Below are 135,065 nucleotides of genomic sequence, written 5' to 3'. Positions count from 1 at the left end.
CCCTGCCAGGGCATCTTGTGTGTGTCATATGATTGACCTGGTGATGGACTGGCTGTGAGCCACAGTGAAGTTTTTGCAAATCGAATGCTTACATCTGCATCGCCTCTGACATCGTTGATATAAAGTGAAAAGAAGAGGGCAGCCATTGACTAGCAGCCTTGGTGGAGTCTGTACAGGGAGGGGTCCCGAGTACAAATCTCTTCCGTTAACACTTAAGTATGTACTGAAGTCTTGGTGGCAGGTGCAGGGGCTGTTTGAAGAAAGTCCCGGCATCCTGTAATTGCTAAATCAAAGCGATTAGCAAACTATTATCTTATTAGACCTCGTGGCATTACCCACGTTCCTTTTATTTTCTTCAGTTCTTTGCTATTATCGCCGCTCATTCTCAACCTCTCTCTTCCCCCCTCTCTCTCTCTCCCTCAAATCGCTAGCCCCCAGTGCAGCAGTGTGCACGCGACGTGCCCTGGTGCATGACGCTGGACCAATCAGAAGGCACGATTCCGAAAGTTTACCTTTTATGGCTCGAGCCGGGCAGCTGACCTAGTATAAAAGACAAGCGCCCACAATCCGTAGACTCACTCTGAGCGTCGTCACACGCAGCTTGTGCGGGATATCATTTGCCTGTAACCGGTTTCCTTAAAGCGAAAACCCCCCCACCCAAAGGTAAGGATATGGAGACGTTTACAAATGCTTAACATTAGAACGATGTTTACTACGTAAGTGGTGACGTGGCAATTTGTTTTTCATAGTTTTTACGAAATTTGGCACCGGCCACGAGGTTCTTTGTTTAATCACTGACACTAAACGAAGTTCTTTACCCTAATGTTTAAAAATGTTGTACAACTGTGTATTTCGAGGCGTCTACAGTAATTAATCGGGCGTATTCGCTGGCCGCAGGTGCTTTCGGATGCAGCCGGCTTTTGTCTCATGCGATGGAAATAACGGTTTTACGGGTTTTGATAAGTCATGACTTATGTGCGGATTCTGTACTAGCTTGCCCAGTATGATTTCAAAAGACGTGGAGTTGGATGATTTAGGTTCCGGCTGCTCCCTTTGTGCGTCTGCGACGGGGTGTGACCTACTTTAGTTAGCACGTTAGCCTAGCCGCACTATGCTAACACCGCCCTACACGCCATGCATTTTTGAAAACCTGCCTGTGGTTCACGGTCGTAGGAAATCTCGTAGGTAACCCAAAATTTCACATATTTAGACTTGTATACGATTTATTTTTTTTGTCTTCGTCTCTATTCAACGTGCCGGTTACATAAAGGGGAATTTATGAATGACGATCAGTCCTGGCGAAAGGCGTGGCTTTCGGGAAATTAAAGATCAGTCTGGAACTTGACCCATTCATGAATCGGCATGAGTAATGACGCAACCCCTCATTAAGGCGTCAGTAATCAGCCCGAGTTAAAGGATATTAAGCGAGCCGTCTGTGACGCAGCTAAATTTAAGTTGCGCGTGATTCATTGTAAAAGCATAAAGACGTGAGGAGGGGGGAGGAAGCTACGGACGACAAGGAAGTCTGGCTTGTGAAGTAGAGGGAGTGGTCGCTCAGCCCTGGGCCCGTTAACGCGTTAAGTCCGTTATGGATGTTCCTGGCTGCGCGCCATGGCGCCGGTAGCCGCAAAGCTGCTCGAAAACGAAGCATGTCCATATATGGTAACGATGGGATGCGGCGCCATTTTCTTTTGTCTGAGTCGGAATGTTGGGTGACGGCGCCCCCTGTCGGCGGTTCAGTCGACCTGCAGTCTGATCAAAGAGTGAGCTCATCGAAGCGGATGCTGGAAAGGAGATCTGATACTTTAACGTTTTTTCACCCCCTCCCTCTTCCTGCAGTTGAGCCATGGAAGATGAAATCGCCGCACTCGTTGTTGACAATGGATCCGGTATGTGCAAAGCCGGATTTGCTGGAGACGACGCCCCTCGTGCTGTCTTCCCCTCCATCGTTGGTCGCCCCAGGCATCAGGTAAACTATTTCTATGGCATTAATACTGATACTTTCATTAATGGTTCTTGAATATAGTTAACTCATTTATTTATTTTTTGTGTTCAGGGTGTGATGGTGGGTATGGGCCAGAAAGACAGCTACGTTGGTGATGAAGCCCAGAGCAAGAGGGGTATCCTGACCCTCAAGTACCCAATTGAGCACGGTATTGTGACCAACTGGGATGACATGGAGAAGATCTGGCATCACACCTTCTACAACGAGCTGAGAGTTGCCCCTGAGGAACACCCAGTCTTGCTCACAGAGGCTCCCCTGAACCCCAAAGCCAACAGGGAGAAGATGACCCAGGTAATTAGAAAGCACTTGGCTCAACAAAACCAGCCGTTCTGAAGTAGTTGCCTCATTTCCTTCAGTTTCCTCATTCTCACATGGTCGTTCCTCCCCCTCTCCTCCAGGACTTCTCTCCTATATGATGCTCTGTCATCAGCAGGTCTCTTAACTGTGTGCTTTTATCTGAATTTTTTTTAAAGCAGTCCCTAGACAGCACCTAGTCTGCATCTGACATGCACAAGTGTGAACGGATGTTGAGCTGCACTTGCTCCTACTAACTTGACTTTTAGCCCCACTCTAATGCATGTAGTGAGTGCCGTGATGACAACCGTGTCCAGGAAGGGTTTCTGAAGGTTCTCCTCTTTACAGATCATGTTTGAGACCTTCAACACCCCCGCCATGTACGTCGCCATCCAGGCTGTGCTGTCCCTGTATGCCTCCGGTCGTACCACTGGTATCGTCATGGACTCTGGTGATGGTGTGACCCACACAGTGCCCATCTACGAGGGCTACGCTCTGCCCCACGCCATCCTGCGTCTGGATCTGGCCGGCCGTGACCTCACAGACTACCTCATGAAGATCCTGACAGAGCGTGGGTACTCCTTCACTACCACAGCTGAGAGGGAAATCGTGCGTGACATCAAGGAGAAGCTGTGCTACGTCGCCCTGGACTTCGAGCAGGAGATGGGCACCGCTGCCTCCTCTTCCTCCCTGGAGAAGAGCTACGAGCTGCCTGACGGACAGGTCATCACCATCGGCAATGAGAGGTTCCGTTGCCCAGAGGCCCTCTTCCAGCCATCCTTCCTTGGTAGGGCTCCCAGCACTGGCGGCACAGTTGATGTTTAGACTTTGTGGTAACCCTTTCTCTCATCCTCACAGGTATGGAGTCCTGTGGAATCCACGAGACTACTTACAACAGCATCATGAAGTGCGACGTCGACATCCGTAAGGACCTGTATGCCAACACTGTGCTGTCTGGAGGTACCACCATGTACCCCGGCATTGCCGACAGGATGCAGAAGGAGATCACAGCCCTCGCCCCATCCACCATGAAGATCAAGGTGAGCTGACTTGCCCTCGGTGGCGGTAAACAGATTAGTAGTTGGGCTGTTGTAATGCTTCTCTGACCCTCCTGCAGATCATCGCCCCACCTGAGCGTAAATACTCTGTCTGGATCGGAGGCTCCATCCTGGCCTCTCTGTCCACCTTCCAGCAGATGTGGATCAGCAAGCAGGAGTACGACGAGTCCGGCCCCTCCATCGTCCACCGCAAATGTTTCTAAACAGACTGTTCCTCCTCCCCCCTCCCCAACCAAATGCCCAACAACTTCAGCTCTGTGCAAAACACCACACATTTCTCATACACACTCAGGCGCAGAGCCTAGACGACCAACTCATTGGCATGGCTTCAGTTATTTTTGGCGCTTGACTCAGGATTTTAAAAAAACTGGAACAGTGAAGGAGGCGGTAATGTTTTTGGCTAGTTAAGAAGGTACCCCAGAGTTCTGTTGCATCTGGGGATCAAAAAAATGTACATTTTGTTTCTTTGAGTCATTCCAACTGTTCACTGCATTGTTCAGAAACATGATTCCAAATGTTAACTGCATTGTTCAGACATGTATTTGCCTCTGTGAAGGCTACCCAGTGGTTGGCGCATACTTAAACATGGTTGTAGTATCGCTTGTATGTAATTTATGTCTGGGTTTTTTGTACTTTCAGCCTTAAATATCTTGGTCCTGTTATTTTCTTTTTGTTGATGCAAAGCCCAGTCATGACCTTAATCCCCGGGGGTATTGGGGCAAAGGGGTCTCGAGGTGATGGGGTTACAGGGTGCCAGACTGGTGGGGCCAACCTGTACACTGACAAACAATCCCAATAAAGTGCACATGTGTTCCAACATGTCTGAGTCTTGTTCTCCTCTTTTAAACTGTTGCATCAGCTTAATTGGACAGCATGGTTAAATTCAATGTAACTTGGACACATCTTTATCAAAGCTGTAAAACTCATGACTTTATCTAGGGTTTAATAAAGCTGTAGGCTCCAAGTTGGTAAACTCGGGGGAATGCATGTTTGCTTTGTCCCCAACATACTGCTGACGTGAGCAGCGTTACTAAAGTCTCGCTTTGTGCTCCTGCGAGCTGCAGGCAGTGGTCCAGTCTGGCCAGCAGAGGCCGCTATTGTGCAGCTGTGCCACACCTCCACTTTAATACCTGTATTAGTACATTCCAGTATAACTACAACGGCAGTTACCTTGCAGACAACGCGACAGGTCCATGTGCGTGTAACCAACCAAATCAGGAACATGGCTGGTATTGCTGATTTAGTGTTCCTTTTTTTTTAAATAAAAACTGAGCTGTACTCTTACAACCTTTTTGCTATGTCTGCTCTTACTTAGCTGTTTTGTGGATGAATTACTCTGCTTGACTCAACAGTCTAAATCAAGTTTCTCTGCTTTAGCTATTTCAATAGACATTTGAAAAATGTGGTTTACAAAACAAAGCCAGCAACAACCCAGAGGTCAAAGGTTACATTTTAGAAAATGAGCAATGGGTTCTACAAAAGCGCCAGACAGGAGGGTAAGACGGGTGTTAGCTGGTGCTGTCGCACCTTGTCCTGTCAGACTGTCCCAGTTAGGTGTGGCATTCTGGGCTGCATGAGAACATACGACGGGCTTTTTTGTCCTGGAGGCAGAGATGTTTGCATGTGCGCGTTACCTGTGCAGATGTCTGTAAATGGAGCACCTTTTCTGTCCGCTCCGCTGCTCGGGTCACGGATTTCCCCTTTTCCTCCAACAGATGGGGCAGCTGCGCTACATGTGAAGTGGGTGAAAGGCGAGCGGAAGGTTACTGCTGCTGACAGAAGGAGGCCAGCGGGGAAGCATCGATCATATTCAAATACACCACTCCAACCCCCCTTGCGCGCCTTTGAGTGATTCTCAGTCTGCGGAAGGTGGCGGCTTCTCTGCACACTTATTCCACTATTCATCTGAAGATACTGACGGGAGTAGAAGAAGAGGTGATGGGATCTGGTCAGTGTAATGGAGCTGCGTGTAGTTCAGCGTATCAGTGCGCTGGATTACACGCGGATTTAAAAAAGGAAAAAAAGAAATCAGAGTTAGTTGATTTAGAGAGAGTGAGGCAAACAGTCTGTGCGCGTTTCAGCAGTGCTGACATGTCACCGCCGCGTGCACTCCGGTGCGTCAGCGCGCCTTCGCCCCGGCGGTGTGGCCCAAAGGGTTTCTGGAGAAAACCCCTCCCCTCGACGTCTTGAAGCTCCAACCACAAAACTCCAGCACATAGGAGCAAAATGCCCAAAATACACATCCTCTGCGCTGCATTGCTTAAGGCCCCTGGGCGAACATCGCCCCCCATCGCCGGCAGTTGCAGATGGAAATGTCGGTATGGGGCTGCAGACAAGGAGCGTGTTTCTGTTGAGTCCTAGCAAATGTTAGCAAATGCGTGTGGTGCGTTAGGAAGAAACAAAATAGTAGGTCCTGAATTCGTTAGACACGCTTGAAATGCAGACGTGCACTTGCACGCGCGTTTATCGTTTCCACATACAGCGTCCAGCTCGTTTAAATCCGCACGTGACGTCACTCGATTTCAAATAAATTCTCCCCAAACTGCGTTTGCTGACAGATAATCGCGTACTGTCAGCCTGTGTACGCGCGCTCTGAATTGCATGACCGTCACGGTGGTGTGCACGCGGCCAGTTGTTTGTCCTGTAGCCACCCCTCCTCCACACACACACACGCACCCTGAGGTGGTCTGCCATAAAACCCTGCAAGGCTGTGTTTGATGATTGGCAGGTCTCCCATGAGGGCTGGACGCGCGTGAGTGTGCGCGCGGGGTGATGTCAGTCACCGCTCTGAGGCGTTTTTATCGCGTGTGCGCGCGTTTCTTCCGCGCACCCGGGGAACATGACAGTGCAATTAGCCCTCCTCGTCATCGCGGTCTCGCTGCAGCGCCACGGAGAAGTTGCGCATAGGGAGGGGGATGGGGGGGGGGGGGGTGGATGCGTGAACCGTGCGCTCGCACGCTCCTTCTGCGTGACAGGGTTGGAATCTCGACCGTTGCTTCCATCCGTCCCTTTAATGGAAACTGGCACAGATGTGTCATTGTCATAAACATGGAGGTTTTTACAGCAACCTCCCCTCCTGGTCACTGCAAAGGGTGAGTGGTTATGCAGGACATTTTTCTGTATTTATCTATGTCTCTGTGTAATAAACACCCGCCTACACGCGCGCGCACACAGAGTGCTGAATCAATCAATGGCGTCTCTGTGCGCAGTCCCCAGCGGGTTAAACTGGTGGGTACGCTTACGCACCCGGGGAAAATCTGCAGTCTGGCCAGCCGTTCACATCATCTATCCCATCCTTCAAATGACAGCAGCATAATTAACACAAAACTGGATATGTGGAGGATGCGAATATACAAGTAACATGGAGGAGAGGTTATGGATAGCGTGTTATTCTGTTCGTGGAATAAAAACAGCGATATATACCTAATCTGAAAAAGTGCTCACACTGCAGCTACATGCAGCGCCTTTTCCTCCTCTTGCAGCAGTCTACTAGACTAATGTCTGTTCTGTTTTGGTTCATATTTGGGGGGAATGATTTTGCACCAGACCACCTACAAATAAACCAGACAGTAAAAGAATAGTTTTAATATATCGGAAAAAATCCCCTGTCATCAGAAAACGCTGGCATTAACCTGGGAAGAGAAGGTGGCTGCAGGTTAATGCAACAATAGTGCATGCGTTTATGAATCATTCCCCGAAAACAATTTTTAAAAAGCCTGCGCAATAAACCACACGGACTATTAAGGCGGTTCAATTAAAGCAAGGTGGATTAGTTCCCCTATTCTTAAACAGGCGAGGATGCTTTTAAGGAACCCGTCCGGACATCCAGGACCCACCTCAGAGCGGAGCGGACCCAAAGATCAGAGCGTTATTTGACAAAGAAAAGCACCGAGGAGAAACCTGCCTCCTCCTCACAGGCTGAAAACAAGGCAACAATGGGGCCTAATCTAAGGTTATTGTCTGAATTCCCAGTCGGAACGATCAGGAGAACAATGGTCGGCTTGGTCCCCCCCCTCGGACGACTTGAGACGGGACATCGCTTCTGATCTCGGCCTGGTAATTCCCTCCCTGGGTCCCGTCAGGGGTGACGGAGACCGGGCAGCGGGGCGAGCGGCGTCGCTCTGCGGCCTCTTCTTCGCGATCACGTCGGCGATGTGTTCGTTGTCCAGACGGCCGGATAACCAGCACTGTACGAGCAGAGGAAGGCTACGGAACCTCGCCGGAGTGGCGGGTCTATTTTATCGACCACTCGGACGAAGCTCCGCCGCTGCCGCTCCTCTCCCTCCGCGCGCCCAACTAGGCTATTTCTCCCTAAACTTTCTCCACGCGGAGGGGCGGCCTTGAAACAGATGCCGCGCGGGGGAGGAGGAGGGGCAGGGAAAATGGAAAGGGCAGCTTGAAACCGTCTCCGCTTTTTAATCAACATTTTTTGCGACCGTGTAACGTGGAGCGGTTCACCTCCAAGGAAAATGCGTAAAAATCCGCGATAGCCGGATAGTACCGTGCGTGTGCACGGTGTCACGTGAGCGGGCTTTCAGGTCCCAGACCGGGCGACCACCGTCAACAGCCCCTGTGAATTTAAGCATAGTAACACCAAGAAGTGGACCACTTTTACCCTTTTCAAATGGTAATTCGCCCCCTCCCTGCTAAATCTTAACGCACATTATTCGACCTTCAGTTCCTGCCGAAACCAACCACCCATGTTTGTTCGCAGATACAGTGAAAGTTGTGCATTCTTTAATAAAATACTGATTAAAATGACAGTGCGTCTGTTATACTAAATTGCCTATGTTTTCTTGCGCACACTATCTATCTATCTGTCTGTCTATCTATCTATCTGTCTGTCTGTCTGTCTGTCTGTCTATCTATCTATCTATCTATATACACACACATACACAAAAGATCTTGCGATGTTTACATTGTATCGACTCGAATCCAATTTAATGAGTTGTCCTCCACTATTTAGTTAATCAAACTAAACATCAAGACTTTACGGGTTTTGGCGTGAAAGTCGCGTCTGGACAGTATTGGAGTGCCCATTATAACCACTGTTGAAATGGGTGGATTGTATGGGGGAAGAATTGCCCCCAGCGCACACACACATACACACACACACACACGCACACGCACACGTCCTCACTAAAAACAGAAACCCTCTTCTTGTTTTTATTACTCGCTCTTGAAGGAAAAGGGGACCTTGAAACGGCTCAACCTTCTTGCTCCATAATTGGTTTTATAGTGCTGGCGAGCGGCCAGTGTTGTTTTTAAGACTTGGAATTTGATTGACACTCGGCGCAGCCAATCAGAAAGCAGATATGTAAAAACTGTTGGAGCTCTGACGGGATTGGCTGGCAGCGAGGAAGATGGGAGGGGCTTGAAAAACAATGCTGTGTTTCATTGCTGAGGAGCTTTACGGACTCGTCAGGGGCTGCTCCCCCTCCAAGTTACACCCCAGTTTACCTTCGGACGAGCTTGTAATGGGCTACAGTTCTCCCAGCAAGCTGGAAGAATTTTGAGAGACTGTAGCATTTTTTTTCAAATTCCAGTTTCTCTACTTTCAAGTAAGCGCTGGGCTTGTTCTGCGTTTCCCATGTCGGTTTCATGTTGTTTCATATCAAGTGTCCGAGTTGTTGGGTCTTTTCGAAAAGACAATTCGGGTTGGAAATCTGGCTAAAATGGGCGCGGGTGTCATTGCGTGCGACATCGTAGGTTTGGGGGTGCAGTTATCGACGCGAAAAGACCACTTTAGAAACATTTCCGCCGAGAAAGTTTTTTTGCGTGGCGTTTATGGAACCGTGAAAAGTTTGAAACGTGGCCGAAAAGCCGTGTTGCTGCGCGCCTTGCCGCATGGATCGCGACGGGGAGGCACGCCACATTTTTAAGACCCTTTCGAAAGATATCTGCGACGTTAAAGAGATCGTTTGTGATTTTTCCCCCCCAGATATGAAGGGCTTTATTGTGATTTCTGAACGAGCCCTTCTTCAGATCCCGCCCGCCTGCATATCACGAGTCAGTGCTTTAAGGTGTTTATTCTATCCCCTGGATCTTAATTCGACTTTCCTTTAATTTTCAACGTGATTATATTTTACCATCGCTTATATAATTGCGGTTGATATTAAGAGATGTGTGTATACAATCTTCAATTCCGCATTTTACCACAGAGCCAGTTATTATTATTGTCGTGTATCTCGCTGCAGCTTTAATTTAATTTGTTGTTGTTTCGCCAACATGCTCATTTGCGTGTGAAAACATTCGCATATCGCGAAATTATTTAATTCGACCTTCTAAAAGTCGCGTTGCTGCGAGTCGATTCCATTTCATCTGATTTTGAGATGAGCGTGGTTGTGAAAATCGGTTCTATATTTTGACACCGGGTTAAATTTGGTGTAGTTCTGCGTTAAAGTTAACCAAGCGGAGTTTTAACCAAAGCCTGATGTGTTTACGGGTGGTTTTCTTTCCCTGGGCAGCACCCATGTCCACTGGCGAAGTAGTGTTAAACTCGATATTCGGTAACCCGACTAATGAATGATTCAAGCGTTATTTATTTTTAACCCGTTTGAAATTTATATTTGATGCCTTTTCGGCGTTAATGGTTCGTACGCGGCTAGGCGGTGCTGAATTTCTGCTTTTTGCGTTAAAAGACGACCGGGCAACGGTACAACATTGATTCGAATGATAAGCTCGGACCGTGTGCGTTTCTTTCGCGGGATCGGGAGCGACCGTTCGAGGCCAGGACAGAGCGGCTGACCGCCCCTCTCCTGGTTGTTCCTCCCCGGGAAGCGCAGCTCCGGAGCGGCTGGCTTCTGTTCGCGGTGCGGTGGGGGTGGAGCGCTGCCCGCTCGCAAGCGATTAGATCAAAATATTGCAGCTTTCGCGCACTGCATATCAAACTGCAGTTAAAATCCACGAAGACCAACACACGCCATCATCCCGTCGATCAGCCCGGGTTCAGCGCTGAGTTTTCGAAGTGGTTTTCCAAACTGCGTCATTGCACGTTTGCACCGACTGTTCGCTGTAACGATGACAAATCCGAAAACTACCACTTACAAACTGTTTGCTGGGTTTATTCTTTAGACCCTGGGCTTTTCCTGCTCATTTATTTCCACATCCGTGTGTCATTCGCAGGTCAGCAGGATGGCTGGAAAGGAACCCGATTCGTCTGAAAAACAAATGACATTATTATAGCCAGAATTGGCCATTTCGGAATAAGGGGCCTATCCGCTCGGACTATTTCTTTTCACAACTTTTCTCTGTGTGGATAATGGATGGCAGAGATTTTGGACCTCCCCGATCCGTCCACGTACCACCTCCGTTGTTGGCGGGGATCGCGATGGACTCTCACCGACTCGGAGCAGCGGCAGCGGCCGGGAGGCTCCCTCCCTCCTCCGGCCACTTGGGCGCGAGTCACCCGCCGTCACTCCACTCCGGAAAATTCCTGCCACCGGCCATTAACCTACATCCAACCCACAGTAAGTAACTCATAACTTCGGGGTTTCCGTAACCTTCCACCTTCTAAACATTAACTTAAGACCGAGCTGCGCAGAAATAACGCGCACGGTTTGTACCTGCGAGCGCGAATATCGCTTGGATGTGGTTACACCATTCTGTAGGGAATTACCCCCGATTCAAACCGAATAAGGAGGTGTGGCTGCTATAAAGCAATGGCAAGTTTCACATGTGAAAGTATGGTATGCGAAGGCTTCCTGTCGCCGCGCATTAGTGGAAAATTACTTGATCTTTTGCCGCGCACACGGCGGCGGGCGAATTTTGCAGCGCTCGGTGGGTCAGGGTGCAACCATCCAGAACCTGCATGCGGACCATTTCGCCGTGCTCGCTGCGAAAACAGCTGCATTTATTGGAGGGCTGGGTGGTGATGATGTGGCCAAGCGGGAATGACTGTTCATTTCTTCCGATGATGGCGACTGGAGAGGAATGACAGCAACACTGCGACGTTTGTAAAGTGCCTTCATGTGTTTGTAATTCTGGTGGACGTCTTTTAAAAGACTGCAGGATGTGTGAGTGAAAACTGTGAACACATAAATGTGACCGGGGTGGAAGGAAAACAGTTGTGTTGAAATAGAAATGGCACGAACCACCTCTTGAAATCGGCAATTGCCTGTGTTTACATCACCCTGTCCTGTGTGAGTGTGTGTGTGTGTGTGTGTGTTGCTGCATGAGCCAAGCCATTATTTCACCCATAGAATGTCTCTCTCCCTGCTGAGCTGTTATGTTTTCCCCTTGACTCTGCCTGCATAGGGAGGTGTCTGCCATCTGTTTGTAGTGCAAGCATCCAAACGAAAGGGGCGAAAAGATAACGTAGGAGGCTCGCATGCAGTTTTGTAGGCAGTGGAAAAATCCAGGGTGCCGTCATCTGGGTCGATGTCTGAGTCGCTCGGGTCATTTAGGAAAATGAAAAGTCTGACAAAAGCTCCCATTGAGATGCTCGCGTCCCTCTGAATATACTGTAGCCTGCAGACAAAGATGCAATTACTTGCCGTGGTTCCTTGTTGGAGGTAAACCCTGGAGACGATGGCATCGCAGTTTTGCCTTCCCCTCGTCATTACCGCCGAGCGTGGGTTCAAGGCAACGCTGGGAGCGCGCGCTCCAGAGGTCTGTAGTAAAGTAAGGCTGTGCACCCAGGGCAGGGCTCGGATGAAGCGTTAATTCGGCACGTCTACAGAGCTCACATGCGCGCACGGGAAAGCTGTCAAGAGACGAAATCGACTCTGCGGGTAGGGTGACGGGATGATTGATGGGTGTGTGGTAGGAAACGGAGATGCCACAGTCCCGCTACGACTAAAGTATGCAAATATTATTTCGTTGCGGCGCATCTTTAATGAAGCAGAAGCGTATCTATTGGGATGGCATTTCCAGAACGCTGCGTGCTGAACAGCCGTCCTCTAAAACATTCGTTCCAAACGGGACGCGTTTAATCTGCCCACACGTTGACCCCCTCTCGCTCCGAGTCTCATCTGCTTTAACGCATAATCTGCGCCTCCACCCACAGAAACACGCCACCGTGTGATACAGGTCATTTAGCTTTACAGCACTCCTCCATCAAATCCCCGTGCTCCGCTTTAACCCAAACTCAAGTGAGATCTCAGTGAGTCCCACACTCTTAATAACGCCGCGCAGCTCCTGTTACCAGATAATTACCCGGCAATTGCAACTGTTCATAATGTTCCTATTTAATTGCAATAAACAGCATGAATCCTGCTGCCTGAGACCCTTCGTCAGAGCCAGAGTTGGTCCCTCTATCGTTGTTTTTCTCCTTTTCTTTCACATGTGTTTGGATTTGAGTCATTTTCTGCGGGTTTGTCGTTTTGGGCCGATCCTCTGATAGCTGGCTCTTAGCTAACAATGTTTTCCCTCCGCAGTCTTTTATTTCCGTCCAGCTTTTCCATCTGAGTTAACATTGCAGCGTATTGCTCACTCTGTACGCAACCCGAGTGCAAAAAAACACTTGTTTTGAGAACCTGTAAATAGTTATTTGCCTCTAAGCCAAATAAAGGGTGGGTCGTCTCTGACCGATCTGTTTCCACTCGGCACCTCTCTGGCCTACGTTACCTTCTCATTCACAGGCTGCGTTTATGTAAACACGATAAGGTCTTAGTCACCATTTATAGACGCGACAGAAATCGCCCCCCATTAGCACACTGAGACAACCTGTTCTCTTTCTGCCCCGATACGTCCAAGAACGGAGGTGGGACCTGCTGCAGCGTGCACACATCGGCTTTCCTTCTATTTGATTAGTGTATTTCCACAATCTCCATTTCTGTAGAAGAACCAAAGCTGTGAAATCTCATTTACAAGCATTTTCATGTCCACTATTGACTTCTGAGGTCAAATATGCTCAGGCCTAAGCCCCACGTGGTGTCTTACTGAAAGGAAGGGCTTGTTTCTTTACTAAAACCTACCACCAGGGGTAAGTGAGATACTATGGCTGCACATTTAGCCTGCACTGACAACAAGCAGGCAGTATATTTCAGTTGTGATGAGTGTTTATTATGGTATAGCCTTACACATGTTTGTAATGAATAAGGCAGAGTTGTTAAGGGCCTTAAAGGATAGCGTGTCTGAACTAGCAACTTTTCAACCCTTTGTCTTTCTCTCTGAGTTTTGTGTTCACCGGGGACTAAAAGGAGTGAGACACAGAGGCAAATGTAGGTGTAGTGAAGGCAGCGAAGGCAAGTCAATAAACCGAAGAAAATGGTTGAGACAAAGGAGAAGTGGTGAATGGGCGCAGTCCCTGAGGTGCAAAGTGGTGTTTTGTTTTCAGTGGATAAGACTTCAGCGGTTGTTGTTTGGGAACGTTCCTGTCAGGGAAACAGTGTCGATGGGAGGCTGGAGGTCTTGTTTATGGGAATGGGAGCATGTGATTGTGCTTAGTGCAGTTCGGGCCCCGGAGTTTCCCCCATGGGGCTTTACAGAGAGTACAAATTTACTCTGCCCACAGCAGATTCAAATGGAGTCAGACAAACATGGTAGCCCTTCAACTGTTCTCTCTGTCTCACTCACGTGTAAAACGCTTTCTTTTTCACTGCAGTAGTGCGTCTCTTTTGGTTAATAATAATTAAAAAAAGATAGCTGTGCAGTGATTTTGTGTATTCAAGAAGCGTGTATATGTGAGAGGGTAGATGCAGTTTGGAAATGTGCCCCCCCCCCCCAGATTGATTGAATTCTACAGGAGAGAAAACAGACTCCTTGAGAGAATGAAGCACAAGACGCTGCTGCTCTGCTACAATAAACCTGTCAGTGGCAGACAAACGACACAGTCTCACACACACACACACACACACGCAGAGCTGTCAACTGTGAGAGCAATAGGTGCGTGCGTGTGTGTTTTGGTGTGAAAGCAAGCGTGCCTTGGCATGTTGAAATACCTAAAGCATTAGCTAAGATTTTCTCTTTGCCTTAGCCCTCTCTTTAAGTCAAACAGCTCATAAAGGTCACACACACACACAGGTGCACCATGTTGCGTGTGTGTCTCTCCGGTTGTCTTTTTTATCCATCTCCTGTTACATAATATTCCTCCAGGTACGCCCGGAGAGGATGATTAGGTCATCCAATATGTTTTTTCGTCACTGAAAAATACATTTCAGATTTGAGTAATACAAAAACATTCAATCGCTCGCTGTATTTAGGAGCCGGATCCATTTATTTTTTTAATTGTCTTCTGAAACTGTGACTCTACCCATGTTCCAACTGTGCACGCCAGTAGGCCCGTTTGTCACACCACACAGGGATGTGTGCCATTTGCAAGCATGTTGGGTTCTGCTAGCATGGAGGAGTGTGTCAAAATGACACCTGCCATCTTTGCAGGGGATTTTTCTGGAAGCGTGGACCCACCAGGCGCTCTAGCACAGTACTTACTGATTAAAAATAGCTGAATGTGTAAAAGCATTGAAAGGTGGCGACATATTCCTTCCAACCAAACAAGCCTTAGTTCCCTCGGATTCAGCCTGGATTCAACTATTTCTTTTCTCTCTGTGTTTTTAGGCAGAAGTAATTCAAGGTTTGTTTAATTAGCATCATTGCAGCTTTTTGTGGTTTTTGGTCTGTAAACCGTGCTACCATATATAGTATTTGGAGTCCTTTCGCAGCACACGCTGACTCACTGCAATGGCTTTTTGACTGAACAGAACAGATTTTACTAACATGATTATTAGCCTTCATGGCCTTCCTGTTGTCTGCTGTGGGGAAACGCCTGTTTCCATTTGTCAGGTTTTGAATGAACAGATGAAGCTTCGATGCATCGGAGTTTCCAGGGAGGGTGTTTCTGTAGGAATCTGCTCAAACACTGATCACCCTTTTACACAGTGATATGGCAGAATGCTCTTCTGCAAATGTTTCGGAGAACATGTGGACATTTAGAAACCATTGAGAGATGTGGGACGTAAATGCGAGTGACAAGTGCAAATCTCACATTCTCAGTCTGTCGTTTCCTTTTCTTCCCTGCCAAAGACGGGTGTTTGAGGAGCTGCGAGAGATGGCCGTAGTAGCAGAATTTCACTCTGCTTTTTTCCAAGGAACAGAAAACAGGAAAGAAATGTTGCGTTAAACCTGCATCTGAGCTTGATTTCCCTGATTTTCCCTGTGTGGGCGTGTTTCATAGCTCACAGGATCCATTTCTAGCAGAGGTTACGCTTCAGATCTGAAAATCCAGGCTCAGCATGTGTCGGGGAGGCTGAGATCACGTTTTTGTCATCGTTTAACTCACTTTTCCAATGTGAGAATAAATATTCTTGGAGACTATAAGATGGAAAAGAGGAGTGAAATGTGAAGGAGAAGAATGCTTTTACTTTCATTTTTATTCCTCATTGTTCAGTGAAGGGACTGGAATTTTTATCTTTTGGAGCTTTTGATAAAAGGCCCATGGGCAGCTGTGATGCAGAGATTGATCGGCATACCGTGTGTGTGTGTGTGTGTGTGTGTGTGTGTGTGTGTGTGTGTGTGTGTGTGTGTGTGGTGTGTGTGTGTGTGTGTGTGTGTGTGGTGTGTGTGTGTGGTGTGTGTGTGTGTGTGTGTGTGTGAGACCCTGGTGTTTGGCCTAAAGGAATGGAAACCGTTGATATCCTTGACAGGTGGTGTGTTATTAGATGAAATGTGTGTTGCTCTTCAGAAACCCACACAAACACTAGACAACAATTAGGAAGTGAATTAGAACCAGAATAATTTGTTAAAACAGCATTGTTGGCACTGTTCCAACGCACAGGAGGCACAGAGTTCGCAGCACTTATAGCTCATATGATCAGGACCAGCACAGGACCCAGGAAAGTCACAAGCTGGTGAGGAATGCAGTCAGTCAGTAAATCAGAAGGGAAAAGTACCTTCCTTCTATTTTTCTACTTAAAGCCAGTAAAGAACAGAAGTTATCTTATCTTTTTCCGTTCCCTGCTTGTAGCAATATATAATCTGACTGTAATCTATGAATAGATGTTCACCTCAATCCAAACCTGAATAAAATAGCTTCTGATCCCAACTCTGCCGCAGTCTAACAGTCCCACACCATACCAGGTTTAAAGCGGCAGCAGCGTGATTTGTGATATTTATGTTGAACTTCCTACTCCCGCTCTCCTCCCTCCTTGGCCTTGGATGCATTTCTGACGTGCCAACTACATATTGACACACCAAGCACGCTCTCGTGGTGCAATATTTAGTGCACATCAAACAGACTTTGTAACGTTCAGTCTGCACATGTTGATACAGTGATAAGGAGACATTTGCAATATACCGTACAGCTCTAGTTAGACTGTAATCTCTGGTTGCACAGGAGTGTGTGTGTGTGTGTGTGTGTGTGTGTGTGTGTGTGTGTGGACCTGCTTGCACATTAATATACTGTGACTGATGACTAATTACAGGCTGTGGCTGCACCTGGGCACCCTCTCCTGCCTGCATATATCCCCCACGTCCCGCATATGTTTGTGACTGGCCGCGCTGTTGTGCACGTGTAACCTATCTGAGTGTTTATTTATTTGTGTGTGTTGAACCCCCTGTGGCCTCTCTGACTCAAAGGCCATTCACTGTGAACCCACACAGACTAGCTTACACACGTCACTGGGCACACAGCAGTGGTGTGCAACCCCCTCCCCCCCCAGAGTTGGGTCTGTGGGGTTTTCGGTGCACAGAAAATCACATCGCTCGTACTGGGGGGGCCGAGCGAGGAGGGTTAAAATGACGCTGGAATAGATGCAGAAGAAGTCAAGAGTACAGCACGCCTCTCAAGAATCCCACAGGACCAGTGCAGACGCTCACACTGGGTCCCTCCCCCCCCCGCAGCCTTTCCCCCACACACATGGTTAGTTTTATCAGAGTAATGGCTGTGCTGTGCATTCAGTAATGGCCTGGGTGGGGGACCTCAGAAAAACACCAAGCCTCTCCCAGGTCGTCCAGCCTTCTGATTGGAAGAGACAGTAATGGGTCAAGGGGACAAAGTTTACTAATGGTAGAATTCGTATGTGCCGACCAGGAGGCGGAGCCTAACAAAGGCGAGTTTATTGGAGGCATCCAATAATGACATCATGCCACATCATTTATGGTTTATTGTAAACCTCACGCTGATGCAGCAGTTTTCACTGGTGGTGTAAAAATGCTTTAAATAACGGTAGGTGATCTTCCTGTTGCGGGCAGTTTTGCCACAAAGAATCCTGACGGCAAATCTTGTTATTAAAGTCCAAACTAAAGGGCTGATCCGACATGTTTCCTGTATAAATAGTGCGGCCCACTGTGCTTTCAATTTCTTGATTGTGCCCAGCCATCACTGTTATGATGACCTGCTGCATTGAAACACTGAAAGCTAAAGATTTCTAGCCTATGTTTGGCGAGTGAATTATTCATGGTATAATGTACAATGTGGAGCGCTGCTGCATTATTTAATAGCCTGGCCTCAAGACCCCGGAGGGCGGTCCAGGGTCCACACTCCCAAGAGGTTCAATTTTGCACATTTTAAAGTTAAATGCATCAGTCTGGTAAACTCCAAGAGCAGATTAGGATCTCATGAACAGCGTCCCGACCGATTAAACAGTTTAAGAGCTAAGAGAACCTAACTATGCTGCCATTGTACCTCCTCTTTTTAATTTCCAACAGCGTGTTTGCTTCACTTTCTAAACATTGGTGCTGCTTTTTATTATAATGTCTGGAGCATGCGGAGGGAGAAATAAAGAGCTTAGAGTTATGTAAACGTCCGAGTTGGTAGAAATGTCTGCTGTTTATTTAATGTGCTGTCAGGAGCGCTCTGCATCCTCTCTGCTCATGACGTGGAGCCACAACCCCCTCACATCACCGACGGGCCCCTCCCGTGCTCCACTCCCCACCACTGTTTGCCATTAATCCCTTCAATGAAATGGTGTATTTAGACCATCCATAACAATCTTCTGGCAAAAAGTGTTATTTGGAATTGGAATTAAATTCAACATTTCAGCACTTCAGTACAGATGGGAGCAATAACAAAACACGTAACAAGGAAACCTTTTAAAATAAAGAACACAACAATTGGATTACGCCAAATTAAATTGGGTGATTAGATGACTCCGATTAGAGTTGGAGAGTAGATGTGATCTGATTAGTGTGTGAGGGTTACCACACACCATTCACTCCTGTGGTTTTTGTGGTTTGTATGAGGCGGTGAACATTGAGCGAGCGCACCTCCCATGTTCGGCCTGTCTGTGGTGTGTTGATAGCCCGTTCACGGTGACGCAGTAATAATGTGATTACAATGGACTCGCTGAGCTATGACCTATCAGCACATATTGATTGGGCGGCGCACACACGCAAACACGCAGGGAAAGTGATGAGCATGCACAGTGTAAATCGGTTGTCTTATTTTCATGACTGACCAACGTCATCCATTCTTCTACGCAGGCGATGGCTTCCCAGCAGGCTCCAGTCCCTTCCTGTCAGGTTATCCGGGCCCCTCCCCCTTGACCTCTGACCCTTCCTACAGGTCGGCCAACTCCAGCAGTCTGCAGATGGCTCAGCTTTGGGCTTCACACGCTCACGACGGTAAACCACCATATGCCTCAGCCAACACTTTCATTTCTCCATCTCTTTCTGTCTCCAGCGCACGTCTTATATCCTCAAAGACACAGGCAGCGTTATATTTTTATTTGTCACAACGAGCTCCTGTCCAAAGCCCAGGAGGCTTGTTCCTTTCCCTTTCATTGCTTCCACCAATGGCATCCTGTTCCATTTCTGTCCCCCTGCTGCTGGCTGTGCTCTTGGCTCTGTCCTATATGCATCTCATTTTCCCTGTCCTCCACCTGTCTTCCACTCCCGCCTGTCATACATTACTGTAATCTATCCCCCGTGCCCCGTGTTCTTTTTTTAAGCTTTCTGTCCAATATGTACTTTGTCTTTGGCTATATCTACTCTCCAACTTGTCCATGACATCGTTTTCTGACCTATGAGTTCCAGAAATATATATGTGTGTGTGTGTGTGTGTCCTCTCAGTGTTTGTGCTCTGGCCTGTTCACTGAGTGAATTAATTTTTGTTCACATTGTGCTCCCTCCTGTCCTTCTGGGCCTCCTTATCAAATCTCATGGGTGTAGAAGGTCAGGCAGGACCGCATCTCACCAGGCATTCTATCGTAGTAAAGAGAGAGGTGAACAGATTCCATTTCAGATTCAGTTAGAAACTGATTGCATCGTCTTTGTGACACAGAGGCGTCTCCAAACACAGCAAATAACATGGTGTGTCATTCGATTTAAGATTTAGTCTCCGTCTTCCACTGTGTGGACAGTTCAAGGACAACAGCTTCCAGCTCTGTTGGTCGTCTTGCCGTTGTTCAGCTTTTAAATCACACTATAGAATAAACCGTATAAACACGGCGACACGTCGCAGTTATTTAAGTTATTCCAAGGCCTCCTGATCGCCCTCTTGTGGCCGACTGCAGTAAGAGACCACACTAACTCTTCCCACAATATTTTAGAGGGCACACGGGCCCAATCTGAGATTAGGATGGCTATTAGGTATAATAAAGGAAGTTCTGAAATATATTTCCTGGTGGAGAACTCTTCTTCTCTTGTCTCATTTTCCTCTTACCCATCTTTGACTATTTTTGCTTCTTATTTCGCCCCAGGATTTTTTTTGTTTGTTTTTAAAGAGCTATTTTGAGTGTGGAACTGTGTTCTCCAACAGTTACTGCTGGAATGAGAGCGTATCCTTCAGAATGTGAGGATGGGGAATGTTTTGCCCTTTGGGTGGGTGTTGATCTGTGTTGCTTGGGGCCTGTTTCAACAGCCAGCTCAGCATCAACAGAGAGAAATTAGAGGTGTTACACCAGGCACATGGTTTTGTCTATATTAAGATCTGGTCTCCGAGGGCAGCAGCTGGCTGTTGGGCAAACTTAGGCTGACCACTTTAACAATCTTTACAAATGGCCCGATGCTTGCCAATTCTGTGTTGTTAGTATGAGGTATTTTTTAGGGAGGAAAAAGTGATTTGAGTTCATCCTTTTGACTTGTTATGTCAACCTTGTATCAGCTCATTTCCAGTGCTGTGAAGTGATCGTTGTTGACATACGATGAAGGAATGTTCGTACAAGGCAGTTGTAAATTAGAATTATAATGTAATAAAACCAAAGATCTACATTTATACCATATTATTGTCCTGGAAATATATGTAGACTAGACTATGTGTCATCGCGAAAGGTGTTGGGGAAAAACCCATTTTGTGACAGCTGGGCCCACACGAGGCACAAATACAGCCGTCCCCTCTGAAACGATCGCTAAATAGCAAAGAACCCTCCCTTATTCAAATGCCATTTTTGACCCCTTACAATGAGCCAGTTGTACTTTGTTACCACTTTGCAATGACATATGTTATGGGCTGGCTTGTTGGAACCAGGAAATCTCAAACGGTATGCCTGTGAAACTTTGAGATTACATTAAATGATACAGGAGCGTTAAAAATCAAGCTTTTTTGGAGTAAAGCAGAAGTCCAGTCTGGCTTGTTTTCGTACAGCAGGATTTGACGTGATGAAGTGTTTTTCTGCGCCCCTCCAGGCTATGCTCCTCTGTCGAGCAGTCTGTACTCCAGTCCCTACCTGTCACTGGGCCACCTGGATCCTCCCACGCTCTCCCAGCACCCTCTGTACGACTCGCACAAAGGTCAGTACCTGACATCATGCAAGAGTGGCCGACTTTCAGTCCTTGTCCTCTTCTTTCCTGTGGTTATAAACGTGATAGAGAAGTATTTTTAGCTAGAGGTATTCATTTAGCTGCAGATCTGTGCAGAACATTCAAGATACTAATGACTGCCTTTCCTTTTATTATATTTGGCTGTTGCTGCTTTCATGTTTTATGTGGTTGATGTTTCAATTCCTGCAATACTTTGAACTATTTCTGACAATGTGCCCCAGTTTGTTTTGAATCTTGTCATGATTTCACATTTGTAAACATTTACTGGTAATTAAAGCTCTTCCTTTGAATTACTGGTGACCCACTTTTTTGTAGTACTTTGGTCTTTTTGGTGTCAAACCTGGGAAAAGACCAGGTTTGATTTGAATTGCACTAAAACTTAGCATTATCTGTATATGTTCACTCAATTGTGTTTGTTTTGTGCATCTTCTAGAAAGAGGCTCATTTTGTATTTTTGTGTTCTAGAGGGGTTTTACATGCCAGCTTCCCTCAACCCGTTGCACCTCCACCCCCCATCTGCACTACCAGCCACCCCATCCATTTCCACACCCTCGCAGAAGACATCCCGCGAAGTGGTTAGGGATCGGCACTACCGTGGCGAGAGAGACAAGGAGCGAGAGCGTTCACGGGAAGAGCCGAGGCCGCACAGCGTGGTGGACCTGACGCAGGACGCGCGTGGCGAGGAGGAGCGCAGGGCGAGGAGCGGCGATCGGGACACGGAGAGAGAGCGGGACAGAGACGCAGAACGGGACATTTGGTCCTTTCACCCCCGTCACCACCAGCAGAAGTCGTACTCGCAGCCTTCCGCATCGGAGCACAGGCAGTCACCTCCACGGCCCACCAGTAGATTCCATGGACCCGAAACGGACCGAGGGGGTCCGGATGAAGTGCACCACGGCCAAAACTCGAACACTATCTCGGACAGACATTGGACAGGCAGGAATGATTCTCTGTCCGCAGGCGCCGTCCACATTTCCTACGCCCACCCACCTGCACTACAGCCCTCTGCGGTCAGCCTGCCCCACCCCTCTACACCCAGAGAGCTTATCAGAGAGCAGCGAGTCATCGCGCCAACATATGTGCCTTCTGTGGAGGTTTACGATGAGCGGACCGGACCCATTCAGATCGCATCACAGGCCCGTGACAACAAACACAGGGACAGGGAGCGAGACAGAAACAGAGAGAGGGAGGGTCAGAGGTTACCCGAGAGGAGCCTGATGGAGCATCCCCGACTCTCCAGTGACTCGGGCAATCAAAGAGAGGAAGGTTCCATCATATGTTCTAATGGATCCATCTCTAATCGGGGACAGGACACTTCTCACTCTTCCAGTCAATCAAGGTTCAGTCCGGAAACCAGGGAGATCCCCAAACACTCGCTCCGATTGGGCATAGAGCGAGCAGGGGCGGAATCTAAGTGGAATACCATCAGCCCTTTAGCAAACTATGCCACCAGTCACATGGCTGCCCTGGCAGCCCAACACGGACACACACTATCCTCGTCACAGAACCAGCAGTCACACACACAAATGGCCCGTTCGCCCCACACGGCACAGTGGTCAAGCAACAGTTCGCACTCCACCCACAGTCATTCCCCTCAAACGCACGCCTCCCCGCATGGACACGCAGCCGAGGAGGGGAGTCAGAGACGCTTCCTGGAGCCTTCCACCCTCTACCGACCCACTGGCTCACTGGGACCCAGTGGCGGCGAGCGAGGCAGGGGGGGGAATCCAGATCCTAAAGAGGTGTCAGCCATGCAGAGCCTGATTAAATACAGTGGAAACTTTACTGCTGAAGGCTCGGGATCCTCCAGACACAGCGCAGACAACAGAGGAGCGTTCGGGGGTCTCGGTTGCATCAGGTCCGAAGCAGAAAGGGAGAAGGAGCGAGAGAGGGAGAGGGAGAGGGAGAGGGAGAGGGACAAAGACAGGGAAAAGCTGGCATTGAGGATTCCTCCACCATTGAAGAGGGACCCAGAGCGACCGGACAGCGCCCGCTCATTTACCCGTGAGGGGGAGGGAGAGGTTCGCCATCCTCCGGTTGGCATCGCCGTGGCCGTGGCCCGGCAGAGGGACAGTGGGAGCAGCAGTAAACAGGCAAGCGGACCTTCAGATGCACAGAGAACCATCCTGCAGTCATCCATTAAAGGTAACTAAACGTTGCTTTGCATTGTTTATCTGGAACATCATTGTTGGCCCCTTAACAAAACCGTGTCATTTAGGTGACATTTTAAAAAAAATATTATCAGTTACAATCAAGGAAATTTTAAAAAGATCAAGGGATAATTGAAAACATTTCCAAATACAATTGCTGCTTATGCATTCTGATGTCTGCTCTCCGAACCGCAGTGCTGGGAACTCGGATCCCTTTGGTTAAATCAAGCAAGTGCAAATGAATCCTCATCGCACATCTCATGAATAATGAAGGACTCATTTTCCTCCCAGTCAAAGTCATGTTCCCTCAGCCCTGACTTTTGTGGTGTTCATGCATGTAACGTGATTGGAATGGAAACTAATTACGCTGTGTGTTTTAAAGCAAAGCTCCTCGGAGGGTATGTTGGCTTTCTCTCAGGCTTGTCCTGCTATGCACTTTTTTTGTGCAAGGTCATTCAGCTACATTGTTCCTTCTCTATCAGTGCCCTCTTCATCCTCGCCCCCGCCAAGCTTACTCCTTTTCTTTGGTCTTTTTTTGTAGCACTACTCTCTCCTCGTCCCACCACGGCCTCCTCTCTTTCTCCACTCTTTTCTTGAACCTCAAGTCCCCCCCCCTTCCTGCATTAAGCACATTGTCAGAGAGCAGCTTAAAGTGACAAACAAGCCTTGAATTACAATAAGACCAGGGCTGCGTTGCTAAGCAATGAATCAGCGATGAAGTGTTGGTGTGTCTTTGTGTGCACGCATGTATAGGAGTTAAAATAATAACAGATGTTTGTGTGTTGGCACTGATATCCCTGTTTATTGTGGTATGGGCCTGACACAACTCTTGCAATTGCAATGTTCTTTTTTTAACAGCAATAAAGTCGTCTTTTCACAGTTTCACACATGAAAATCAAAGCACATTGGGAAAAAAATTCTCAGAAAGTGGTACTACTATTTAAAATAAGAGGATTTAAATCGTTTACACATTCATAATGTAATAGATTGGAATATCTTATGACTTAAAAAAAATAAGTGTTATAGCATTCACAGTGATCAATGTAAAAGGAGACGGATGTGATCACTTTAAGAGGTTTGTGGTGCGTTTCTGCACTTGAGCAGAGTGACTGAGCTTAAGTAGCATTAGTCTGTCATGCCAAGAAGATCCCTGAATAAACAACAGATTTACCCATAAAACACAAACAAATGGACTGCTAGATGGGGCAAATGGGGAGGGCGAGTGAAGTGATAAGAGCTGGCTGTAGATCAATAAGGAGATAGAGCAGGAGTGAGGGGGATGTTTGGAAGTGAGTGTGATGTGATTGGAGGAGGAGGAGGAGGAGGAGGGCATTTCCAGCGCAGCTCCTGGGCTCTCTGTTTCAGAGGAACGCGTGGGGCTGGCTTCCTGTAACAGTCCCAACATCTTTTCCTGTGAAGGCTGTCAGAGTTTGTTTCCCCCTACCTTGTTCCTTTGTAGGCTGCACACATTCACGCATTAATGTGAAACATTCAGCTCTGTTGTATAAAACATTTCTGCCGTTCGGGGGCCTTCAGTCAGAGCTGATGGGGTGGAAGAGGTTTGGAGATTGGTGTGAGAGGAGCGGCTCCTCATGTTTATTCTAGAGTGCTTCAGATGGATGCTGCTGCCTTTTTTGCTCCATCTCTTCATGCCATTTGCTTTCGACTCTCATAGTAGGCAGCTTGTTGTGTGTGTGTTTTGTGTTGCTCACGTGTCTGTGGCACGAGACTAATAACTGATTAGAGCTGACACTCGAAGCAAGAGCTCACTCCTCTTGTTGGTCTGTTTATGATTACTCAGACCAGTTCGACACGGCGTTGCGTCGCCCTAACGCCGCCAGCGTCGCTGCTTTTTCTCCCCTTCTGCCACCACACATCTTTCCAGGCCTGCTGATACAAGTGTGTCTTTCCGACAGCTGGAGCGCCGCATGTTTGTCTATTAAATGTACAACTGGGGCTTAAAAGATTTTTCTGTCTACCCAAATGCATCACAGATGAGGAGCGAGGTGAAGAGCGTACTCGTCACAATGACGACAGACTCATGGCTGTTCGACTGGAGCGTGACCAGGAGAAGGTGCTCAGGTAAGCGTTGCCATTTAGCACCTCGGAGTTTGTAGACACGTTTAGTTAGCGTCACTTTTCTGCTGCATCATTGTAAATATGTCTTGTTTATTTCCAGAGAGTCCAAAGAACTGGCAGAAATAACTCAAATGCACCCTCCCCCGTTGTCGAGCGGCTTGACGCCCAGTTTGATGACCCCGAGCCTCATGACCCCCAACCTTATGGTAACAGGCGGAGCTGCCCTGGCAGGGGCAGGACGGTGGCCTCCTGAACCCTCAACTCTGTCCTCTCACCCCTGGATGTCTCGGCCCGGAGCTCCTCCAGTTTGGCTTTCCAGCTCCCCATACAGTAAGTAGATGTAATGTGTATGTAATTGAACCACTGTTGCATCTTCCCCCAAATCTTTTTTCATGTAATGGATAAAGCCAGGTCTGTATTTGAGCTTAGCTATCATGTGCAGTTATTTGTCTGATTCTTATTAGGCTTATGAGTCTCTTTCAGTCCTTTATTTATAGCGGTGACAAATCGTTATGAGTGCTAGGCTTGCTCTTTCAATTGGAGCAACAGCAAATGCAGATTCCTTTGTCCAGTCATCTTTTACGGTTCGACTTTCGGAGGCATTCCTGTTGCTCCAAATCTATACGCGTGCTTTTATGAGGTCAGATAGTCTAAAACGGATCATTTATAGATGTGTTCTATACTGCAACAGTATGGCTCCTATAACTCATTCATTTGTCGTTCTGCAGGCCTGGGTCCATCTTCACTCCACCAAACGCTTCCACCAGGATACCCACCATCTCTTCCAGGCTCCATATCCCCTGCCTACCAGTTTGCCAGAGACCCACAGTCTGGACAGTTGATAGTCATCCCCACAGAGCACCTGCCACACTATGGTAATGCCTGTGCTGTCTGTGGGTCTAAAAGATGATGTCAGCATTTCTTCTGACCGTGTGTCTTTTCTCTTCCCCTTTTAATGCTTTAAAGGTGGTGACGTAATTGAGCGTGGAGGCCCCGTGTGGTCAGGGATGTACCCTCCAGGAAGCTCTTTGCAACACGCTGCCCAGCTGCAGCTCCTCTCCCAGCAACAAATGCTGCGGCAGCAGGAGCTGCTCATGATCCAGCAGCATACAGCACAGGTCCTAGAGCTGCAGAGGAATGCACAATTCGTGGTAAGTAGATTCAGTTAGTACACACACGCCACAAACTGGCATATAATAAAGCAGACGGTAATATATGGGAGGTGTTGGCACCACAAAGAATTTGTAGATGATGTAATTAGAGTGTAAAATTGTTTTACACACTTGTCCCATCTTCTTAACCAGTTTATCCCTTTTGGGGACATGGGGAGGGCGCACAATGGGGGAAGGCAGGTCCACCCCTAGATGAGTCGCCAGCTCATTGCAGGGCCCTATAGGAGCAGTTGTAGGTTTAGTACCTTGTACCTCGTCAATGCTCTAAAGGTGCATAAATAATGAGCTGTCATTTTAATTGTAGGTTACATGGTTACATTTAGGCCTCCTTTCCTATTTATGTGATGATTTAAGGCTAATTATACTTAACCTGCAGAGCTGTGTGCACATATAAAGAGCTTAAGCATGCAGTAATATTTATTCCCTGATTAACAGTCACTTCTTGTATGCTGCTTATGTGTTAACCATACCTCTACCTTGTTTTAGGAGCGTTTAAAGGCCACAGAGCACCGACCAGAGACGGAAGACAAAACAGACAAGCGGAATGCAGACCCCAAGCCCCGCCTATCCTCAATATCATCCACATCTCCTTTACCTGTCATGCACCCCCACAAACGTCGTCCTCCTTCCCACTCACCTGCACCATCCACCTCCTCCCCGACCCCACTACCTCCGGTCCCCTCACCGGTGACCGCCCTCAAATCAGAAGACAGCGGACAGAGGCCTTTGTCTCACCCACCCACGCCCCTGGCTCACCCGGCTTCCCCGCGCTCCGCCTCTCCACCCCCATCCTCACCCCGGCAGCCTAAACAGGAGGCGGCAGAGGAGGGGGACCTGGGTCAGCGGGAGCTGAGAAGTGCACAGAAACCCGCGTCAGGACCTTTTCAAGGCATATACTCAGGTGAACAAAGTAGCACAAATCTTGTACAGTGCAACTTGCATCTTTTTTTTAAATGAAACTGGCACAGAAGCAGGCTTTTTTTGGGTCATAACGGCTTCATAAGGGTTCCCGAAGCTGTATTTACCAATTAAATCAAAGTCATATGTGATGATTTCATACTACACAGTAACTGATTACTGTATTTTTCTTTATTGATACATCAGATCTCCCTCCAGGTTACCCATTTCAGTCCGTCACTGCCCCGTTTGGTTCGCCTCTTCCTCCGTATCGCATTTCGGCACCTGCAGCGGCCACTGCAGACGTCGTCCCCGTCCACCGATCCCGCTCTCCTCTTTCTCCGGCCTCTTTGCCTTTGGCAGAATTGCATTCGCGGCTTCTGGAAACGGATGCCAAGCTACAGAAACGGGAGCTGTCAAAGATGCCATATCTCAAGCAGGAAACTGGGACAGTGCAGCGTCGGCACGATGTTGTGTCTAAGTCTCCGAGTCCTCTTTGTCGGAGCTGCAGCCCCATGTTAGCCAAGCAGGACAAAGAGGGTGTTGGGGACATCACAAAACCTCAACGGCTTCCCCTACATGTGTCCAGCCCCTCCTCACAACAACTTGAAAGGCAGGAAGATGTCCAGAAGGAGGAAAAGGAGGGTGGGCCAATCAAAATGGAACTGTCATCTTATTCATGTGAAGCATCTTACCCCCTACCTCCTCCACTCACCCAAGCCCAGCCTAAACCAGACGTTATCAGGGCTCCAGAAGGATATCTATCATGGACTGCTGCGGATTCAGAAACCCAGGAATCTGCTCTCGTGTCACAAGAGCAAACTTCTACCTCAGCGTGCGCAGAAAAACGGCCAGATGCTGCGATCAGCCTCCTCGCCCCCAGTCAGAGAGACATTTTGAGTGACTCTTCCGTATCTTCTCCTGCCATCTTGAACTCAATGGTGCCCAGCCCCGAGGACCCCATGGCAGGGATGTTTGCTCTGCTAACTGCCAGCGAGATGGCAAAAGCTCAACCCTGCGCGCCTGCTCCGACGCTCACAACACAGATGGTGCTACCAGACTGTAGTAACACCGGGGCCCTGGAGATGGTGGCGCTGGAGGGCATGGCCCTGCTTAGTCAGGTGGCCCAACAGGAAATGGAACCCCTGAGCCAGGATGAAGGCGAGTTGACTCAAATGATGATGGGATCGCCAGTTTCTAATTTGCAGATTTAAAATAGGGATCATTATTTTTCTCTCATTAGTTTACAAATGAATGTAAATACTCAAATGTTTTAATTTCCTCTGCTTCCTGACCAGATGCTGAATTAAAGGGTCTGGACTGTCTTCTTGAAGCAAGCAGACAGATCTTGTTAGAGGCCATTGAGAAACAGTCGCACATTGATTTGCCCAGAACACTAGATTCAAGCAAGAAGTACAGCTGGAGGCAGAGGAAGGAAGAGCCGGTACGGTGCAGACAAACGCCGATCGTTCGAAGATAAAAATGTGCCCGTCTGGAAAATGTGATGCTTTTATCTGGTCCCTTCAGCTGTTTGGTAAAATGTCTCTGGATGTGCTGGATGCAGTAGAAGTGGAATACCGCGTCCACTTGTCTGAGCTGCAGAAGACCTACAAGGAGAAGCAGAGAGATCTGAGCAAACTGCAGCGACGCCGAGACAAGCGGTGAGTGATGCCACTTTAGCTCACCACCACGTGCACGGTGGAGCAACTGTGCTCATCACATTCACTGCGTGTGCACCAGGGAGCGGCGGCAGCAGGAGGATGAGAGGAGGAGCCTGAGCAGACGTGGAAGAGGGCGACCCAGGAAGAGGAAACACTTGACTGCACCCCTGAAAATGGACAATAGGCCTGGAAAGTGAGTCAAATAATCCCATTTTTGTGTTTTAATCCATTATTCTGGTGACGGTTTTTCTAATGCAGACCCACTGATGACATTTTGACATGAATACTCGTGAATAAATGAACCAGAATAAACAACTTTAGATTCAGTCAGTACAGAGTTGGTGTGTGTTGTATTTGCATCATTGATATTGTGATAAAAGCAGCCAAGCACTGAGTTTCTATCTTTCATGCTTAGGGTGGGAAGATCAGTGCAGTACTCTGAGGACTCTGAAACTGGGGATGGACAGAGGAAGAGGTTTCGGCTGTCCAGAGAAGAGGAAGAGATGGAAGCAGGGATTGGAGATGTGAAGAAGAAGAAAAAGAAGAAAAGCCGTCCTGACCAGGAACCATCCACCAGTCATACTTTGGAGGTAGGCTGCAAAGACCCTTGCTACGTTTTATTTTAGAATTAGCTTGAATAAATCAGGTGAGTTATTTCTTTATTCACTTTCTGCAGGGGTTGAAGGTGAAGCGCAGCCATTTGTGCGAGCAGGAGCAGCTGGCTTCAGACCTGGACAGAGCTCTTTCGCTCTCACAGCTCGGCTCACTCGCATCGGCCCCCAAACTTTCCAGCAGCTCCAAGTCAGAGAAGTTGAAGGGCAAGCCCGGGGACTTTCAGATGAAGGAGCATGATGTCCACTCCTCCACCAAAGCAGGGAAGCACAAGCTGGCTGCCAAGTTGTCTTCGCAGAGCGTCCGGAAGGTCAAAGGTCAGAAGAAGACTTCTTTGTTTTCTTCTGTGAGATCAGAGCTCAGCAGCTGCTCCAACAGTGAGTACCTGAACCCCCCCCACCGACTTCAACTGACGTTGTCTTGAACTGATAGAATTCAAGTAATGCCCTAATGTGCCTTCATTCCCACTGTGACAAGATTCTGTTTATTTCAGGCTCTGGTGATAACACACATCCAAAATAATGCAGTCTTTCTTTATAGGATTGCAGAAATTACTGAGTTGGAACTCTTGTTATTGTGGGGGGGGGTTTGTCACCATTCTAAGAAAAAAACACCAGGATGCTGATCCAAATACTGGTGTTAAAGTCTTCTACCAACTTAGAAGCCAGCACAAACAGCCTGTTCCCATTCAGAACCACTGTATAGCCACCTAGCTGTGGGGCTGACTGCACCAGTGACATTTCAATTAATCATCTTTTTTCCACCCTCTTCTTTCAAACTTACTTATTTACAAGCATGAAAACTCATCTACCTCATCCATAAAGATCTGTTGACATTCCTTCCAGGTCATGCTACTGAGGTTGAGGGAAAATCTTCTTGGTGTCTAAAACTTTGCTTCGTGAATCATTAACCCTACTTTCTCCGCACCAGACTCGGATTCAGAGGAGCAGAATTTTACTCAAGGGGGCTGGCCCCCTCTCTCGGGGATGCGTTCCCACGGCAACCTGAGCAGAAAGAGGCGGTCCGCGTCGTCGCTGACGTCCCTGCTGTCCAGCCAGAAGTCCCAGAAGAAGAAACACAAGCACTTATCCCTGTTGCTGGAGGAGGCAGACCTCAGTTCCTCTGACGACTCCTTCGATCAAGGTTACTGACCAAATCTTAAAGCTCCTTGCCGCTCACTGTCCCGTCACACGACGACGTGTCTCTGAGCCTCGCCACATCTTGTGTCTGTGGCCACACTGTGCTGCGGCAGCTTTTTTCAGACTCTTCTTTGGCACGACCATCATCTACCTCTCTTGCTGCTGGCTTCTGTGCAAAAGTTGCCTTTAAAAAGTTTACCAATTTTATGGTGTTTTTATTGCCTGGATTGCAAACTATTTTCTGTAGCATTTGTACATTCAAATATTGTGTGAATTGTGAGATTTTTTTTTTTTTTTTCTTATAAATTTGTATTGCAGTTTGGTACCAATAAGATTTATTAAAGGTGTTGATTTGATTGGCACAGAAAGCAAAGCGCTGTGGTCCTTGTGTCTGCTTCATCTGTCTGTCTGTCTGTCTGTCCCCGTCTGTCTGTCTAGCTGCCACTGCACTTCACACATCCTTTAGATCGCTCCATTTGTCAAATATCCCTTCAGTTTTCTCTGTAAACGGGGCTGAATTTCAAGTTTACTTATTGGGGGAAACTGAAAAACTGCATGATTTGTTCAGAGCACGCAGCTAAATCTGATAGGTCAGATGAAACATTTACTTCCTGGTCAGTTTTCAACCTTCAAATAAAGGAAAAATTGAGTGTTGCTTTTGAATTTTTTGATGTGAATTTTTTATCTTTTTTTTTTTTAACATTGCAATGTTTTTTTTATTTTATTCAAATCCTCAATCAATCCTGCTGCCAAACAACTTCAATGTTGGGGATATTTGGACAAAAGAGCTCCACCTGTGTCTACTAAACCTTCAAATAACCCTTTTCCCTTTACCCTCCTCTCGCAGACACCTTGCTCAGTCTTCTCACCTTCCCTCAAACCCTGTCGTACCCATGATGCTTTTAGTGTCTCTCAGCCTGTTCCGTGTGCTTGAGCTACTGCTGCAACGTTACCGAAGCTTGGCTATGACTAGCGCAGCCTTTCAGCCTACGCTACCTCGCCGCCGCTAGTCTACGCTGAGGCTAAAGCTTTGCTTGAGCTTGACTGTGCTAAGGCCAGGCTACGCTACGGCTAGGCTCCGCCCTCGCCGCTGCGCTGCCCTGCCCCACCCTGCCTGAGGCCACACCCCTGTCACCTGCTCTGTAAGTAGATGGGGCCCTCTATATTCTTTGATCTCTAACTTGGGCTATGCTGAAATCAAAGTACTTTTTTTTCCTTCTCTTTTGCACATTTATTATTTTCTAAGAAATTAAGCACATTAACAAGCCATGGTGCCTGAGCAGAGCTGCTCCTAATGGCTTGTAAAAGTCTAAAGGAAGACATGATGCACTATGGGGACAGGATGTACCCAAGGTTCATCATTCCAGCATTACTCAAGGGGCCTCACAGGGCTGTCCTCTCAGAGCCTGTCTGTTCTGTTCTGTTTGCTGCAGTTAACAGTGGATTTACAGTATAACATGCTGATCTGGCTCCAAAAGTTGAAAATTTGTATTTCATTTTAATCCTCTTGATTATTAGATGCACATGATTTTAACTGCCAAACTTTTCTACAGTAGTATCAGTTCTTGGTGATAAAAGAAGCATTTATACTGTGCATCCACCCTCAACGTTAACCTTCTAACCCTTAGAAAAACACTTCTGTTCATTTGTTGGACTGCTGCGAACACCACATCTAACCAAGAGTGTCCGTATAGAGTCAATGATGTAGGTTTTGATTTTTGTCTTGGACAACACAGAGATTTCAGACTAAATCAATATTCTCAGCAGCTGTAAGAATGTCTGCACATTGCTGTCAGGCTTTTCATGCATGTTGCAAATGTTTTTCTCTACTGGTCAGTTGATATCTTTGAATGTAGAGGTGTGTATCCATGGAGAACGCTTGCTCCAGGGTCCCGTTGGTTGTTACACAGAGCTCCCTTTTGCCTTTAAATTTAGTTTAGCATATTAGAATTATTTTTTTTGACAGTTTTATTGTTCATTCACAGTTACACCCTGAAGCCTTTGGACAATGACACAGTCTTATTTATTTTTTTACTTCTGTACATTCTCAGATTTGGTTTGGCATAATGTGTGGGATTGAAGTGCAGACTTTCACCTTCTAAGTTTACCTAAAAAGTGCAACTATCGTACAGGTATTACAGCCATGATTGAAATTTTATGTAATTGGTTAAAAATCATATCCAGGCAGTGACTATCTGAAATTAAGGGAGTTAATCCCATCGTGCTCTTGTATGTTTTTTGTTTATTTGATCAGATATTGACAATGGCTTGAATACTAACATACCTATCTAGATGATACCTATCCAGATGTTGTATGGGGCTTTTCTTCCATTCTTTAAAGATACACCTTCTTCCATTTTGTCCTAGAGCTTTGGATTATCACAGTACACATGCCAGTCCAGGTCCTGATGACAACTCGGCATTTGTGAAACCTCTTAAAACTGCACTTTGGTCGCATCTTCAATTGTATCATATCCCCTCTGATGTGGCGGCGTCGTCCTGTTCTGTTGAAACTCAACTGTTTGAGTCTTTGAGATACAGTTTAATGTCTTTTGATGGGCTGATTTTGGTCTAGAATGTAAGACATAGTGACCTGAGCTGAAAATCTTCTTCCTACAACAGAAACCTCAGTGGAGGAGGAGGATGATGATGATGACGAGGATGAATCGGACTCGGACTATGAGGGCTGTGAGGAGAGCGGCCTGGGTCTGCTGGCCAGGTTTGCAGCCAGTGCCCTTCCTGTCAGCTCCACCCCGATGACCCTTTACCATGAGGGCAAACACCGCACCAGGCAAAGCACTCTGGGTAATACCAGCATTTGAAAGCTTTTAGAAGTGTTGCACAGCTGTGCTAAAGGAAAGAAAAGCAGCACTTCAGCCCATTACACTCTATTTCTGCTTTTTGTACTGCCTCTGACCTCTCAACTTCAGGAATTATATTATTGATTCATGCTTAGATATACTTCCATTTATAACTGTTACATCAGGGTTCATGTAATGATACAAATTTGAATTATTTATTAGTGTCAAACAGATTCACAGGGGTATTCATTGAAAATATTACCACCTCCGTTTATGCAAAGAGTCCTTCTGCACAGTGAGTTCATGTGTGGACCCTGTGACCTTCTCCCCCAGGGTCGTTGGAGTGCGAGTGGTCTGACTCTGGCTCGGACCTGCGGCTGAGGAAGTTCCCGTCTCTGCTGCACGGTAAACGCTCCGCCCCAGAACTTCCCCTGCTGCCCCCCGCAAACTGCCGGATCGACCAGACCAGCGCCCCAAAGCGGGATGAGGCACTTGCAGTCAAAAGCAAGCCCCTCCCCAAACCGCGCCCCTCGCCTCGTTCGCCACGGAGATTCAGCTTCGACCTGGGCTCGGCCGTCGGAGGCTTCAGCGAGGACGACGCCTGGACTCGACGGAGGAGCGAGAGGATTTTCCTCCACGACGCCAACGCCTCAGCCAGTCAGCCAGCGGTGCACGCCAGTCAGAGCTGCTCCTCCAGCTCGGCCCCGCCTCTCAGCTCAAAACCGCCCTCCAGACCCAAACCCCCAGCACCCAACCGAGATAGCAAAGACGGGATAAAAGTACGTCAACAATTGATCTGGTCTTAAGATGAGGGTGACTGACAGTGTCCCCGCTCTGTTGTTGTCCCGTCCTCTGTTTGCTCCTCATCGTTTTCGTCACTTCTGTCCTCCTCCGTTGTCTGGTTCCCTCTCATCTCTTTTGTCTCCCGTGACACCTCTCTGTGTCGGAGTGTTTAAATGTGTGTGTCAGTGCCAGCAGGGTTTCCCAGTACTTCAGTCGCTGCAGCGCTCCCCTGCTGTCTGTGTCATGTTGATGACAAGAAAGGACAACTGCAGGCGGCCTGACACCATTCTGTGCTCACACTGTGTGTGGGTGTGTGTGTTTGTCTGCGTGTGTGTCCAGGAATCTGCATCAGATCCTAATCTTTTATATGCACAGTTTAATGTTTTTTGTGACTTTTAAAAATGCAGAAGAAGAAGCCAAAGGATTCTCCTCTGCCAGTGAGTCCGGCTTCAGTGTGCAGTCCCATCAAAGACGGCCCTCTGAGTCTCGGTCCGTCACGCAAGAGCCACCCAAAACCCAAGAACAAGGCCAGAGAGGTGGGTGAAATTAGAGCTGCGGAGTTATCGCGCATGTGATCTGGTAATCCTGTAAAAAACCTGTAAAACCCCAACAACATTTTTATTAGACCCAAGTGAAAAAACACGCACTTTCCTCGTGATTAAGTATGGAGAATGTTTATCACTTGGTTTGCATTAGCGTCCATTTGCAACGTCCAAAACTCAAGTTTGTTTTGGAAACACTTGTTCACTTGTGTGAAGAGCTGAGAGGAGGTTGTGTGTACGGCGACATAATAGTTGTAACCTGATGTTTCAATTTCAAATTTTTGATTCAATATCTGGTGCAGTAGCCTTGTGTGTGGGTAAAATATCACAAATAAACCTCATGCAGCCGCACAATTCCATCCACATCTGGATTTCAAAACCATTGAGCGACAGTCTTAAATAAAAGCGCACATCAATCTTCTTGCAGCCTTCCAGGGGGGCTGTGAGTCGCTTGATGGAGAGCATGGCGGCGGACGAAGATTTTGAGCCCAACCAGGACAGCAGCTTCAGCGAAGATGAACTCCTCCCACGACGAAACAGCAGCAGCATATCGGAGAGGTCCTCAACACCCGGTTAGTATAGAGAGAAAACCTGCTGCTTCCAGTCACAGATCGCACCGTAAACAACAGCATCTTCTTCTATTTGAACGTGTTGTTGGCGTTCAGCTCCAGTGCAGTGCGTGCTCGATAAGGATTCGCTCGTGGACGGATTAAGAGTTCTGATTCCAATGGACGACCAGCTGCTCTACGCAGGTCACGTCAACACTGTCCACTCACCTGACATGTAAGTCGTGTTCACAATTGGCTCTCCTCTCATCTAGAAAACATTTGAATCAAAGAATCATTTAACACCCCCCCCCCCCGCAGATACAGTGTGGTGGTGGAGGGGGAGCGAGGGAACCGACCGCACATCTACTGCTTGGAACAGCTGCTGCAGGAGGCTGTGAGTAAAGTGTGGCATTTCAGTATTTACAGAAAGCACAACACTCCACGTGTCGCTGCTGCTGAGATCTGAGAACGCTTTGAGGATAGTAGTAGCATCTCTTCATTCTGCGTGTGCAGATCATTGATGTGAAGCCTCCCTCTGTGCGCTACCTCCCAGAGGGCACCCGCATAGCTGCCTACTGGAGCCAGCAGTACCGCTGCCTTTACCCCGGCACTGTCGTCAACGGTATGGAAACAAAAGAATATTCATTGAAGCTGGCAAAGCGAATGCAACTGTTACAACAGTCCGCACTGGATAACACAGCATATTTTAATATCCAGAAGATCCAGATGGCAATTTTAACCCTTTCATTTTAGTGATACTACAATCAAACTATACAAATTGACTGGATCACACACATTACATTGCTTGTTAAATATATACCGTATACATATATATATATATATATATATATATATATACATATATACACGTCTTCCAACAGGAAGTTCAGATATCGATGAGAATGATGATCTCATCACAGTGGAGTTTGATGACGGTGACACAGGCCGCATCCCCCTCTCCCACATCAGACTGCTGCCACCAGACTACAAGATCCACTGTGAGTTCACACACATGAAGACAAACTCTGGTGCGCTTGGGAAAGTTAAGCTGCTTTTTTGTATGCTTGTTCATTGAGGACATTTAGACATTAACTTTTGCCTCATCTGAGTAGTTGTCCACGAAATAGTGAAAGCTTCCGAAGCAGGAGTCGCTCTAAATCATTCATCTTTTGTCGTTGTCTTTGTGTCCAGGCGCTGAGCCCTCCCCTGCACTGCTTGTGGCCAGTTGCTCCAGGAAAAGAGTCCGCAAATGCAGCAAAGACGCTGGACCAAAGCCAGAGGAGGCCGCTCCTAAAATCAAAGGAAAACCTGGTCGCAAACCCAAACCCAAGCCAGGTGGTTAGAATTTTCTGAGCTGACCCGGGGATGGAGAAAATATTTTCTTTTAACAGAATTTAAGTGTCTAAAGTAGAGATTTGTGTATTCCTTAAAGAGTGATTAATCCTTCCACAAAGCCTATTGAACATGTTTGGGTTACACCTGTCATTTTTAAATTGCACATCCTAAATCGCTCTAAACCGTTTCAGTCAAACATTTGTTCAAAACGGTCATTTGCAGCGTAAGATTTTGTTGTTCCAGTTTCTTGTGTGAGCTGCTGACACTGGCCTTGGTTCTGCTGTGTGAGCAGTTCTTAAGGGCAGCGTTTATACTTTGTTTCATTGCTGATGTATGCACCCTCCTCACCACGTCCAGACCACAGAAATCATAAGGCCGCACTAAGAAAATGTCAGCAAATCTCGTTCTCCATTTAGAAGGTTGTAGAGATGTTAACTATTCCTCCTTTTTTTCTTTATGTTCCAGATTCTGCTCTGAATCCAGATGGCCGAGAGAAAGCTGATCCTCCATCTTCCTCCACCCAAACCACAGAGAGACCCCAGGCTCCAGTCAAATCGTCCCAGGACAGAAGCTCCTCTGTCCAGAAGGCAGCTCAGGAGAAGCCCCAGTCTGCATCTCGACCACTACTAGGGAGTCAAGGAAAAACAAGCCTCAAAAGCCCCATCACATCTCCCACAAGCAGTCCCTCCCTTTCAAACTCTGTACCCAGGAAGCCCAATTCAGCCCAGAATCCTCCTCCCAAGCCTGGGCGAACCCTCCCTCTGTCCCTCTACCCCTCCACATACGGGAAGGTCCTGACCGTGGACCTTTACAGCGAGCCTAACCTCAGCTCGTACAACAGCCAGCGCAGAGAGAACAGCAGCAGCATCAGTCTGAACACCAACACCAGTAGACCTCCATCCAGGCCCAGCATGCCGTCATCTGCGGCTGCAACAAAGCCAAACTCATCATCAGTATCCAAAACTAAATCCTCATCAGACCACCACAGCAGCCCCAGGTCCAGCCTCATCGCTAGCACCATCTCCAGACTGTCAACGGGTAAACCTGTCTCCACCATTAGCCCTAGACCTCCATCATCGCTGCCTTCATCCTCTTCCACCCCCAGACCCAAACTGAAGATGCCGTCCGACCAGCTGGCCCCCAGACCTCGACCCAAATGCAGCTCAAGTCAAAATGAGATCAGTGTGAGGAGGAAGCCCACATCTGCAGAGCCCCTTGTCAAGCTTGACCATGAAGGCGTCACCTCCCCCAAGACCAAGAAGACCAAGGCCCTGATGCTGCTGGAGGGTCAGGGTGCCAGGCGAGAGCACACACCCATCATGGCCACCAATCAGAAACCGCTAAAGGCTAAAGTGTGCGACAGAGAGACAGGCCCACCTGAGGAAGACCCCAACTACAAGGCAGCAGTGCTTAGTAAGGAGAAGGCAGAGAACCATGGGAGGCAGGAAATGAGCACCAAAGATGACTCGCAGAGTAGCAGCAGCTCCGAGTCTGAGGAAGAAGTCCAGAAAGGCAACATCAAGATAAAGAAGAAGTGCACCTCAACTTGCTCCTCCTCCTCTTCGTCCTGCTCTGGTTCCTCCTCCTCCTCCTCATCTTCGTCCTCGTCCTCGTCGTCCTCGTCCACCGATGACTCCTCGAGCAGCTCGGATGAAGAGAGGCCCTCAACGCCACCTCTAGGCCCAGCGCCCTCTCCTCCACTTCTGGACAAAGTCAAGGAAGAGGTGAAAGAAGATGACGAGGAAGAGATGAAGACAGAAGACCAGACAAAACTGGAGGAAGAAGAGTCGTCTCCCCCTTCAGACTCCCCTTCCTGTTCCCCCTCGCCTTCTCCTGCTGCCTCTGTTCCTGCTAAATCTCCCAAACCAGCCACTGGGAAAGGTTCTGGGCAGAGGGGCCGTCCTCCAAAGCCTAAGACCTGTGGTGGGGAGGGCAAGGTGGGAAGACCAAAACGGAGAGAGGGGGTCCACCTCCCAACAACCAAGGAGCTGGCCAAGCGTCAGAGGCTTCCCAGTGTGGAAAATAGACCCAAGATATCGGCTTTTCTTCCTGCCAGACAGCTCTGGAAGTGGTTTGGAAAACCAACCCAGGTGAGAAGCAATTCCTGCAATCATCTACACGTTTAAATAGGTCGCGTGACACTGTCAGACGAATTTTTCAATAATTAGGAGAATTTGGGGCACTCAAAATGTCTCTGAGGAAACTCCGACCTTCTTAGCATGTCCTGATGCTGCCGCGTATTCCTGGGTGTTTATTTTTTTTTAAAACCCGCTGAGGCAGTTTCAGAAAGGCCGGCTCAACGACCAGGACATGTGCAGGTGCAGCGATGGACGCCGGTAAAAATAGAATTAACGTTGCGCAGTTGCCTAGTTCAAACCATGAGCGAGGAGGTAAAACCCCAGAAGCAGCTGAGGGTCAGAGGTTGGGATTGGCTCCTCCTTCCTCTCTGGTGTTTTATGGGATGTTTCAGCTAAGTAAAAATAAATATTGGCAGTGCTGCTCTCTGGTATTTGACATGGGTGACATGGACTGTGTTGCCACCTACTGGCCTGGCATGTCTCTGCGTCTGTGTCTATAATATTTTATAAAGTTGGGATGAGTGAAAGGGATTTTTATTTCTTTAAATGGAGGTGGTAAATGTCGTGCTCACTCACGGATCCACGTGCCCTTTTTCCCCCCTGCAGCGGCGGGGCATGAAGGGGAAGGCGAAGAAGCTCTTCTACAAGGCCATCGTGCGGGGCCGGGAGATGATCCGCATCGGCGACTGCGCCGTCTTCCTGTCGGCCGGGCGGCCAAACCTGCCTTTCATCGGCCGCATCCAGAGCATGTGGGAATCATGGGGCAGCAACATGGTTGTCAGGGTCAACTGGTTCTACCATCCGGAGGAGACGAACCCCGGCAAGAAGCTCACAGACAAGAAGGTGAACGATTCGCTGAACAATATAGTGGCCAAAACCAGATTAATCTTCACCTGATAGGTTTTTGTGTGAGATTGATTCCAGTCTGACTCATTTGCTCCCCAGAACTGGGATCAGATGTGTGGTCAGTCGTTGCCAGCAGCTCTGCACTCGTCCATCCAGAGAAAAGACTTCATGGAGGTGAGCGACAGCTGAAACGGCTTCTTCAACGCTGAACTTGTTTTTGATTCTCACTTCTTCTTTTTTTTTAAAATCATGACATCAGTGAATTCTGGTGAGGTAGTTAAGAATAGTTAAGAGTAATTAAGATCAATATTAGCTGAAAGATGATACAGCATCAAGTAACAAAAGCTGAAAACTGAATTTACATGATCCTCTTTAAATAGTTTTCTTAAACAACTGTAACTCTGACAGTCGTTGCTCGCTCGGTTGTGTTGCTCAACGTTCCCGCCACATTAAGCCAGAGGGCTTTTCTCCCCGCCACAGCGCGCCCTCTACCAGTCCTCCCACAGCGACGAGAACGACGTCCAGACCATCAGCCACAAGTGCCTGGTGGTCAGCGTGGAGGAGTACGAGCAGATGACCCACACCCGCCGCTACGCGGACAGCGAAGATCTGTACTACCTGGCCGGCACCTACGAGCCCACCACCGGCATGATCTTCAACACCGACGGCGTCCCGGTCATCTGCTGAGCACACGCACGGTGGAGCTCATCAAGAGTCGCTAACAACCAAACCCAGACAGGACGGGAGGCGACGTCGGACCCCCGCCGGAGACTCACCGCGAGATCTTTCTTAGTCTAATCACTGACGGACACGGCCGGATCTCCACGGCTCTGATGTCACCACACACTTTGGACGGACTGTCTTGGACAGCCAGCACCACACAGACACTAGACAGTATTAGACCATATCGACTAACGTTTGCACACAGTTAACACACACACGCCGCTCGATGTGTGTGTGTGAGAGCTTCAAACTACACACAAGCACGTCATCCCTGTAAATAGCAACTCCATGAGCGCATCTCCTGCCTGCACGTGTAAATATTCCCCTTCATGTTCTCCCCACAGCTATATAGAGGAAAACCTGAGTGTTTATTTTCCTGTAATAGATTTATGTCAGAGTACTTTTTTTGTAAAAGAGGTGAACAGTCGAGAAGCTTTAATGAACTGTGAACGCCGATGACACAGGAGCGAGACCCGTTTCTGTCCGTCCACCGCCGTCGGGTGGACAGCGTTACGGCCCGACAAACACGCCGGCGATGCGACGTTGTGCTTATGATGTAGCCGTGGTGATGTTACAGTCGTGTTACCGTCTCATGTAATGTACCTAGCGAACAGCAGGACCGACAGACGAGGGAGGACGCGGCGGGACGCACAGAGCGAGAGGTGGACGCGGCTGTCCAACAGAGAGCACTTAAACAAATGGAACCCTTTGACAATCCTCGCCCGGGCGGGCGCACCGGCCTGCGCGTTACAAAATCGTTCGGCTCCCTCGGAGACTCAGGCTTGAAGAGAAGAACAGAGGGGGAGGAAGAAATGTACAGTTTGAACCGCATCCGCCATCCTCATCCCGAAGGAAAAATCCACCTTGAAAACACTGTCAGTGTGAAAGCTAATTGGCTGTCGCACCCGCAGCCTCCGAGGGTGGATTCTTCCTCCTTTTTTTGTCTTTTTTTTATTTTTTTTTGAATATTGTTATTGAAGACGTTGTACACACACACGGCGGTCTCCAGGATGCATCAAGGTCACGGCACTGATGTAAGCACGCAGCTGCCAGCACTGATTAGCTGATGAATATAATTCAATTCCAGGAGACGTCTTCAGCACTTTGGCTTCATTCATTTAATTTGGCTGCAGCGTTTTTAACCTCTAAATGTCCTGCGTGCCGTGCAATGTCGTTCTGTTCCGCTTCCAAGTCCTGAGTTTGAACACTTTTCACCCCTCCACCCCCCCGTACACCCCCCCACCCCCCACCCCCCACCCCTAGCGATCGGCTTTGACGCGAGTGCACTTTGAATACAGAAGAGCCTTTTTTTGTCTTCCTCACAGTATCTACTAAATCCCTCCCGCCACGGCCTCTCCTCTGCCCCCTTCAGACACAATCGACGCCACCCTGTCCCCATTCTTGTCTCACGAAAGCTGCTTATACATTTTTTGCGTGCCTAGCTAAACTCTCTCTTTGTTTTTTTGAGTGAGACTGATGAATGTTTTGCTCAGGGTTGTGAGTGTTTGGGCGGCCTTACTCTCCCTGGCCTTATGATAATGCTCGCCAAAATTCTCCTTCTTTAGCCCCGCCCCTTGAGGTATAATCACATTACCACCACCACCCCAGCGTCTGCTGACAATGGCAGATTAATGAATTATATCTTAACCAACCCTGAGTTCCTGCACTCTTAAATCACTTAGCTACACTAGTGTGTATAGAGTTTGTGTCAGTATCTATATAAAGTATATCTAATCTGTGATTATCATATTGATTTTATGATTCCTGCCACATTGCCGGCCCTCTGCCTCGCTGCAGACTGAAGATTGTCTTGTTGATATTCAATGGTTAAATATTTTCTACTCTTCTTTCTTTTCTTTTTTTAGCTCTTCTGGTTACGTAAGGGTCTGATTTGTATTAAATATATAGAATATAGCTAATTTTTACTCTCTGATTGCTACAGAATGTCCCAGTATGTTTATTTGAACGTTAAGCTGACACCTTCCCAACATGTGACACACGGGCCAGATTGTGTGCACGTATAGAAGCCACCCAGGTCTGATGTGATGCTGCTAGTCTTTGTGTCCTGACAGTGGTTTAAACTGCTGCGCAGTGTTTACCGATCGTTAAGCGGCTGCCCGAAGCTCCTGCAAACTGAAATCAAGAAGTTCAACAGCTGAAGGGACGGTCTGCCACAAACGGATGCGCGGCCCTGGGAGTGTGATGGTACACGGGTCGCACGCTGTTGCAGAGTGAACACGTTAAAGTGCCCGTTATGAATGTCTGTTTACCCCCCAAGCTGCTGAAACGCACCCCTCCCCCACCCCCAGCCCCGGTGTGTGATAAGATAACACTCTTATCTCCCCGGTATTACACACACACACATAAAAACACAGACGCACACCAGCCTGTTAAAGTGTGTTGTTGCCTTTCAATCTCTATTACGCTGTGTCTCCATCCCAAGCCCAGCCTGAGGCCTTCAAACAGGGTCCAACAAGTTAACACACTCTCACACTCATCGCCCACGCCTTCACGTTCACCCGCTGTCATGTTTTAAAAGCATGATTTGTGCATGTTCTTTTTCTTATCATGTTCTGTGTACTGCTTTCAGATTTGTGTACATATTATTGCATGATTTATTTCTTCTTGCTTCCCCTCTCTGAACAATCATTCACACCTCTCAAGCAATACTGCTGACTGGCACTGGGAGCTAGCTGCTAGAGAGAGAGAGAGAGAGAGAGAGATTGGAGTGTAATTGGAGAGAGAGAGAGAGAGAGAGAGGTGGACTGGAGGCTGGTTCTTCGTCTGCTGTTCCTTCAGTATCGTTATTGTCCTGTTACAGAGAAAAAAAAGAAAGATTATTTTGAAAATAAATAGAAGAAATCATCTAAGTTTTGTAAATGAAGCTTCACCAGGGAGAGGAGAGAAACCACCAGAGTATACTTTGTACACATCTAATCTTGTATAAATGCAAAAACAAAAAGGCTAGATTTTAGAGATGGATCTGAAGCAGATGTACCCCGTCGCTCTATACTGTACGTGTAAGGAACCCTTTCTTTTCCCGTTTTTTTACAGACAGCAACCACAGTTGTCAGTGTTTCTTTTTACGATTGTTTCAGTAATTCGATATTTTATAGTCGATCAATAAACAGATGCAACTGTAATATGCTTTGATGTTTTGATTTTGGACACAGTTCTTCATTGGTGTGCCTCGTTTGTCGCCCGTTTGCAACAAAGCAACAACAAAACAAAGATACACTACGGATTTAAAGAGCGTCCGTTTACAAAGGGCTTCTTTTTCTTTTGAACGGGATGTGGTGGATTAGCGTAGCATTAATTTAGAATAACAAATCCTGGATTTGTTGGCATCTGGGGGTGAGAAAACAGATGGCTAGAAAATGTCCCCCATCGCTGGTGTGAAGAGCAGAAATGTTTAAGGGCAGTGAAGTTTATTTCTGCTTGTCTACTCGTCTGCAGCGCAACACGCTAGCGCCCACGTAGGGGACCCGCGTCAGTGTTTACACAGAAATCCTGCATGAAAAGAGTGATTTGGTGCGCCAGAGTTGTTACTACTGACTCTGAAAAGTACACCTTTGTGTATTTGACTGTCAAGAGATTATTGAGCATCCTCTGCCTTTAGTGTAAGAAGGAGGGGGAGTATTTATTTAATGGGTAGCAGTTGCCAAGCAACCAGCAAGGATCCATGAAGTGTTCCCAGCAGATAAACTGCATGTTGTCGTATCAGCTTATACAAAGTGAGTCGAAATCTGGCATCTCAATGATTCCTGGAAGTGTGTTTTTATTTCATATTGAGGTCGTGCAGCCTTGTTGACTCCAACTAGCTCGACAGCGGGATCGACCGCGGATCCAGAATCCTCCCAGAGACCTTCTGCCTTTCTCACCACAGCTGGGGGGAGCGTCTCGCTCCACGCAGAGGAGGCGGCGGCGGTGGCGGCGGCGGCGGCTGTGTGTTGACCGCCCCTTTAATCAACGGTGGGCTCCATCAGGCGTCCATTTTGGCAGAGGAGTAATGAAGCTGCCCGTTGTGATAAAATGGAGGAAAGTTCAACTGCCTCCGCTCGGCTGCGGAACGAACCACTGGGGACACCTTGAAAAGCTGGGAAAGGGGTGTGTGTGTGCGTGCGTGCGTGTGTGTGTTCTGAATTCCTGTGTGCCCACGTGTAATTAAATCTGACATGAAGTGGCTGTGTGTTCCTGTTCACAGCGAGGGCAGCAGTCGGGGGTTTGGCCGGCCCTCTCTGGTTCCCTCAAAGGACCAACATCAGCAGAACATCACACCCTGCTGGGAGCTTCCTCCCTCTCTCTGACACACACACACACACACACACACAGGTGGTCCACACATCCCAGCACACACTGACACACACTCTCCTGCTGCATTCTGCCTCGGCAGTGTTTTACACACCCTCGCGGGGGAGTGTCAGCTTCTAGCCTTCTCATTGGCCAGCACCTCACGGATGTGAGCGTCCTATTGGATGTGCTGAGTGTGTGTCTGCACCCCGTGAAAATGTGTGTGAACTCATTACTGTTGAATCACTGCGCCTCCCGTTCTTCAGCCCTGCGTGTGTTTTGGTATCTTCCTGGGGACCGTGTGGAAGCTGCTCGCAGTGTTGGAGGCAGGTCCTGGAAGCATCACATGTCCCTGATGAGATCCAGGGACTCCAGGTTTGGGTTTGGCTGCACATCCAAAAACATGTGCAAAGCTGAGCAACAGGCAGTGGCTCACACGCACGCACGTGCACATGCACGGACACAGCCGTTTCCCAGGAGACGGAAATGTAAGTGTGGGGGCGTCCAAACACACTGAGCACCTGCAGTTCTTTGGCTCTCAGACTTTTCAGAACACATTTGTCCTTCAGACATCAAAGAGAAAATAAATGGGGTTTCCATCTTCACTTCTGCAGCGACTCTCTCTCCCTCTCTCCCTCCCTCTCCCTCTCCTCCTCTCCCTCTCCTCTCTCCTCCTCTCCCTCTCTCCCTCTCTCTCCCTCTCTCCTCAGCTCTCCCTCTCTCCTCAGCTCTCCATCTCTCTCCCTCCCTCTCTCCTCCTCTCTCCCTCCCTCTCCTTCTCTCCCTCTCTCCCTCTCCTCCTCTCTCTCCCTCTCTCCTCCCTCCCTCCCTCTCCTTCCTCTCCCTCCCTCCCTCCTCTCCCTCCTTCTCCCCTCTCTCCCTCTCCCTCTCTCCTCAGCTTTTCCTCTCTCCCCCTCTCTCCTCAGCTCTCCCTCTCTCTCATCTCCCTCTCTCCCTCTCTCTCTCCCTCCTCCCTCCTTCTCCCCCCTCTCCCTCTCTCTCCATCTCTCTCCCTCCCTCCCTCCCTCTCCTTCCTCTCCCTCCCTCTCCCCCCTCTCCCTCTCTCTCCTCTCTCTCCCTCTCCTCTCTCCCTCTCTCCCTCTCCTCTCTCTCCTCAGCTCTCCCTCTCCCTCCTTCTCCCCCCTCTCCCTCTCTCTCTCCCTCTCTCCTCAGCTCTCCCTCTCTCTCCCTCTCTCCCTCCCTCTTCTGCTCTTTTATGTCCCCGTTATTCTTCCACTCACATTTGAGCACTTGCACATTGTGTTTTCTTTCTTTTGTGTGTCCGGTCCAGGCGCTCTCACTCTGCTGCCTCACTGCTCCAGGTCAGCGACACTATGAGACACATTACAGATGTATCTGATGCTCTACTGTATCGGAGCTGCGTCACGAACAATTTAGGTGCCTTTGCTTTCGTTTTTTAATAAGAGGCTGAATTCTCTTCAAGAGTTTTATCATCGAATAAAACCAAAACTGTGTAACTCTTTAAAGTATACGCCCATATGTCTGACGCCGTGTGCTGTACGTGGCGTGATGGTTACGGCCGAGCTGCGATCACCTCATTTGTGTCCCTGATTCTGATGAAAGCTGACACGCTTTTACTTTTGATCCTCACTTTTACTTTCTTTTCTCCACTGTGATGATTTCAAATCTGAAATGACAACTGAGCTCTCAAATATTAGCTCCGTGTGTGTGTGTGTGTGTGCATGGCGTGGCGTGAGTGCGAGTGCATGTGTGCATGCGTGCGCATGTGTGTGAGATGGACTGCATATCAATTAGCTATCTATTATTCATGTTGACAACATAATGAATGAAACATCACGGTCTTTGAATTTCAGGCATGTTTGCTCGTCTCTTTCTCTGACTGTCACACACACACACACACACACACACACACACACACACACACACACACACAGAGCTGCTGTTAAGATGCATAGACCAGAGTGACAGTGTGAATCAAATAAAACACTGTAGCCGTGAGGACCTGACAGCTGAATACAGCTTTGGAATTCAGCTTCTTGTCATTCAGAGTGTGTGTGTGTGTGTGTGGGGGGGGGGGGGTTCTTCAACCTAGCCTACTACCAGAATACCAATTTCACTAGTGAATTGGGAACGTTTTGGTTGTTTGAGGGTTCAGACTAGTTTAGGTTAGATGTGGTTTAGGTTTCGGGTCGGGTGCTTAGTTCTGATGGTTTGGATCAGGGGCTGGTGAAGGTATCGCATCAACAGCGCTCCTCACAAAAACAGGAATCCAACGGTGTGGATTCTTCCTGCCTGGTCCTGATGATGAGGCTGGTTAAGCTGCTGGTTCTGGTGGCTCCATCCACCTTAGAGCAGCTCGGTACTGACGTGCTGCTGAGGATCGCATGAAAACTTGTATAGAAGCGTTCATTCAGGGTTTGATGCTGTTTTTGGATCCTTTTTTCTCCAGTTTAAGTTCACTTTTTAGCCACAGATCAGCTAAATTCCAGGATGAGCGGAGAAAACTGTCCCCAAGCTGCTTCATATCAAGTCCGAACAGATTAACGGAGATTCTCTGCATGTTTTAATGGATCCTCTGGAATTTTCCCACCCGGATCTCTCCCGTTCTGTAGGACCGCCCTCCCATTTTTCTGTTTCCACTTTGGCGTCTCCGCCCCGGTTATTGCCCAGTGATGTCATCTTTTACAAACCCTCTCTGACACGTGGGTCGTTGGCGGGTCTCTCAGCTCCGCACTCACGCTGGGATGATGGTGGTGATCCAAACGCACAGGAAAAGATGGAAAATGTGAATGGTGTCCTCACAGCTTCTCTACCTTCGTCGTCATCGTCATCAGTCTGACTTCTGGGAAGTTTGTTGTTCCAAGAGAGTCTGAGGCCATTTTGCATGTTGACCTTTGACCCCTGTGTGATTGGAACACATTAGTAGACCTCTTTTCCTCAGGCTTCTTCAACCCCACTCCTCCTCTTCTCCAGTATGTGGAGCAAGATGACTAATGATCACTTGTTTTTGTCACACACCAGGGACTCTCTTACCCTGCAGTCATGTTCCAAAATTAGCAGACTTAAACACACACACACTCACACACACACAAAGTAAGAGGAAAGTTAAATTAAGCCTTGTTTCTTCGAGGCTCTCTTTGTAAAATGAAAGAATGCCGTTGTGTTTGTTCAGAGAGTTTTGATGTCATTAAATAATGTCTAAATTTAAGCCAGTAAATTGATGACAGTCGTTAAACTGACGTGCGTAAGGGCCGGCTCCCAGCCTGGGGTCTCTGTGTGTGAAGGCTGCACCTTCTCTTGCTCCAGATTACTGTATATCCCAGCAGAGCCAGAAGTCTATTTAATTGGAGAATATGTTACTAGAAGCTAAATTCTGTAAAAGGACACAATGAAAAACACACTTAAGCCTCTTATTCATTGTCAACATATGTTCAACAGATTTCCCAGTTAATGCTAGAAATTCTTATATCAGATAAATAAAAACACCAGAATTTTAAACTTGACATTATGATAAAATGAATAGTAACAATAATCATCATCATTTACAACCTAAAGGGTGGATTTCAGCCGGAAATATGCATTATTACGAAAAAATGTTTCTAAAATCTTTCTTTACAGTAACTAATACTGATTTGTCGTCTATAGTAAAGGCGTTTGTCTCGGAGCATCAGCGCCCCCTGTTGATAGAAACGGTCATTACATGATTCTGAGGGAGTCCTGCACAAACTCAGAAACAATCGCGATGTCCTTGACTTTAGGGACACATTAGGAAGAAACAACAGAGAAAGAGGCGACTCACAAAGCTCTAAACAAGTATTTTATTGAGCTGTGATGACAGAACAATGCAGCACAGGACCAGGAATAATCAGCACCTTCAACCTAAACTGGGATACACGTACAAGTTCAGCCTTATTATTGAACATTTCTGCCCACTCTGCGGTAAACCAGCAAACTTTGAAGTTAAACTTTTAAAGACTTGAAGGACTCCCCCCCCCAAAAAAACTGAACTCTATTTATTTAATCACAAACATAATGAAAGCAACAGAAAGAGAGAACTCCTAATTTGCAGCCGGCAGCTAAACTCGTTTTCACTAATGGAATGGGCCACATTCCTCTTACAATGTTCTGATACATCACAGTGTGCAGTCGTGTGTGTTCAGGTCCGACTTCTCCCTCCTCTGCCTGGCATGATGGGATGCAAACATTCTTTCCCCATGTTTTCGTGTCCTTTTTGCCCCGTTCCTTTAATGCTTGGGCATCTTGAAGGGCTCGTTTTAGTTCCTGCCCAACAGTTTTTCACCCCGATAGAGTTTAAATGACCGAGCCAAATGTGTCCACTCATCTGTAGAGGTTTATCTCATGGTTTTGGCACCTTTCTACACCTTCTCCCGGTTTGGATTATTCAAAACCTTTTCAAAATATACTATTTCTTTCAAATCAAGGATTTCATTTCGTAAAATGAACATCAATTAAAAAAAAGACGACATTACTCTAAATCCTGTTGGAGTTTCACCCCATTTTGCACCGAAATACAGATTTCTCCCCCATCTCAGCCCTGCATGTGCCGATGCTGTCAGGTCAGCTACAGCAGAGCTTCACTTGGCATACATACGGACAAGGAGGCTCGTCCGATCCAAAAATAGGAGACAGAACAAAAACACACAATCCACTTGAGATGTGGCACATTATTACACTTTTAGAGGTGACGGTTTTACCTTTGACAAAGACAGTGAGCAAACTCGGAGCAGTTTCAGGTGCTGCACTGTAGCTGTCTGGGAAACCTGCTAGATGACAACATGCAGTTTCATCTGAGACAGAGACAGGCAGGAAAGATGGAAAATAAAAGCTTCCACTTAACAACTAGCTGGGAGGCCAGAGGCCTCGGGCGATAACACTCCTCCAGTAATGAGGTTAGCTCCCAAACGTCCCCTGCTGACTTCAAACAGCGCCGACGCGAGGCTGAATTTAAGCTCCCACCTACCAACGGGCTCAACTTCCTAAAGTGCCCCCGCCGACCTCTGACGTTCTGGAACAGCAGGTGCAGGCGAGGGGTTCTGCACTCACTCGCTAATGACACAAAGCACAGCTGAAGCAGGGTGAACACGCTCGCCGTCTCAGCCTGAACATCTACAGACGCTCGGGGGAGAGCATCCACCCCTCCGTCAGCTATTGAGCGGACTTTTTTTGGCACTTATTCGGCACCACTGAACCCTCTATCAATAAAAACACCATCCAGGGGGATTAAACGTACCACAGAACTCGTTTAAACTTAGAGAACGAGGGGAAATGGATCATTTTCTGATAAGTCACATTTCTGTGGCCTCTGCTTAATTAATTCTAAACAGCATGTCATCAAAGAAACTAACTTTTCAAGGCACGTGGGAAAAAAAACCCAATATATCTTCTAACTTCTGTTACAGTGTAAACTTGTCTCGCGTGTCAAATGTGTGTCATTATAATTGTTTGCCAAACGAGGTGGATATTATTACAAAAACCTCAAATACAGTTAAATGGATGTTAGCAAGCGGCTAACATTAGCAGCTACCACATTGACATGATTTTAAGGGAGGTCACTTTGTCTTTAGTATGAACAAATGTCATGGAAAACACGGTCATACAAACTACTGATGCTGTTTACTGCAAACAAGATGCTTGCGTATGTTGTTCCGTTCACCATGGTGACAGCAGAACATGTGGTACCCGTGCTAGAGAATCTTTTTATCGTCATAAATCCTGAAATGTACAGTAATCCTCTCTTCTGTACAAACCCCTGATGAAGATGAGGGATAATAAAGTCTGAATCAAACAACTTTATCACAAAAAGAGCTCAAACAATCTGGAATGACAGCGATCTTCATCCTGTTTATCACAACACTTGTGATCAATTGTGAAGTGTAAACACACACATTCATCCTTGTCTTTCTACCATAGTGAGGCCTTTCGCAGACATGAGGACACGCCACCCTCTCCTCACTTCCCCAAAATGTCCTCACTTTGCAGGTAAAGAAAATCACATTCTGTAACTCGTACAAGAAAACACACACACACACATTAAATGCTTCATCTGTTTTGTTTTTTAACTTTAGAGCTCATCGTTGTTTGATTGGAGATGGTAAGAATGAGTGAAGGGTCTCGGGCGTTGGACCTGAATCCATCGGCTTCACCGCTCTGCCCGGGACGTGTGTACTACGTGTAGGTGCGTGTTATTTTTGTGACGCTAGCAGTCAATATCCCGTACCGTTGGCAGGCGCGTGCGTGCCGAGCGTGGGGATCTTGTGTCCCGGAGTGGTGAAGCTGTAAGCCGCGTACGCCACGGTCGAGCCCACCATCAGGCCCGACATGTAGGAAACCGTCATGGTGTTCCCTGGAGACACGGCGAGCAGAGAGGAGACGTTGCTAACGCTGTGAGACACGCAACACCTTCGCAGGTGGATAAAGTGCGTTTACAGAAGCCATGTTACGAGCACCCTCACCTGCCAGCTCCCTCTGCTCAGGGGGGACTTTTCCTGCCGCCTGGATCATCGGCACGGACCCAAAGTACCCGTTGGTGACGCCCATGAGGAGGGAGAAGAAGCACGGCCAGGCGGGGTGGGAGAGGGTGGGGGCGTCGGCCGGGTACACACACATGACGAACAGGGGGATGAAGACCACCCTGAGGCAGGAGAAGAGGAGCAGGCGTCCCCCGGACCAGTCGTAGGGCAGCGCCGCCAGGATCTGGGAGGGGAGACCACAGAACCAGCTCCAGACAGAACCGGCTTATCTCGCGCCGCTTCTTTTCAGCTAAAATGCCAAACTGGGCCGGAGGATGAGGAGCAACTTTCCCGCAGTCAGGTTTTTTAAATTAAATGCCAGACCTCCTGACTTTAGGACACCAGATAAGGTTTTCATTTCTGAAGTTGCCGATAACGCCTCACAGCTACGTTCAATTACCCCAAAAAACACACCGCCCCCGCTCCCAGGGTCAGTAAACGCAGCGGCGGCGTTAACAGCCTGGCAAGGTCAGCGCCGGTTCTGCTGTCAGCCTGATATAAAAATGAAACCACATCATCTCAGAGTGCAATAAAACTGAAGTGCGGTTCAGGTAAAAGAAGGTTTAAGGAGCAGCAGGAATGGGTTTTATAGGCTGGAACCTCCTGATTAAAAGGCCGGCGAGATGTTCCGTGCACACTTTTCCAATTGTACTCATTCATGAGACAGAGTCACGATCTAATATCCTCCGACGCTCTGCTGTGAAACGCAGTTTAAAACGTTAAAATCACTCCTGGAGCCGTTAAGTTCCATTCTGCTAATGCACCAGCTCCTTTTCACCCTCAGACAATCAATTTTGAGCCACTGAATCGTTAAAGCTGCTCGTTATTTTTGCGCCACCAATAGGAAAATGGGAATATTACATAAAAAGATTATAAACCCACTCTTGGGACTTGACCTCTGACCCCCTCGTGTATGTTTTCAAGCTAAGGTTCCATCACAGGGTGGCGGCAGACACGAGCCGAGGAGCTGTCGCTCTTTGATCTGAAAACCTCCTGAATTTTACAGTTTATTCATGAGCTGCTGCAGCTTCGTGTGGTTTCATCTGAGACAAATTTGGTCAGGAACGCTTTAACGGGAATTAAAATATTCCACGCTGGGTCCCTGCGTCCCTTTGTGGAAGCTGTTTACAGCCTGGGAGAACAGAAAACCCGGCTGGATTGTGGCCCTGGGCTCCGGTACCCTGGAGTATCTGTGTGTGCGCGCGCGCGTGTGTGTGTGTGTGTGTGGACCGGTGGCCTGTCCAGGGCACGATCCAGCCTCTCCCCCTACCAGCTGGGACAGACTCCAGCTCTCCCAGTGGAATAATCGTCAAACAATAGGATGGATTTTACCATCATCCAAACCTTCCCAGTGTTTCCACAGTGTGTGTCCTGTGGTGTTGATAGGACACACACTTGTTGTCCGATTTTGCTGATTGAGCTGATTTTGCTCTCAGGTTCACCACAGAGCAGCCACCCAGATATAAACCATGGCTCCCAAACACGAACGAGCCACCGTGGAACACGCTCCTCACCTTGCCGACAAAGTCGGACATGTTGAAGGTGGCCATGATGAGGATGGGGAGCCACTCGCCCATGGTCTCGTTTCGTATCTCCGACTCCAGGCCGGGGAACAGACACAGGGTGATGCTGTAGGTGATGGCTATGGACAGCATGTAGGCCCAGATGACGCGGGACACCACGTAGCGATGCAAGATCATGTCTGCTCCGGAGACACACACACACACACACACACACACCACACACACACACACACACACCACACACACACACACAGAGGGCGCTGGGTAAACACCGGTGACTTGGCTGCAGATGCATTCACATTTAAAATCCATCTGTGGGAACTGGATCCAGAGGGCAGCAGCTTAGACGGACGTACCGCGAATGCTGGGCCAACTTTTCTTTATTTTGGCCTTCGGGGCATCAAATCGCACATATATCCCACCCACCACGTCCTCCAGGCCCTCCTCTGCTACCGACGTTCCCGTCCCACCGTTTCCCTGCACACAGGCACACAGAACATCATCAGGAACATCGTCAGGAACATCATCAGGAACATCGTCAGGAACATCATCAGGAACATCATCAGGAACATCATCAGGAACATCATCAGGAACATCATCAGGAACATCGTCAGGAACATCATCAGGAACATCATCAGGAACATCATCAGGAACATCATCAGGAACATCATCAGGAACATCGTCAGGACGTGAGATGAGAAAACATGATGCAACAGCCTGGACAGTTGCAGAATAAACACGAGGAGTTTTAAATGCTAGAAGTGTCTACAGTCAATTTGATGAATTTTACAGTAGTTATCACATGATACACGGAGCAGCGCCAGAACAAACTCTCATCCATTATTTACTTATGAGCTCGTCAGTCAACTGCAAAAGATGGTGCAACAGGTAAGAATAATCTGTCACGTTGTTGCTGTTCAGTGAACACATGCGCACACACACACACACACACACACACACACACACGCACAATAAACATGTTTCCTGATGATTATTTGCATAATTTACCGGTCAAGAAGAAAAAAACCCAATAAAAACCCTTTTTCATATTCACCTCACAGAGATGGAGCACTGAACATCATCAGTTATGCAATTTTGCATAATAAGCACACACACGAACACACACATGCGCACCCAGATCCATTAGTTGATTAGATGGGCTATTGCTATTGCCAGAAGGCACTACTCCTGATTATCTCATAATAGAGAGTGCTGCCTTGGTTGCCCACGGCAACCAGAAGAAAGAACCGCATCAATCAGCCCCCAGACTCAGAATCCAGCCCATAAGCAGCAACAGCCTAATCACACACTGCTATAAAAGCACAGGAGGGACCTCGAGCATACACTTGTCTTTTGTGTGCTGGCAAACAAACGTACCCACATGACAACGGCAACCGCCCGAGGAGAAGTGGCGGGTTTCAGGCAACAACCAGCTGCTTCACAGAGGACCACAAACCCGCTCCACCTTCGTTTTTAACAGCTATTTTCTCTCTCAGTCTCTAGTTACAAGCTATACTGGTGCGTTTGGCACGTGCTGACGTTGACGCCATCGTGTGTGGTGCAAAATCTCTAACATGTTAGCTAAACAGCTTAGCCGCAGCGTAGCCGTTTCAATTCAGCGACAACGAAGGAGCTCACAGTCCAATATGATGAGGTCGTGAATGCTCCAAAGAAATTTCCCGATGTTAAAATGTTCGATGACGGAGGAAAAGCGGTTCTCAACGCACCAATTTCTTTTTAAATAAAACTCAATGTTCGGTCTTTTGCGCTGTGTCACTACCCACGGACTTACAAATCTTACTTCCTCTGTGGTGACGTCGTGATGGACGCGGTATCCTGTCCCGTTGTCACGCGGGTCGTGACATCTGCCCGGACCTTTGGCTTGGCCGAGGCTGGTGTAGTAGCGGACGAATCTGGACCGGCGCACCAGGAGGTGAAGCAGGAAGCAGAGCATCTCCATGCTGATGGAAACCAGGAAGAAGATGAGCGTGTTCCTCCTCTCGTCGGCGATCAGCAGCTTGGTGAAGATGCGAGAGAGGGAGATGATCACCCCCGCCGTGCCTGGGGGAGGTGGGGGAGGTCAGATGGATGCGAACACGAAGGAAAGTTGGGGGTGAGGGGCTGTACTCACTCTCTCCGGTCATCACCCCCTGCGTGTAGCGCTTGGGCAGCATCCCCATGTAACCATAGAAACTGGACTGCTGCACTAGGGAGGGATGAAGAAGAGCTTTATTACTGACTACACATCTGAACTTAGTCAGAGCAGCATCTGTTTAGAGGCAGCAGTCGACCTCTTGACCCCAGAGCGGCCAGACAGACCATGTCCTTACAAACAGGAAGTGGTTCAGTGAAAGGGAGGACACCGCCGCATCTGTGGTCGCGCTGTTGTTTCTTGTTAATTACAGTGACATTCAGCTAGACTGTCATAAGCCCTTAGTAGCATAGCGTACTATACCGTACTATTAGGAGCTATAGGGGCTATAGGGGCTATGGGGGCTATAGGAGCTATAGGAGCTATGGGGGCTATAGGAGCTATAGGGGCTATAGGAGCTATAGGGGCTATGGGGGCTATAGGAGCTATGGGGGCTATAGGAGCTATGGGGGCTATAGGGGCTATAGGAGCTATGGGGGCTATAGGAGCTATAGGGGCTATGGGGGCTATAGGGGCTATAGGAGCTATGGGGGCTATAGGAGCTATAGGGGCTATGGGGGCTATAGGAGCTATGGGGGCTATAGGAGCTATAGGAGCTATAGGGGCTATAGGAGCTATAGGAGCTACGCTATTGGAGCATCCAGATACCAGTAATAATGCATTTATCAATCTATAGATTGTTACAATAGGATTTTATTCATCTTTAATGGTTTAATCCTGAATTGTAGTCAAGATAACACTATATGTAGTGTAGTGGTTTCATCAGCATGGTCGTCATTGCACTGTAGGTTGCCATAGTAACTACCTGTGCATCCGAAGGCCACCACCCCCACTGACACCAGGTTAACGACGTAAGCCTGTCTGGTGGTGAACTTGGCGAGCCACACGTCAAACACGCTGACGAAGACCAGCGGCCCCAGGGCCAAGATGTATCCTGCCGACGAAGAGACGAAGAGACAAAGAGACAAAGAGACGTTGGCGCGGAGCTGCTCTGACCGCACGGACGCGCATATGTTTGACAGGTGGGGTCCACAGGCAGCGTGCTCCAACAGACACCTCCCAGAGGACGGACGGAGCCGCAGAGCTGCACTCGTGCACGCGTCAACATCCCCCCACATTTATTATTCAGCTCTTTCCACTTCTGCTCAAACATTCTGGGTAAACACAACAATCGTCCTCGTCCCCCCCGCAGTGTGTTCCTCCAGCAGCAGCAGGCGCTCCAATCCCGACAGCCTCCATGGGGACGTTCAGAGGACGCCATTTTTAAAACATACATATTAAAAAAAACACTGGAAAATATGAAACTTCTTGAACTTGAAGATTCCGATTGTGTTTGTCTGAGGGCTGACGTACCTACGGTGATCCTGGTGTGCATGCTGAGTCTCTCCACCAGCACGTTGTTGAGGATGACGGCCAGCAGAGCCACCACGATGTACGTCAGACTCATGTCAAACACTATAGACGTCCCTGGAACACACACGGCAGCTGTGAGTCATGTGACCCACCCACAGCGGCTTCTAAATGAGGCCGGGATCCGGAGCGCACCTTTGAATTTGTGGTGCAGGTAGTCGACGTCCGTGATGAAGCTGTTGTAGGGAAGCAGGAAGCCCACCCCGGCCAACAGCATCGCGAAGTAGATGCCATGGTAACGGTCGTCGGGGATCGGCTCCTCGAAATCTGAGCGGGGACGCAGAGAGAAGAGTGGTTTTAAACGGCAGCAGCAGCAGCAGAGACGGATAAAATGAAGGTGCGTTGGGATCTCCGCTAAAGCTCATGTGGGTGCAGTGGCGACTGATGTGGACGCTTCTGTTTCTGTGCTGCTTCTTCATTTACCTGCTGATAATCCCGCCTAAAGCCCGTGAGCATTATTAACAGCTCCAAATGATTCCCGAACATTTGTGTTTCAGTCTGTTCTGTGCACTGATGACAGCGATGACATCATTTGGAGCGTTATTTCATATATATCACGCTATCACAGACGTCGCCACGGCAGCACGGGCGGGATCACGGTCTGCAGAAAGCTCGACTTAAACCCTGACAGGGACACGACTCCGCAATGAGGTCGGTTCCGGGGATTTAAGCTAAAGAAAAAAAAAATTCAATGAAACTGCGACTATTCGATGTTTTTCTAAGCGAGTCAGCAACAAGATGCAACCTGCTGGGACAAATGAGGCCGTCTGAAATCATCTAAAAAAGCTTCTGAAAGCATTCATGAGCTCCAGACTTCAGAAAAAAAACAACCTACAACTATATTTATTACTTCAGTCCAAAATTTATTACTTTCCCAATAAATCTGTTGAAATTCCCCCCAGAAAAAGCCAGTTAACGTCCCGTCTTTGGGTGACGTCCTTACCAAAAGATGAAAGTCGGCCCTTTGATCACACATAGTGGTGAAATCTGTGATAAATACTGTGTCATGTTTCTACACAGTTGTGAATTAAAGCTAACGGGCAAAAGGAGATGGTCTTAGATCAAAGCTGAAGCCCAGAATGGTGTTTGCTCGTTGCAAACCTTCTACTGATAAAGAATCCCTACTTGTTTCTGCATCTTCACTCTTCGTTTTTCAGACGTTTTGTGATTTTTAGAGCGGTATTTTTGTCTTTTCGGAACAGAAGCGCTCTCACCAGGCTGGGACAGAGCGAGAACTCCTCTCTCTGGGACATCTTTGCTGCTCTCCTCCTCCTCCAGCTGGTAGGAGTCAAAGCTGTAGCTCTGCACCACGCCGCTCTCTCTCCCCTCTCTCCAGCTCTCCCTCTGCACATCCCTCCATCCGGCCCTCACTCCATCCCTCCACACGTCCCTCTCCTCGGGCGTCTGAGCCGGCGTGGGCCTGCGGCGCTCCGCTCCGACTGAGCCCATCTCGCTTCCACTGAAGTGTATCCACGCACACACACGAAGACCGAGCAGGGCAAACTACACACTCTGGAGAGCGTGCATGTTAAAACAAAATCAAGGGAGGCGGGAGACCGTCAGGGGGGTGGAGGATCTGCGGGGGGGAGGAGGACAGAGGCAGAAAACCAGAAAAAAGAAAACGTCAGTGGAAGAATCAAGGTTAGACATCCTGACGAAAGCCAGCCGGCTGTGCGGGCGTTGGTGTGTGAGGGGAATATTAAATGAGAGCGGAGTGGCACAGGAAGCGTGAGTGAGATACACAAGGTGAGCAAACAGAGCACGACGGGAGCCACACATCTGCTGGAATATTCCCCCACCGTCTCCCACTCTAACGCTCTAACATTTCATAAAGTCAGATACACGTATCGAGTCGGAGAGGAATCAAAGAGATGGAAACATTGGCAGTTTCCTCTCCTTTTGCCTTTTGTGGAGTTTTCAGGAGTAAGTGAAGGAGACTCGTCTGAGGCCGATTCCTGAGGCGCAGAAGGCTGAGCAGGAGGTTGATGCAACACAAGTTTCACTGTTGCTACATGACTCCTCCCAAGTTACCAGATTTGGCTCCACTATTTTTGGACACTTTCTGAAGAGCTTTTTTTTTTAGAAAATGAAAATGAGAAAAAAGTGGGACAGAATTGACTTTTCCTGGAACGAACACGTCGCACCGTTGACGCCACTATAAAAGCCACTTCAGAGTTTCCCTCATCCTCTGCTTGTATGGTGACCAACACGGGTTAAAAATGTCCACATCCCATCAGCAAGGCTGATTCATTTTGTTATGAAATTCTCCATGTGGATGTGCAAACATTTGAAAGTGTGCTTAAGATTAGAGCAAGACTTTGCTAATTGATTATTCATCATGGATCATTAGGAATGGTTAAAATATTGCAATTTCAGTTGCACTCCCTGCAAATCCTGCTAAGTATTTACATAAACCAATATAGAATGAGACGTCTCCTGGAGCAGGGCTGCTCTCAGACAAACTAAACTGTTTGGGAAAAAAATGCTTTTGTTGCACGGTGGATCACTGTGTACTGGCAGCGTTCCATGTGCAAACGCGCGCGCGCGCACACACTCGCTCACAGAAACGTCTGTTGTTTTAACCTGTGTGGTTACACGCGCACGCTCGCTTCCGCCTCAGCTCTGCAGAAACAGGCATGTGAGTCAGATTATTTTTAAATCCTCTGCTGCCTGGAAAGCAGCAGATGATGTAAGGACTTTATCTTCTGGGTAATTTGGGCTCATTCAGACGCAGGTGATCCAACCGGAGACTCTCCGGCAGAAACGGCGAATGCGCGCAGGGCTCACGGTGGCGCGCTTCACCCCATCTGCTGCCTGCAGGGGGCGCGCTGAGCCGTCGACGTTTAAATTAAAAGGCTCCAACCAGTAACGCGTAATTGAACCGCAGTGAAGGTGGCAACATTGACTGGTATGATTAAAAACACGAAACAAGACAGACAGACAGGCAGACAGACAGACAGACAGGTCGATTTCCTGGCGGCATCGACATAAATCTGCGGAAATCAAAGGCTCATAAAAACCCCGGATCAATTGTGCTCATGCGCTTGTTTGGATTTTAAAAAAAAGAAAGAAAATGGGGGGTAATTAAAGGTCAAAACAACATATGTATCGATTAGAGAGATTCATTGCAGTGTTTTAGTAAGAACGCCCGGATTCGACCAGACCAGAGACAAAAACAGACAAACAACAGGTTATTAATGAGCCTCTCCTACCTTCCGCGTCCCCTCCCCTCTCTCCTCTCCTCACCGCTTCTCGTCCGCGGCTTTCAAAGACACCAGACGGGCTCCAAAGTCCTTTACGGGTGGGGGGCACAAGGTAGTCTCTGTCGGCGGGATCGAGCCTCTTCCTCCTCAGGCTTCCCTGCTTTCCATAGGGGGGAGAGTCGGCGCCGTCCTGCGTGCGCTCCTGACGCACCACGAACGCAGACGGAGGCTGAGGAGAGAGAGGAAAAAAGGTGGGGGGAAGTGGGGAGAGAGGAGGTGAGGCAGGAGGAGGAGGAGCAGGAGGAGGAGGGGTGTTTCCTCTGGCTGCTCATCTTTTTTGACCAGTCCATTAAAAAGGATCATTTTAAACAGGGTTGGAACCATGAAAACAACTTTTGTTCAAGCAGAATGTTGTTTCAGGACTCAAAGGGGAATCAAAAAGACCTGTTTCCTAAAATAGTGCTCCTCTACTTTGTGCCTGATGTACAACAGAGGCGAAATGCTCGCAAAGGCAGCCATAAACCTGAAAAAGCAAAAAACAACCATCCTAGAAAAAAACACCTCTGTCAGTTCACTTCAACACTTAATGAGCAGCCGTTAGATCCTCCGATACCATCGCAGATCAGCACCAGCTCAAGAATCTCACCTCCTTTATGTGCAGCCGAGGTGGCCATCAGCCCCAGCAGCTGCACTGGGAGGTCTGACCCTGTGACGGCGGATCCCAGTTGGTCCTGTGCAGCGATATTTAAGATTTTCTGGATCCCATCCAGGCACAACAATCCCTGAAATGCTGCGTACAACGCAAATCAGCTATGCAGTGGAATAGTTACACAACTTTAATGCTTGAACTTTATCTGCTTGTATTAAATTGGAGGGGAAAAGGGTCTAAAGCTGCCAAAATAATAATCTCTAAAATAGAAGCTCTGCTCTTGCAGAGATGAAAACTTTCCGTAAGGCTTCATAACTCCAAACTGGTAGCTGAGTAATGGTGTCCCTAAATCACCTTTGAAAAATCTTCACAGGTAATTTATCACGCAGATTTATCACTGCATGGTGCTGGTGTGTAATGGGTTTCCTGGCAATAGTGTGGGCAGCATTAAGGGGGGGTTCTGCGTGACGGGATTGTTGATGTTTCTCCTCGGGTGCAGATTTCAGGGGAGAAGAGGAAGAGAAGAGATGGTCCAGGATGTGAGAGAGCTGACGCCTCAACCTGAGCCAAAACCTGCTGAAGATGAAAATAAGAAGCTGCCAACTGTCTGTGATCCTGCTGAACTCTGCTCCTGTCAGGATCCAGGTCTGTTCTATTCTCTGCACTGGTCTCAGTGTTTCTAGGGTTTGGATCAGATCATCTCCCTGGTGTATTCATTAGGAATATCATCTGAATCTGTATCTGGTGGTGCTGGTTAAACCTCCTCCTGATTATTATTCAACTGGACAAACTGCTGTATAAATCAGAAAAACCTGCCAGGGTCTGGTTTTCCCGCCTTGACCTCTGACCCACTCTCCATCAGTACCAGGGTACAGTCAGTTCCAACATGGCTGCTGGATCCTGTTCGCTGTAGCATATTTTCATCTTGGTTTCTGCAGTCCTGTTTTCACACCTGCAGATTGTGTCTGTTCCTCCTTCCTGTTCCAGATTTGTCCTAGCAGCCCTGCATAAAGGGCGCGTGTCGCCCAAACTGAACAATATTTGGCGTGAAGTCACAGCAGAAATGTTTCCTGTCCGACCTCTCGGATCTGCTGCTGCACGCGGGCCTGCAGGTTTGACGTTGATCTGTGTGTCAGCATGCGTTCATCCCTCCATCCACTCGCCCGTCCCTCCCGCCAGGCCTCGTTAAAGATGCTTAGCTTTGACGGCGCCTCTATATTTAGACGCCGGTTCAATCAATGACGGCAGTGACTCTGCACAGGGAGCGTTCACCTCGGAGGGAAGAACGGAGAAAACATACGCTTGTGAGTGGAGAGGAGGGAGGGAGATCACAAATGACAGCGAAATGAGAGGGATGCATCAAAAATCAGGACACCCAGAGGGGATGAGCATGAGGAGGAACCTGCATCAGGACGAGGAACAAAAGAGCGAATGAGGGGGCGAACAAGGGGCAAAGGAAGGAATATAGAGGGGGACGAGGACCAAGGGGAAGAGGTGTGGCGGGGGGGTTCAGAGGGACGCTGGCAGTGGGAGAGAAACATAAGCGGCTGAATTAAACAGCAGAAGAACAGCGTGAGATGTCACAGAGTAGTTTTAGAGGCAGATAAATAAAAGATGGAGGCCAAGAAAAGGTTTAAATATGGACAAGAACCAGAGGGAGAGAGAAAAGAGATATGGACTCTCCCTGCAAATGCAGCAACAACAGAGGCAATCGGTGGTCTGGAGGGGAGCTTTAAAGCAATTTTAGCAAAGGAGAAACTCTAGGGTTTTAGAACTTCTTTCTGTATTTACAATCTGTCATAGATTCAGGGGATTTAAAAGAACGACATCACACAGCTCAGGGTGAAAGTTCCAAAAACACACGTTTAATGACTCCAGATGCTGAATACAAGGTTTCATAGATCTTCAAATGCACGCAGAGGTTTGCAGAATCATCTGATATCAGGGGAAAGGAGCAACAAAGAGACGGGGAACCTCATGAAACCCTGATGTAAATAGAGGGTGGCAGAGCACCCGAGAGAGGAGTTAGGTCCTGATCATACAGACAGAACAGCACAGAAGACCAGCGGGCCAAACAAGCTCTGAAAAAAGAAAAGAAGGTAGGTAGGTAGGTGGGTGGGTGGGTTGGTAGGTAGGTGGGTAGGTGGGTGGGTGGGTGGGTGGGTAGGTAGGTAGGTGGGTGGGTAGGTAGGTAGGTAGGTAGTAGGTAGGTAGGTAGGTAGGTAGGTAGGTAGGTAGGTAGGTAGGTAGGTAGGTCCGTCTTTGACTGGGAGGCACCATTGAAATGAAGCTGTGTGATTTAGTGGCTGAGCAATTATCACTATAGAGCTGAAGACTCCCCATGGAGCATTTCTGCACATGCAGTATCCTCTTTCTCTCCCTTTCTTTATTCATTCATAGGTCACACACACACACACACACACACACACACACACCACACACACACACACACACACACACACACACACACACACACACACACTCTCTCTCTCTCTCTCTCTCTCTCTCTCTCTCTTTTCCCCAGGGAAACTCATCAGACGAGCTGTTTTAGCTGCTCCTCTGGTTATTTCCATATCCCTGATGAGATTACTGTAGTAATCGGAGAGGTGATAAAACCATTACCCACAAGCCACCACTCCCCTCGGTTGTCCGTTTGTCTGATTCTTATCTGTCTGTGTGGTCAGTCGGGACTGGAAAAAAGGAAGCGAAGTAGAGGAAAGACAGAGAAAACAGAGAAAAAGAGAAATGAATTGAGAGAAAGTGAATTAATAATTAGACCAAATTAAGGGGGAAAACGCTTAATCTGATGTGTCCTAGCCGTAGTTCTGGAAAATTCATTTATCGTCTTCTATGGGTTGTCTCATGTTTAATCTCATCCAAATCAGCCATAAAGTGTGTGTGTATACGTGACATCTACACACAGACACTCGAAGATAAACCCAAGGTTAACATGCAAACTAGGTACGAAGACAAAACATCACTATTACAAACGTTGTGCCTGAGAGAAGCGTAAGAGTAAACTAACCCTCCTGAGTCTGTGCATGTGATCACGGGTTCCAGTCTAATCCTGAAATACTGCAAATAAAGAAACTTTTTCAGTTTTCCTTTATTGGATTCATTTTGAAAGCACAGAAATAGATGAACAACCTGGTCACAGAGGATGGATAACCACTCAGAGCGGCTTAAAGGTCGTGTGTATCAGACACAAACACACGCACACACACACACATGCGCGCACACACACACACACACACGCGTTTTGGCTCAGGTCCTTCTCTTTTCTGTCCTTTATTGTCCAGCGCTCTTCATTCCATTTCCACAATCATGTTCTCTTTCTGCTTACAGGTTTTTCCTCTTCCCGCCTCTTTCATCACTGCCTCCTCTGCTGTTCTGTCTCGCTTCCTCTCCTCCTCCTCCCTCCATATCCCCCCTCTCTCTTTTCTCTTCCACCAGCTTCAAAGGATGCCATCTCAGTGGCAGAGCTGGAGGGCACCTGCCTCGTGAGGTGGAATAACATCACCCATCCCCGACCGCTCATGTCTGCGCGTGTGTTCTTGGACCAAAATATGCATTCTACTAGCAAAGTGAGGACATTTTCGGGAAATCAGGATGTTTTCGCTGTTCCTTACAAATGTGAAGGACTGTTTGTGTGTTAGGAGATGGTTTTAGGTTTAGGTTAGAATTGGGTTTAGGATAGTTTAGGGGTTATTTGTGATGATTATGGTTAGAGCTGAGTAATGCAACGTCATCAAAGATAGAAGTACAAGAATGTGTGTGCGTGTGTGTGTGCGTGTGTGTGTGTTTGTGTGTTGGGGGAGTTATTAAATCAGCTGATTCTTTCATTTGTCCTAGAAACCTCTCCTGAATTCAAATGATTAGATGATACATTAATTTTCAATGGGCAGTTATATCAGGTCGACAGAGGTTCCCACAGCTTTAATTACTCTGATTTTAAGGGTCTAAAGGTACTTGTATAACAACTATGGCAGCATTTTCAATTAGGAATTTTAATCTTCAATAATGTCCTACCTTGTTGTCTCTAAGTAGCATAAATCACAGCCAAAAGCCCTAATTGAATATCACTAACGTGCTGCTGCTAAAGTGCCCAACGGTCCTCGGCCTCAGAGGAGACCGACTCTCTGATGCATCCACCTGACACACGGAACAACAATAAACCAACCAGCTATAACCAGTCAGCTGCAAACAGGACGTGTTTGGGCGTCAGAGGTGAGAGCCATCATCATCAAGTCAGGAGCAGCAACCACACACACACACACACACACACACACACCCCACACACACACACACACATACTTGTAATTGTATGGATTACTGCACACAAACACTATTTTTACATGAGTTTACTGAATCCCCCCACTTCCATCCCATTATATCAAGTTTGAGCGTAATTACTGAGTGTTTTAGTATCACTAAAAGAACAAATATGAAATACGCTCAAAATATCAGAATCCATTTTACTTTATACAGCACTGTATTTTATCATTGAGCATTATAAAGGATTAATACTTGTTAGAGATTGTGCTCTTTAAGTAGTTTTAGTGTAAATGTTTAGAACTGTCTTGAACATTCAACCTCAATAAACCAAAACTCCTTTGGAGAGTAAAACATGTTGATCACATCAGGATAAAAGGTGCCAGTCGGGACTATATTACCCAACTTCACTAAAACATAAATGATATTCAAGGACTTGTATTTGGACATAAATTGAATTTTATTCAAAGACAAATGATATTACTGAAAATTAAATAATGCAGATTTTTTTTAAAAAGAGATTTTTTTGTGCTCCCCAACGTCAGTTCAACCGTCTGTTCGCCTCTTGGAGCCAGGTGAAGAAGTTGTGCAGGGACACTACAGAAACTGCGGAGGACTTCCACTTAAAGAAGATCTCGTCCTCGATGACTTCTTCATCCCACAGCACATCAAAAAACATGCGCAGCAGACCTACACGGACACACACCAGCAGAAATCACAGGAATAAGTCAATAGAAACACACCACTGGCTTCTGAATTTGTAGTTCAAAGTTAAAATGAACAAAGCCGTGAGCGTCGAGGTGGATGGATGGACACTCACCATCAGGTTGGTCTATGTGGACCACCAGCTGCTGCACAGTGTTCAGGGCCACCAGCTGCTTGTGGTCATCAGTGATGAACCTCTTGAGGAGGCTCGCTCTGTCCAGCAGCTCATAGGTGTTGAGAGTATAAACCCCACCTGACAACACAAACACTCTCTTCACACCACTGTAAAGAACCTGAACACATCTAATCATGGACCATAAAGTGTCCCAGACTGGTTTTGTGCTCACGTCATGTGAAACAGACATTTATGTGGAGTAAAACTAATGAATCATGTTTCTGGACAGAAACAGGCTGAGTTTTCTGCCTCTATATGATATTATAGAACACTTACAGTCAACAATGACCGACTGGCAGACCGCTCTCATCAAGGCCCTCACAAACCCGTCTGATGACCTCTGCCTGGTGTTGAGGGTGTTCTGGGAGGGGGAGAGGAACCTTTGTTAGTTTCATGCCTACAGTCACAATCTCTATAGACAAATCCAGTTTAAAGGTCACTCTCATGGGGAGTTACCTGGATCCACGCCTCTATTTGATCATTTCCAGAGTTCTCCTGCAGGAGTCTTTTCAGTGCTGTGTACACGTCCTCTTCATCCCAGTCCTGCGCTCGTGCCTCCTCCTGGGTCTTGTCTTCAACTGCAAAGAGCAGCAAGTAGTGAAAAACCCCCATCCAGGTGTCTGCTTTAGAAATGCACCCAATCTTTTGGGTTTTTCAGTTATTTACCTGGAATTTTGCTGACAGATTGAATCTGTGCTCCTCTGTTTTGCTCTTTCAGGAACACGACAGGTTCTCTCTGCTTTGGTTGCCAGGTGTTTCTCTTCTCAGAAGTTGAGCTGCTGCCCAAATGGCACCGCTGCTTCCTGTCTCCATAGTCACGGCTGGAGTCCTGGTTGAACTTCCCAGGAATCTCTTTCACGTTAAACGATTGGCGGCGATCTGCCGGCCTGCCACCACCTCTCCGGTGCATGGTGGTCATCCCTTTCTCCAACTGGAGCATCTCCCTCTCCTCAGCCTGCTTCGCCTCTTGGTGAAGCTGCTGGATGGTTTTGGGCCCTTCATCTCTCCTTCGGGGCACCCAATCGTTCTGAAGGCCACACATGAGATGTGAGGAGAATTCAACTTGCAGACTGTATTCATGATTTAACCATCAAAGAGTCTCACCTCTCTCAGGGCCACAACATCCTGCAACATGAACTTGATTCTTGACGACATCTTCTTCGTCATTAGGTTGCAGATGAGGCCACAGTAGCTGTTGATTTTTGGCTACTAAAAGGAAGAAAAGAGTATCACTCATTCAGTTGTGCGTAGAGTGAGTGTGTGTGTGTGTGTGTGTGTGTGTGTGTGTGTCCTTACGATCTCGGTCTCGGTGTCCAAGTCTTTCCCCACTGTGGTCAGGAGCTTGCACATACACTCCAGAGACTCCTCGGACTCGTCCTGGAGCAGTTTACCTATACAGGTGTGTATGTTGCCCTTCGAGATCATCTTCAGCTTGAAAAGCTCTCCAACGAATCTCACAGTCCCCAGCAAACGCACGCAGGCCTTGTGCCTGGTCTGCTCCAGGTCCTTTGGGGGCACATTTGCAGTATTTAATTTAATTTAGGTGAAACACTGTAAAGGTTACATTTAAGTTTGAGTTCAAAATCTAACTATTCTACCGTTTGTGCCAGTGGAGCAAGCATTTATAAAGCGGAGCTTGATCCAATTGCACTGGCATATTTGGTTCTGCTGTAGGCGTGCCCGTACTCACCTCTTGAGCAACAGACACACCATTTTCCTTTTCTGGAAGGAGTCCTCTGTTCTGGAACTCCAGCCGGCATCTTGTGAGCAGAAGTTTGTGAAAGGAGATGAAGTCACTGCTGCTCTTGGACGAGACCCTCAGCTGATGTGGGAAAGGTTTGGCACATCAGTAACAATAATCTGGTCCACATCCAACCAATCGTACAGGCAAAGAATGCAGAGTTTACCCTCTTCAGGTGGCGACACATCTTAGCGTAGGTTGAGCTGTAGCTCTGCTCAGACAAAGCCTTGTTCACGATGAGCTCAACGACCGCGTTCAGCGTCTCCTCATCGTTGATGTCGAGCTCATCCACCTGCTTCATGAGGCTCTCAAACATCTCAGGGGTGAGCTTGTTCAGGATGCCCCGAAAAGTTCTGATCATTCTCAGTCATCCCTTCTCTCCGTCCATCTCCCTCGCCACCACGCTGGGGGCTTCCGATGAGGGAACCACGTTGGTGTTCATAGTTGGAGTCTGAAACCACAAGAAAAAAACCAACATTTGCTATAATTTAGAATGACAAGTAATTTATACTGTCACATACGAATACGCCATTTTCTTTGAAGTGTAAATGGTTTCGACTGAGGGAAAATTTCCTTAAAGTTTCCTGTTTTTTTATTGGGGTTGTTTAATGGTGGGTGGACTGAGGGAAGGAGTCAAGAGGTTTTCAATTCGTGATAATTAGAAGAATTAGAGGGGGTGAAGGGAAGAGAAGCGACAGTGAGTTGATGAGTCAGGCACCAAATGGATACAGGCAAGATGAATAATTAAGGTATAGTTATATGTGGTGTGAAGCACAATGAAATGGAGTTCATGTTGCAAGGGGATAATGAATAAGTGGAAGAAACAAGTTCATGAGAAAACAAACAGGAGAGTTATAAGCAGTAAGATATTCAAGTTCAGCCCAGTGCGATAAAGCAAGGAAGCTATTAGGGGAAGTGTCAGAAGCACCGCCTAGTCAGAGCATGCCGAGGTACCCTTGAGCAAGGTACCAAACCCACAATAGCTCACATAGGCCCTGTGAGAACTAAAACGGGGTATATCCTATATGTGTGCCCTAGACCCCATAAAAGGATAAAGCAGTCATGAAGAAATGTGAATATGAATACATTTGGTAAAAATGCTAAAGAAAAGAAAAAAATTCATAGTTTCAAGATGACCAAAAGCACAGTAGCAGTTATCTTAAAACTATCAGAAAGGGAGAGTTCACTCACTTGTAGTTGAAGGTCAATATTCAGACTGGAATTCTGCTGGTTGTTCCTTTTTAAAGTTAGGATTACTTTAACTGTTATTATATTAGCAGGTTACGATTAGCATTAACTGTTATTATATTAGCAGGTTACGATTAACATTAACTGTTATTATATTAGCAGGTTACGATTAGCATTAACTGTTAATATTTTAGCAGGCGCTTGTTATATGAGTAAGCTTGACAAACCTTCAGCGGGATTTAACAATGTAGACTTTAGGTCTTTTATGTGAGGTCTTTTGCCTTTAATTCAATTAAAAAAACCCTGTCTTTCATGTTGAGACCTTGATCCTTTGACCTTTGATGTGCTCTGTGACTCCGCCTCTCCAAGCAGACCCCCCTCTGGCTTTGTGCTCACGTTTTGGTTCTAACAGTCAATCCTCCATCTGCTTTGTTCTTTAGAAGTGATCTAGCTCTCATCAGTTTTATTCCATTAATGAAACCAAATTCATTTCTACTGTGACCATAAAGAATTCCACTGTTGGGGTCCAGGGTTGTGCCTGGTCTTCCCTCCAGGGGGCGTGGAGGAGCTCAATTGGCTGCAGGCAGGCGCACCTGTGGGCAATTAACATCTGGCCACCTACTCAAGGAGGGAGCGCCTGCCCATCAGGGCCAGAGGGTTGTGGTGGTGTGTTGAGCTTGTTCAAGGTGCCCCGAAAAGTTCTGCTGAGCTCCTCAGCCCTTCTGTCCTCGCCACCACGCTGGGGGCTTCTGATGGAGGGAACCTGTCCTGCCCAGAAAACGTTGGTGTTCATAGTTGCAGTCTGAAACCACAAGAAAAAACAAACATAGAGTGTTCATTATACTATGCTGTACTAAATTAGAAGACAATAAAGTGTCGGCAACTCGACCTTGTAGTGAACGATCCTTCTGACGTTACGTTCCTGGTCCGTGCCCTGCGCTGCGGTAGCATTAGGGCCAGTACTAGAGCTGGGACCACGGCCATCAGCGACCTCAGTGCCCCAGGTATCTTCGTTCCCCGACATTTTGAAGACCAGGAAAAAAAAAAAATCTGACAAAATCGAGCAAACTCACAGTCCAACGCTAGCAAGCTAGCTCGACCAAATCCGCGCCACACAGCAGCAGCTGCTCGTTGCCTTTTACCTGGTTGCAGAAGTTGCCAAAGACTCAACGCGATGAGGAACGAAACACCGCTGCCACCAGTCTGTAACCTGAACTTATGTCCGTTCTTCTCCGTCGGGCTCGTGGGTACAAAGAAAGACAGGTTACAATGGCGAATGACTTCTTTTATTTCTTATCCAGCGAGGCAACTTACAAGGCGACTACACGAGTTTTCTCTTAATCATTTCCCCCGTGTTCCCTCCCCAAAATCACGTCCGGAGGGAACACTCCCCCAGGAACAAAAATCATTCATAACAGAAGTCATACATTTCTAACAAAAGCATATTAAATAAACTCAACAATAGCTGGCCATAGTTCCCAGCATACAAATAATAGTTTACAGTAACTATGTACATACACAAACAAATTACTATTGGTGATCATGTTTGTTATTTTAATTGCATTTTCCTTCTTTACATTTCTCAAAAATGTAGATATTATGATATATCCTAATCATGATAGTTAGTTGACTTTTAATTGGTTATAGACCAGACAAATTCATCTCTACCTTCCACCTCATCCACAGTCTCTTCCAGAGCTCTCTGGAGCACTTTGATTGCCTTTTGCCTCAGACAACGCAGCTGTTAGAAAAGAAAGTACAATTGCTACTGTTGTGGTATTATTATTACTATCCACTCCTAGCCACTCCTATCAAGTAGACCACTGCTTTCACAAAGAAAACTGGGGTCCTAAAGTTCAGAGAGTTCAGGGATTCAGTCATTTCCCTTGTAAGGAGAACAGGGACATTTCGTCCTCTTTTCCCTCTTATGACAAGCCGAGTAAATGCTTGACTCAAATCCTGTTCGAATTGGAGAGACACAGCATCACGTCTTTTATTCAGTTCCTGCATTGATCTGTTCCTGTATGTCACCACTAGCATCTTTGCTACCTCACCCTGCCCCCTTCCGTTAAAACGAATAATCTCTGAGAGAAGACATTCACTGAGGGTTCTGTATGCATTCGGGTTAGGCCCATTCAAAAGTTGATCTTTTGCCTCTTCATCAGTTGACTTCAGCACTTTGTGAAGTTTCATCACATCTTCCGTCAAGGGGATCATTTCTTTTTTGTCCCATCTTCTTTTGGGTCCTTTTTGCAGCTTCTTCGTTGCTTTAGTTTTAGTTTCTACAGGCTGTAGATTGTGAGCTACTTCCTGTTTAACAGACTACACATCAGAATCACATGACATGATCGTGTGATTCCAATGACCAATAAAAAAAAATCCTGTCTCAGCCAATCACAAAATTGGACCTTCTGCCAAAAATGATTCCGATTGCAGTACTGGAATGAGTTCAATTGGGAGCACTCAAGAAGATTCATGAGAAAGCACATTTCAGGTTTTAATATTGCAATGAGGGCATTTCGTAAACGTATACAGATCAGTTATTAGGGGCACTGGATGCTATTTACAGGGTTTTCTTTGTGAGGACCATGGAAAATGTCCTCACACATCAATTCGTTTGTCAATATATTGTCCTCAAACATCTAGCAATACAAGAACACACACAAACCAGTGTTGGGACAGGTTGGCACATCTCTGCATCTGTTCAAGTTCATTTAACTAAAGTCATTAAAATAAAAGGACAGTCAGTCCAATAAAGGAAAGAGGATTTTAAGGGTCTAAAAGTACTTGTATAACAACTATGGCAGCATTTTCAATTAGGAATTTTAATCTTCAATAATGTCCTACCTTGTTGTCTCTAAGTAGCATAAATCACAGCCAAAAGCCCTAATTGAATATCACTAACGTGCTGCTGCTAAAGTGCCCAACGGTCCTCGGCCTCAGAGGAGACCGACTCTCTGATGCATCCACCTGACACACGGAACAACAATAAACCAACCAGCTATAACCAGTCAGCTGCAAACAGGACGTGTTTGGGCGTCAGAGGTGAGAGCCATCATCATCAAGTCAGGAGCAGCAACCACACACACACACACACAACACACACATACTTGTGACTGTATGGATTACTGTACACAAACACTATTTTTACATGAGTTTACTGAATCCCCCCACTTCCATCCCATTATATCAAGTTTGAGCGTAATTACTGAGTGTTTTAGTATCACTAAAAGAACAAATATAAGAAATACGCTCAAAATATCAGAATCCATTTTACTTTATACGACACTGTATTTTATCATTGAGCATTATAAAGGATTAATACTTGTTAGAGATTCTGCTCTTTAAGTAGTTTTAGTGTAAATGTTTAGAACTGTCTTGAACATTCAACCTCAATAAACCAAAACTCCTTTGGAGAGTAAAACATGTTGATCACATCAGGATAAATGGTGCCAGTCGGGACTATATTACCCAACTTCACTAAAACATAAATGATATTCAAGGACTTGTATTTGGACATAAATTGAATTTTATTCAAAGACAGATGATATTACTGAAAATTAAATAATGCAGTTTTTTTTAAAAAAGCGATTTTTTTGTGCTCCCCAACGTCAGTTCAACCGTCTGTTCGCCTCTTGGAGCCAGGTGAAGAAGTTGTGCAGGGACACTACAGAAACTGCGGAGGACTTCCACTTAAAGAAGGTCTCGTCCTCGATGACTTCTTCATCCCACAGCACATCAAAAAACATGCGCAGCAGACCTACACGGACACACACCAGCAGAAATCACAGGAATAAGTCAATAGAAACACACCACTGGCTTCTGAATTTGTAGTTCAAAGTTAAAATGAACAAAGCCGTGAGCGTCGAGGTGGATGGATGGGACACTCACCATCAGGTTGGTCTATGTGGACCACCAGCTGCTGCACAGCGTTCAGGGCCACCAGCTGCTTGTGGTCATCCTTGATGAACCTCTTGAGGAGGCTCGCTCTGTCGAGCAGCTCATAGGTGTTGAGAGTATAAACCCCACCTGACAACACAAACACTCTCTTCACACCACTGTAAAGAACCTGAACACATCTAATCATGGACCATAAAGTGTCCCAGACTGGTTTTGTGCTCACGTCATGTGAAACAGACATTTATGTGGAGTAAAACTAATGAATCATGTTTTTGGACAGAAACAGGCTGAGTTTTCTGCCTCTATATGATATTATAGAACACTTACAGTCAACAATGACCGACTGGCAGACCGCTCTCATCAAGGCCCTCACAAACCCGTCTGATGACCTCTGCCTGGTGCTGAGGGTGTTCTGGGAGGGGGGAGAGGAACCTTTGTTAGTTTCATGCCTACAGTCACAATCTCTATAGACAAATCCAGTTTAAAGGTCACTCTCATGGGGAGTTACCTGGATCCACGCCTCTATTTGATCATTTCCAGAGTTCTCCTGCAGGAGTCTTTTCAGTGCTGTGTACACGTCCTCTTCATCCCAGTCCTGCGCTCGTGCCTCCTCCTGGGTCTTGTCTTCAACTGCAAAGAGCAGCAAGTAGTGAAAAACCCCATCCAGGTGTCTGCTTTAGAAATGCACCCAATCTTTTGGGTTTTCAGTTATTTACCTGGAATTTTTTGCTGACAGATTGAATCTGTGCTCCTCTGTTTTGCTCTTTCAGGAACACGACAGGTTCTCTCTGCTTTGGTTGCCAGGTGTTTCTCTTCTCAGAAGTTGAGCTGCTGCCCAAATGGCACCGCTGCTTCCTGTCTCCACAGTCACGGCTGGAGTCCTGGTTGAACTTCCCAGGAATCTCTTTCACGTTAAACGATTGGCGGCGATCTGCCGGCCTGCCACCACCTCTCCGGTGCATGGTGGTCATCCCTTTCTCCAACTGGAGCATCTCCCTCTCCTCAGCCTGCTTCGCCTCTTGGTGAAGCTGCTGGATGGTTTTGGGCCCTTCATCTCTCCTTCGGGGCACCCAATCGTTCTGAAGGCCACACATGAGATGTGAGGAGAATTCAACTTGCAGACTGTATTCATGATTTAACCATCAAAGAGTCTCACCTCTCTCAGGGCCACAACATCCTGCAACATGAACTTGATTCGTGACGACATCTTCTTCTGCATTAGGTTGCAGATGAGGCCACAGTAGCTGTTGATTTTTGGCTAAAAGGAAGAAAAGAGTCTCACTCATTCAGTTTGTGCGTAGAGTGTGTGTGTGTGTTGTGTGTGGTGGTTGTGTGTGGTGTCCTTACGATCTCGGTCTCGGTGTCCAAGTCTTTCCCCACTGTGGTCAGGAGCTTGCACATACACTCCAGAGACTCCTCGGACTCGTCCTGGAGCAGTTTACCTATACAGGTGTGTATGTTGCCCTTCGAGATCATCTTCAGCTTGAAAAGCTCTCCAACGAATCTCACGGTCCCCAGCAAACGCACGCAGGCCTTGTGCCTGGTCTGCTCCAGGTCCTTTGGGGGCACATTTGCATGTATTTAATTTAGGTGAAACACTGTAAAGGTTACATTTAAGTTTGAGTTCAAAATCTAACTATTCTGCCGTTCGTGCCAGTGGAGCAAGCATTTATAAATAATGAGTCCAATAATTGCACTGGCATATTTGGTTCTGCTGTAGGCGTGCCCGTACTCACCTCTTGAGCAACAGACACACCATTTTCCTTTTCTGGCAGGAGTCCTCTGTTCTGGAACTCCATCCGGCATCTTGTGAGCAGAAGTTTGTGAAAGGAGATGAAGTCACTGCTGCTCTTGGACGAGACCCTCAGCTGATGTGGGAAAGGTTTGGCACATCAGTAACAATAATCTGGTCCAAATCCAACCAATCGTACAGGCAAAGAATGCAGAGTTTACCCCCTTCAGGTGGCGACACATCTTAGCGTAGGTTGAGCTGTAGCTCTGCTCAGACAAAGCCTTGTTCACGATGAGCTCAACGACCGCGTTCAGCGTCTCCTCATCGTTGATGTCGAGCTCATCCACCTGCTTCATTAGGCTCTCAAACATCTCAGGGGTGAGCTTGTTCAGGATGCCCCGAAAAGTTCTGATCATCTTCTCAGTCATCCCTTCTCTCCGTCCATCTCCCTCGCCACCACGCTGGGGGCTTCCGATGGAGGGAACCACGTTGGTGTTCATAGTTGGAGTCTGAAACCACAAGAAAAACCCCAACATTTGCTATAATTTAGAATGACAAGTAAATTTATACTGTCACATACGAATACGCCATTTTCTTTGAAGTGTTAAATGGTTTCGAATGAGGGAAAATTTCACCTTAAAGTTTCCATAAAGTTTCCTGTTTTTTTATTTGGGGCTTTGAATTAATTGAAGAACATGGGGGTGACGGTAGCTGTTGGGGACTGGGCTGAGGAGCAGAGGGTTCTTAGTTCAGGCCCCAGTGCCGATAAAGCAAGGAAGCTATTAGGGGAAGGTGTCAGAAGCACCGCCTAGTCAGAGCACTGCCGAGGTACCCTTGAGCAAGGTACCAAACCCACAATAGCTCACATAGGGCCCTGTGATGAACTAAAACAGGGGTATACCCTATATGTGTGCCCTCCCCATGACCCCAAAAAAGATAAAGCAGTCATGAAGAAATGTGAATATGAATACATTTGGTAAAAATGCTAAAGAAAAGAAAAAAATTCATAGTTTCAAGATGACCCAAAGCACAGTAGCAGTTATCTTAAAACTATCAGAAAGGGAGAGTTCACTCACTTGTAGTTGAAGGTCAATATTCAGACTGGAATTCTGCTGGTTGTTCCTTTTTAAATGTTAGGATTTACTTTAACTGTTATTATATTAGCAGGTTACGATTAGCATTAACTGTTATTATATTAGCAGGTTACGATTAGCATTAACTGTTAATATTTTAGCAGGCGCTTGTTATATGAGTAAGCTTGACAAACCTTCAGCGGGATTTAACAATGTAGACTTTAGGTCTTTTATGTGAGGTCTTTTGCCTTTAATTCAATTAAAAAAACCCTGTCTTTCATGTTGAGACCTTGATCCTTTGACCTTTGATGTGCTCTGTGACTCCGCCTCTCCAAGCAGACCCCCCTCTGGCTTTGTGCTCACGTTTTGGTTCTAACAGTCAATCCTCCATCTGCTTTGTTCTTTAGAAGTGATCTAGCTCTCATCAGTTTTATTCCATTAATGAAACCAAATTCATTTCTACTGTGACCATAAAGAATTCCACTGTTGGGGTCCAGGGTTGTGCCTGGTCTTCCCTCCAGGGGGCGTGGAGGAGCTCAATTGGCTGCAGGCAGGCGCACCTGTGGGCAATTAACATCTGGTCGCCTACTCAAGGAGGGAGCGCCTGCCCATCAGGGCCAGAGGGTTGTGGTGGTGTGTTGAGCTTGTTCAAGATGCCCCGAAAAGTTCTGCTGAGCTCCTCAGCCCTTCTGTCCTCGCCACCACGCTGGGGGCTTCTGATGGAGGGAACCTGTCCTGCCCAGAAAACGTTGGTGTTCATAGTTGCAGTCTGAAACCACAAGAAAAAACAAACATAGAGTGTTCATTATACTATGCTGTACTAAATTAGAAGACAATAAAGTGTCGGCAACTCGACCTTGTAGTGAACGATCCTTCTGACGTTACGTTCCTGGTCCGTGCCCTGCGCTGCGGTAGCATTAGGGCCAGTACTAGAGCTGGGACCACGGCCATCAGCGACCTCAGTGCCCCAGGTATCTTCGTCCTCCGACATTTTGAAGACCAGGAAAAAAAAAAAAATCTGACAAAATCGAGCAAACTCACAGTCCAACGCTAGCAAGCTAGCTCGACCAAATCCGCGCCACACAGCAGCAGCTGCTCGTTGCCTTTTACCTGGTTGCAGAAGTTGCCAAAGACTCAACGCGATGAGGAACGAAACACCGCTGCCACCAGTCTGTAACCTGAACTTATGTCCGTTCTTCTCCGTCGGGCTCGTGGGTACAAAGAAAGACAGGTTACAATGGCGAATGACTTCTTTTATTTCTTATCCAGCGAGGCAACTTACAAGGCGACTACACGAGTTTTCTCTTAATCATTTCCCCCGTGTTCCCTCCCCAAAATCACGTCCGGAGGGAACACTCCCCCAGGAACCAAAAATCATTCATAACAGAAGTCATACATGTCATTACCTATTTCTAACAAAAGCATATTAAATAAACTCAACAATAGCTGGCCATAGTTCCCAGCATACAAATAATAGTTTACAGTAACTATGTACATACACAAACAAATTACTATTGGTGATCATGTTTGTTATTTTAATTGCATTTTCCTTCTTTACATTTCTCAAAAATGTAGATATTATGATATATCCTAATCATGATAGTTAGTTGACTTTTAATTGGTTATAGACCAGACAAATTCATCTCTACCTTCCACCTCATCCACAGTCTCTTCCAGAGCTCTCTGGAGCACTTTGATTGCCTTTTGCCTCAGACAACGCAGCTGTTAGAAAAGAAAGTACGATTGCTACTGTTGTGGTATTATTATTACTATCCACTCCTAGCCACTCCTATCAAGTAGACCACTGCTTTCACAAAGAAAACTGGGGTCCTAAAGTTCAGAAAGTTCAGGGATTCAGTCATTTCCCTTGTAAGGAGAACAGGGACATTTCGTCCTCTTTTCCCTCTTATGACAAGCCGAGTAAATGCTTGACTCAAATCCTGTTCGAATTGGAGAGACACAGCATCACATCTTTTATTCAGTTCCTGCATTGATCTGTTCCTGTATGTCACCACTAGCATCTTTGCTACCTCACCCTGCCCCCTTCCGTTAAAACGAATAATCTCTGAGAGAAGACATTCACTGAGGGTTCTGTATGCATTCGGGTTAGGCCCATTCAAAAGTTGATCTTTTGCCTCTTCATCAGTTGACTTCAGCACTTTGTGAAGTTTCATCACATCTTCGTCGTCAAGGGGATCATTTCTTTTTTGTCCCATCTTCTTTTGGGTCCTTTTTGCAGCTTCTTCGTTGCTTTAGTTTTAGTTTCTACAGGCTGTAGATTGTGAGCTACTTCCTGTTTAACAGACTACATCAGAATCACATGACATGATCGTGTGATTCCAATGACCAATAAAAAAAAATCCTGTCTCAGCCAATCACAAAATTGGACCTTCTGCCAAAAATGATTCCGATTGCAGTACTGGAATGAGTTCAATTGGGAGCACTCAAGAAGATTCATGAGAAAGCACATTTCAGGTTTTAATATTGCAATGAGGGCAATTTCGTAAACGTATACAGATCAGTTATTAGGGGCACTGGATGCTATTTACAGGGTTTTCTTTGTGAGGACCATGGAAAATGTCCTCACACATCAATTCGTTTGTCAATATATTGTCCTCAAACATCTAGCAATACAAGAACACACACAAACCAGTGTTGGGACAGGTTGGCACATCTCTGCATCTGTTCAAGTTCATTTAACTAAAGTCATTAAAATAAAAGGACAGTCAGTCCAATAAAGGAAAGAGGATTTTAAGGGTCTAAAAGTACTTGTATAACAACTATGGCAGCATTTTCAATTAGGAATTTTAATCTTCAATAATGTCCTACCTTGTTGTCTCTAAGTAGCATAAATCACAGCCAAAAGCCCTAATTGAATATCACTAACGTGCTGCTGCTAAAGTGCCCAACGGTCCTCGGCCTCAGAGGAGACCGACTCTCTGATGCATCCACCTGACACACGGAACAACAATAAACCAACCAGCTATAACCAGTCAGCTGCAAACAGGACGTGTTTGGGCGTCAGAGGTGAGAGCCATCATCATCAAGTCAGGAGCAGCAACCACACACAACACACACACACACACATACTTATAATTGTATGGATTACTGTACACAAACACTATTTTTACATGAGTTTACTGAATCCCCCCACTTCCATCCCATTATATCAAGTTTGAGCGTAATTACTGAGTGTTTTAGTATCACTAAAAGAACAAATATAAGAAATACGCTCAAAATATCAGAATCCATTTTACTTTATACAGCACTGTATTTTATCATTGAGCATTATAAAGGATTAATACTTGTTAGAGATTCTGCTCTTTAAGTAGTTTTAGTGTAAATGTTTAGAACTGTCTTGAACATTCAACCTCAGTAAACCAAAACTCCTTTGGAGAGTAAAAACAGTTGATCACATCAGGATAAATGGTGCCAGTCGGGACTATATTACCCAACTTCACTAAAACATAAATGATATTCAAGGACTTGTATTTGGACATAAATTGAATTTTATTCAAAGACAGATGATATTACTGAAAATTAAATAATGCAGATTTTTTTTAAAAAAGCGATTTTTTTGTGCTCCCCAACATCAGTTCAACCGTCTGTTCGCCTCTTGGAGCCAGGTGAAGAAGTTGTGCAGGGACACTACAGAAACTGCGGAGGACTTCCACTTAAAGAAGATCTCGTCCTCGATGACTTCTTCATCCCACAGCACATCAAAAAACATGCGCAGCAGACCTACACGGACACACACCAGCAAGAATCACAGGAATAAGTCAATAGAAACACACCACTGGCTTCTGAATTTGTAGTTCAAAGTTAAAATGAACAAAGCCGTGACCGTCGAGGTGGATGGATGGGACACTCACCATCAGGTTGGTCTATGTGGACCACCAGCTGCTGCACAGCGTTCAGGGCCACCAGCTGCTTGTGGTCATCAGTGATGAACCTCTTGAGGAGGCTCGCTCTGTCGAGCAGCTCATAAGTGTTGAGCGTATAAACCCCACCTGACAACACAAACACTCTCTTCACACCACTGTAAAGAACCTGAACACATCTAATCATGGACCATAAAGTGTCCCAGACTGGTTTTGTGATTGTGCTAACGTCATGTAAAACAGACATTTATGTATGTGGAGTAAAACTAATGAATCATGTTTTTGGACAGAAACAGGCTGAGTTTTCTGCCTCTATATGATATTATAGAACACTTACAGTCAACAATGACCGACTGGCAGACCGCTCTCATCAAGGCCCTCACAAACCCGTCTGATGACCTCTGCCTGGTGCTGAGGGTGTTCTGGGAGGGGGGAGAGGAACCTTTGTTAGTTTCATGCCTACAGTCACAATCTCTATAGACAAATCCAGTTTAAAGGTCACTCTCATGGGGAGTTACCTGGATCCACGCCTCTATTTGATCATTTCCAGAGTTCTCCTGCAGGAGTCTTTTCAGTGCTGTGTACACGTCCTCTTCATCCCAGTCCTGCGCTCGTGCCTCCTCCTGGGTCTTGTCTTCAACTGCAAAGAGCAGCAAGTAGTGAAAAACCCCATCCAGGTGTCTGCTTTAGAAATGCACCCAATCTTTTGGGTTTTCAGTTATTTACCTGGAATTTTGCTGACAGATTGGATCTGTGCTCCTCTGTTTTGCTCTTTCAGGAACACGACAGGTTCTCTCTGCTTTGGTTGCCAGGTGTTTCTCTTCTCAGAAGTTGAGCTGCTGCCCAAATGGCACCGCTGCTTCCTGTCTCCACAGTCACGGCTGGAGTCCTGGTTGAACTTCCCAGGAATCTCTTTCACGTTAAACGATTGGCGGCGATCTGCCGGCCTGCCACCACCTCTCCGGTGCATGGTGGTCATCCCTTTCTCCAACTGGAGCATCTCCCTCTCCTCAGCCTGCTTCGCCTCTTGGTGAAGCTGCTGGATGGTTTTGGGCCCTTCATCTCTCCTTCGGGGCACCCAATCGTTCTGAAGGCCACACATGAGATGTGAGGAGAATTCAACTTGCAGACTGTATTCATGATTTAACCATCAAAGAGTCTCACCTCTCTCAGGGCCACAACATCCTGCAACATGAACTTGATTCTTGACGACATCTTCTTCTTCATTAGGTTGCAGATGAGGCCACAGTAGCTGTTGATTTTTGGCTAAAAGGAAGAAGAGAGTATCACTCATTCAGTTTGTGCGTAGAGTGTGTGTGTGTGTGTGTGTGTGTGTGTGTGTCCTTACGATCTCGGTCTCGGTGTCCAAGTCTTTCCCCACTGTGGTCAGGAGCTTGCACATACACTCCAGAGACTCCTCGGACTCGTCCTGGAGCAGTTTACCTATACAGGTGTGTATGTTGCCCTTCGAGATCATCTTCAGCTTGAAAAGCTCTCCAACGAATCTCACGGTCCCCAGCAAACGCACGCAGGCCTTGTGCCTGGTCTGCTCCAGGTCCTTTGGGGGCACATTTGCATGTATTTAATTTAGGTGAAACACTGTAAAGGTTACATTTAAGTTTGAGTTCAAAATCTAACTATTCTGCCGTTCGTGCCAGTGGAGCAAACATTTATAAAGCGGAGCTTGAGTCCAATAATTGCACTGGCATATTTGGTTCTGCTGTAGGCGTGTCCGTACTCACCTCTTGAGCAACAGACACACCATTTTCCTTTTCTGGAAGGAGTCCTCTGTTCTGGAACTCCAGCCGGCATCTTGTGAGCAGAAGTTTGTGAAAGGAGATGAAGTCACTGCTGCTCTTGGACGAGACCTTCAGCTGATGTGGAAAGGTTTGGCACATCAGTAACAATAATCTGGTCCAAATCCAACCAATCGTACAGACAAAGAATGCAGAGTTTACCCTCTTCAGGTGGCGACACATCTTAGCGTAGGTTGAGCTGTAGCTCTGCTCAGACAAAGCCTTGTTCACGATGAGCTCAATGACCGCGTTCAGCGTCTCCTCATCGTTGATGTCGAGCTCATCCACCTGCTTCATTAGGCTCTCAAACATCTCAGGGGTGAGCTTGTTCAGGATGCCCCGAAAAGTTCTGATCATCTTCTCAGTCATCCCTTCTCTCCGTCCATCTCCCTCGCCACCACGCTGGGGGCTTCCGATGGAGGGAACCACGTTGGTGTTCATAGTTGGAGTCTGAAACCACAAGAAAAAAATCAACATTTGCTATAATTTAGAATGACAAGTAAATTTATACTGTCACATAAAAATACATGGTTTCGAATGAGGGAAAATTTCACCTTAAAGTTTCCTGTTTTTTTATTTGGGGCTTTGAATTAATTTAAGAACATGGGGGTGACGGTAGCTGTTGGGGACTGGGCTGAGGAGCAGAGGGTTCTTAGTTCAGGCCCCAGTGCCGATAAAGCAAGGAAGCTATTAGGGGAAGGTGTCAGAAGCACCGCCTAGTCAGAGCACTGCCGAGGTACCCTTGAGCAAGGTACCAAACCCACAATAGCTCACATAGGGCCCTGTGATGAACTCAAACAGGGGTATACCCTATATGTGTGCCCTCCCCATGACCCCAAAAAGGATAAAGCAGTCATGAAGAAATGTGAATATGAATACATTTGGTAAAAATGCTAAAGAAAAGAAAAAAATTCATAGTTTCAAGATGACCCAAAGCACAGTAGCAGTTATCTTAAAACTATCAGAAAGGGAGAGTTCACTCACTTGTAGTTGAAGGTCAATATTCAGACTGGAATTCTGCTGGTTGTTCCTTTTAAAATCTTAGGATTTACTTTAACTGTTATTATATTAGCAGGTTCCGATTAGCATTAACTGTTAATATTTTAGCAGGTTACGATTAGCATTAACTGTTAATATTTTAGCAGGCGCTTGTTATTTGAGTAAGCTTGACAAACCTTCAGCGGGATTTAACAATGTAGACTTTAGGTCTTTTATGTGAGGTCTTTTGCCTTTAATTCAATTAAAAAAACCCTGTCTTTCATGTTGAGACCTTGATCCTTTGACCTTTGATGTGCTCTGTGACTCCGCCTCTCCAAGCAGACCCCCCTCTGGCTTTGTGCTCACGTTTTGGTTCTAACAGTCAATCCTCCATCTACTTTGTTCTTTAGAAGTGATCTAGCTCTCATCGTTTTATTCCATTAATGAAACCAAATTCATTTCTACTGTGACCATAAAATAAGAAAATCATCCTGTTCGAATTGGAGAGACACAGCATCACATCTTTTATTCAGTTCCTGCATTGATCTGTTCCTGTATGTCACCACTAGCATCTTTGCTACCTCACCCTGCCCCCTTCCGTTAAAACGAATAATCTCTGAGAGAAGACATTCACTGAGGGTTCTGTATGCATTCGGGTTAGGCCCATTCAAAAGTTGATCTTTTGCCTCTTCATCAGTTGACTTCAGCACTTTGTGAAGTTTCATCACATCTTCCGTCAAGGGGATCATTTCTTTTTTGTCCCATCTTCTTTTGGGTCCTTTTTGCAGCTTCTTCGTTGCTTTAGTTTTAGTTTCTACAGGCTGTAGATTGTGAGCTACTTCCTGTTTAACAGACTACACATCAGAATCACATGACATGATCGTGTGATTCCAATGACCAATAAAAAAAAATCCTGTCTCAGCCAATCACAAAATTGGACCTTCTGCCAAAAATGATTCCGATTGCAGTACTGGAATGAGTTCAATTGGGAGCACTCAAGAAGATTCATGAGAAAGCACATTTCAGGTTTTAATATTGCAATGAGGGCAGTTTCGTAAACGTATACAGATCAGTTATTAGGGGCACTGGATGCTATTTACAGGGTTTTCTTTGTGAGGACCATGGAAAATGTCCTCACACATCAATTCGTTTGTCAATATATTGTCCTCAAACATCTAGCAATACAAGAACACACACAAACCAGTGTTGGGACAGGTTGGCACATCTCTGCGTCTGTTCAAGTTCATTTAACTAAAGTCATTAAAATAAAAGGACAGTCAGTCCAATAAAGGAAAGAGGATGATACACAGTCTTGGAAGAAGCACAAGATCATTAAAATCTGTGTGTGTGTGTGTGTGTGTGTGTGTGTGTTGTGTGTGTGTGTGTGTGTGTGTGTGTGTGTGTCTGTGTGTGTGTGTGTGTCTGTGTGTGTTGAATATAGATGAACATTTACCTTTGATGGTGATGATTCTGCATAGCTGGAAGGACAGAGGGGGATAGAGACAGGGTGGGGGTGTTATTGATCGGTGGTGCGTGTTGAGGGGGTCCCGAGCCAACACGCACCACCCAGCACTCACTTACGGCTGCCAGAATTAGCTCTGACATCTATCTTCAGGTATCTTGCGTGTACCGGGTTCTTCTGCCGTGACCCGCACATCGATCTGTGGCTTTGTGCTCAGATCCCTGAGATGAGCGTCAGGAGACTCCAGTAAAGCCTGTGGCTCCAGCCTTTGTGCTGCGTTTTTAAATGGCAACACTGGGCTCACACAAAAAGCACAGAAGAACCACAACCTAAACTGTTAAAATCCAAAGATTTTTTTTAATCTGATACAATGCAGAATTAGCAATTTTCAACAACTAATTTGTTGACGTATTTGATTTTTGAGCACAAAATTAAAAATAAGTCAGAGGTTTTGGTTTTTTAAATCCAGAGGAATCACACAGGGAAAATATTACTGAATCTGTATGATTGAGCTTTTTTCCCCTTGTTTTCTTTAGTTGTTTTTCTTGGATTGTTCTGGATTAATTGTGTTCTATTTGGGTCATCTCAATGAGGCCTGTTTTCCAACCTATCTGTGTGTGTATTGTTGGCTGAAAATTGTAACCACGTGTAGTGAAATAAGGAATAAAGAAACATAGAATAAGGACATAAGTAATGAATTAATACTGAAATATGTGGTTTAAATTCTTTATTAAAATCAGTATATGGCCATTTTCATTCCTCCATTTTTTCCGTTCCGTTTTTCTGTATAGTTTAACAACACAATTTCCTGCACCTGAATCAATTTCTTCTAGATTTAACTGTAACTGGGCATTCAATTGTTTATTATCAAAAGACTTTTCATCAGCCTTGGCATAAGAGGTCATTAAATATCTCATTATTTCCCTCTAAACGTTGTTTAATTTATTCTACATTTACAGTATAAATGACGCCAACACCAGTTTTATGCGCTCGTCTGCCCTCTACTGGAAAACTGATAAAACTACGCTCCCATAATGCATTTCGTCTCTTTAATTCCCATCATGCTTCGCTGTGAGCTTCTGCAGCAGTCAAGATGGCGGACAGACCAGGTAGAGTAGCGTGTCCTCTGCATACAAAAATGTTGTTTTAATTGTTGGTGAGTTCGTCAGTTGTCGTATATTGATATTTTCGCAGAGAGTTTGCGCTTTTCCATCAGACAGGCCGCTAATGTGACTCCCAAAAGCCTTTCTTCTGGTCAGAGGCCTCATTCTATCCGGCATTCGTGTCAAGGACTTTAAGTGTCATTGCCAATGTTACTGTTTAAAACCGCAGCTTGAGCTGTTTAAGAACAACATTTAATAACGTTTAATTGATCTTAAACGCATTCTGTAATTATTTTGGTCATGTATACTCACGCAACTGTTAAGTTAGCTCCACTACATCAACTAGTTAGCTCCTGAGTAGGCTACTTTGTAGATATTAATCACTATAAGGGTTTTTTCAACCATAGACCATTAATTTGTGTTTAATGGTTGCAATTTAAATTCCCCACTTTTATTTAAACTGTCGTAGACACATGAACGTAACTCTAGAGATGTGACTTGATAATAATATCAGCATCGTCCAACAGTTTCAGGATCTGCAAATAAATTTGTACATTTATGGTTTAGTTAAGAGTGAGACGGGTAATATTTACTAAATATGTCAAACCTTTCTAAGTTGACTCTTTTAATTTCAAAGGTTGATGTAGCTTGCTTTTATTTCCCGGATGACCTGTGGACATTAAAGTGCGAAGAATGCTTTGCCAGATGTATGGATTATTTTGTATCAATTTAAATTATTGTGTTTTTAACCAGTTGCCATAGCTGAAAAGCGGCTGATGGATGTGAAACTGGGTGAACTGGGAACCTGGATTGGAGGCCGGGACTTTACTCCTAATGGCCTCATTGCAGCCGTCCGCAGAGGTAAGGAACCACGACCTGACAACGCCAACAAAAGAAAGCATTTGGCCCGTGTTGTTTTTAAAATATTAACTATGTGGAGGAAACCCCCATCGTGCATCTTTAATAAAGCTTTTACACAGAAATGATGTCATTTATGTGGTTTATCCTGTTTATGTTCCAGGCCATGACAGATACTACAACAAGTACATCAACGTGAAGAAAGGTGGTATTGGGGGAGTAGCTATGCTGTTGGCTGGTTACGTAGTCCTCAGCTACGTGTGGGAATACGACCACATCAGTAAGAAATACCTGTATACTTGGTATTCATCCAATTCCTACTCTCTTCCAAGAGTGAAAATATTTAACGCCCCTCTAAATTTTGCTCCCTAGAACATGATCGCTGGAGGAAATACCACTGAGGCCCTTCAGCAGCTACCAGACCTTCAGGGGTCGAACCTGAATCGCTTTGGTTCCTCCTGTTCTTTCTTTCATCTGTGTTGTTGAATATGTGACCAATAAATAAGATCCATCATTGCCTTGGGTTTATTCCGTGTTGCCAGCTGTGAGGAGTAGCCTAAAATTGCACCGGTCACACCGACAAGAATCATGAATATAAACTTTTCCAGATTCACATGTGAGAATGTTTATTTGTACAAAATGTACAGGTGGAGAAACATGTCCACTGTAAAGGAATAAAAGCTGGGCTGATGCTGCTTTAGAGATGAGCTAACTGCAGTTACCAGACCGACCTGCACAAACGGCTGACAGGGACTCCACAATCAACATGGAAATGGACTGACTTTAAAAACATTATAGCAGAATTGTGTGGATTTGGACTCAGTCATTTGCTTTACTGTTATTTTATGCAAGACACTAGAAATGCTGGCTACTCTGGCCTGTCACTGATGCAGTCACATGACCAAATCAAACCGATATCCTGCAAGGAGAGGCAACAGAACACAGTACTCCATCTCATGGACCCCTGATGCTATTGCACTACAAATATTCAGTGTAGTACACAGTATAAATGTAGAAAATGTATTTACTAACTTTTCTTACATTGCTGGCAGAGTAGAAACAGCTTTGTCTTTTGAACTCCCTCTAAATACACCCAAAAGTCACTTGGACACACACAAGCACAACAGTTGTTTCAAGTCTTTAGGTTTAACTTCAGTGTGTGCAGCAAACAGGGCTCATGTCTTCCACTCAGGACTGAGATACGACTCTGGTGACCTCCAGACCCAAGGTTCACTGTCCGCTCAGGAAGGCAAGGTGGCCTTTAGTGCATTTGTTGGCATAGTGGCCCCGGTCTCCACACTGTGGACAGAAGACATTTAATTGCTGTTACAAATATGGTGGAGCGTGAGGAACCTTTTATCCAGTATAATGTTTTAATTATTATATCAAACCTCCCTGAAGTGAGGTCATTTAGAATAGTTTAGCAAACTTCTTCTCAGGGCAGCTAAATTAGCCTAAAATAACCACGAGAACTGGCAGGATACAACTGCCGATGATAGGAGGTGGATTTTAAATGACCACCAGGACACTAGTAATCATTCAAGATCTGTAAAGGTATATCTATGTTCTAGATGTTATTTTTAAGTGAGCACACCATATTTTTAACATCAAACCACTTTAAACAGATAAAGGGATGGTTTACCTTGAAGCAGGTGACCTGGTCCAAAGGTCGTGGCCCTCTGTTGGTGCTCATGTTATTTTGCTGAGTAGGCATCATCTGAGTGTTGTTCATGCCCGGACTGGAGTTGGTTAGCTGAATTAGAGACATCGATGAACGGCCCATGGCAGATGCAGACTACGGTTAGCCAAGAAAAATAAAATCTGATCATTGCTTCCTTCTGTTTGCAGTGTCATAACGAGGCTGTAATTTTGGACCCTGAATGCGTCTTCTTACCTTTGACTGGTTTTGGCTTTGCAGGGGCAGCGGAGGCTGTTCAGAAGCTCCCATAGGCAACTCAAAACGAGGACTGTAGAAGAAGAGCACAACGTTACAGATTTCCAGCTAACGTTGCAAGGCGACATAAATTATTAACGGCATCATTATAAAAGCATTTAAAATGAATACGTACTGCATAAATTTACAGGATCTCCCTTCTGGACAGAAGCCTACCAGATAGTTGACACAAATCACCCTTCTTGTATGTCTGTGTCTACAGTCAGGACCTGAAAAAGGGGGAATAAACAGTATATTTCACCTTGTATGCAATCATTGATAAAATCAGCCAGTGTCCTCACAGAAGAGTATTTACCATGTTTGCAGAAGCCTCGGTCATACCACGGACAATCTTTGATTTTGGACTCTGGATCGATGTGCAGGAATGGACATTCCTTGTTGCTGCACTCGCCTGCAGCACAGAAACTAAACATTAACAGGATCTTCTCTGGGCAAATAGAGTCAGATTTAAAAGGGATACGCCAAATCCACGAACCAAATTTGGAGTAGAAGTAGCATTCCGGCATCTTGGTCATGTCATATTCGTGGAGAAACTCGCACTGGTCTCCCTTTTTGCAGAGTCCTCGGAGCCAGTGCTTACACACCACCGTCTTCTCGCCACTAATGTGGCGAAAGGGACACATGGCACCTGTAAATGGAACAGAAAAAACAAGACAGATTTTTGCAGGTTTCCCAATTTACAGCGTTTTTCTGAATTAGTTTTGTCATTGGTGTTAGATCTGTACTCCAATGTAAACGTGGAGCTTATACCGGGACTTGGCTGCTGTAGATATTTGTAAAACAAAAAATATGGCTACCATCGTGTACCAAGTAAATAATTTGTCAGTCAGCCACAAATTGTATTCAGTCTTTGTGTTAATGTGCATTTTGTAGCGAATGAGGCTAAATAAAACCTGTTGTGTTGTTACCTTTCATACACGCTGCTCTCATGAAGAACTCGCACACAGCCGATCCAGATTCTGCAAAGAAACATTATCAACTCCTTAGTTTATCAATCGTAGGATCAGTAACCACCCAAAATGTCACTGCTATTCAATAAACAGTTTAAAATGCCCGTTAAATGTTAGAACAATTTAAGCGCAAAGTGCGGTACCACCGGTATGTGTCAGCTAGCGATTCAGACACTTACTGTCCATGCCGGGGAAAGGCAGAGGCTGTGCTCCAAGCTGTTGTTGCACAGCTATTTCCAAGTCAAACTTGATGTGATCCACGTTAGCTAGTATGTCCTGCATGTTGGCGGGAGTTCACCGTGTTCTCATACAAGAAAAAGCAGTCTAAATCTACTACTTTGACTTTCAGCTAGCAAGCTAGCATCTAAATCCTTTATCAGCCAGCGCAAGTGGCTAATATGGCTAGAGAAGCTATCCGATAAAGACTGAAAAATCAGTGAGCCTCCTAATGAGAAGCCACGATATGTTCCACTTAAGTAGGTTTGTGGTTAAATGTTAGAGAGAAGTCATATGCGCCGAGCAGCTGAACACTTTAGATTAACACGAAGGATTTCTTGTTCAGTTGTTCTGTGGAAGCGCGCAGAACCGACTTCCGGTGTGACGTAACTAGACACGACTAAACGACTGCCGAGCGTTCGGGAAAATCGACCCATTACAAACTTAAAACAGCTGCTAATTGTTATTTTGATCCTGTAGCCAAAAAGCGAAAACTGTTACATTAAAAAGAAATGCCATACAAAACAGCCTTGAGTGTAATTTCAGTGATTTTAATCAAATGTAACAAGTGCAGTTATATGTATATTATGCTGTATTTATTGTACTTTTCATGTAGAGCATATTACAGCCAGACATTAGTGATAGTGCAGACTCAAAATTAAAAAGAGAACCTTTGGATTGGACAGTAACTCGTTTATAAGCATATCCTGGTAGAAAATCAAACCCAGCAAATTTTTTTGAAGAATCATTTTACACAACTGTTCCAAGTTCCAAGTTCAACAACACTGATGTCATTGTAAATGCTCATTTAATCAGCCACCTGCTCCAAAGCCTTTATGTGGGGCCTTTTACAATTCATCTAAACCTGGCATTGGGAATTGACTTGCAAATGCTTCCACCTCTGTCCTGATTTCTGCTACCCGCTGCTGGAACTTCTCTTCCCGTTTCAGTGCTTGAAGGAAGTCTCTCAGAGGAGCCTTGGGATCAAGGCTTCCCTGAACCTCCAGGGTCAGCACAATACCTATAAACAAAGGTCAAACAATGAGGAAGACTCTTGAACTTTAACGACCATGCAGACATATCAGCCACAGCAGGTCAGGGCACATATATTACAGTGTTTTAGTGGATTACCTCTGTGAATAAACTCAGCAACCTTCTTGAAGTCATCCTGCACCATACCCCGGGAGGTCAGAGCCGGTGATCCAAACCTCAGGCCGCTAGGACGCAACGCACTTTTATCTCCTACAGAAACACGCACGGAATCATTTAACGATATTTAAACGGGGAAAATTCTATGATCTACTTTAATAATGCGCAGCCAAAGAGGCGTCAGGGCAACCTGAGCAGGGCGGCTTTTACTTTTACTCCCATTCAGGAGCTGCTGTGCAGATCCAAAATGCGAGGGGGTAAACACAATGTGACACGGTGAGAACAAAGATAGCAGCCTGGATACTCTACCAGGGCAGGTGTTCTTGTTACAGGCAATGGCACAAGCTTCCAGAACCTTCTCCGCTCGCCCTCCATCGGTTCCTTTGCTGCGCAGGTCCAGCAGGATCAGATGGTTGTCAGAACCACCTAAAGAAAACCAGATGAATGTTTTAGAAGACAAAAAAGGTTTGGGAAGGTGCACTTCATGTAGTGACTGTCTGTGAATGTCTATGAACACTGGACAATTCAGAACAGAAGTCAAATCTCTTTTAGGTGGGGGGGGGGCACACCAGTGAGACTCACCAGTGACAATCTTGTAGCCGTGGTCAATTAGGGCACTGGAAAGAGCTTTGCAGTTGGCAAGAACCTGCATCTGGTAGGCCTTGAACTCTGGTGACATGGCCTGCTTGAGTGCTACAGCAACACCTGACATTGAAACACAAGATCCCCATGAATAAACAGGTAGAGGTGAATGATAAATGGAATCATTTTAAGCAAAAAGGGTCGCAGTGTACCTGCAATGGCGTGGTTGTGAGGCCCTCCCTGCAGCCCAGGAAACACAGCCTGATTGATCAGAGACTCCAAATTATACATGATCTCCTTTCCTTTAGCATCCACACCCCGCACACCTGCAGGAGAAACCAGGGGAAAAACCACCGGTTGTGGATAAAAGACGAGTATACCGTGGTTGGTTTGAAAGGAGGATACGGTTTTACACTGGTACCTTTCCTGTAGAAAATGATGCCTGAGCGGCAGCCGCGGAGCGTCTTGTGTGTTGTTGTGGACACGATGTCGCTGTGCTCAAAGGGTGACGGCACAGCTCCAGCAGCTACCAGACCGCTGATGTGTGCCATGTCTGACATCAGATATGCGCCGTTCTCATTAGCGATCTGCCTCATGCGAGCATAGTCGAGGTTGCGAGAATAGCAACTTGTTCCTGGGGGGCGGAAAATTAAATAACTAAATTTGCCAGGCTGGTTTTGTCCTTTGAATACAAAGCACATCGGTCCTGTGTACCTGCAATGATGAGCTTTGGGTGGAAAAGGCGAGCGTTTTCCTGTAGTCTGTCATAGTCTATGTAGCCGGTTTCTGGGTTCACCTAAAAATAGACGGGAGGCATTTAAAATACACCAGTTTTTTCAACAACTACCATCCAAAATTGCCCGTGATCTATTTTCTCTTTAGGTTGAATGCAGCAGAATATGTTTATAGTGCTTACAATGTCTTTCAAAACTCACACATATGATAAAGTCAGCGAATATGCCATCATGACGTTATCCATATGAAACGTAATGATAAAACTCCTTTTCAGTACCTTGTAAGGCATGGATTCAAAAAATATGGATGTCGCTGAAATCTTTTTCTTTTCGGTCATGAAGCCGTGTGTCAGGTGACCTCCGTCTGGAAGGTCCAGTCCCATGATCCTTCCATGGGGCTCCACGACGGCCGTATAGACGGCAAAGTTAGCAGGTGAACCTTGTTGTGACAGAAAAACAATAAACAACCATATAAAAAAGAGGTAAACAAACCAGTTGGAGAAATGAGAGACAAAATTAACAAGACCACAGAGTATATGTGAGAAATTGTTCCTTGATACCAGAGTATGGCTGCACGTTGACACCCCACTTCTCTGGGTCCAGACCAAACGCCTCCAGTGCCCTTTTCTGACAGAGTCTCTCCAGATCATCAACATATTCCGTACCTCCATAGTACCTGGATTTGGGAGTTAAATTATTGGTACATCAAACTGTATTACAAAGATAACCAATAAGGGAACACTCTTTACCTCTGACCAGGGTATCCCTCAGAGTACTTGTTGTTCATACAGGAACCCAGAGCCTCCAAAACAGCTCTGCTCGCAAAGTTCTCGGATGCGATGAGCTCCAGACCGTACGTCTGTCTGTGCTTCTCTTTTTTTATGATGTCAAAAACCTAAAACACAAAGCTGGTGTTATTAGAGAATCAAATACTGATGACTCGGCACCTCCAGAACGTGGCGTGACAATAAATCAACACAAACCTCAGAGTCGTTGGTGGCCAGGGGCTCCAACATCATCTTGTTGTGAGATTCCCATGTTTCTTTGCTCACAATGTTTCCATTTGTCAAGGACATGGTCAGCGATTATCTGGTTGCACGAGGCAGAAAATCTAAAGAGAAGATGATTTTTGGAGCTGTGACAGAAATAATAAACGATGCAAACAGATCAGGAGACAAAGTCTTACAATAAAGATCTGCAATAAAACAATTGTGTCTATCTTATATGAGGCTTATATGTACTGTGATAAAATTTGCTATTATAAAAAAACAGATCTGCCAGAGATCCTAATCCTGAAAGTTCCCCCTGAGGTTTTACGCAATATTGAGCCAATGACCTGATGAAGTCTGATCAGTTTAAAGTTAATCTCCCGGCTGATAAGATGCGTGGACACAGCAAAGGTTACTGCAAGGCAGCACATATTGACCAGGTTTCCTCTACACAGGCTGCAGGTCAGTATTGTGGCTGCAGGTCAGTATTGTGGCTGCAGGTCAGTATTGTGGCTGCAGGTCAGTATTGTGGCTGCAGGTCAGTATTTTGGCAGCTGTCAGAAGCTGAACGCATGACTTTCCTTAATAGCGTGAGCTGATCTGGCCGTCTGGGCCAGAACACCAGGGCAAAGTAAAGTGAAAGGGTGGAGATATACGATACAAATTCAAGATGAGCTGCAAAAACAGCCTTTTAAAACGGAACCGGAGACGACCAAAATGGTGCAACAGAATTGTAGACCTTTTGGGGTTTTTATATAAAACGTGCAAGGAATAAATTTCCCTTAGGGCCCTGGAAATCGCTAGCATAACTATCCTGTATATAGTTAGGGTGTAACATGAAATATCCATAAATATGTTTATACGCGCCACGTAGGATTTAACCGATTTAACCCGTGGAAATCTCACCAGTAGCAGATGAGGGGAGCTCCTGTCAGAGGAACTTGCAGACCGAAGTGGGCTCAAACTGCGGAGCTTTAGAGGTGTTGCAGCGAGGATAAAGTCCGCCAAACTTTCCACCAATCCGCTCACGCGCACACACTCTTCTTCGTCTAGTTTTCTTTCGCGGTTCACAAACAGCCTTTTGTGGTAGTAGCGCCGCCTACTGGAACAACGCTGGAACTGACCCGTAATTGCAACCATCGACTGGCCTCGAAGTTAGCTCAAAAAGATCCTTTACTAGTTTGTCTTTAAGAATTTATCTTTTCATATTGAGCTTTCAATGATGATGACTAATTTCTAAAAGCTGTGTATTGGTTTGTAGTTATTTATCACCACATGCAATGGGTAAATGTGGATATTGGCCACAATAAAGCTAATTGACCTGCCCTCCCTGTTTATATATGATAAATCCACTATTAAAATAAGAAGCAAACACAAATCATAGACATGTATGTTTAATATTTTGATTTTATTCTGAAATGTTAGAATAAAAGTCAAATTATGGCATTCTTGACATGTAAAATTTGGGGGGGGGGGGGGGGTATGTGGTGGGGAGATGGGGACAACACATTCATCTTCACCCTGACATATTCAAATGCTTTAGTTTATCTATACACAGCAGTAACATATAACCAATTTTTTCCATCCAAAATATTTTGATTCCAAAATCTGTTCTGCAAATTTGTGGAGTTACACAGGTAACGAGCTCCTGAAAGCAACTATAGCAAATCAAGAACCTGACATCGATATTTCCCCATATTATGCTTAAAACGTTTTTATGCGTTTGCAATATTTTCTGAAGGACCTCTCACAAAGAAATCATGGCATCAGAATTTAGTTAGCAAAAGGTGAAATTGTCCATAACTATAGCATTATTGATAGCCCATACACAATATAAGGTAAGAGTTTCATCCCAAATGTAGATCAAATGTTACTTCCTGGAGGAGTAAGGCCTTTCTTCCATGCCAAAATAAACATTACCCAGCTCCTCTGGTTTCTCCGCAGGTATTTTCCAAACATCACATTAAAGCAATAGTAATATGATAGCTTCTCTTTTACAAAATAGTCAGATATATTTTGCATGTGAATGTGTGAAAGTCCATCTGAAGACTGCTGTGCATCATTTCAGTGAGAGTGAATGTAGTCCTCTGGCTGCTTTGGCTGCTGCCGCCGCTGCTTCTTTTGCTGTGAAAGGACACACATCCATTTATATAGACAAAATAATTCTTAAATAAAACATATTATAACTTTATCATACCTTTCCTCTCTTCTTCTTTCTTTTTTGCTGCCTCTTCTCTGTCTTTCTTGATGATTGCGAGGCGAGCAAGGTCAGCTTTGGCCTCGTCCGACTTTCCCGCAAAGTGCATCTTCAAGTACCGGGCCCTTGCTTTTTGCTTTTCTATCTCCTCCCTGTGGGAGACCCACAAGAATATGGTCATAATATCACAGGTATCTGATTACAACCACGTAACTTTGGAGTATTGACCCAACAGAGTTTCAAATCAACCTGATATTGTGAGATAATCACAATATCAGGTTGTTAGTCCACTTTTATTGTACAACAAAACACACTTACACTTACGAAGGTAAACAAATATAATTTCAATTTTTAAAAATGTAATTTTGATATGTTTTTTTAGTACAGTAAACAAAAATTCCAGACTAATTTGAATGACTACAATATCTTTACAAACTGTCCTCAGAACATTTGACGCCACCCACAAACACACCTTTCCCTTCGTGAAAGCTGCTTGGGCTGCTCATCCATCTCTATGTGTGTCACCTTCTTTGACTTCTGAGACACCCTGTTGGGATTCTCAATTTCTATCAGACCTTCCACGCCGGCTCGTCTCCTCTGCCAACACAAAGGGTTCACGCGAACGTTTGGATGTTGCACAAACTGAGATCGCACACTTGTGCCGTGCAGAATACACAGAGAATGATCATAGATTAAAGACAGAAAGTGTGAACATACCGTACTGTCATCGTCACTATCCTCCGATCCCGATGTTGTGGCTTGTAGTTTCGCTTCGGCCGTGTCATTCGGAGCCTCGCCGCCTTCTCCCTCCTCAACACCCTCCTGCTCTAACTATATAACACATCAAAGCACACAGAACACACAAAATCATCAGTACATTAAGATCAAACGGAAAATATGGGCAGCACAAATGTGACATCAAGAGGTCCATTCTTCCATCTCTCACTCCTCAATGGTAAACTACCAGCACAATCAAATAATGTATCAGATAAGATCTTTCAGCCTGACCAGTACAACAACAGAATTGTTCATTGTGTCCTTGCCAACCTTTTTCCTTTCCTTCTCTGCTTTCATCTGAGCATCTATCTCCTCGGGGCTTGTGTATGTCCTCATACGACCCTTGTGACCCCCTTTTCTACCTGTAACAATGGCAAAGAAAAAAAAAATCACATCACATCACACAAATTTGTATACACGTTTCAAAGAAAGCATTTCATTTACAAAGTTGTTTGAATGCTATTCAAGGCATTTCAAAAATACATTAGACTGTATTACCCATATTTTAATTTCACTTCAACAAAAATTAGAACATGGACCAAAGATTTTGCCAAATGTAGATGAGGCAGATGGTATAGCAATGTGACATTTGCAAAACCCATCTTTGTGTTACAAGTGACAGACTGGTTACTCATGATAGAGAGAAAAACAAAAGCTATTTAATACCATAACAGGCCTTTTGAATCCTATTCAAGACGGATATATTTCATGATTCCACCGTGTATTGGTTGCTGCTAGTGCATGAAAGATATGTTGGTCTCAGTAGGATTTAAGCCCAGTTTAGAGCTTCATGGGGGATGTACTCTCTTTAAGAGAGAGACAGGCCATGCTATCACTCTGGGCTTAAGACACAGCAGGGTGGACCCCCAACCAGACCATGATGGAGTTGCTGGGATTCATTCCCTAATCTTCCTAAGGGGGAGGATGGATCTGACCCTCCCCACCTGCTTGGTACTGATGAGGACTTTTCAGGAGCTGTGCATCACCTTAAGTTTGAGGACCAAGAAGTTGCCTACAATAAACATAGCCACTTTCTCAGGGATAAACCGGTATGGTTCCACTACCACCAACGCAACCTTAAGCAGCATTCCCAGTTCCAGTAGTAAAAGCTCCTGGAAATCAAGGCCATCCTTAACTTCATGCTGCTAAGTGATGTATTTATGGTGTTGCAGACCTTGACCCAGCAATCTACTTTTGAGGCCAAATAGTCCCCTTCCCAAGGTGGTGTACCCAGAAACAGAGATTCTGAGGGCTGTCTAGAAAGATTCTGGTGTAGATAAATTAAAGAATACCTCAGCTTGCAGGCCAGGCCTTGTGGCCCGTCGAATGTGTCTCCGGTGACAATGGTTTTGTTTTGTTTGCTGATATTAACATCAGGGGATTCATATACAGTAGACCCGACATGTTGCCTGGTTAGTGAGGCCTGCCATCTGAATCCAATAATGTCTGGAGAGCCTCCTGTACCCGGGTAAGGAGCCCTTACCAAACCCACTTGGAGCCCTACACATTTGGAGGAGATTGTATGAGACACGTTGTCTTATCCCAACCCCGCCTGTCTGGTCTCGCCTGAAATGAAACTTGATCGAAGATCAAAGAGACTTTAACACTTGGTGTTTATCTCATTATCAAAGAAGATTTTGAAGCGACAGACAATAGTTGAACTATGAATTGCGACTGCCACCTACATCACTTGTAACGATTAACATAGACGTAGACGGCGAATATGGAAATACAACTGCCCAACAGTACATCAGCTAAGACCTCTTCATGATCGTGGTGAGTGTTGGGACTAAATACAGCTGTGTGGGTGACCATAAAGAAAACTGAAAGGAAAAGAAAATTCTTTATTGTCAGTTCGTACCCCTAAAGCTAACAAGCTAACGTATTTACAAAACAAAAAAAAGACCTTTACAAAATTCAATCTTACCTCCTTTAGGCATTTTGTCAAGCGAAGTCTTCCTATGTGTGAATATAAATGCTCTGAAAGGGAAATAATGTTGCAAAATGTGGCGTTGAGGTAGTTGACAGCGTGAATCACAATCGGGACTCTTCTCACAGTCAACGGTACGGAGCGTAACACAATACCCCGGGTTGTCTAATTAGCTGCCTTTTTAAAAACATTTAACATAGAGACGCATAGAGAAGATTCAAGCAACGCTGTTAAAAGAATCACGCGCATTTATACAACTATCATTTTGGTAAATTATTTACATAATGAAATACAAAAACCTACATCATTTTATTTTTTATCATAAGGCAATTTTATGTGGTGCTAAAGTGATGCAACGTGGTTAAAACCAAAGAAACACTACTTTGGACTATTACTATAAAAAAAAAAACTTATATGTGCCTAAATAAACACAAACACAACACAAACTTGCTCGAGCGACCTGGTTTTATTTTAATGCGGATACATTTTTAATGTAATTCTAAAGGTTGTGACGTTACAATGGAGGCGAATGGGTCAAGTGGGCCCCTTGTGTGACGTCGAATTTTAGCGCCGTGAAGAAAAATCGAGAAGCTAAAAAACGACAACATCGTGAGCTCTTGTTTTATTTTACATACAACAGATAAAAATGCCTAAAGTCAAAAGAAGTCGCAAGCCACCCCCTGACGGCTGGGAGCTCATTGAGCCCACATTGGATGAGCTGGATCAAAAAATGAGAGAAGGTAACAGATAGCTTTTCCCCCACTGTGCTTAACAATACTGGCTTTGAAGTAAACCACGATACGTAGTTTGTATACAGTTGTAGCCTTCAAATGCTTAACATACTCTGTAATCTTAGCGTTGTACTCAAGTGTTGAACAATTACATTCCTTAGGAAAAGTCCCAAATTATAACGAACTATAAACTCGAGACGCATTTGGAATTCAAACGGAGGTCAAATGAGGCCCATTGTTTTCACAATATACTGTAACCCAAATAACTCTTCATTGCATCAAATAAGATGCTGGATGGAAGTATTCACAATGACCATCTAATTTTGACCATCTTATTTTAACCATTCAAGTGTTTGGCATAATTTATATCTTGTTAATAATATTCACGGATTTGTGTCTTGTAAGCTGAAACTGAGCCTCATGAGGGGAAGCGGAAGGTGGAGTCCTTGTGGCCAATTTTCAGGCTCCATCACCAGCGTAGCCGATACATCTATGATCTCTTCTACAAACGGAAAGCCATCAGCAGAGGTACGCAAAGTTCACATGAAAATCGCTTGCTTTTTAACTGCTTTGTACCAGTCCCTGATTTTATCTCCTTTCTCTTCTGACTACTTCAACACATGAGATAATCTGTGCTGGTATTTCAAAGTGGCATATGAAAATTGGTATTTAAATGTGGGATTTAAACTTGCAAACCATTATAATTTAAGATCAGGCAGTGATCAGAATGCAGATAAAGATATTACAATTGTACAAAAACACACATAATTAAAGTCCATGGCCACTTTAGCGGGCTCCAAGCATTTTCATAAGTAATTATGGCTGCAGATATTTTGTAGTACCTCCTTCAGGTGATTTAGATTACCTTTGTTTTGAATCATTAAAATTATGCAGTCGGACTAGGTTATCATTGAGTGGAAATAAACCAAATAAAAAATTAAAGATCAATTTTTGTAATGGGAAAAGGAGTTTTAAGAAAACTTTTACAAATCTCTAAATGCTTTTTTGGTTGATTTTTGAAGTTATTATGAGTCTGCTGTCCTTGTTGCTGTTGTGTTTGTGAGTCCACGCGGTCAGATTCACCCCTTTTTTTGTCTCCTGACAGAGCTGTACGATTACTGTATAAAGGAAGGCTATGCAGACAAGAACCTGATAGCCAAGTGGAAAAAGCAGGGCTATGAGAATCTGTGTTGCTTGCGTTGCATCCAAACCAGAGACACCAACTTTGGAACCAACTGCATCTGCAGAGTCCCCAAGACAAAGCTGGAAGTTGTAAGTCTGAACTGAATGGGGTTACCAGTTTTCCACTGAAAGCATGAATTGAATGCATTTTTAAGGTTTCCGTTGCCTCTATGGTTCACATTCCTACGGCTTTTGTGACACCTGTTAATCACTGATAGGTGTTCTGTACTAGCCACTGTAAGCCAACACTAAGTAAACCAAACATTACCAAATCAGTACTCTACAGGTTAGAGTCCATTTTGGTAATATTTATTCAATTCTGTTTTTTCTTTCACCTCTTTTTCTGCAGGGGAGGATTCTTGAATGCACCCACTGTGGCTGCAGAGGATGTTCTGGGTAAATGCCGTTTTGGACATCTGGTCTTTGTTTTGTTAGTTATCCCCATCGTCCATCATCACAACCTAAAGCAACACTGTCTTATTTCTGATGTCCCTGCATGTGGAACAGCTGAGTTGGTTTAAGAGGGTGAATTATTTTTTACTCCTTTTTCATTGAGAAAATATATTGCATAACTAACATTTTTGAGCTGGTGTGCATTTTACTTTCTTAACGTTAAAAGTAAATTGGTGTTGGTGCTTCTTTTTCAGTGCTGTCATTCCGACTTCTTTGTGTCTGCAACTTTTGTTAATTTGTAAAGGTATTTTTAACTCCAAAATGACAATTAATTTCTCCCCTCCTACTCAGAATGTCTACAAAATTTGAGAATTAAGCTCTTGTAAAAAGTCAAATACAAAAATTGTCCCTGTTCACTTCAAATGTGACAAATTAGCCACAGAACTGTGCATAAATTTGGTTTCATTCTGCCCTGGTGCTGCCATCCAAGCACCCACAAGCCCTAACCTAATTATGCTATGTTGTTCTCTTTCCCAAAGCCCTGTTAGTGATCAAAGACAAAGTTTTGTGATGAACAGGTATTTCCCTTATAAAATATAGAATAAATAGTCCTGGTTGTAGCTGGATTAGAATGTCACTCCTTACAGATTTGACAAATTGTATTTGTTTCGGTTTCATTTGTTTAAAATTTGAGTAGAGCTCAGTTTAGTTCTGAAGCTTCATCAGTGGTCTGTGGACTCGTATCACTCACCTCATCAGCCTGGTGCAGAGAAATTACATTTTCATTTTGGAGGAATGGTCTCTTTTTCAAGAAGCAGAAGGAACATTGTTTTAACTAAAGCGTCCCACCAACATATGTTTGTGCTGCTCAAATCTAAATAAAAACTTCTAACATTCTTTCGCTTGTTATATTTTGAATGTCATCTCAAGGCTGAATAAATCAGATTAATGGAAAAATACAGCACTCCTCTAGTCATCTTTAAGCATTTAAACCATTTGAGCTTTACATTTACAAGCTTGGGTTCACCCATTCATCCTCCAGACAGCCAGCAGGATTCATTTGGGGTTCATCATCTCATTTAAGGACACTTCCGCACATCAACCACAAGGCATACAAGATCTTCATATCACTATAGTAACCACTCAATTACCAGAGCTCTTTTTTGTTAGATGCAAATATATTTGGCTTCATGGCAACCAGGAAGGAGGAAAAACTATGAAATTAATTTAGTAGAAATTAATTTTCCATCAAATGTGAAGAATGTCCCATTTCCACGTGGATGTATCATTTTCACCAGAGTATCTTGACAAAATAAAGTATTTATCGCTGCATTTGGCATGCAAGGAAAAGAAATCTAAAGCATGTCTGTTGATCCGACGCTTGAAGACAAGGAGGACTTTGTGGGCTGGGACAGTAAAACTAATCTGTCAGGAACCACAGCACAGCAGTTTTTCTGGCTGTTGAAAACACAAGTAGAAGAAACATGTTTTTGACAGAATTGCAGGCAGACTCATGTAAACAGAGCATTTCTGTTGCCAACATTCCCAGTTTATTAATCTACTTTCCTCTTCGGCCACCCGCCTCGCCTTCTGTTGCTTCAGCTGCCAATTAGATGTTCTCTCAGATGAACATTTATTATTCATAACACCACAAGTGGTCGCACATGCGTCATCGCATTTAATGACTAAGCTGTCAGAGAATTTGTTGTTCGATGTTTCCTTCGACGTCTGGTGTGTTCCAGTATTTCCCCGCGGCCCCTGAGAGGCATCGAATTCCATTTTTTTGAAGGGAGCTGGAGGAATATAATTTAAAAACAAAAAGACATTCACAACGTGCTTTATTAAGACCAGCGGCCACACCGCTGTCGTACAGGGCTGGAGGCAGCATGGCCGTTTGTGACAAAACACAAAAGGCAGACTTGATGTGGCAACATAAGGACACCGTGTGACGACAAAAGCACACTGCGGTATGGCTTGTTCAGAATACATTCACCTGTTTCGCGTTACAACAACACTTAAAAAATGCATTTTGGAAAAGACAATGAGGCAACAACACCCGTAAAATTAAATAGCACTTCAGTAAAATGACAACAGTGGGAATAAATAAAGGGTGAGCGTGCTGATAATGCGCTTTGTTCGCAGCAAGGACGACATCTACAATCCCACATCTGACCTTTCACAATAAAATAATGACCATGCAGGCACAGGTATTGAAACACTTTAGATACAGAGAGCCACTGTCACACACAAAGACACTTTATAAAAAAAACAAACAATCCTCCAGCAACCTGAAAGGTGGATCGCCGTTTCTGCTTCAAATAAAGGTAAATATTGAGGTCGCCAAGTGTCGAGGACTGATTGCTTTTAACACCACAGAAAACCGTCTCTCCATACGCCAAAATCAACACATCATTATCCTCGCAACAGCATCCGCAACCGGATAAGCTTCTGGGCAACGTTAAATGAGTTTATAAAAACGGGTACGTTTTACACCAACTTCAGTCCCTGCAAGACATTCTCATGCTAACATCAAACACTCTCACCACTGTAAGACAACAGTAAAATTTAATACACGCGGGACCGGTTTAATAGCTTTTAAACCAAGTTCGATTCATAAAAATGTTCACAGTGAAAGAAATTAAAAGGTTTTGCTGCTGCGGGTATTATTGTGTGGAATTTTCCAGTTATTTTTTCCTGGGCATGCAATATTGTGAACCCACCGGGACTAATATGCACATCAGATACACTTCTTCATGCGTCACAAGCGGAACGCCTCCTGTGGGTGCTCTCCAAGCTCAGATCAGTTCAAATGTAACATCCTCTCTGTTCGGAAGAGAACACATTCCTTTGTTAATGCAAAAATAAAAGTTTTGACTCATCCAGCAGCCTTTTTTGGCCGCTGGATGATATGAACTTCTGGAGAGAGAAGGTTGTTACAAAACCAGCTGTAACAATTCTGAATGGCTGTGAAGGGATTCCACAGAGGTTGCGAGAGACATTTGTACAGACAAGAGAAAAAAACAGCTGTAACAGTATTTCTGGATTTACATATAATTTAGCTGATATCACGGCTGAGAAGCTGTTCAGTTCTCAGCTGGAGAGTTTGCTAACAACATGGCCCAAACATGGAACAGACACCAAAACATATTCTTGTAACTTTTCCCCTCTGCTTAAATGCAAACACAAATGTCTCGAGCCCATCTCAGTTTGGTCCACAGTACAAGTTGGAACAGGCTGTAACATCCCATTAAAGGTTTTTTCTACTGAAACAAAAAGTATTTGATTTTAGCTAAAAGGTGGTCTCCTCCAACCAGAATTAGATTTTGTAAAAAATGCTGCTGGTGTAGTCAAAACTAAACGGAGCCGATGCTGTTGTGGTCCCAGCGTCTGGCTGTAGGTAGTGGCGAGTGATGAGCTGGCTGAGATACAGCACTATCTGTCTGTCCTCCTCCCCCAGGCCCAGCTGATCCTGCAGGAAGCAGCGGCGTCGGCCCTCCACCGCCTCGGGGCCCTCCGTGGAGCTGACTGGCAAGTGGAGGTGGTGAGTGAAGGTGTAGAGGAAGGCCTTGGCTGCCAGGCGGCAGAGAGTGCTCTGCAAGTGCAGGAAGTAGGTGGAGCCACGACGGATGAAAGTGCGATGGTCTGCAATGTTGGCGAGCAGCTGTCCACAATATGGTGGACAGCGCAGGGTCTTCTGATCAGCGTCCAGGATGGAGATGTAGCGACTGTAGCGGGACAGTGAGTAAAGCACACTAGCGCCCAGAGGAGAGGCTACTCTGTGAGAAGAGAGTGACATTAATATTAATACCATCAAAGATCGAGATCATCAGAGGTTATGTTTGATTCTTTGTTGTTGGTTTCTGAACGTTAAGCGTAAGCAATCGTTTGGTGTCTTTGTTTGGCAACTACAAGCAGGAGGTTTTACACAAAATGTCTTAGACTACAATAATTTTGCAGGAGATAGTAAATACCTTTGTAGTCCTATTAGTTTCCATCTCTGAAGGTCAGTAAGGGTGATGGGGCAGGATAGCCACGGTTGGACCCTCTCTCCACATTTCCCAGGAGCAGGCACAAAGAGGGCCAGAGCAGCTACCAGCCGGCGGACGCGACCTTCGTCGGCCCCGAGCACAACCAGGCTGCGACCACTCAGTAGACACCAAATCGCTTGCATAGCAAAGGGATACTGCCGCACAAACCTCAAGGCTCCTTGGCCCACCTTCTTCCGGTGACACATGGACCTGGAACCTCCATAACCAAGAGTTGAGGCAGCCTGACCTGTCCCTATGGACACACTCATGGTACAGTCTGACCCATCCTCCGCTGAGCTGCGGGAAACAGTATCTCCATGCATTCCTACGGGAAGCTCCAACCCATTGGTGGTGACACTTTCTGAGGGAGGATAGCCCACCGCATACTCATCTGGCAGTGGAAGCAGGGACTGGGGCTCCTGGTTGACTACCTGATCAGCAGAGCGTTGAAGGTGGGAGCTTTGATGATGGTGAGGCATCTCTGGTGCTGAAGCTTCGTAAAGGAGACTTTCTTGGGCCATACAACAAGCTGTGTCTATAGGAACCAACATATCGGACTGCACGACACAAATGTCATCAGTTGCAGTGTCAGTGTCCTCCAGCTCAGACACCACTTCCAGCAAAGACACAGGTGTCTGGTCACCCTCATCATCCCCATTAGTGGTGTCAATCTCTTCACTGCTGGTCTCCCTGTCTGGGTCGGTGTTAAGATCGTGGCTGGGGTCAGAATCGGCAGCTTCAGATGCCAAATCCTGTTGTTTTTCTGCCTGGTATTTCCCACTCTTTTCACTACTGAAACTTCCTTTTGTTTCTTCTGAGCTCTCTTGGGTTTCTGGAGTCTGGTCCGAAGCAGAAGATTCTAGATGGCTCTCCACCAGCCCTAGGAGATCTGAAGGCTCTTTAGCATCAAGGTCTTTAAGTACCACAGTAGGGGGAGGATTTGAGAGTTCGTCATTATGTACAGCATGGTTCACAGCACAGAGGGGTCTCAGTCTTCCCGCTTCATCCTCATCAGCATCGAGATTCTCCTCAAACAGAAAATTGGTTGGGTTCTGTTTCCGACAAAGATCCCTCTCCAGCCGACGCGTGTGAAGATTGCTCAGATCCCCTCTAAAAACCTTCTCTGTCTCCTGCAGGAGGTCTATAGTGGCCTTGTAGAAAGTATCGTCACACAGCTCTTGAAGAGTCTTCAGACGCTTGTCAAAACACTTTGCTGATTTGGCTTTGATCAATTGTGGCGTGTAGGACGGCCGTCGCTTGATGGCTTCATCTTCCTCCTCGCACCCTTCCTCTCTTTCATCCCCCCGTTCACCTTCTCCGTCCTCACCCCGCCTCTCATTGGCGCCACAGGTAAAGAGGCTGGCAAGCTTGCCGTATTTGTTTAACAGCTCCTCGCATTCGTTCAAGCACTCCGTGACGCACTTTTGGCAGGTGACAGCATGAGGATCTCGGCGAGGACGTTGATGGTAGGAGCTGATCTGCCTCAACAGGTCCCTGTGTTCATAGATGCTCTTTTCCACGTTTGCGAGCTCATTGGCCTTTTCCACAGCATGAGCGGAATATACACACCGAGGCCCCGCCTCCCTCTGCAGGCCTTCCTCCCTCTGCAGCACGGAGTGTGTGTATCTGCAGACAGAAAACAGTTACTGATACATCTGAGGTCGGACGACTTCACGCCACTGGCAAAAATCTGTCCATTGAATAACGCTTACTATCGTGTCACCAGCATAAAAGCAAGAAACAAAGCAGGCTTCAGCATCTACATTATAATTCACTTGATGTTGCTAACAAGTGCTGACAGGTGAGAAAATAATTCTAAACATTTATTGATAATCACAGGTTGTAATGTCGTTCTTACTCAAGGTCCCGGAGCTTCCGCTGGAGTTCTTTAGCGAATGCTCTCCTGTTTCCAGCCTTCAGACACTCAGAGGCCTGCGAGAAGCGGAGGGACAGCTCCTGAAACTGGAGCATGATCTTCCTCTCGTCCGCTGAGACATATGCCATGCAGAACGGTCGCACGAAGCCCCTCGCCTCCAGGTCGTAAAGTGTAAGATGGTGGACATAGGCAAAGGCCCCCTCCTTCGAGTCACCCAGCACCACCCTGGAGTCCTCCACAAAGCTGAGCCTTGGGTAGCCGGTGCCAGGTGGGTGCCCCACAAATGAAGCCTGGTAGTCCACTGACATGATGCGCAGGGAGAAGTAATTGAGGTCGAAGGTGCCACAGACTTTGGGGTCATCGGGAATAGTGAGGAGAGGCTGAGGGCCCACCTGCTCAGAGAACTCTGAGATGAGGATGAAGTCTTTGGTGAACTTGGCATATGAGGTTTTTGCCCAGGGATTGAGGTCATTCTGTGGTTGGAGGGGGATGTTGAACTCCTTGGGCAGAACCCAGGGGTCTGGATCTGTCACTAAATACTCATCCTCTTTAGTGAGTGCCACCACATCAGGTGATCCTATCATAGTGGTGATGTTGAGAGAGGCATGAGCAGCACAATGCACAGTGCAGCACAACCATCAACATCAGTTGTCGATCACTGCATTAGTGGGAAGCCGTTTAAAATAAATTTCGAGTGTCTATTTTGCAGCACACATTTCAATAAAGAGTTACAGGTGATATAACTCTGAAAAGGATGCAGCTATTCAATAAGAACCAGTCAAAACAATCTGATTATATCTCAAGAATGTTTCAATGACAGCCCAATGACAACCCGTGCTTTTAGGGGAAGATTTAAAAATTAGAATAACTGTAGCCACATAAGTGGAGATACAAACCGGCTAACAAAAGGAATCGCGCCGATACGGTTCGGGCAGACATCAGACCACTCATGCCGTGCAGAGAAGGAAAAAAATGTAAAATGGAACCACCGTCTTCCTCTTTTTGCGTCCTTGTAGGTAGTGTCCATCACGTTATCCTATTCTGGTCTAAAAAGCTGTACATCGGTACGAGTGCAACGCCGCGAAACAGACAGAAGTGTGACATGTAGCTTCCCATCCAATGACAGACGCCATGTTTTCCCAGCTGGTCGTAGTCAGATCAGGTGACGGATCCTCCTCCTCTACAGGAATTCCATGAAAAAATAAGTACTTAACGCGTTGGTGTTTTGTCTGTGATGACTACATCATGATGAAAATTATTCATTTGCTCGCATGTAATTTTCCCACAAATGAATCTGAATCTGATTTGAGCTTGTTTAAATTTTACGACAGTGTTACGACACTGATTACGGCAGCATTTGACAGGCGGGCGGGGAATTTGTAAATAGAGCGATTGGTTTCGTTACTGACAATAGAACCATTTCTTTCACATTTAATTTGAAATTTCACTAATGTCACTGTTTAACGAGTTGTTCCCTTGTTGAGTTATTTCACGTGGATTCACTAGGCCAGTGACAACCTTTTAGGCCTCTTTACAACTTTTATGGCTCTGACACCATAGTTTGAGCTAACATGCTAACTGACCAGGCTGAACGAAGCGTCAACGCTAAGTGGAGTAAAAGCTACTATATATGAGTGCAACTCGGTATGCTAGTGCACCTGCTCAGAAGATCTGTCTTGGGATCGGGAATACTGGGAATTGGGGTCAAACGGAGGTGTTCCTGTGCGCTGTCGAGCGTCGGGTGTCCAGACAAAGCGCAACCGGCGGACATGATCCGGAACCGAGCCCAGATCAAACGGGTCCTCTGTGTGGCGGAGAAGAACGATGCAGCCAAAGGCATTTCAGATATCATGTCCAATGGCAGATTCAGGAGGGTACGTCTGTCAAACAATATAAAGTCCTTGAAGATTTGGTAAAAATGTAGGTAATGACATATTAAGCAATGTAAATAGTCTGTACCAAAACCAGCTGATTCGTGCCAGTTGTATTCATGAGAGAATTTTTGATTTGACTGTTTTCCCTGGGACTAAACGACATCTGTTCCTATTTAGAGAGAAGGGATGTCAAAGTTTAATAAGATCTACGAGTACGAATACCATCTCTTTGGTCAGGTATGTACATGACTATTATCAAAACTCATGCATCTTTATTTCTTATCTCTACCTTCCTTTGGTTTAATTACTCTCTTATTGTCTCTTAATTGTACTCTAGAATGTGACAGTCCTAATGACATCAGTGTCAGGCCACCTACTAGGGCTGGAGTTCAAAACACCCTTTCAGAAATGGTGAGTGATTACAGGAAATGTTTCTCCGCGTGTATTCATCTTCAGTTGTGTACTCATCGGGCTTTTCTCTCCACAGGCACAGCTGCAGTCCTGTTCTTTTATTTGACGCAGAGGTAGAGAAGTATTGTCCAGAAAACATGGTACAAATCAAGGTGTGTTTTGCATCCGCGTTCACCTGGAAATGTGCACTTGTCATGTCATTTTTTCCTCTTGCGCTTTAGTTGAAGCACTTTATTTAGCTGATCCTTCTCTCCTTTTGTAGCGGACGCTTGAGAAAGAGGTGAAGCAGTGTCAGCTGTTAATCATCTGGACCGACTGTGACAGAGAGGGGGAAAATATTGGCTTTGAAATCATAGATGTCTGCAAAGCAGGTGTGGCCATCTTATGCCTTGTGATTTTTCTAGCGCATTGGGTTATTGTAGTTGTTTGTGCATTATTGTATGGGAAACATTTGTTCATATCAATCTACCTGCAGAATATTCATGCTTTATTGGTATGTTTGGCACAAATGAATCCTTAATATCACGTATCCTTTCAGTTAAGCCCAACATACAGGTCCTTCGTGCAAAGTTTTCTGAAATCACCCCCAACTCTATTCGGAGAGCTTGTGACACTCTATCAGAGCCAGATTCTAAAGTCAGTGATGCTGTCGATGTTCGTCAGGAGCTGGACTTGAGGATAGGTACAGTCACTCATCTAAATATAATATATAATACAATATAAAACTATTAACTGTTCACAGTAGGAGAGGTTATGTGAATTTTTGTTGGACGTGAAGATATTTGTGCCCTATGAATTGTTATTGTGTTTCCACCTGCTCTGCTTTTCTCATTTTTGGACAGGTGCGTCTTTTACTCGATTCCAGACACTCCGCCTGCAGAAGATCTTTCCAGAGTCTCTGGCCAATCAACTGATCTCCTATGGCAGCTGTCAGTTTCCTACTTTGGGTTTCGTGGTGGAGCGCTTTAAAGCCATCCAGTCTTTCATACCTGAGACATTCTATAAGATTAAAGGTATGAACTTCAACACACAGAGAAACACTCTGGTTTTCAACCCAACCCTCACCTCCCCTTTCCATCTGTTCTTTGTCTCAGTGCTTCATGAGGTAGAGGAGGACACTGTTGAATTTAGTTGGAAAAGAAATCGTCTCTTCAACCACACAGCTTGCCTGGTGCTCTACCAGATTTGCATGGAGGTACAGTATTTGTGATTTAGAGGTGTAGCCAACTGTCCATATATATTTAATACATCTAATTGTGCATTAAAATGTTATCTTAGATCTTGATAAGTCCACTAATGTGCTGATCACAGAGAATCTCTCCTCTGTGTTGTGGTAAAAACTACAACTGAAGAGATTCTTCTCAGAAAAACTAAATGGAAATAACATTTCAAAGCTTCTATTTGCTTTTTTGTGTTATTTGTACAATATTTAAAGTAGAGTCTCGTTGAATATATGAATATACAATCAGTTCACATGTTTTAAGCATTAAGATGCATGAGACAGCAGCATCAGTTTCTTGTTATAGTCTCTCAACCTCTACTCACACCTTTCTGCACTGACAGGAACTAAAACACAGAATGCGTGAAGCCAAAAGTGTTAAAAAGCCCCCCCCCACAAAATAAAACTAGTGCTTTACTGCCCCCTGTTGAACAATGCGTTTCATAAACATAGTGGCATGAATGTGTGTCCTGGCAGTCCAGGTCCTGCCCACACTTTATTTTAGGACAGTCCTGCTACAGCGAATTAGTCTGACTAAACAGATTATTATTTCTCTATGAGAAAAGAACAATGATGAGAGTGACCGAAAAAAAACATTGCCGGAGGTCAATCCCTGAATCTAACTGTGCTGTTGTTGCTTTCCATTAAGCTCAGTGGGGCAGCATCACTGTACGCTGTTGTTGCTTCCCAGTGTCCATTAAGCTGGATGAATGTTTTGTAAAATGAAACAAGTTGAGATTCACTTGCAAAAAGACTGGGTGAGAGAGCATTGAGTGAGAGAATTATCATTCATTTCCAGGATCCCATAGCAACAGTCACCTCAGTAACCAGCAAACCAAAGAGCAAATGGAGACCGCTGCCGTTGGACACCGTGGTAAGTATCTAAAGTGAAACAGCCGCACATGAACCTGCTGCACCACAAAACACATCTGTTAAAAGTACTAGTTTTTCTGTCAGAAGCGTTTTGTCCGTTTTAACGTGGTTTTTCATTGTAATCACACCTCGTCTCCTGTTCTCAACGCTCCTCCACTTTTATGTCAACAGGAGATGGAAAAACTGGCATCTCGTAAGCTGAGAATAAGTGCCAAAGAGACCATGAAAATTGCAGAAAAACTCTATACGCAAGGGTGAGTTTGTACTTATAAGATATTAGAATTCTTTATCCTTTCAGACGTGACATATGCAAGTGATCACTGCTGTCATGACGACTTGTTTTATCCGCCTCTTTGCTCAGCTTCATCAGCTACCCTCGTACTGAGACCAACATTTTCCCCCCGAACCTGGCCCTCGGACCCCTGGTGGAGGAGCAGACACAAAGCTCCGTATGGGGGGCATTTGCACAGAGGGTACTAGAGCAGCCTGGGGGCCCCAACCCACGACAGGGCAAAAAATCTGACCAAGCCCATCCCCCCATACACCCCACCAAGCACAGCGGTTCATTACAAGTACGTCTGTGACAAACAAGGGTCATTTTGTTTCATGTTCATTCACAACACTTAGTGTTCATCCTTATTGGTCAGCTTTGCTACACTTATCCATACTAACCTCAGATGTTTAATTATTTTAGTTGCTTGTATGTTTTGAATTAATTTTAGAGCTTCAGATCCCAATATGTTGTTTCCACATCTTTAAGTGAAAATATAAACTTATTATGACCATCCATCAATGCCCACATACCAGAAATTGGAAGCAAATATTGTGACTGTTTGTGTTTTTTATGTCCAGGGCAATGAAGGGCGTTTGTACGAGTTTATTGTGCGGCACTTCCTGGCCTGTGTATCCCAGGATGCTTTGGGGCAGGAAACGGTGGTGGACGTAGACATCGCCCAGGAGAAATTTTCAACATCAGGACTCATGATCACCGCAAGGAACTACCTTGATGTTTACCCGTATGACAGATGGACTACAAAGGTTGTGTGACTGTGTGTGTAAGAGTGTTGATATTATAATTAAGATAGTCTGTCTTATGCGTGCCTCTGCCTGTTAGCTGATTCCAGTGTACGAGCAAGGCTCCCAGTTCCAGCCCACAGCTATCGAGATGGTGGATGGACAGACGAGTCCTCCGCAGCTGCTTACTGAAGCTGACCTGATAGCATTAATGGAGAAGCACGGCATCGGTGAAGTGCAGTCGCTTTTCTTTTTTAAAATATTGCGTTTGGAAAGTTTTCAGAAACCGTCACAAAATTGAAAGGTCCTGAAAACTTGTGTTACAATGAAAATCCACGTTCATTACTCCAAATGGACTATTTGAAAGGTTTTTTTGAATTTTAATAAGTGAATCCAAAACATTACGTTGACGTGAATATTCAGACTCTTCCTCCGTACTTGGTTGAAGCACCTTTGGCAAAGGTTACAGCCTCCAGTCGTCTGGGGTTTGATGACCCAACCGTCATACACCCGGATGAGGGGACAGTCCGACACCTCAGGAGATCCTCTCCACCTCTGTCAGGTTGGACAGGGACCGTCAGTGGACAGACATTTTCAGGTCCCTCCAGAGATGTCTGGCTGGGTTTAGGCCAGGACGCTGGCTGGTCCACTGAAAGACATCTACAGTCGTCTCTAAGACACTACTGCGTTGTCTGGCCTGTGTGTTTGGACACTTTGTCTTGGACGATCACCCTTCAGTCCTGTCTGAGGTCTCGAGTGGTCTGGATCAGGGTTTCATTTGCTCCAATCCAGTCCCTAAGCTCTGTTATCAGTTCTTTTTCTCGTGGCTCAGAGGGTTAGAAGTTGGTCTTATAACCAGAGAGTTGCTGGTTCAAATCCCCGAGCAAGAGACCCAATCCCCACTGCTTCTGTACACCTGTCTGTGCTCACTGCTGGTGTGTAAATAATTTGTTTTCTCCCAAAAAATAGTTTTTATTTACTCATCTAGCAACAGGCTTTTTCATACTGCCCAGCATGCTAACGCAGGTATCTTATAAGACGTGAGAATGACAGAAAAGTTAGAGAACTAGAAAATGTGAGGACCTAAAACAAAAGTAAGCATTGTTTAGTGTTGAATCAGAACAAGCATGAAGCATTACTGCCCCATACAATAGCTGTCATTCACCCCATAATCAAAGCATTTGATATCTGTGGGTTGATTTACATGAATGTATATATTCTTCAAGAATTAGTATGTATAAGAACAGCTGCTCTATTTCTGATTTCATTGATCCTGTTATCACACGTCAGGTTTTTTCAAGAACAACTGGTGTCAAATACAAGCTGATCGATATTGAACGTGGCTGCGTTACAGGCACGGATGCAACCCATGCAGAGCACATTGAGACCATCAAGAGTCGAATGTATGTAGGCTTGACATCTGACCAGAGATTCCTACCTGGAGAACTGGGCATGGGGCTCGTGGAAGGTACGCACAGATGCATACCTGCACCAGATGAGCTGGAGCAGCGAACGTTTGGTGATGCAGGTTTTCAACCATATTTGTTTAGGTTACAACTCCATGGGTTATGAGATGTCCAAGCCTAACTTGCGGGCTGAGCTGGAGGCAGACCTGAAGCTTGTGTCTGAGGGCAGGAAGGACAAATGGAGCGTGCTGCAGCACCACATCCAGAAATACAAGACTGTCTTCATCGAGTCGGTCCACAAGGCAAAGAAGTGGGTGAATACCCGCACCGCAGGCTGGTTGCTGTTTGACCACGACGACGGTCATTTTCTACTGTTTCCTCAGGTTAGATGAAGCGCTGTCACCCTATCTGGGCGCAGCTCAGGAGATCCCAGAGGAACAACAGCAGGACATGGAGATCCCCCTGCCCATCAGGAAGTGTCCCCACTGTGGGCGGGACATGGTCCTGAAGAAGAAAAGGGAAGGAAATGGGTGAGGAGAGACTTGCATGATCCCAGTGAATCAGAGATAAATGCCTGCAGATATTCATACCTTCAGTGAGCTATTTTATCGTGTCGTGAATTAATTTCAGGTTTCATTTTGCATAGTAACATCAGCAACCTGTAGCTGCCTCATACACACGTGCTGGCACTTGTAACGTCGCTCCTCCTCTCCTCTCCTCTCCTCTCCTGCAGTAAATATCTAACCTGTGTGGGCTACCCAGCCTGCAAGACCGCTGTTTGGTTCCCTGACATGGTGCTGGAGGTCAGCAGAGACCAGTCCATCTGTCCCACCTGTCGGCCAGCTCCTGTTCACATGTGCGTAAGAATAAATTCTATGTTGAGCCGCATTTATTTCCACTTTGCAGAAGCTGAAACCTAAAACATGTGGGCGGTGAGCAAAAAACTTAACTGATATCGCCGGGTAATTTTGAGCTGTTGTTTGTTGTTCGAGGTTCTAAAGGAAAAAAACTATTCACACTGTTCGTGCTGTGATTCAAGAAGGAGGAGCTGTTGACCTTGAAAAAGCTGTGATCAGAAGATGAAAAGAGTGTTAAAAAGGTTGCTGGGGAGATGGGTTCAGGTTAACCAAACACAGCAAGTTTAAACGCATCCTCTTCATCACTTGTTGGAGCTGAAGGAAGCTGATGGAGGCTGCAGCCGATGCAGCTCTCGGTGGCCTCGGCGCTGAGAGAAACTTCTCCAAATTCTTGTTTACACAAGTGGGCGTTAACCCCTTGAGCACGTGCCTCGGCGCAATCCAAATATAGGGCACGCTCGCCAGCATCGAGCCAGAGTGCTCCACACCAGCATCGGTTGCCACGGCGACCACTGTGATACTGCGCTGGAGGATGAACTACAACACTTACATCACTGTTGTGTTTTTTTTAATCAAGTAGCACCCGGCGGTTTCAGCATGTTGGATAATTTCACAGGCTGTTGGCAGCAGATGTTTGTGCTCATTAAGAGTCTGACTTTATCGTTCCAAAGCGCAGGTGGTCACCTTCACACTTCTGATGCTGTCAGTATTTACCGTCTTGGGTCAACCACGCTTCACTTTGTTTTACATTTGATGATTGGGGGCCATCAAAATGCACAGGAGCCCGGTTGATGAGTGTGACCTGCACGTGGGCGTAAGTTTGAGGTGTTTATCTGTGCGTCAGCGCTGTGAGAAACTGGTGACCTGGCCCCAACTCTTACCCAGTGACCCCCCCCCCCCCCCAGTCTTACAAAGAAAAGTGCTGTCAGAGACCTGGGACACTCGCAAATTAAATATCAAATTGATGATTTCACTCTTGAATTAATCCATTTGAAAACACTTGGAGACGTGTGATAAATTCAGCAAATGTTTCTTGTTTGGGAGGCTTTTAACAAACCCTCTGGTGATTTACCAGCTTTTTGTAAGTGTTGGAACCAGAAATATTTGATCTTGCACCAAGTTTTTCTTTGAGAAATTGTGCTGCTTTTAGTTCTTTGCAGTGCAGGAATACAGAGTAATAACACAACCTACAGCTTTACCCCCACTTTTCACATTCCTGGGACATTTTTCCTGGGTTTACACTTTTCCTTGGACATCATCTAACCTCAGCGGATTCGCTCTCTTTCCGTCTAACACAGTGTTCAGAACCAAATATTCCTTAAAGCATAATCGGCAGTGGCGGCTCCTGCTGTGGTTGTTGGCTGATCTCCGTCACACACGCTGATGTTAATCACCTTACCGTGTGTCTTTTGTGTGTCCTCCGCCGGTCAGGTTGAAACTCAAGTTCCGTCGAGGAAGCCTCCCTCCCATGATGCCTTTAGAGTTTGTTGGCTGCATCGGTGGATGTGATGAGACGCTCAGAGAGGTGCTGGACCTGAAATACCTCAGAGCAGGGGGATCTGGAGGGAGCGGCGGAGGGAGAGGAGATGGGCCTCATCCACCAGCTCCACCACCACCAAGAGCCCCAAGTTCCAACGCTCGCCCTTCCCTGCCCCCTGTCCCCACCGTGGTGCCGCAGCCACAACCTCCGCTGCGAGCTCTCAGCGTCAGCGCCAGCTCCGACAGTAACGCCATCGTGTGTAACTGTGGGCAGCAGGCGCTCCTCTTGACCGTGCGCAAAGATGGTCCAAACCAAGGACGCCAGTTCTACAAATGCAATGGCGGGACGTGCGGTTTCTTCCTGTGGGCCGATGAGCCAGGTCAGCAGGGGGCATCGCAGAGCTGGGGCGCACCTCTGCAGGTCTCCCAGCCTCCCAGGGCCACAGTCAACTCTGCAAACGCAGGACGAACCATGTGTCACTGTAATGAGACAGCAGTGACGCGCACGGTGCAGAAGGATGGTCCCAACAAAGGAAGGATGTTCCACACCTGCGGGAAATCAAGAGAGCAGCAGTGTGGCTTCTTCCAGTGGGCGGATGAAAACGCACCTCCCTCAGGTTTGTCTTACGTCCTTACATACATATGTATGTATGTATATATATATGCACTTTTGTATTCAAATTGTTTTCAGAGATGTGGGAAAATAACTTTATTGAGCCCAAGAATTACCTTCTTCTCTTGTCTTGTCATCGTTAATGCATAGCTAAATGAGTTGACATTCCAATTAGCATCAGCTCAAATAGGTGATGAGTTTAAATCCTCATGCTAACTAAACTAAACATAGATGAAGAATATCAAGCCCGTTCAGATGTTTGACGGTTAGCGCTGTCATGTTAGCATATCCTCTTGTAGTTTGAGTCTCTGTAGGTTCAGTCAGAAGCAACTTTACATTGAGTTAAAAGGGTCCATCATTCTGATTGTATTAAAAATAGATCAGTGAGGGATTTTGGTTGGACAGAATTAGATTTGGGATGTCGTTGCCTTTAATTTCCAACAATAAGGGACTGTTCCAACAGCAGCCGTGCTCGTACTCCTCTGGAACACTTATTCACGGCTTCTCTCGCTCTGCGTCCACTAAAACGTTCACGTCACTACAGACAGACAAAAGTGGTTCATTTTCACAGTCCTGTTCTGTCTTGTTGATATTAAATAATTGGCAGTGTTAGCACGAGTTTAGTTGCAGTTGAAAGGCACACCGAGTTCATAACGATGGAAAGAAGCTGTCACGACTCAGGAACACTCCCACTGAGACCTTGAAACGACGTCAGTCTTATTGTATGCGGGAAGGTGAAACACGTGCTTTTTATCCAGAGATGTGCTAACTGACATGTGGGCTTCTTTTCGCCCGGTCAGGTGCCTTTGATGGCGGATATAACGGCGGCGGAAACGGGGGGAGACAGGCGAGAAGAATAACAGGAGCTGCCACCGCCGACAAACCCCCCGCTGCCAAGAGGCCGCGCACGTGTGGCATCTGCCACACCCCAGGACACACTCGTGCCACCTGCCCCCAGCGATGACGTAATGTATTCTGTGGAGTTGACATTTCTACATTTCTGAGCATCCATCCCCAAAACATCTCAGCAGAGACTGCGCTTCAGCCTTAAGCTGGTTTTATAGCCTTGAATCCAGGAAAAAAGCTACAAAAGAGACACTTGAGGGGAAAAAAGCTGCTGTAGCCTGAATGTAAAAGCTGGAGGCCCAGTGATTCTCAGAATCCTCTGATAAAAGCGTTTATTGGACTCGGTGCCAGCAGAGCTGCCAAATACTGGCAAATGCATCTCCAGGTGAACTGACTACACTCTGGTTACTTGAAGCAACGATAATAAATCCCCCATTTGTAGATAGTTGTCTTAAAATCTAAACTTTTTTATATTGTGTATTTAGCAGGTTTTTTTCTAGAGATTTTGTTCCTGTTGATTTTAATGGAAATAAACACAAATGTGCTGTAAACAGCTACAACGCTTGTTGTTTTGATCGGCACAAAGGACCATGTGGGATTTTTGGTTCAGCTGTGGGTGGACTTCACCCTAAATCCCTCTTTATTCCACTACTTTTGGTTTTATTTTGAGTTTTCACGCAGCTCGCGCAAGCAAACAAAAGTGAAACACACAGCGGCTCCAGACCAGAAGCAACTGTGGACATTGTGACGCCACTTTTGTGACATACGCTTGCATCTGTAGCAGCAATCTTCTCTTCACCGGTTTGGAACATCTTTGATTGCCGCTCTCGTATCCCTGGATTCACATCTGGATTCTCACTCTCTCAGACATCCCTCTGTCAACTTCGGGGGACACGTCATCACACCGGAAGGTGTAAATTGCGTTGGGAAACGGCTGCAGGGTGTTGGTGGGGGGGGGGGGGGGTCATGCATAAGTGAAAAGTCACCAGTTCTGCACAGGGCTGACATTCACAGACAATCACAGTCATATTTGAGCCAAAAACTAAAGCTATAGCAAATACAGATGTTCAACGATCACTGAACGTGCATAGATGGAATAACTGGAGTAACTATGGAAGCGGGTTTGTGACCTTTTAATGGTTGAAATGCTTCTAAAACTCAGAACGTGATTTAATCTTTTTCTTCCTGCTGTTCACACTTCCAGAATTCCATCAGTTCAGGCTGTTGCTGTCCACCTACCGGCTCAGGGTTGAGGAATGTCCGCTGCTTTTTAGAGAGATAAGTTGTAGAAAACGGAACCAAAAATGAAAGTAAAGCGATGCAGACTGGTTCCAGATGTTTTCAGTGACTTTATTTATTTTAAAATCACGCAGCATTTCTTTTAAAGTCATAAATATTCCACAACAACCAGCGTGTTCTTCTGGGATGGGATGGAAACAGGAGTGCACGGTGTTCTTTTCTGACTGATGCCCAGTGTTGAGGGTTGCACCAACAATGTTGCCACCATATGCTCACGGGCGAGACGCCTCGACGAAGTTGGGGAGTTTAAACTCTTCCATGTTCCCAGAAACGGCCTGTTTTTAATTCAGCCCCCAGGGGCAAAGGGGCAGAGGGGGGTCTAAACGAGAAAGGCGTGGCTTCCCGGCATAAAGATATAAGTTACATTGTTTTTTTCCCCTGATATTCCAGAGAAACCGCGGCGGTTTTACCGTCACGTTCCGTGACTCACCGGTGAGTCACTCCTGTGGGCGGGAGTGCGCTCGGATCCGTCCCGCTCGCCTGCTCTCGCCGCTCCATCCTCGGCTCCGGGAGTATCCGGGCAGATATCAAGTCATGTGATAGCCGTGTTTCTTTCTTAAATTGCAGCAGATGACCCCCCCTGTGTACCATAACAACACTGAGCCACTGTTGGGTTAAGATCGCTCCGGGAAGTTCTGCAGGGGGAGCGGAAAGGTTCCAAACTCTGAACCGCACAATCAGCTCGACGCCTGGATCCCCGCAACTGTGCGTTATGGACAGGGAATCTATACCATATGGTGAAGGGAAAGTCTTCAAATTTGACCAATGAACGTATTTACCCAAGCGCCGGCTTCCTCCTGGACCGGGGGGGGGGGGATTTATGCCTGGCGATGACGTCACAACCCAGGGGTCGATTTGATGACGCCAGTTTTCAAACCTAATCTGCGTCCTGTGATTGTTTTGTAATTAGCGCGCAGATTCCGCGAGGGTTGAAACCAAAATGGGATCGTTTTGCAAACGGTGAATTTCTTCCCGTTTTCAATAAAGTGGCGCTTTATTGTGAAACGTGCACAGGACCTGTCCACGTCTACACTGTGCACGGTGCATATATGCATTCCTATATATATAACGGGAGGCCCGATGTGGTTTTGATGCAAACTCGCCACTGTGGTCGTTTCCGTCATTCATCATCAGAACATGATGATTATGGGATCGTGTGACTGATCGCGGGTCAAAGGTGGGGTCAAAGGTGGGGTCAGTGCCGGTGCATCGCTCTTCAGCCCAGAGCTCTTCATCACTTCTTCCTGCTGTCTCATCACCATCATCCCGCTTTTCAGCTGTCGTCATAGAAACAGTTGCCATGACACCCGGTGCCCGTAAGTGATGCAAGTGTTCCAGGTGCAGGGAGGCTGTGTACTATACGTGCGTGTGTGCACGCGTCTGGTGACAGTTTTTTTTTTACTGTAAACTGATCCGGCTTCTGATTCCGATGAGAGACAAGAGGAAATTGGCTCCGGGCCCTTTTTTCCACAGCAGTTGTATAACTTGAGGAGTCGCACCCATGGGAGCTGAGTTAGTTATTCATATATATTCTTGTTTGGTTTTTTGGAGGTTCGTGTCTGTGATCACTGGACGTGCACGTCCTGCTTTTTTCTTTTTTTTTTTAATGTTGGCTCAACACATCTGCAGCTATTATCATCACTGTGATCGTTTTCCGTGTTTTCTATGCAACACTTGGCATTCTGGATGTAAAGACTTGCAGAGTTTAGATGTTTAGATCCATATTTGGATTAAACGCCAACACAGGGGTCAACATTTCTATCAGAGAATGACGCAAAGCCTTCATTTTCATTGCAGATTCCAATCGGATTAGTTACAGTTACATAAAAAAACCCAACTTGCTGGCTGTGTAAAGCTGCATTTCGGTGTTGCCCAACATAGTTTATCAGTGTTTCACTTGCAATCGTGAATAAAGTGGTCAGATTTGGAACTTATGTTATAGGATATTGTAACTAAAGGAGTGGAACGTTTCTCACTTTTCTGCTGAATGAAGCTGTGAGTGCACTAAACCAACACGTCACTCTTATTTAAAACGCGAAAATGTTCGACAATCAAATTCTTTAATAGGCATAACATCTAAAAAAGTGATGGTGTGGAATTGATTTAGAGAAAATAAGACCTCTTTTAACAAGAGGGTAGTTGGGAATAGAAATTCTGCACTATTTGATAGTAAGAATGTAAAAAATATATAGAATAAATCCAATGTCCAACATGCCAGCAGATTGCATTTAAAGGCTGGTGTGTGTTATTTCTTGTTCAATGACTGCGCCTTCTCGTTTATAAGGTGAGAATATTGTGAATTACTAAAGGAATCCTTCAAGCTTTGAGTTTCTACTGGTGAGGAGCTGCTTTAAAACTTTAGAATTTTCTCGAGGAGGGCGAGAAGAATTCATTTTCCCCCGCTTTGATTCGCTCATCACCCGCACTCGTTACCTCCCTGACTCCTTGTAACCTTGTCACTCTGACCCTCCTCCTCCTCCTCCTCCTCCTCCTCTCCTCCTCCTCCTCCTCCTCCTCCTCCTCCCCCGTCCCTCTTTTGCACTCTGCTCCAATTTGCGTGCGCGTCCCCGACGGCCCGGCACGTACGTTGGGGGCTCGGCCGTACGCCACTGAAAGGGGGCGCGCCCGACTTAAAGCAGCGCGGTGTCCGGTGTTGATGTGTCGCACATTTTAAAAAGTGAGCGAGGAAGGAGGCTGGAGTTTGGAGAGGAGAGCGGAGCAGCCTCGAAACAAGTGTCCGCCGCCGGAGCGAGTGTCTGGGGCGACTCTCCGCGGGATTTCCTCCGCTCTTCATCAGCAAAACGCACACTATTAAACAGCTGTTGGACAACCACAGCGCGGAGCCGTCCCGTGTCGCAGCAGCGCGTGGCGATGGAGCTGTCATCCATAGGGGACCAAGTGTTCGCGGTCGAGTCAATCACCAAGAAGAGAGTGAGGAAGGTAAGACGGCCGCTTCGTGGAACTTTATCCGCCTCCCGCCGTTTTCCGCAACTTGTCTCCGCCTGCGTTCACCCGTCTCGGCGGAGCTCGCGCATCTCCGTCCTCATGGCGCACCGAAACTAGGTTACGCAGTTTCCCCATCAGGCCACCAGCGACAGACACGCGCCCGCAATGTTTGTTGCCATCAAACTTCTGTGGCGTCTCGCGGCTCCGCAGCCTCCCGGTGCAGCCCGCTGCGCCACGGAGGAGAGGCTACGCAGTCCTAGTAAAACGGGAAAAGGAGGCGTGTGTGTATCTGAGAGACGCGCACGGGGCAGCTGCGCACTTGTTTTGAGTTCCACCAGCGGCTCCTTGCCTCAAAGTGCTGCGTAATACCGCTGGCTGCTACGTAACGGTGACCCGGAGTGGAGAAAATCCTGGAATTAAAGGTGCGTAGTGGAAGCGGCGCGCGCACAGGTAGGCTCCCATGTTCGTTCCGATGCAGCGTGCTGCCGGAAAGTTTAGACTATAGGTGCGAGTGCTCTAAAGGTAAGTTTGTTCTCCGGGCGGGTTTATTTTTCCAACTCGGAGCGGCCGCGATAACGTTGCGCAACACCCGCGTTGTTTACATGTTCTCGTGGCCCCACCTATCCGTGCCAAAGCCCGTGCTTGACCCGGACCGGCTCGCGTGGCCATGTGCACGGACCTCGGGTCGTGACCGGGAACAAGGGGTATATAAAAATAAAAAAAAAAATAAATGGGGGGTAGGATGGGGGGGGGGTGGATCTGCTGTCATTTTAGCTGCAACTGACGTCATCATTCGGAAAGAAAAAAGGGAGAAATATGCCCTCACACTGTGCCCCCCCCGCCCCTCCCGCCACCACTGAGCCCCTCCTCTGCTCTGTCTCCTCAGGGTAATGTGGAGTATCTGCTGAAGTGGCAGGGATGGCCCCCAAAGTGAGTAAGCATTGAGTCATGGCTCAGTGGCCTCACCCCTCCTCCATGCACTCCTGTCCACTATATAGTGAGAGGCGAACAGTCCTGTGGACGCACGCACGCACGCCAGCACGGACGGACAGAGGGATTTGATCTTTGTGTGTGTGTGTGTGTGTGTGTGTGTGTGCAGGTACAGTACTTGGGAACCGGAGGACAATATTTTGGACCCACAGCTTGTCTTGGCTTACGAGCAGAAGTGAGTTCTCCAGATGAGTTTTCCTACTTTGATCAAGCTTCTGTCAGTTTCTGCTCCCTCACTCACCCCCCCCCCCCCTCTCTCTCTCTCTCCTCTGTGTCTGTGCTTCTCTCTCAGTCAGGAGAAGATAAGAGCTCTGGCCTATCGTAGGAAAGGTCTCAGACCCAGGAAGCTCGTCCTGCGGGTATCGGCCTTTCTTTTTTTAAGCATTTGATATCAGTTCAATTGAGATGGAATCACCTTTCAAAAGTTTGACAGAAGATTTAGTGCTTTTGTTCTACTGTTGATCATCTTCTGACAGGCGGATTTAGACGTGTTAAGTACAAAATTAAAGTTGGTCAAGTGGAAAAAGCTTATTTTAATTCACGTGAATGTTTACGATGAGTACAGTCACTTTGAATGAGGGTAGAAGTGTGAATCCTTTGTTTTGGAACGTCATTGTTTCTATAGCAACCTAGATTCTATAAACCCAACAGCGTAGATCTTCACATTTGGTCGGGCGGAATCTTTCTGCCTCGTCAAATCCCTCAGATCCTCTGAAAACTGGTTCTGCTGGTTAAATAACGCCTTCTGTAGCCAAAGCAGAGATTCATGTGGATCAATAACAACACTGCAACATAATCTGCAGAGATCGCGGCCCCGGACCCCCTGGGGGCCCCTGTCCTGTCCCTTTATTCTGAAACCAGACTGAGTGACTGTTAGTGTGTGTGTGTGGGGGGGGGTTGTTGTTACACTGGAGCCCACCACCAGGGGGTAGTCATGCTTGGATTTTTGTGTGTTCTGTGGGTTTAGGGTTAAAAATGTGCTTTTTCCTCACAGAACCTCTTCGCCATGGACCTCCGCAGCTCCCACAAGGAGAAGCCCCGTCCCCGCCTGCGTCTGTCCCTCACCCGGGCAATGAGCACAGATATCGACCAGGGGGAGCGGGCCGGCATGTTCCGCCGCCCCCTCTGGAGGAAGAACAGGCAGAGGGCATCCAAACGAGGTCCAGAGGGGCCCTCGCACAGAACCATCTGTCCACTGAGGAAAAAGAAGTCCCTGGAAGAAGACTGGGTCGCCACCAGCGAAGAAGACAAACAGGAGTCCAACAAAAACGAAGACGTCTTATATGGTCAGTCAGCCACGCCCCTTTTTTCTGGCACCTTTGACCTCTCGGGGGGCTGCTAACTTGGTTTTTCTCCCCAGACGGCCAATCAAAATGCAGCCCTCCAGCCTTCAGGCAGCAAGAGGACATGGACGAGGAGACGGTGGACGACACGGAAAGCACAGGGACTTGGACCGACGGATCGTGCACAGGAACGCCGGGAGAGACACAGACACTCGCGTGTGAGCAATCAAAGGAAGACGCCTTCGCCGCTGAGGTGGGACCGGGGGACACTGGGACGGCGTGCGAGAGGTCCTGCTGGGTCCTGCAGGGCCTGCAGGGGGGGACGGAGGCCGCCCAGCATCCCGCCGTCTGCCAGAGCAAGGCCGTCTCCGTCATAGTGTGCGTGTCAGGGTGCGGCGAGATGCCGGGCGACTCCGTCTGCGTGGCCGCCAAGGAAGCGGGGGGGGACGCGGCTAAAAGAGCGCCGTCTGACTTCTCAGGTGGCGGCAAAGTACCCTGGGAAGGTGATCACCACCAATGTGACCATCAACTCGCTGACGGTGACTTTTAAAGAAGCTACAACGGCTGAAGGATTCTTCAACGGGTATTGAGCGTTGGGGGCGGAGCCACAGAACCGCCGTTAGAGCCGCCACTCTGTTCATATAGCATGATTCCACATGTCGGGGATCACGGATGACATTGCCTTTACATCAAATGTGAGTGGTAATTTTATAATCGTGGCTTTTTGTACAGGTCCTACTAACCTGCTCAGATCATGCATCACTGTCCACTGGGGGGGGGGGGGGGGCTGGGGGGTGAGACAGGGGTGAGACGGGGGTGAGACGGGGGTGAGACAGCGCTCCTAAGCCACATGACTACTTCCACCTTTTCAGGCGTCCTCAGTGCTTTCCAGACAGACATCTCACTCGGATCCATTTTATGGAGATCGTCTCAGTCACTCCTTTTCTTACACTGTTTTGTAACAATAATGTTCTTATACTGTACTTTGATATCGTCACAGAGATCACTGCATGCTCTGTCTGTCTGCCTGCCTGTCTGTCTGCCTGTCTGTCTGCCTGCCTGTCTGTCTGCCTGCCTGTCTGTCTGTCTTGTGCGACATATGCACAAAGCCCTGTCCTGTGGTTTGCTGAAAGCGGTTTATTTCTGTCACAAAAGAAGTAAAACAAAGAGCAAAAACTACTGCCTGACGCTTAGATGTAGTTCTGCATTTTAAGAAAGATGGATGCACACAAAAAAAGAAATTAACTTGTTTGCCGTCTGTCTGTTCTTCTCTTTTTCATGTACAAAAGCTGGTTCTATTTTTGTATAACCAATTGATAGTCCTCTGTTTTGGTTTTGCCCCCCCCCCCCTAGCCTTTGTGCATTTAAAAAGAGGTGATGTCTGCTGTAACGCTCTGTAAGGTAATGGGCAAAAGGAGAAAACTGTACATTAGAAGCTAGTGAGATATTTATTGCATGTCACAAATATAAGCTAAACTAACTCATGTCACTTATGTTAGAATACGTATTTGACGGAGATTAACTGTCTCATGTCTTCTCTTTAAGAATTATTTTTTATTGCATTTCCAATAAATATTGTGAAAATAAGTCATGTTTGGGGCATATTTATATGACTATCAGGCATTTCTTACACCAACTTTAGATAGAAAAACCGAATTTTCACACAAAAACAATACATGTCATCACTAAAATAAGAAATTAAATATTGATGGTAAAAGGTTTTCTATTTTGCATATAACACAAGCCTTGTGTCCTGAATTTGACGTTTTTGTGTCTTTCTTCAGCTCCTTTTTCAGTTAAAATACACATCCACGTTGTGACGCAGTGTCACGTGTCGCCGCTAGAGGGCGGGCTGGTCCCAGGAAATACGAATTCCTGTAAATGACGTCATCAGGCGCAAGTTTATAACCTCTGAATCATCGTTGTAGTTGTGTGCAGCTCTGGAGCCTTTAGTCATCCCGATATGACACTGGAAACGTTCCCGCTTCGGCTATAAAACACTATGACACAAATGAGGCTCATAAGATTAAAAAAAAAAAAAAAACCTCCGTCTTCGTTTGTGTCTTTCAAAAATATCTAAAATCTGTTATACGTTCTTACGAATCATGACTAACATCAGCAGGAATTAAGTTATTCCAGTAAACTGGAATAAAATAAGTAAATGAATATAAAGTGCGTTCATCTAAATACGCCCGGGACATGCCAAATAAAGCGCTTTCTAACCATTAATATACCTTCATATCAGTGTGCATTGTTTTAAAAGATTTCCTATTGATGAGCGCATTTTGAAAGCAACTATACAAACGATTATTTATGATAGCACATCAAAAGGCAAGATAACTGCTTTAATTCAGCTACGGAATAAGGTGGCGCACAGCGCCCTCTGGCGGTTAAACGGGTCATTACAAAAACAATTCATATTTACCTGCCAATACTTTCATAATCACGATGGAGATCTTCCATTGTTTTTTTCTCCACTCAGTTTAAAACTGAAGTCATCACCAGCGCTAACAAGAATCAAACATTAACACCATGCCTTTGAAAAATACTATTATTACTGCTTTTCTGTAATGAGTGAGAACCTACGTGCAGAGGTATTGGTTCAGCCTAGATTATTTCTGGCTTCTGGTCTTAGATCGCCTTATTAGCTTTGACTAGCAAAAGTATTGTTATTGAAACCAGAGGCAGCAGGTCAGTGCCTTCAAGTTATATTTTGTTTTTACGGCACGTTACCATATGGAACAAACAAGGCTAAATAAAGATTTATAACACAGCACTGTTGGTAATTTGTATTTTATTACTTAAAAAAAAGTATTCGAGTCCACAGTTTGTTTCCTTTGTACAGTAAAAAAAAATTAAATTAAACTTCCAAAGTTCTGAGCAGAAAGATGAGGATGATGAAGTTTGGGAGGGGCGGGAAAACAAATTACACCAGAGAAAGAGAAAGAGTTGGAAGGTCGGGGGCTTTAAGTCCACGGGAAGCAGCAAAGGGGTCGAGGCTGAAAGAGGAAAAATAACTGCTCGCGTCTCCTCCTTTTTCCTCATTTCTGTGCAACACAGTTCATTTGGATTGAAATCCTCCGTTTACTCAAAACAAAAACCCAGTAGAATTCTAAAAACACTAAAATGCCCACCCCGCCCAAGATTCAACATCCCAGCCCTGGAACTGAAAATGTTACAGGCACACAGGTGTGCAGCTCCCCTCCCCGAGGCTCCAGTGCTCCAAAATAAACGTCTTTGAAGGAAGGAGTGCGCAGGCGTTCAAGGGAGAGGGTTTGCATGTTTGCGAGGGTAAAGTCCAGCACGAGCGACGTCCCACGCAGGTGATCGGGACGCCTCAGCGCGTCCAGTCAACATCTGGAACTCACAGCGGCAAACCCTCAACCACTGCAATAAACACTGACGCTCGACGATTCCAAGACCCAACTAAACACTTCTAAAGTGAAATGTAATATCCGCTACCCCATCAAATAGTCAATAACAAAAATAGATTTCTATATGAAGACCTCTCAGGATACATAACACCCCCAACCCCTGAAAATAAAATAAATAAAGCAATCCGATTAGAAAAAGAGGATATGCAACATGTCTGGATTAACATTAATAATCATCCACATTATTCTGCAAAACAAACGATGGGAAATGAAACAGTACAAAAAAAAAAAGAATCTTTGCATTAAATCCTCCCTCTTTAACTCTCAACCATTTCTAAAATCTTAAAAACATTTCTTTAAAAGGCAATTACTCCTATTAATCCCCCAAACCACCAAAAATACCGCCTTTTTTATTCGATAACAGGTGGAAGCGGGGGGGTGGGGGGGGGGACGTAAGAAACCACCACCCTTTTTTTGTCCACAATTGGCAAAAAAATATATATTAACAGCAATAACTTACAATTCATTTATTCTAATTTATTTAACGACTGCTGGATTTATTGTTCATCTCCCATAGGAAGTTCAGTTCAATGCATCTTTATTGAAAACATTTTAAATAACATTTAATAATAGTATAAAAAAAGGCTAAGTGATAACAATAACACTGTCCTGGGTGAGTGCAGTTTGTGCGAAAGATCAGAGCATTTTGGCTCAACTCAAAATGTTAAAGAGTTCCTACATAATGTTTAATGGATTATGATTCATGTTCTGGCCCAGCGGGTCCTGGCCGTCCCCCCCCGGCCTGTGGAGACCGGTCATGCTGCTCAGCTGAGAGAGCATGGCGCTGTGCTCCGCCCCAAACTGCTCCATAGAGTTCTGTTGCTGGGCTGTTTGTTGTTGTTGTTGTTGTTGTTGTTGTTGTTGTTGTGGAGGCACCACCATCCCGGGATGATGCTGGTTCAGATGGTTGGGGTGTGGGGAGCCCGTCTGCATCTGTGGAGAGATGTGATGTGGGGAGGGCTGGGGCTGCAAGCGGGGGGACGGGCTGGAGTGCGGGGGCTGGGACTGAGGACGGGGCGACGGCTGTGGGGACCGCACCTGGTTAGCCAGGCCCTGCAGATGTGGGTGGGGGGACATCTGGGGCTGCTGAGGACTCATGGGATTATTGTGTTGGGCTGGTGACCCCCCCGGGCCCAGATGCTGCTGCTGCTGCTGCTGCTGCTGCTGGAGCAGCCGTTGGTGGAAGGCCTGCTGCAGCAGGGAAGATGGAGGCGCGGGGCTGCTCTGAGCCGGCTGAGGGGCTTGAGGTGGTTGTTGAGGACCTCCCCCCACCCCCCCGCCCGTCTCCCCCCCCGGCAGGCCGGACAGGGCGTTATGCTGCTGCATCTGGAGGTGGTGCTGGTGCTGGAGCCTCTGCTGAAGGGCGACGGAGGCCTGCTGCTGGGGCACCGCGCCGGCGTAACCCTGCTGTCCTGGGGGACCCCCAGGCTGCTGAGGGCCAAGGGGGGGCCCTCCTGAAGGGCCCTGGCCCACTGGAGGCGGTGGCATTCCTGGTTGTCCCAGGTAACCCTGGCCCTGTGGGGCCTGGAACTGCACATGATTCACCATCTGCTGCTGCTGCTGCTGCTGCTGCTGCTGCTGCTGGCGTCTTATGAGCATCTCTCTAAACTGGGGGTTGTTGATGTTTCCCATCTGGGGCCCCTGGCCCTGCAGGCCCCTCCCAACGCCCTGCTGCTGTTGTTGTTGTTGCTGCTGCTGCTGTTGTTGTTGCTGTTGTTGTTGTTGTTGCTGCTGCTGCTGGAGAGCCGACACTTGCTGCTGCTGCAAACTGCTGAGCATTGGCCTCTGCTGCTGTAGCTGGGTCATGGCGGCCATGTTGACATTGGGCCCCTGTCCCCCCATGTGCAGGCCCGGCTGCCCGGGCCCCGCGGCGCCCATGTTCCCCTGCGGGCCTCCTCCTGTCATGACGTTAACTATAGGCCCCGCTGTGGCTCCGGGGCCTCCGCCTGGGCCTCCTTTATATTTGGAGGCCCTCTGTTTGATGAAGGCTGCCATGAGCTGCGGGTTGGAGCGCAGGATGTTGAGCACCTGCTGCTGCTGATGTGGAGAGCTGGGTGAGCGCAGGGTCCTCAGCAGCTCCTGGAGAGCTGCCTGTGGGATGTTCCCACCGGGAGGAACCATCCCAGCTACACCGGTGGCTCCAGGAGCTGCGCCTGCCTGAACGCCACCAACAGCACCCTGCTGCTGGGATATGCTCATCAGGGCAGCCTGGCCCTGACTTTGTTGTTGTTGTTGTTGTTGTTGGTGGTGGTGTTGTTGTTGTTGAATCATTTGTTGCTGCTGCTGCGCCGCCATCATCCCGGGATGTCCCATTTGGTTCATCAGAGCTTGCCGCTGTTGGGGCGCCATCCCCTGGTTTGCCCACTGCTGCTGAGGGTTTTGGTGCGGGGCGTTCATCCGCTGCTGCTGGAGCTGTACCTGAGGGGGCAGCTGGCCGTGGGGGGGGTTACCCTGCTGGGGGGGCTGCTGCTGCATGGCTCCGCCGCCACCGACCATCATCACTTGTGGACCGCTCTGGGCCTGATCCATGTGCGCCCGGGCGGCGGCCACTGGGGCGGGGGCCTGTGGAGGAAGTCCCTGCGACGCCCCCATCCCTCCTGGCCCCGTGTGTCCCATGGCCATTGGGGGGCCCTGGCCTTGTTGGTGGTGAGGCGGCATCAAGCCTGCCTGTCTCTGCAGAGCCATCTTCCTTTGGGCATCGGCAACTTGCTGGATTCTCATTGCAATTTCCACCGCTGCGGGTGGGGGCCCAGGTGGGGGGGGCTGCTGCTGCTGCTGCTGTGAAACAGGGGCCTGGCCCTGAGGCTGACTGGGAGGATGTTGGCCTACGATATTTCCAGGCATCATGGGGGCGCCGGGCTGCTGCTGGGGAGGTGTCACGGAACCAAGGATCGGTTTGCCCTGGGACTGATGGACTGGGGAGGACCCGGGGGGTCTGTTAGCATATAGCGGCATGTTGTTGTGATGCTGTTGAAGCTGCTGAGGTTTCGTCCCCGCTCCGCTTTGCTGCTGCAGTTGAACATGGGGAAGCATTTGTTGCTGATGCTGGGGGGAGCTCATCACCCCCCCAGCCCCACCACCTCCGCTGCCCATCTGCTGGAACTGATAGTGAAGGGGGTGCTGCGCGGGCACCCCGCCTGGCTGCTGCTGCTGCTGCTGCTGCTGGACACCAGCTATTGGGCCCAAACCCTGCTGGGGGGCCGCGGGCATCGCTTGAGTTGGGGTCTGAGGCGTTGGGGGTTGAGTTCCACCAGATGTTGGGGTGCTCGGTGCTGTAGTGCCGTTGTTCCCTGGTGATGGGAGTCCAACCTCGGAGCCCATCGGGGGTGCTCCGGCTGGCTGCCCCACTCTTTGCATGCTCGCCATTCTCCTCCGCAACATCTGGGCCTGCTGCAGTCGGTGCTGCAGCTGCTGCTGCCGCAGCTTCTGCTTGATGTTCAGGCAGAACGGGACGGGACACTTGTTCTCCTGGCAGTGTTTGGCGTGGTAGCAGCACAGAGCGATGAGCTGCTTGCAGATGGGGCAGCCGCCGTTGGTCTTGCGCTTGCAGCTTTTCGTGTGCTGCACCACGCGCTTCATCTTCTGGCAGGACGGCAGCGAGCAGTTGGCGTTGCGGCACTGGCAGGCGTGCACCAGCGACTGGATGCAGCGCTGGATGCTGAGGCGACGAGAGTCTCCCGGGCTCTGGGTGGATGCAGCAGCCTGGTTGTTGCTGTCATCGTCCAGTCCAAGTCCCAGCTTGTCCATCTTGTGCACGTGACCTTTAGTATTGTAGCAAGTGATGCACAAGTCATAGTCCTGAAACAAAAACAGATGGAACATTTAGAATATTTAATAGAGCGATAATAAGAATTGGATGAACGCTCTCTGCACTCACCTCACAGACAGTACAGTGGTAGCGGGTTTCCACGTGGTGTTTACATTCATTGCAAGTGTAAACAAAGCGGTCCTGGCTCTGACTGTGCAGCTCCACCAGCATGCACATGGAACTCCACTTGGACCTCCTGAGAGAGCTGAACTCCAAGTGTTTGTCCCTGCACAGGGTCAGGAAGGCGTCGCGGCCGTCCATAAGGTCGCAGGCCATCAGCGAGTCCTGGTCGGTGATGGGGGGCAGCGAATTGGCCGTCGGAACAGCAATGAGGCGGATAACGAAGAAGACCTGGAAATTGAAGAACGAGGATCAGCCGCCTGGTTTTTGATTCAGCACTTTCACCTTTATTAGCTGTTATCACCATAAAGCATCAACTGAATGGAAATTAAAGCACCGCCTCTTTTTACAGTAGATGTCAATTCACCTAAATAAACACGATTTTAGTGCATCCGTAAGGTCGCCGCCTGGCTGTTGCTCCCCTCCCCAAATCAGGGTGAGGCAGTCGGACAGTTGACAACAACTAAGTTGTGAAGAGGGAACACACTGAAACCCAACTGGCGCCGAAACCTGGATATCAGGCTTAAGGTCCAGTCAGGAGACAATGATGTAAAAAGAGCTCCAGCCAACGAGTGCAGAGGTGACCATAGCAACGGCGGCATGAACAACGGGACCAGAGTAGCTTCTTCTTTTCCACTAAATATAAGGCACAAACTGCCTGGAGGGCTCTTTGGTGCTTCGCATCCATGTTTACAGTGAAAATCATCAGCCCGTGTGTGTGTGTGTGTGTGTGTGTGTGTGGTGTGTGTGTGTGTGTGTGTGAGCAACCAGAAAAGCAACTCTGCCTGTGAATCTCACCTCCTTATGCTTCTCCATGGTAGCGTAGAGCTTTTGGGAAAGATCATTGGAAACATTAGGCATCCCCGGTTTCTTCTTGTTGGCTCGGCTCAGTCCGCTCTTGTTCTTGCTCGTCTTTTTATTATTTTTCTTTTTGGCATTTTTGCTGTCTCCGTCTGTGGCCTGCAAATGTTTTGAAGTCGGTGTAAATAAAACAATCATAATTTTGTCGTAGCAAAGTTCCAGGCAGTGCACTCAACCCTCTGCCTGACTCACGTCGGTGCTTTCGTTGGAAGTGTTGTTCTCCTCTCTCTTCCGCTCCTCCTCCTCCTGCTCCAGCTCCTTAATACTCTCCTCAAGCACGTTGGGCCAGAAGTCCCCCTCAAAGTACGGCAGCTCCTTGGCGCTCGTCAGTCGATCTTCTGTTGCCTGCTTGAAGACGTCCTGTGTGAAAGAGGAAGACAGTGCCGGAGTTTTTACACATTTAAAATTTCTTTAGATTAGTAATCAAAAATGGGACCTATGTTAACTCATCATATCCACTAAATGGGCACAACACAGCTAGCTTTGAACAAATCTAAAGGCTAAAACAAATGGTAACCCACTCGTCAACATAACGGACTGACAACAAATGAAAGATGAAAATCAGAGACGTAACATTTACCATCAACAGATAAAATGACTCACTTTATAATCGTGGACGATGCGTTCAGAAACGGCTTTATCCAGCATTTTCTTATACCACTCCTGCAGTCGTTTGGGCTTGGGAATCTTCTGGTCTATCGGGTGGCAATGGAAGATATAATCATCCCCTTCGCTGGGGGGACACGCCCAGATGTGACCTGTCGTGTACCTGACACACGGGCAGGAAAAGTTGCATTCGTCATAAAAACATTTCTACTGCAAACAAAACACATGGAATCTGGATAACAGAAGCATATTTCACAGGATATCATTTCCTTAGACTAAATAACAGGCTTTTTCACCCTTTGCATATAAATATCACAGCTATTAACACTTGAACGACACTGACTTTACATCTTTTGTCACACTACAAAACATGAATGAGTTTTCCTTTACAATATATATTATTTTGCCCCTCTTACCCCTGCCTCTTGACATATTCCAAGTAGCCCAGCAGGATTTCATGGTAGACAGCAGTCCTGAGGTGCCGTGGCTTGAAGAAGTGTATACTGTCCAGGTAAGAGATGTACACTCTTCTCTGGTTGGGGGGAGGACAGTCGGAGCCGTACTCTTGCACGTGCATGCCGAAAAAACACACTTCTGTCCCATCGATGTCCTCGAATGCAAACAGCGCTTTCAATCTGTACGGGAAGGACTCGGCCATCTCTCCGCTGTCAACAAACCTGAAAAAAGGAAACAAAAGACGCGTGGGCTAAGAGAACAGATCACAGTGGCTTCCTGTCTTACTTTACCTGGGTGTTTCATCTGAACCGCACAGGATACATAGCAACACAAAGGGTTTGGAAGCAGTTGTAACAAACTGAGAGCTCCCGGATAGCGTTGGTGGTAGTTATTAAATTAATATACTTACAGTTACAAGGTACAGGAGGCAACCTGCCACAGGCTCATGACTGGAACCCCAGTTTTATGGTAGCCCTCTCCTTCACATACACTGAAAACTTGCAGTGAAATTACCTTGATTTCATGCCTGGCTTGACCTCAACCACCTTGTCTGACACATGGACCATACGGATCGTGACCTCGCCAGATTCAGGATGGTTCTGCCGCTTGATAAAGTCATTCACTCTCGTCTCCAGGTAGCTCCCCAGTTTGGTCTGAGGAAGCCCTAAAAAAGAGACACTTGTTAATAGAGAAAAAGGGTAGGAACAATCACGTTATTTACACTATGGTGATGTCATTGCTGCCATGTGACCAGTCGTACCGCCGACTATTGATGACCAATTACACACGTTTCCATTTTTCCTGGTCATAATTCAAAATTAAACATTTTGGGATTCTGTCTTTAATGAAATACACTTACTTTTGGCGGAGTATTTGTTCTCTTTCCGTGTCTTATTGGACATTTTCAGGCAGTTGTCACATACAAAGCTGTTCAGGGGATAAATAATAAGGTTAAATTTTCATCTTTAACCCTCTTTATCATGATCATCACTAATAAAATGAAATGGAGGAAATAGAACTGCATCAGGCTGAAATATGTGCCGTCAGGTTTAACTCTGTTCTGATATCAGCATTAATCATTGCTTTTGATTCATTTAAAAGTTAAAAGACTACAGAGAGTAAAACATCTCTTCATCCAACACAAAACAACATGAGTGTGTGCATGTGTGAACACTCACCCCGATGGCCAGATAGTTTCATTATGTAATACACAAATCTGGTGCATTTTGCGGCCACAGTCAAGACATTCTACAAGCCTGTGAACAGACGGACAAGAGAAACCAGCAGATGCAAAAATCTGTGTTAATAAGGCAACATTGTATACATTAAAGATTGAGGCTCTGCACAAGCTTTAGACTTAGTACAACTTGGTAAAAGTTGTGGCAACTATCCAGAGTAGACTTGTTAACACCACAAAAACACCAAAACTATTTCTTCGTTTTATCCCCTACGGTACCACCTCAACCATTCTTCATCCTACAAGATCACTACATTCTATGGTGGCATGCACTGTGCTAATTATAAACAAAAATAAATGGTTTATTTGCCGTACAACTCGGGGTCGAGTGTGTCATTCTTCTTTCGCTGAAACTGGTCTTTGTTAATGGACCTGTGAGACATATCAGAAAGTAACATTTACTAGAAGCAAAGAGGGTCCAAAGATCAGTTCACTCTGATCTCACGTTTACAGAATGTCAAATTGCACCCACAGGATCCATCAATTGCTACATCATTATCACTACCACTCTGGGGAAAGGACTATGTCAAACTATACAAACATAGAACAAAACTTTATCCACAAATTAGCCTTCGGCAACTATTACAGTGGCCTAGTTTATTCAAAATAAAGAAAACAAGAACAAATTGGTAAAAAAAAAAGGCAATTAAATGGTACTGACAGAGGTGCACGCAAAGACTTTTGTTATCATTTCAAGCAGTACTTACGTCTGGGGCTGGGAGGGGTCATCTCCCAGGGAAACACTTTCGCCCTGGATTTCGTTGAAACACTTCTCACAGAAGTGGTACCTGTCAGCAAGAAGCCCATATTTTGGTGAACTACACGTTCGCCATCAGCACAGCCAATCACAGAGAGGGCACGAAGAAGCAGCCGCCAATCAGGGCAGGGCAGGGCAGGGCAGGCAGGGCAGGACAGGCCAGGGGGCGGACACACAGGAGGAGGCAGAGGGCAAGGTAGGTCGTCGCCAGGAGGAAGCAGCCAATCGTGATGCAGGGTTTTTGTGTGGGCGGACGTTTTGAGTTTGCACGTAAATTTTGGAGTGGATGATTGGTCACACCAAAACAGGCCAATGCAGACATCACAAGCATTAAAAAAGGAGGGAGAGAAGGAGAAAAGGGGAAAGGGAGGGAGATGGGGAGAGGGTTCAAAATGAATATTTAAAAAAAAAAGAGGCGTGAAATCATTTGTTACAGGTCAGATGAAGACAATGGAGAGGTCAGAGAGGGGAGGGAGAACAGGAGGAGACGAAACAACAACAACAACCAAGAGGACAGAGAGCCAAGGCAAAGCAAAGATTAGCATCAGACGTTCAGTGGTAAACAACAACAACATTACAGCGACATGAAAGACCACTAGGCGCAGTGGAGAAGGGGAATGAGGATATGAGTCTCTGCACGTAAAAAGGGTGGATGAGAAAAATAAAGCAAGAGACCCATCATCCTTTCAGTTCATTTATAAAGTGGGAACCTTTACTTCTGGTAGTTCCATTGGATATTCCTCCCTCACCCATGTCAGAAAATCTCCTCACATGCTGTGCAAGTACACTCGGTGGGAAACAACAGTTCCAGGAATGAAAGAATTAACTGAAGCCAGGAGCCCACTTTATGAATGACAACATAAATTAAAACAGTAAACTATGAAAGTGGATGGTGCCAGGGTAATTAAGTTGAAGCCAAATTAATCTCATCTGTGATTGCACGGATTGATTCTATTTCCTATCGAATGGCAGCAGCGTGCAAAATACAAGACAGACTTGCTATCTTATCACGGCACAACCTTCATTCCTAATACTGTCTGCATGTTACTGGTCTGTGGTCCGGGTGTGCTTGTGCTCTAGTATGCCCGCAACACGTACCTGTTCTGGTAGCTAAAATAAGCAGCGTCACGTTGGATGGTGCATAACTGTTTTCCATAGCAGCACAGAGTTTGGGGGGAAAATTCAAACTACAACAAATAGACAAAAAAAGGTCAGTGTTAGACGTGTTGGACTAAACCTACATGAATCAGATATTTTATGTACTCTCCTCACCTTCCTCCCACAACAGTATCCAAGACCTTGCATGACCGGATCAATCTCGGACTCAAACACTTCAGCTAATTTAGAGCAGTACTTGTAGACTCGGGACGTCTTGCGGTTGTACAGCCAGGCATTGTTGAACATCAACCAGATATCGTCCACGTACTGCCAGGGCTCCTGGTACTGTCCGGTATCCAGCTTCCGTTTTATAGTTGACAGATCCATGGGGTTCTTCACAATGTCAAAGTAGTCCTGGTTGGGGAAGGGGTGTCATCCGAAAGTTTGGGATATGAGAGGGGAAAGGGGAGACAGTGGAGAGAACAGAGGTTGGATGGAAGGGGTTTCATCATCCATGGGAAAAGATGAGAGATGGAGAACAGTGTGAGCAGCAGCGGTGGCGACAGCGGCGGTGGCGGCATCATCGTGGTCGTCATATCAAGGTTGTCATGGAAGCGTTGACCAGGTGGTACCAGAGTAGGGAGACAAGAGGGTGCAGGGGGACAATGTTGAGCACTGCAGAGAAGAAGGTGTGTGTGCAAACAGAGAAACATAACAACTTCTGCCCTCTAGCTCTCTGCTTTGCACCCTTTAGTTCCTGTCATGCTGTGACCAGGGACCAGGGAACCACCACATGTCTCTGTCAACTTCAGGTGATTTTGAAATATGCGAGTATCTAATGCAACCTGGGTTTATCCGGGTAAAATAATAGTCATTAATTGCCTTTAAGAAAAGCATGTTTGTATATTTTTGCCACACAGTGAAAGA

General features: G+C 46.4%; 16 protein-coding genes across 31 annotated transcripts in view; 6 read left to right on the top strand and 10 right to left on the bottom strand.

Annotated features, from left to right (window-relative positions):
• Positions 1-504: 504 nt before the first annotated feature.
• On the top strand, positions 505-4,176 carry actb2 (actin, beta 2). Its single transcript, XM_057014470.1, has 6 exons — positions 505-663; positions 1,840-1,969; positions 2,057-2,296; positions 2,648-3,086; positions 3,158-3,339; positions 3,417-4,176. Exons 2-6 carry the CDS (start codon positions 1,847-1,849, stop codon positions 3,558-3,560), a joined length of 1,128 nt encoding a protein of 375 aa, XP_056870450.1. The 5' UTR covers positions 505-663; positions 1,840-1,846; the 3' UTR covers positions 3,561-4,176.
• Positions 4,177-8,736: 4,560 nt separating this feature from the next.
• On the top strand, positions 8,737-43,503 carry tnrc18 (trinucleotide repeat containing 18). Of its 4 annotated transcripts, none has more exons than XM_057014028.1 (30): positions 8,737-8,918; positions 10,483-10,826; positions 18,718-18,858; positions 20,860-20,964; positions 21,460-23,139; positions 25,139-25,226; positions 25,324-25,553; positions 25,952-26,098; positions 26,190-26,374; positions 26,882-27,296; positions 27,500-28,453; positions 28,591-28,736; positions 28,820-28,953; positions 29,033-29,146; positions 29,369-29,543; positions 29,630-29,942; positions 30,496-30,708; positions 33,327-33,509; positions 33,839-34,284; positions 34,696-34,824; positions 35,258-35,402; positions 35,496-35,613; positions 35,697-35,772; positions 35,892-36,000; positions 36,260-36,376; positions 36,570-36,713; positions 37,179-38,803; positions 39,398-39,634; positions 39,737-39,811; positions 40,118-43,503. In XM_057014028.1, the coding sequence occupies exons 2-30, from the start codon at positions 10,619-10,621 to the stop codon at positions 40,322-40,324; spliced, it is 8,859 nt and encodes a 2,952-aa protein (XP_056870008.1). In that variant the 5' UTR covers positions 8,737-8,918; positions 10,483-10,618; the 3' UTR covers positions 40,325-43,503. The 4 variants fall into 4 exon arrangements, with proteins under 4 accessions (XP_056870008.1, XP_056870007.1, XP_056870009.1 ...); XM_057014027.1 differs by having other exon boundaries at positions 39,716-39,811; XM_057014029.1 differs by lacking the exon at positions 18,718-18,858 and having other exon boundaries at positions 39,716-39,811.
• Positions 43,504-48,436: 4,933 nt separating this feature from the next.
• Positions 48,437-59,691, bottom strand: slc29a4a (solute carrier family 29 member 4a). Of its 2 annotated transcripts, none has more exons than XM_057015007.1 (11): positions 59,460-59,691; positions 57,462-57,823; positions 56,383-56,514; positions 56,191-56,304; positions 55,643-55,771; positions 54,817-54,891; positions 54,478-54,746; positions 53,042-53,162; positions 52,677-52,864; positions 51,106-51,346; positions 48,437-50,996 (listed from the first exon to the last, which is right to left on the bottom strand). In XM_057015007.1, exons 2-11 carry the CDS (start codon positions 57,694-57,696, stop codon positions 50,857-50,859), a joined length of 1,644 nt encoding a protein of 547 aa, XP_056870987.1. In that variant the 5' UTR covers positions 57,697-57,823; positions 59,460-59,691; the 3' UTR covers positions 48,437-50,856. The 2 variants fall into 2 exon arrangements, with proteins under 2 accessions (XP_056870987.1, XP_056870988.1); XM_057015008.1 differs by having other exon boundaries at positions 54,487-54,746.
• Positions 59,692-64,807: 5,116 nt separating this feature from the next.
• LOC130515273 (eukaryotic translation initiation factor 4 gamma 1-like) lies at positions 64,808-67,353 on the bottom strand. Its single transcript, XM_057015436.1, has 9 exons — positions 67,159-67,353; positions 66,942-67,073; positions 66,548-66,757; positions 66,356-66,457; positions 65,918-66,278; positions 65,708-65,829; positions 65,528-65,612; positions 65,192-65,329; positions 64,808-65,061 (listed from the first exon to the last, which is right to left on the bottom strand). The coding sequence occupies exons 1-9, from the start codon at positions 67,351-67,353 to the stop codon at positions 64,913-64,915; spliced, it is 1,494 nt and encodes a 497-aa protein (XP_056871416.1). The 3' UTR covers positions 64,808-64,912.
• Positions 67,354-70,792: 3,439 nt separating this feature from the next.
• LOC130515048 (eukaryotic translation initiation factor 4 gamma 3-like) lies at positions 70,793-72,711 on the bottom strand. The gene is made up of 4 exons (XM_057015031.1): positions 72,589-72,711; positions 72,408-72,492; positions 72,072-72,209; positions 70,793-71,940 (listed from the first exon to the last, which is right to left on the bottom strand). Exons 2-4 carry the CDS (start codon positions 72,439-72,441, stop codon positions 71,792-71,794), a joined length of 321 nt encoding a protein of 106 aa, XP_056871011.1. The 5' UTR covers positions 72,442-72,492; positions 72,589-72,711; the 3' UTR covers positions 70,793-71,791.
• A 73-nt stretch (positions 72,712-72,784) lies between these two features.
• LOC130515272 (eukaryotic translation initiation factor 4 gamma 1-like) lies at positions 72,785-78,220 on the bottom strand. Its single transcript, XM_057015435.1, has 7 exons — positions 75,742-78,220; positions 74,889-75,654; positions 74,034-74,321; positions 73,817-73,948; positions 73,428-73,637; positions 73,237-73,338; positions 72,785-73,159 (listed from the first exon to the last, which is right to left on the bottom strand). Exons 3-7 carry the CDS (start codon positions 74,310-74,312, stop codon positions 72,785-72,787), a joined length of 1,098 nt encoding a protein of 365 aa, XP_056871415.1. The 5' UTR covers positions 74,313-74,321; positions 74,889-75,654; positions 75,742-78,220.
• Positions 78,221-78,371: 151 nt separating this feature from the next.
• LOC130515047 (eukaryotic translation initiation factor 4 gamma 1-like) lies at positions 78,372-82,765 on the bottom strand. Of its 3 annotated transcripts, none has more exons than XM_057015029.1 (10): positions 81,547-82,765; positions 80,725-81,012; positions 80,509-80,640; positions 80,115-80,324; positions 79,931-80,032; positions 79,493-79,853; positions 79,285-79,406; positions 79,104-79,188; positions 78,758-78,895; positions 78,372-78,626 (listed from the first exon to the last, which is right to left on the bottom strand). In XM_057015029.1, the coding sequence occupies exons 2-10, from the start codon at positions 81,001-81,003 to the stop codon at positions 78,478-78,480; spliced, it is 1,578 nt and encodes a 525-aa protein (XP_056871009.1). In that variant the 5' UTR covers positions 81,004-81,012; positions 81,547-82,765; the 3' UTR covers positions 78,372-78,477. The 3 variants fall into 3 exon arrangements, with proteins under 3 accessions (XP_056871009.1, XP_056871010.1, XP_056871008.1); XM_057015030.1 differs by having other exon boundaries at positions 81,738-82,765; XM_057015028.1 differs by having other exon boundaries at positions 80,725-82,765.
• Positions 82,766-83,966: 1,201 nt separating this feature from the next.
• Positions 83,967-85,480, top strand: atp5mf (ATP synthase membrane subunit f). The gene is made up of 4 exons (XM_057014663.1): positions 83,967-84,111; positions 84,859-84,966; positions 85,127-85,243; positions 85,336-85,480. The coding sequence occupies exons 1-4, from the start codon at positions 84,096-84,098 to the stop codon at positions 85,362-85,364; spliced, it is 270 nt and encodes an 89-aa protein (XP_056870643.1). The 5' UTR covers positions 83,967-84,095; the 3' UTR covers positions 85,365-85,480.
• Positions 85,481-85,563: 83 nt separating this feature from the next.
• Positions 85,564-88,477, bottom strand: cpsf4 (cleavage and polyadenylation specific factor 4). 2 transcript variants are annotated; one of them, XM_057014662.1, is made up of 8 exons: positions 88,047-88,477; positions 87,826-87,876; positions 87,393-87,545; positions 87,213-87,308; positions 87,033-87,126; positions 86,858-86,930; positions 86,606-86,716; positions 85,564-86,262 (listed from the first exon to the last, which is right to left on the bottom strand). In XM_057014662.1, exons 1-8 carry the CDS (start codon positions 88,147-88,149, stop codon positions 86,194-86,196), a joined length of 750 nt encoding a protein of 249 aa, XP_056870642.1. In that variant the 5' UTR covers positions 88,150-88,477; the 3' UTR covers positions 85,564-86,193. The 2 variants fall into 2 exon arrangements, with proteins under 2 accessions (XP_056870642.1, XP_056870641.1); XM_057014661.1 differs by having other exon boundaries at positions 86,606-86,758; positions 88,047-88,474.
• A 141-nt stretch (positions 88,478-88,618) lies between these two features.
• Positions 88,619-92,582, bottom strand: shmt1 (serine hydroxymethyltransferase 1 (soluble)). 2 transcript variants are annotated; one of them, XM_057014659.1, is made up of 12 exons: positions 92,444-92,582; positions 91,532-91,659; positions 91,298-91,443; positions 91,109-91,224; positions 90,827-90,987; positions 90,529-90,610; positions 90,236-90,448; positions 90,027-90,140; positions 89,815-89,937; positions 89,542-89,658; positions 89,215-89,325; positions 88,619-89,104 (listed from the first exon to the last, which is right to left on the bottom strand). In XM_057014659.1, the coding sequence occupies exons 2-12, from the start codon at positions 91,622-91,624 to the stop codon at positions 88,932-88,934; spliced, it is 1,449 nt and encodes a 482-aa protein (XP_056870639.1). In that variant the 5' UTR covers positions 91,625-91,659; positions 92,444-92,582; the 3' UTR covers positions 88,619-88,931. The 2 variants fall into 2 exon arrangements, with proteins under 2 accessions (XP_056870639.1, XP_056870638.1); XM_057014658.1 differs by having other exon boundaries at positions 91,532-91,683; positions 92,444-92,576.
• A 333-nt stretch (positions 92,583-92,915) lies between these two features.
• Positions 92,916-96,617, bottom strand: pdap1b (pdgfa associated protein 1b). Its single transcript, XM_057014494.1, has 6 exons — positions 96,439-96,617; positions 94,782-94,873; positions 94,452-94,565; positions 94,207-94,331; positions 93,735-93,886; positions 92,916-93,661 (listed from the first exon to the last, which is right to left on the bottom strand). Exons 1-6 carry the CDS (start codon positions 96,449-96,451, stop codon positions 93,597-93,599), a joined length of 561 nt encoding a protein of 186 aa, XP_056870474.1. The 5' UTR covers positions 96,452-96,617; the 3' UTR covers positions 92,916-93,596.
• Positions 96,618-96,898: 281 nt separating this feature from the next.
• bud31 (BUD31 homolog) lies at positions 96,899-99,644 on the top strand. The gene is made up of 4 exons (XM_057014495.1): positions 96,899-97,181; positions 97,578-97,700; positions 98,278-98,444; positions 98,704-99,644. The coding sequence occupies exons 1-4, from the start codon at positions 97,088-97,090 to the stop codon at positions 98,752-98,754; spliced, it is 435 nt and encodes a 144-aa protein (XP_056870475.1). The 5' UTR covers positions 96,899-97,087; the 3' UTR covers positions 98,755-99,644.
• Positions 99,645-100,568: 924 nt separating this feature from the next.
• Positions 100,569-105,903, bottom strand: smcr8a (Smith-Magenis syndrome chromosome region, candidate 8a). Of its 2 annotated transcripts, none has more exons than XM_057014485.1 (3): positions 104,634-105,889; positions 102,719-104,401; positions 100,569-102,523 (listed from the first exon to the last, which is right to left on the bottom strand). In XM_057014485.1, exons 1-3 carry the CDS (start codon positions 105,233-105,235, stop codon positions 102,064-102,066), a joined length of 2,745 nt encoding a protein of 914 aa, XP_056870465.1. In that variant the 5' UTR covers positions 105,236-105,889; the 3' UTR covers positions 100,569-102,063. The 2 variants fall into 2 exon arrangements, with proteins under 2 accessions (XP_056870465.1, XP_056870466.1); XM_057014486.1 differs by having other exon boundaries at positions 102,247-102,518; positions 104,634-105,903.
• Positions 105,904-106,003: 100 nt separating this feature from the next.
• Positions 106,004-115,803, top strand: top3a (DNA topoisomerase III alpha). The gene is made up of 19 exons (XM_057014484.1): positions 106,004-106,525; positions 106,703-106,762; positions 106,863-106,936; positions 107,013-107,088; positions 107,199-107,307; positions 107,475-107,618; positions 107,779-107,949; positions 108,031-108,131; positions 108,955-109,029; positions 109,200-109,282; positions 109,390-109,600; positions 109,881-110,066; positions 110,143-110,272; positions 111,397-111,510; positions 111,593-111,758; positions 111,832-111,978; positions 112,182-112,304; positions 113,737-114,401; positions 115,198-115,803. The coding sequence occupies exons 1-19, from the start codon at positions 106,298-106,300 to the stop codon at positions 115,359-115,361; spliced, it is 3,027 nt and encodes a 1,008-aa protein (XP_056870464.1). The 5' UTR covers positions 106,004-106,297; the 3' UTR covers positions 115,362-115,803.
• Positions 115,804-119,120: 3,317 nt separating this feature from the next.
• cbx7a (chromobox homolog 7a) lies at positions 119,121-123,348 on the top strand. Of its 4 annotated transcripts, none has more exons than XM_057014490.1 (6): positions 119,132-119,482; positions 120,375-120,418; positions 120,588-120,653; positions 120,771-120,837; positions 121,473-121,764; positions 121,839-123,348. In XM_057014490.1, the coding sequence occupies exons 1-6, from the start codon at positions 119,414-119,416 to the stop codon at positions 122,309-122,311; spliced, it is 1,011 nt and encodes a 336-aa protein (XP_056870470.1). In that variant the 5' UTR covers positions 119,132-119,413; the 3' UTR covers positions 122,312-123,348. The 4 variants fall into 4 exon arrangements, with proteins under 4 accessions (XP_056870471.1, XP_056870470.1, XP_056870473.1 ...); XM_057014493.1 differs by having other exon boundaries at positions 119,303-119,482; positions 120,775-120,837; XM_057014492.1 differs by lacking the exon at positions 119,132-119,482 and adding an exon at positions 119,489-119,910 and having other exon boundaries at positions 120,775-120,837.
• A 1,190-nt stretch (positions 123,349-124,538) lies between these two features.
• Positions 124,539-135,065, bottom strand: part of ep300b (E1A binding protein p300 b) — a 23,160-nt gene continuing 12,633 nt past the window's right edge. For 2 of the 4 annotated variants that reach the window (XM_057014480.1, XM_057014482.1), the window contains exons 18-30: positions 134,313-134,552; positions 134,139-134,227; positions 132,991-133,101; positions 132,599-132,655; positions 132,225-132,302; positions 131,906-131,973; positions 131,560-131,710; positions 131,007-131,267; positions 130,588-130,753; positions 130,177-130,344; positions 129,922-130,083; positions 129,073-129,354; positions 124,539-128,993 (exon numbers count right to left, since the gene is read on the bottom strand). In XM_057014480.1, coding sequence (XP_056870460.1) covers positions 125,871-128,993; positions 129,073-129,354; positions 129,922-130,083; positions 130,177-130,344; positions 130,588-130,753; positions 131,007-131,267; positions 131,560-131,710; positions 131,906-131,973; positions 132,225-132,302; positions 132,599-132,655; positions 132,991-133,101; positions 134,139-134,227; positions 134,313-134,552 — 4,956 coding nt within the window. In that variant the 3' untranslated portion in view covers positions 124,539-125,870. The remainder of the gene's footprint in view (positions 128,994-129,072; positions 129,355-129,921; positions 130,084-130,176; positions 130,345-130,587; positions 130,754-131,006; positions 131,268-131,559; positions 131,711-131,905; positions 131,974-132,224; positions 132,303-132,598; positions 132,656-132,990; positions 133,102-134,138; positions 134,228-134,312; positions 134,553-135,065) is intronic. The other 2 variants (XM_057014481.1, XM_057014483.1) reach the window with 1 other exon arrangement.

The sequence above is a fragment of the Takifugu flavidus genome, chromosome 18 (assembly GCF_003711565.1).
Source record: "Takifugu flavidus isolate HTHZ2018 chromosome 18, ASM371156v2, whole genome shotgun sequence".
NCBI classification, from domain to species: Eukaryota; Metazoa; Chordata; class Actinopteri; order Tetraodontiformes; family Tetraodontidae; genus Takifugu; species Takifugu flavidus.
Note: the sequence above shows the minus strand (reverse complement) of the source record. Positions and strands in the feature narration are given on the sequence as shown.

Coding starts and splice junctions, on each gene's coding strand:
- actb2 (XM_057014470.1), top strand. CDS start 1,847: ATGGAAGATGAAATCGCCGCACTCGTTGTTGACAATGGATCCGGTATG. Junction 3,087..3,157: donor CTTCCAGCCATCCTTCCTTG/GTAGGGCTCCCA, acceptor TCATCCTCACAG/GTATGGAGTCCTGTGGAATC. Junction 3,340..3,416: donor CATCCACCATGAAGATCAAG/GTGAGCTGACTT, acceptor ACCCTCCTGCAG/ATCATCGCCCCACCTGAGCG.
- tnrc18 (XM_057014027.1), top strand. CDS start 10,619: ATGGATGGCAGAGATTTTGGACCTCCCCGATCCGTCCACGTACCACCT. Junction 10,827..18,717: donor TAACCTACATCCAACCCACA/GTAAGTAACTCA, acceptor TCTTCTACGCAG/GCGATGGCTTCCCAGCAGGC. Junction 28,454..28,590: donor ACCCCTGAGCCAGGATGAAG/GCGAGTTGACTC, acceptor CTTCCTGACCAG/ATGCTGAATTAAAGGGTCTG.
- slc29a4a (XM_057015007.1), bottom strand. CDS start 57,696: ATGGGCTCAGTCGGAGCGGAGCGCCGCAGGCCCACGCCGGCTCAGACG. Junction 55,772..56,190: donor GCACACCAGGATCACCGTAG/GTACGTCAGCCC, acceptor CTTCGTCGGCAG/GATACATCTTGGCCCTGGGG. Junction 51,347..52,676: donor TGTCCGACTTTGTCGGCAAG/GTGAGGAGCGTG, acceptor CTCCCCTCCCAG/ATCCTGGCGGCGCTGCCCTA.
- LOC130515273 (XM_057015436.1), bottom strand. CDS start 67,353: ATGATCAGAACTTTTCGGGGCATCCTGAACAAGCTCACCCCTGAGATG. Junction 67,074..67,158: donor TGTGTCGCCACCTGAAGAGG/GTAAACTCTGCA, acceptor TTCCCACATCAG/CTGAGGGTCTCGTCCAAGAG. Junction 65,330..65,527: donor CCAGTCGGTCATTGTTGACT/GTAAGTGTTCTA, acceptor TTGTGTTGTCAG/GTGGGGTTTATACTCTCAAC.
- LOC130515048 (XM_057015031.1), bottom strand. CDS start 72,441: ATGAGAGCGGTCTGCCAGTCGGTCATTGTTGACT. Junction 72,210..72,407: donor CCAGTCGGTCATTGTTGACT/GTAAGTGTTCTA, acceptor TTGTGTTGTCAG/GTGGGGTTTATACTCTCAAC. Junction 71,941..72,071: donor CCACATAGACCAACCTGATG/GTGAGTGTCCCA, acceptor GTGTCCGTGTAG/GTCTGCTGCGCATGTTTTTT.
- LOC130515272 (XM_057015435.1), bottom strand. CDS start 74,312: ATGAACACCAACGTGGTTCCCTCCATCGGAAGCCCCCAGCGTGGTGGC. Junction 73,949..74,033: donor TGTGTCGCCACCTGAAGGGG/GTAAACTCTGCA, acceptor TTCCCACATCAG/CTGAGGGTCTCGTCCAAGAG. Junction 73,339..73,427: donor TGGACACCGAGACCGAGATC/GTAAGGACACCA, acceptor TCTTCCTTTTAG/CCAAAAATCAACAGCTACTG.
- LOC130515047 (XM_057015028.1), bottom strand. CDS start 81,039: ATGTTGATTTTTTTCTTGTGGTTTCAGACTCCAACTATGAACACCAAC. Junction 79,407..79,492: donor ATCTGTCAGCAAAATTCCAG/GTAAATAACTGA, acceptor TGCTCTTTGCAG/TTGAAGACAAGACCCAGGAG. Junction 78,896..79,103: donor CCAGTCGGTCATTGTTGACT/GTAAGTGTTCTA, acceptor TTGTGTTGTCAG/GTGGGGTTTATACGCTCAAC.
- atp5mf (XM_057014663.1), top strand. Junction 84,967..85,126: donor CATTGCAGCCGTCCGCAGAG/GTAAGGAACCAC, acceptor TTTATGTTCCAG/GCCATGACAGATACTACAAC. Junction 85,244..85,335: donor GTGGGAATACGACCACATCA/GTAAGAAATACC, acceptor TTTGCTCCCTAG/AACATGATCGCTGGAGGAAA.
- cpsf4 (XM_057014661.1), bottom strand. CDS start 88,149: ATGCAGGACATACTAGCTAACGTGGATCACATCAAGTTTGACTTGGAA. Junction 87,546..87,825: donor GAGAGCAGCGTGTATGAAAG/GTAACAACACAA, acceptor TTCCATTTACAG/GTGCCATGTGTCCCTTTCGC. Junction 87,309..87,392: donor CTACTTCTACTCCAAATTTG/GTTCGTGGATTT, acceptor TCTGTGCTGCAG/GCGAGTGCAGCAACAAGGAA.
- shmt1 (XM_057014659.1), bottom strand. CDS start 91,624: ATGTCCTTGACAAATGGAAACATTGTGAGCAAAGAAACATGGGAATCT. Junction 90,449..90,528: donor CCCAAAGCTCATCATTGCAG/GTACACAGGACC, acceptor TCCGCCCCCCAG/GAACAAGTTGCTATTCTCGC. Junction 89,659..89,814: donor CGGCTACAAGATTGTCACTG/GTGAGTCTCACT, acceptor GGTTTTCTTTAG/GTGGTTCTGACAACCATCTG.
- pdap1b (XM_057014494.1), bottom strand. Junction 94,566..94,781: donor CAGAGAAGGAAAGGAAAAAG/GTTGGCAAGGAC, acceptor TGTGTTATATAG/TTAGAGCAGGAGGGTGTTGA. Junction 93,662..93,734: donor GAAAGAAGAAGAGAGGAAAG/GTATGATAAAGT, acceptor GTCCTTTCACAG/CAAAAGAAGCAGCGGCGGCA.
- bud31 (XM_057014495.1), top strand. CDS start 97,088: ATGCCTAAAGTCAAAAGAAGTCGCAAGCCACCCCCTGACGGCTGGGAG. Junction 97,701..98,277: donor ACGGAAAGCCATCAGCAGAG/GTACGCAAAGTT, acceptor GTCTCCTGACAG/AGCTGTACGATTACTGTATA. Junction 98,445..98,703: donor CCAAGACAAAGCTGGAAGTT/GTAAGTCTGAAC, acceptor CTTTTTCTGCAG/GGGAGGATTCTTGAATGCAC.
- smcr8a (XM_057014485.1), bottom strand. CDS start 105,235: ATGATAGGATCACCTGATGTGGTGGCACTCACTAAAGAGGATGAGTAT. Junction 104,402..104,633: donor CGGAAGCTCCGGGACCTTGA/GTAAGAACGACA, acceptor TTCTGTCTGCAG/ATACACACACTCCGTGCTGC. Junction 102,524..102,718: donor AAACTAATAGGACTACAAAG/GTATTTACTATC, acceptor CTCTTCTCACAG/AGTAGCCTCTCCTCTGGGCG.
- top3a (XM_057014484.1), top strand. CDS start 106,298: ATGCTAGTGCACCTGCTCAGAAGATCTGTCTTGGGATCGGGAATACTG. Junction 107,308..107,474: donor CATAGATGTCTGCAAAGCAG/GTGTGGCCATCT, acceptor GTATCCTTTCAG/TTAAGCCCAACATACAGGTC. Junction 109,601..109,880: donor AGCACAGCGGTTCATTACAA/GTACGTCTGTGA, acceptor TTTTATGTCCAG/GGCAATGAAGGGCGTTTGTA.
- cbx7a (XM_057014490.1), top strand. CDS start 119,414: ATGGAGCTGTCATCCATAGGGGACCAAGTGTTCGCGGTCGAGTCAATC. Junction 120,838..121,472: donor CCAGGAAGCTCGTCCTGCGG/GTATCGGCCTTT, acceptor TTTTCCTCACAG/AACCTCTTCGCCATGGACCT. Junction 121,765..121,838: donor AAACGAAGACGTCTTATATG/GTCAGTCAGCCA, acceptor TTTTCTCCCCAG/ACGGCCAATCAAAATGCAGC.